This window comes from Sitophilus oryzae, unplaced genomic scaffold (assembly GCF_002938485.1).
Source record: "Sitophilus oryzae breed Bouriz unplaced genomic scaffold, Soryzae_2.0 scaffold_809_pilon_pilon, whole genome shotgun sequence".
Taxonomy (NCBI): Eukaryota; Metazoa; Arthropoda; class Insecta; order Coleoptera; family Curculionidae; genus Sitophilus; species Sitophilus oryzae.
Window position 1 is genome coordinate 1,034,919 of NW_022147427.1, and position 114,920 is coordinate 1,149,838.

At 32.2% G+C, this 114,920-nt stretch overlaps 8 protein-coding genes and 5 long non-coding RNA genes across 20 annotated transcripts; 6 read left to right on the plus strand and 7 right to left on the minus strand.

Annotated features, from left to right (window-relative positions):
- Window positions 1-19,586: 19,586 nt before the first annotated feature.
- LOC115888905 (supervillin-like) lies at window positions 19,587-24,311 on the minus strand. 3 transcript variants are annotated; one of them, XR_004051330.1, is made up of 4 exons: window positions 24,026-24,311; window positions 20,859-23,557; window positions 20,361-20,809; window positions 19,587-20,298 (listed from the first exon to the last, which is right to left on the minus strand). XR_004051330.1 is itself a non-coding variant. In XM_030908786.1 (2 exons), the coding sequence occupies exons 1-2, from the start codon at window positions 21,283-21,285 to the stop codon at window positions 20,072-20,074; spliced, it is 1,152 nt and encodes a 383-aa protein (XP_030764646.1). In that variant the 5' UTR covers window positions 21,286-21,970; the 3' UTR covers window positions 19,587-20,071. The 3 variants fall into 3 exon arrangements, 1 of the variants encoding a protein (XP_030764646.1); XR_004051331.1 differs by having other exon boundaries at window positions 20,361-20,625; window positions 24,026-24,310; XM_030908786.1 differs by lacking the exon at window positions 24,026-24,311 and having other exon boundaries at window positions 20,361-21,970.
- Window positions 24,312-26,959: 2,648 nt separating this feature from the next.
- LOC115888927 lies at window positions 26,960-27,439 on the plus strand. The gene is made up of 2 exons (XR_004051336.1): window positions 26,960-27,040; window positions 27,130-27,439. It is a non-coding gene; the product is annotated as an uncharacterized LOC115888927 (long non-coding RNA).
- Window positions 27,440-27,931: 492 nt separating this feature from the next.
- On the minus strand, window positions 27,932-29,074 carry LOC115888926. Its single transcript, XM_030908815.1, has 3 exons — window positions 28,926-29,074; window positions 28,741-28,864; window positions 27,932-28,381 (listed from the first exon to the last, which is right to left on the minus strand). The coding sequence occupies exons 1-3, from the start codon at window positions 29,018-29,020 to the stop codon at window positions 27,932-27,934; spliced, it is 669 nt and encodes a 222-aa protein (XP_030764675.1). The 5' UTR covers window positions 29,021-29,074.
- A 5,983-nt stretch (window positions 29,075-35,057) lies between these two features.
- On the plus strand, window positions 35,058-35,996 carry LOC115888953. Of its 2 annotated transcripts, none has more exons than XR_004051339.1 (2): window positions 35,058-35,639; window positions 35,696-35,996. It is a non-coding gene; the product is annotated as an uncharacterized LOC115888953 (long non-coding RNA). The 2 variants fall into 2 exon arrangements; XR_004051338.1 differs by having other exon boundaries at window positions 35,058-35,331.
- A 2,023-nt stretch (window positions 35,997-38,019) lies between these two features.
- Window positions 38,020-39,533, minus strand: LOC115888947. Its single transcript, XM_030908835.1, has 2 exons — window positions 38,175-39,533; window positions 38,020-38,106 (listed from the first exon to the last, which is right to left on the minus strand). Exons 1-2 carry the CDS (start codon window positions 39,491-39,493, stop codon window positions 38,076-38,078), a joined length of 1,350 nt encoding a protein of 449 aa, XP_030764695.1. The 5' UTR covers window positions 39,494-39,533; the 3' UTR covers window positions 38,020-38,075.
- A 4,337-nt stretch (window positions 39,534-43,870) lies between these two features.
- On the plus strand, window positions 43,871-77,862 carry LOC115888900 (protein mini spindles). Of its 3 annotated transcripts, none has more exons than XM_030908782.1 (29): window positions 43,871-43,963; window positions 44,063-44,176; window positions 44,239-44,632; window positions 44,685-44,911; window positions 45,000-45,157; window positions 45,219-45,445; window positions 45,502-45,696; window positions 45,751-45,931; window positions 46,018-46,269; window positions 46,338-46,548; window positions 46,610-46,760; window positions 46,829-47,076; window positions 48,585-48,805; window positions 48,869-49,032; window positions 50,212-50,431; window positions 50,481-50,660; window positions 50,731-50,862; window positions 51,057-51,247; window positions 51,306-51,553; window positions 60,451-60,688; window positions 65,100-65,429; window positions 65,495-65,694; window positions 65,752-65,940; window positions 65,998-66,133; window positions 66,445-66,624; window positions 66,684-66,865; window positions 66,970-67,309; window positions 67,943-68,222; window positions 77,307-77,862. In XM_030908782.1, the coding sequence occupies exons 3-29, from the start codon at window positions 44,264-44,266 to the stop codon at window positions 77,462-77,464; spliced, it is 5,808 nt and encodes a 1,935-aa protein (XP_030764642.1). In that variant the 5' UTR covers window positions 43,871-43,963; window positions 44,063-44,176; window positions 44,239-44,263; the 3' UTR covers window positions 77,465-77,862. The 3 variants fall into 3 exon arrangements, with proteins under 3 accessions (XP_030764642.1, XP_030764641.1, XP_030764643.1); XM_030908781.1 differs by having other exon boundaries at window positions 43,897-44,010; XM_030908783.1 differs by having other exon boundaries at window positions 43,897-44,010; window positions 46,386-46,548.
- A 2,343-nt stretch (window positions 77,863-80,205) lies between these two features.
- Window positions 80,206-80,591, minus strand: LOC115888935. The gene is made up of 2 exons (XR_004051337.1): window positions 80,474-80,591; window positions 80,206-80,259 (listed from the first exon to the last, which is right to left on the minus strand). It is a non-coding gene; the product is annotated as an uncharacterized LOC115888935 (long non-coding RNA).
- Window positions 80,592-84,755: 4,164 nt separating this feature from the next.
- Window positions 84,756-85,460, plus strand: LOC115888910. The gene is made up of 2 exons (XR_004051333.1): window positions 84,756-85,020; window positions 85,109-85,460. It is a non-coding gene; the product is annotated as an uncharacterized LOC115888910 (long non-coding RNA).
- Window positions 85,461-86,802: 1,342 nt separating this feature from the next.
- LOC115888909 lies at window positions 86,803-87,517 on the minus strand. Its single transcript, XR_004051332.1, has 3 exons — window positions 87,392-87,517; window positions 87,206-87,330; window positions 86,803-86,847 (listed from the first exon to the last, which is right to left on the minus strand). It is a non-coding gene; the product is annotated as an uncharacterized LOC115888909 (long non-coding RNA).
- A 1,689-nt stretch (window positions 87,518-89,206) lies between these two features.
- On the plus strand, window positions 89,207-90,820 carry LOC115888908 (nucleoporin-like protein amo1). The gene is made up of 3 exons (XM_030908791.1): window positions 89,207-89,378; window positions 89,457-89,746; window positions 89,796-90,820. The coding sequence occupies exons 1-3, from the start codon at window positions 89,303-89,305 to the stop codon at window positions 90,705-90,707; spliced, it is 1,278 nt and encodes a 425-aa protein (XP_030764651.1). The 5' UTR covers window positions 89,207-89,302; the 3' UTR covers window positions 90,708-90,820.
- On the minus strand, window positions 90,755-92,959 carry LOC115888907 (ubiquitin carboxyl-terminal hydrolase calypso-like). The gene is made up of 3 exons (XM_030908790.1): window positions 92,062-92,959; window positions 91,094-91,986; window positions 90,755-91,044 (listed from the first exon to the last, which is right to left on the minus strand). The coding sequence occupies exons 1-3, from the start codon at window positions 92,579-92,581 to the stop codon at window positions 90,814-90,816; spliced, it is 1,644 nt and encodes a 547-aa protein (XP_030764650.1). The 5' UTR covers window positions 92,582-92,959; the 3' UTR covers window positions 90,755-90,813.
- A 10,008-nt stretch (window positions 92,960-102,967) lies between these two features.
- LOC115888925 lies at window positions 102,968-105,990 on the plus strand. Of its 2 annotated transcripts, none has more exons than XM_030908813.1 (5): window positions 102,968-104,024; window positions 104,134-104,333; window positions 104,388-104,620; window positions 104,701-105,317; window positions 105,375-105,990. In XM_030908813.1, the coding sequence occupies exons 1-5, from the start codon at window positions 103,223-103,225 to the stop codon at window positions 105,974-105,976; spliced, it is 2,454 nt and encodes an 817-aa protein (XP_030764673.1). In that variant the 5' UTR covers window positions 102,968-103,222; the 3' UTR covers window positions 105,977-105,990. The 2 variants fall into 2 exon arrangements, with proteins under 2 accessions (XP_030764673.1, XP_030764674.1); XM_030908814.1 differs by having other exon boundaries at window positions 102,968-103,928.
- Window positions 105,991-106,382: 392 nt separating this feature from the next.
- On the minus strand, window positions 106,383-107,864 carry LOC115888946 (tRNA selenocysteine 1-associated protein 1). Of its 2 annotated transcripts, XM_030908833.1 has the most exons (6): window positions 107,715-107,862; window positions 107,611-107,657; window positions 107,203-107,560; window positions 106,867-107,150; window positions 106,714-106,807; window positions 106,383-106,665 (listed from the first exon to the last, which is right to left on the minus strand). In XM_030908833.1, the coding sequence occupies exons 2-6, from the start codon at window positions 107,647-107,649 to the stop codon at window positions 106,544-106,546; spliced, it is 897 nt and encodes a 298-aa protein (XP_030764693.1). In that variant the 5' UTR covers window positions 107,650-107,657; window positions 107,715-107,862; the 3' UTR covers window positions 106,383-106,543. The 2 variants fall into 2 exon arrangements, with proteins under 2 accessions (XP_030764693.1, XP_030764694.1); XM_030908834.1 differs by having other exon boundaries at window positions 106,873-107,150; window positions 107,611-107,864.
- Window positions 107,865-114,920: the final 7,056 nt, after the last annotated feature.

Here is a 114,920-nt window from a genome sequence, read left to right on the forward strand (position 1 = left end):
CTCTACCCGAGGTCACCACTTAACGATCAATGCTACCAACTTAAATATGTATAACAATATAAGAAATATATATGATAATATGAAAAATAATATGTCTTTAACATTCGGCCATCCTTAATCCTTTTCGTCCTCGGAAAGGCAGTAATCTTTAAGGTAAGTAGGCTTCCTCTTAATCCTCTTAGGTTTGTAATCAACCACCTGACTACAGGCGTCTTGGCTCCGTTTTTCTTGTGAATCCATCTTCGGTTCATGCCAGAGAAATAGAAGGGATAGAGAATGAGCGTCAACATGCGCAGAAGGTCTAATGAAGTTGGGCGCCATATTCCAGGTCTTTGTGTCATTTTGTATATAGGTGGTAATCTATAAGTAATCAAATATCAATTTGCTGTTTTCAACCATACGGGGGGCAATTTAAATTTAGTGAATTCATTTATTATGGTTAGTTAACATTAATATGATTTATTTAATTATCAGTTTCAAAACTGCGTACAATATTGGTATATAATACACTAAATATACGAATATTCTGACAAAAGACGCTACGGACAGATGACCTTTTCGTCGTTAAACACTCGAAATGATATTAAATAAGTATTTACAATATTTCATGTTTACTTGTACTGAATTACGCGTTTCAATTTAAAATTTTTGCAAATTTGGCAAAAATTGTTCTAAACAACTTTTTGTTCAAGTTGTATATTCATAAAAAACATTTGGTTCATAATTATTTTTGATGATTACCTATCTTGTATTTTTAATATAAACCTAGAAAAAATATGTTTTTGTTTTATTTTTTTATTCGTCCCTTCAAATTGTGTTACAAAAACTGTTATAAATAACATGTCCTCTAACAAATATTTTCATAATACATAAACATCATTGATTTTATTAAGGGTATTATTATTAGTATTTATCCTGGTTTTTGTCGACAATAAAAACTCAATCTTGTAATAGAACATCAATTTTATATTTCGTAAAATTATTTTGATACAAATTCAATTTGTCAAAATTCAAGTCATTAATATATTGATAAACAACCCAAATAATTCCTAAATATTTTATTATAAAAAAAACTGTTACCTTGTAAACACATTATGGTTTGTCTTAATACTAGAAAAAATCATTTATTTTTTGCACAAAAGAAGCTTGTCGATCCTTATTTGTCCACAACAAAATTCTGTATGTACAACATACATATACCTAATTTATTATTAAGAAAATTAGATTATATGATCTCAGAATTTTAAGAAAATTTTTTTAAGATAAAATAGTTTCTTCTCAACTGTAATATTGTCAACTTTGGCCTGTATTTTATCTATTTAAAAACATGGGATTGACAATCCCCTTACTAAAATACATACTGGAAAGTACTGATTAAGTTTCATTGCATCAAATACCTTTGCTATAAATCCTGGCTCACAATTTAAGGCCATTGCAAAATGCTTTTGAACTTCATCATAGATTTTACAAGAATAAAAGTGTAATATTGAAACAAAGTAACATTGTAAGCTTCATGACTAATAGTCTCATTTTTAACACTTTTTAAATATCATCTCGTTAACAATTATGAATATTATATGATTTTTCTCAGTGATTTGTGGTACAGATACAAATTAATATATGCCCCATAACAGTTTTTAAATAAGAAACTTCTGCCTACAGATTTAATTTTCTTATTGGCATAATACCCTTTCTTCCTATATAAATCTTGCCATTTTTTCAGTCCAATGTTCCTTGTTTTTACAGTTGTAGGAATACTAAAAATGTTGACTATAGAACTCGATACTATGTTTGAAAAAGCCTTCATACCTGTAACTGTGCATAAATCTAATTAACTGAATTCTCCTCCTCTTGACACTCTGAACACTGCTGCTGCTAATGTTAGAAATATTTAGCACAAAACTACAACTACCTACAACAAACTTTACAATAAAAATGTTAAATTTTCGCTGTTCGATTAAAATACCCTATCTTATGTTTTCTTTTCCTCCAAATAATCTTCTTGTCAAGTAAGGACCAATCTTATTTGACATATTTCTGCCTACACTTGAACTTGTGCTTTCATGGACACTATAAGAGTGCACTGTTTTACAGAAGCACAAACATTGATTCCAAGTATCATCTTCCTCCACACGTAATAAAACATCCTCTTTAAATGGCCTCATCATACACTTATTTTTTGACCATTCCCAATTACAATCACGATTTTTACAAATGGCCTTTAGGAAAACTAAAAATCAACAGTTTTGGATCATCTGTAAACACGATTATGTTGTATAAACTTACACATGAAAACTCAATCATTTTTTCCGCGTATTAGCTTTCTTAGAATGACTATGACAATATACAACAAGCACGACAACAAGCCTTTTTGAATTAGTGTTTAGAATAATTGAGATAATAATAAATTTTAACTAGATAACAACACAAACGAAAAAAAAACAAAACAAACAGATGTCAATTAAAGAGGGGAAGTGACAGCGAGACCTGGAAGATGTCTGCCATCTTACCGTCGACAAAAATTTGGATGCGCACTCGTCGAAGCTCATTCTCCCACTTCCATATCTCTGGTTCATGCTGTTCTGACTTATGAACATTGTCGTCGGATGGTTCATCATCTTCACTGTCAGTTTCGTCTGTTTGTACGTCTTCTTCAGAATCTTCTAAGTTTTGAGTCAAATCGAAATGTTTCAAGGCGTCTGCGGCAGCTACGCCTCGGTAAAATCTCTGAGTTCGTTGGATTTCAGGTAAATCTTCAATTCTGTAACGATCATGAGGTAGTTTTTCTATTACTACATAGGGTCCTTTGTATTTTGGTATCAACTTCCGTGAATCTCCAGAAGCAGTAACATTTTCGCTTCTTAACATGACCATGTCTCCTGGTTGAAACTCTTCTGATTTCACTCTGTTCTTATTATATCTTTCTCTTTGCTTCATTTGATCTTCTAAAATATTTTCTATAGCCTTCTTTCTTCTTAGCTCAATACTACTACTATTTCGTGTTTCGTTTTCTATTTCGTCATCAACTGGATCATATTGTATTTCTCTAGGATCAAAACTAAACAATAAACCATATGGTGTACTTTTCGTTGCTTGGTGTATAGTGTTGTTTATGCTCCATTGTACTTTGTTTACTTGTTTGTCCCAATCTGTTCCATCATCTACGTTACTAAGCGATGCTATAGACGGAGTAATCAATCTATTAACACGTTCACATTGTCCATTTGCTCTCGGGGTTGACACTGCATTTTGAACACGTATAATGTCGTTCCTTTCACACAACTTCTTGAAAGCATTTCCAGTAAAGGCTGTTCCTCTATCTGTAATGATTCGATATGGTTTCCCTATTAGATAGAATAAATCTTCTAATATGTTTACTACTGTCGAAGACGATGTACTTTTCACAGCTTTAAGTATCGTAAATTTAGTAAATCCATCTACTATCACTAAAATGTGTTTATTTCCTCTTTTACTGGTCACAAATGGTCCTAAATGGTCAATATGGATTGTATGTAGAGGTATACCAATTTTATCAATGGAATGTAAGTATCCCTTTCTTCTTCCTCCTGGCGTTTTATTATATAGGCATTTGACACATGAACCTATATAACCCTTTACATAGTTTCTCATTCTGGCAAACCAATACTTTTCTTTTATCTTTTGTAATGTCTTCTCTAATGCTAAATGTCCCAGTTCATCATGACATTTTTGCACTATTCTCCATCTGATTCTTTTAGGTACTGCCCATTTCAAATTTCCATTTTCATTTTTGTACACTCTTCCATCTCTAATTTCATATTCCGTTAATAATCTCCTTTCTTCGATATTTTCAGGCTCTTTCTTCTGTAATACATCAGCTATCCTTTGGATTTGTTGATCTTTTCTTTGTAAGACACACAACCAATCTTCTTCATCAAGGTGAGTAATAAGTAGTTGAATTCCCTCTCCACAATCTGTTTCTTCTGTCACCTCTATAGGATTTCGCGATAAAGCATCAACATGTTCCATATTTTTACCAGGGCGATGTTTAATCTCATAGTCATAATCCAATAATTTCAAACACCATCTACCTATTCTAGGTATTAGATTCTTTTTCGTGAAGGTAGTGCGTAAAGCATTACAGTCAGTTACAACAACAAAGTGTATTCCAATCAGGTAAGTTCTCAATCTTTCTAATGCCCAGGTAACACATAAAGTTTCTAATTCTCCTGAATGATATTTTTGTTCTTCGGGTGTAGTCTGTCTACTAATAAATGCAACAGGATGCATTTCATCATTTGAACCTCTTTGTAACAAAATTGCTCCTAGTCCGATCATTGAAGCATCAGTATGAACTTCAGTATATGCTTTCGGATCATACAATCTTAACACACTCGTACTTGTCAATTCTTCTTTCAAAAGTTCAAAGGCTTCTTGCTGATCTTGGTCCCAAATCCATTTAGTATTTTTCGATAACAGTTTTGTTAATGGTTTTGCTTTTATGGCATAACTTTTAATAAATTTTCTGAAATATCCTGTTAAACCAAGAAACTGTCTGATATTCTTCACATTCTCAGGTGTTGGAAAATCACTTACACTCTTCAGTTTCTTTCTTCCTGGTCTAATTTCTCCTTTCGATATTTCATAACCTAAGTATTCAATATTTTCTTCTAGAAAGAAACACTTCTTTAGATTTAGTTTCAAATTTGCTCTTCGTAACACAATTAGAATTTCTTCAAGGTTATTTAATCCTTCTTCCTCTGTTACACTAGGTAACAAGATGTCATCCATGTATGCCATTGCTATTGTAAATCTTAAAGGTCCTAGTACATGGTTAATCATCTTACTGAATATGGCCGGTCCATTCAACAACCCAAATGGCATCTTCTTAAATTCATATATACCATCACTTGTGACAAACGCTGTTTTCGCCTTGAATTTTTCTCTACTGGTACTTCATAATATCCGCTTTTCATGTCTAATGATGTATAATAGTTTTTTCCAGACAATCTATCTAATTGATCCTCAATTATTGGTAGTGGAAACTCCATTTTCGTTGTGATTTTATTTAGGCCTCGATAATCAATACAAAATCTTTCATCTCCGTCTTTTTCTTTACAATTAGTATTGGACTAGCATAGGATGAGTTTGAATCTACTATAATTCCAGCGTTCTTCAGCTCTTCTACCATTTCCCGTACCTTTGCTCTCTCAGAATGACTTAATCTATATGGACGATACGTAACTGGTTGATCTGTTGTGGTTTCTATTTTACATTCAAATTCTGGCGTACATCCTAATTCTTTTAGACTGTTGGCAAAACAATCTGAATATTGATTTAAAATCTTTATTAATTTCATTTGTGTCTCTGTAGAAATATGGTCATTTATATGAATATCTTCTTTTTTTATTTTATCTTCACTATTTTCTTCAAAAATCTCCAAATTATTTTTATTTACTTCAATATTCTCTTCTTGAACTTCACAACAACGTACAGCTCTTGCTACTTTCTCATTTTTATATATGGACAGGTCAGCATTATTTAAATTTATGATTGGTACATATGTTTGCAAATTTTCGTTCACAGCTACTACACATCTTGGGATACATCTTCTTTCATCATTTGTCGACTCAATATACAGATCTTCTTTTAAATTGTCTTTGATATATACTTCTAAAAATCCAATATAATTTTTAGGTATTACTTTCTTTTCGTTTGACCATAAATTAACTTTTTGCATTGGTAATGTTGGTATTTGTATTTTAGTCAAGTTCGATTGATCTTCAATATGCTCATCTTCAAATATTCTCAACTGATCTGCTCTCTTTATAATAACTATGTGCTTCTGTTCAGTGAATGGTTGTCCTAACAATAATGGAATATCAAGATAATTATCGGGTACTACTAAAAGTTTTGTAAATGCTTTAGCTTGATCAATCTCTATTTCAACTTCTATTTCTGCTAATATGTCCACTTTTCCATAACCAAATCCTCTTACAGTTAATGGGGTTTTGATACTTTTTATTTCTAAATTCAACTGTTCAGCACTTGACTTTCTAATCAGGTTTCCTTGACTTCCTAAATCAACATAAGTTTGAATTGGTTTTCCATCAATCATTGCTTCTTGAAAATATTCCTGGCTCATTTTATTAAAATCCATGCTGGTAATACAAACATTAACATTCCTATCTTGATTTGATTGATTTTGATTTGATTGACTTGTTCCATTTGAAGAATTAGTTCTGCAATACTTCGATGTATGACCGTATTTTTTACAAACAAAACATAATGGTTGATTTTGTCATTTCTTGGTGGCAAATATCTACTTCGTTGTTCATGGACTGTTTTATTTTGCTCTGATTGTTGCTGTTGATTTCTAGTATCAGGTTTTGTTTCAAAATGTTTTCATTTCTTATGATCTCTCGATGTCTCAATTTTCTTCTATTACTTATTCTTTCAAATTCTTCTAACGAGTGCAATAAATCATCTACATCAATATGCATTTTTCCAGAAGTTACGTCACATAAATTCTTATCATATAATCCAACTAAAATTTGCTCTCTTGTATCCATAAACTCTAATCCCAAATCCTTACATAATTTTACTTTTCATGAAAATAATTACTTAAACTCTCTTCTTTTTTCTGTATTCGGGCCTCCATTAATCTCCATTTTTCAGCTAAGCTCACTTTTCCAATAAATGTTTTCTTAAATGCATTTTCAAAATCTTGAAAAGTACTTATATCTTCAATCTTGCTCAACATCCAGTGTTTAGCTCCTCCGACTAAATGTATGCGAGCAGTCTCCAATACAAATTGGTCAGGCCAATTATGCAGCAATTTCATGCTCTTTAAATTTTTTAACCATTCGCTAGCATTCGATTTTGCTTCACCATCAAAATATCTAATATTTTTCGTTAAATCGGGCATAATTTGAAAATGATCTTCGCTTCTACCAGCCTCTGACATTGGTGTAGTTACTTTATCAATTAATCTTTCCATGACTAAATCTCTTCTTCGATTTTCCTCTAACATTATCGACATCATTCTATTTATATTTAAATTTTCATCAATTCCTGGCATACGCATTTCAAATTCGTGGCTAACACTGTCTTCAAAATCTTCGTTTTCGTTTCGTTCAGCCATTTTCTTGACAATTTGACAATTAAAATTAAGAAGTTTCTTGACAATTTGGTAAATAAAAATTTAAAAATTTTCTTGACAATTTTTTGAAAATCTGGCGAATGAAACTAAGCTTCGGCTTGTGGTTACGAGATGGCGCTTTTCAAATTTCTGCTAATAGGGTAGAACTTCTGTAGTTTTGAAATTCGTTAGTTCCAAGGTTACTCACTAGATGGCAATCAATTCTTGTTATCACTAATTCGAAGAGATGGCGCATTAGTCGTAAAAACTAAAGGCGGACGAGTTTCACAGGTTAATGTCTTTTTAAGTTTATAATCTCAATAAATTTCAGTAAATTTCAGTTCACTTCACTTAAAATAATGTCTACTTTTCTCAGTTCACATAAGTTCACACAAGTCCTCAATCAGTCCACTGATAACTCACAAACACAATCACAAACATCACTACGCGACACTGGCAAACCACGCTATTTTCGCTATAATTTCTTTATCCACTTCTGAAATGTTAAATAACTAGAACCCTGGTCACTTGTTCTCTGGATTTTATTTAAGTTCACTTTAGTTCACTGTTTCTAGTTATCTAATGGGGTACACAAAAGGGCACACACTAATTAAAAACTGCTTTATTTATCACACTTGGTCGCTTGATTATTTCATGGCGGTCTCCCTCTCTCTACCCGAGGTCACCACTTAACGATCAATGCTACCAACTTAAATATGTATAACAATATAAGAAATATATATGATAATATGAAAAATAATATGTCTTTAACGCAGAGTTTTTTGTTAGCAAATATTTTCACTAAAAATAAATTTTGCGATCATTATCTTATATCAGTGAAAAGAATAACATTCATAGTAATTCTGTATAAGGAGTTAAACGGTACGTATTTAATTGAAAGCCACTATGGATATTGTTAAACAAGGTATGTACTTTAAATTTATTTCTAAACCAGTTCGTGATTGATTAGTTTTTATTTATTTTTTAAGATGATTCTTAAATGGGTATAAAAATTTTACGTTTTCAAACTTCAAAAAGGCATTTAAAAAAAACATATCGAAACATATCGTATTTATTGAATATTTTTGTTGTCATATTGATACACTTTTAATTTTTGTATAGTTCACCTGCGTCTGCTTGCGACGAACTTTATAATACTTTTCAGATGGAGTAAAATTGATAAGCAATGCCGATCTGGTTAATACTTGGCTTGATCATAAGGACAAGAACTCAAAATTATTTGTATTTCAAAAAATGTGTTCTTTATTAGATATTGATGAACCTTCCAGTCAAATGAGACACCACTTGTGCCTGAAAAAGCTCACTATGTTGGAGCGAAACGTCGCATAAAAAAGTTTCCATCTTTCAATTTATTATAAAACCTCATACCCAAGAAAAGGAAAAAATAATATATGGATATGGTCTATTAAAGAGGTAACTATTAACATCCGAACCCCTCATACCAACAAAAAGAACAGTAACAACGCGAAAAAGTAACATATTAGAAAATAATGTACAGAAATATCTTATATGTGAGGATATTTCATCTACCTGTGATTTGGATACTATAAATTTGGAAGATTCTGTCAGCAGTGATTCTTCTGAATCAGAGTAGTTACGATCTATGCATTTTGTTGTCCTAAAGTAAATTTAGAGTATCTTAAGTTTTTTTAATTAAATATAGCATTAATGTTTCTTTTTCATTAAAGAAAAACATTTTTATCACAGGGATTTATTTAATACTTACACCGTTTTCATACTATAAGTTATTATTTCCTTAGATGGAATACCGCTCCAACATTTTTATTATTTATAAGATTTTTTTTCATAAACGTGGGACTTTGCATTTTTGTCCTCTAGAGCCATATGTTCGAAGCACTGTGCGGCCGGTGAAGACACCGCGCGCATTTATCAGTGACTATGTGTATTTTCTTTGAATAAATTCCCTTTTTTGTGTTTTTCTTTGAATATTGTTTATTACAGTTGAGGGTTGGAACCTTTGGTGTTATACAGCAAAATAAAACACTAAATCACCACAATACACCAAAACACTTTTACTTTTACACTGGACGCGCGTTTCAGTGTAAAAATAAAAGTGTTTTGGTGTATTGTGGTGATTTAGTGTTTTATTTTGATATTGTTTATTAATTAAGTGTTTAAAGAGTCGCACTACTCATGATTAAAATTGCGTAGTTCTTCTCGGACGATAGAGACATGATTAACGACTAGACGAATGTTCGCGGGATTTCTATGGATCGCGGGATGTTCGTTAAAACAATAAAAGTAACGCGCGGACAAGGCTCGGCGCGCGCGCTGCGCGTTCACGGCGCAGTGCACCAATGTATACGTACCATAAGGTGAAATATAGGACCCAGTCTTTGACCGTGTCTTAGTCTATGACCATGACCAGTGGCGTAACTATCGATGTGCCGTGTGTGCGAAGCACACGGGCCCGGGCCCTCGGGGGGCCCGGGCCGCATTTCCATGTCTATCACATGCTATCGCGAATCAAGCAGAATCGGGCGATCCCGAACTAATCACATGTATTCTTAACTACTTAACTAGCACACGCTATCGCGAAAATAACTTATTACTTTACACTTGTTCTTGTGCAATTTTGTAGCTGTGTTTTCCTTTTTATTTTGCAAAATAAAAATAACTGGAAATATGTGATTTTTCATTGCGAAAAACGATTATCAGCTTTGGCAATTACCTATTTCAATAGAAAATGAAGTTGTTCGTACAATAGACATTGGTAATATTGTGTCAACTTTCGCAAGGAAAAAAGAATTTTAACATGTTCATGTTCCTATTTACATTGTTTATTTTAATTTAGTTTTGTTGTTGTTTTTTGTTTTTATTTATTTGATATTTTATATATGTTTTGGGTTACATATTCTGTGTTGCAGTAATAAATAATACTATATAAAAATTAATTTGATAATGTTATTTCTAACCTAAAATATGAGTGTGCATATTATTCAGATTAGTATACAGAGTGGTGATAATTTCGATGCTCAACATTGGCATCTCAGAAACTACGAGAGATACGAATTCGGTTAAATGGGACAAAAGTTGCGTAATTAGAAGTTTGACAAACACCTATGAAGAAAACCCCGGTATCTTGATTAGTTCCGGATTTATGAAAAAAAAATTAAAATAATGCATTTATTTTAAAGGAGAATATCTTCAGAACTATTGTATGTATTGCAACGTAAGTTGGTAGTTTTATATTTTTGACCACGGCCAATTAAATGCCGTTTACAGAAAATTTCTAAGCCTTCTAGATTTCGCACAACAGTCAAGTTTTTGTTTTCTTATGGCCGCCATTTTGAATTTTTATCGTATTAGATAGAGCAAAAAATAATCTATACGGTGGTACCTAATTTTTAGTCATTATTATGTAAATTCACTAAAAAAATAGATTTTTTAAAAATTGGCTCAAAAGATCAAGTCTGCCTTGGAAATCCACTTGACACTTTATACGACAGCAAGTTAATTTTGGTTTACTCTATTAAGTATCAGATCTGGACACAAAAAATTATAGTAGATAGTGTAAAGTGTATTAACAGTTAACAATATGTTCACAAGTGAGGGGAAACACGAGATATGTATGATGTTTACTTAAAAAATAATAGAAATTCCGATATGGCATGCGCAAGTTATATCATCGTACTATTAATTATGTTTTTTTGTTTTATGTTTTTTGATAATTTTCCCTACATAAGAATCACTTACACAACACTTGCGACTTATTTTACGGCTAAAGTTTCCAGATTTATTTCAATCTAAGCTGGTACATTAATATCATAAGCCTTTTTAAAATAGTGCCCTCTTCTTTTTTAAACCTACCAGCAACTGCTAAATTTCTTGAAATCCTTGCGAAAATAGTACGATGAGGCTGTGTCCTTTCAGGATACAATGTTCTATAACTTGCGCATGCCATATCGGAATTTCTATTATTTTTTAAGTAAACATCATACATATCTCGTGTTTCCTCACCTGTGAACATATTGTTGACTGTTAATACACTTTGCACTATCTACTATAATTTTTTGTGTCCAGATTTGACACTTAATAGAGTAAACCAAAATTAACTTGCTGTCATAAAAAGTGTCAATTGGATTTCCAAGGCAGACTTGATCTTTTGAAGGAATTTTTAAAAAATCTATTTTTTTTTGGTGAATTTACATAATAAAGAATAAAAAATTAGATACCACCGTATAGATTATTTTTTGCTCTATCTAATAGTATAAAAATTCAAAATGGCGGCCATAAGAAAACAAAAACTTGACTGTTGTGCGAAATCTAGAAGGCTTAGAAATTTTCTGAAAACGGCATTTAATTGGCCTGGGTCAAATATATAAAACTACCAACTTACGTTGCAATAGATACACTAGTTCTGAAGATATTTTCATTTAAAATAAACGCATTATTTTAATTTTTTTGACATAAACCGAAACTAATCAAGATACCGGGGTTTTCTTCCTAGGTGTTTGTCAAACTTCTAATTACGCAACTTTTGTCCCATTTAACCGACTTCGTATCTCTCGTAGTTTCTGAGATGCCAAAATGTTGAGCATCGAAATTGTCACCACCCTATATAAGTATTGAAATATGTAGGTGTAATAGGGGACCCGGTAAAATGTTTGCACACAAGCCCGTGAGTCTGTTGTTACGCCACTGACCATGACCTATTTTAAATTTATTTCAATATTATAAAGAAACTATTATCTCGGCCAGGATATCGGCATAATTCGTCGACCTTGACTTTTTATACCTTTTGGGGAGTAGTTTTAAGGAAAAAAATTGTAACACCGTGCTCGGCCAGTTTTGGGCGAAAAAATGGCCCCAAAAGGCCCAAAATCAGTTTTTCGCAAGTATCTACCAAAATAAACAATTTACAAAAAAAATTGGAATAAAAAATTAAGCTTTTATATTATATAGAAAAAAGACCCTGACACTTTTTTTCGAAAAGTCCCGGGTAAATGCTTATATAAAAACGGCTCTAAAGGGTCAAAAATCAGGTTTTGTGTGAATATTGGGCGGAACTTGACATGTGGATGATTCTGACTGAGATTCTGACCCACGCAAAATGGAAGATTAGGTCGTTAGTTACAAAAAAGGTCCTCTCACTTTTTTTCGTATAGTCCCAGGAAAACGGTTAAAAAGGCCCTAAAAGGTCAAAGAACGGGTTTGTCGCCAATATTGGCCGAAAAATGGCATGTCGATGATTTTCATGATCGTCAAATGGAAGATTTGGTCCTTGTCCAGGTTAAAAAAATGATATACTGACATTTTTTTTCGTAAAGTTGTGCGGAAAAAAAAACCAATGTAACAAAATTTTAAAATTATATTTAATTAGCAATAGCACCATGTGTATATGATAGAGGTAATATACAGGGTGTTTCAAAAAACATGTTCCATCCCTGGAATATTTTTCAAAAAAAAGACATGTGCGCCACTGACTTTTTTCTTTTGATATCAAAATTGTGTAGGTCGTTTAATGCCAATTAAGTTATCTCTTGATATTTTGTCGAATTCGGCCTCCTTGATGAGATGAACGCAATTTTATTAATCACAATTAATAAAATTAAAATAAAAATAAAATTAAGTAGCGTGTACCAGCGACTTCGTTCGCGTCGAATTAATCATTTGTAATGGTGATGATAAAGCAAAGCAAGAATTTCCATTAACATACAAACTGGATAAAATTTTCTCACATTTATGTCAGTATGAGAAAAAACAATATGGCGATATTATTATATAACTTGGTAATATTTGAGGGGTAGTTTCATCTCGTTGGAATTTGACTTTCGAAAAATCCGTTTGCCAAAAATAAGCTTTTTACGTCAAGCAGTTTAAGCAGAATCGTGGTTAAAAAATTACCCAACTTTTTGGAACACCCTGTATGATTTTTTAAAAATTTCAAAATATGTAAAAAACCCAAATAAATTATGCTTGTCCGAGCGTTTTCCCGAAAGACTAACCGTTTTTTAAATAACAAATATTGTAATATTTGTTATTTAGAGAAACCCCTCCTTATCGAACCTCTACACCCCACAGTCAATCCGTTTGCCAAAAATCAGCTTTAAACGTCAAGCAGTTTAAGCAGAATCGTGATTACTCTATGGTCATATTTTATGAAACATATAAATTTATAAAAAATCTTAAAATATGTAAAACAACAAAATAAAATATACGTGTTTAAGAGTTTTTCCGAAAAACTCACCGGTTTTAAATAAAAAAATATTTTAATATTTGAGGGATAGTTTCACCCCCTTAGAATTCGAGTTTCGAAAAATCCCTTCTTATCGAACCTCTACACCTTAAAGTCAATCTGTTTTCCAAAAATCAGCATTTTACGTCAAGCGCTTTAAGCAGGATCGTGATTCCCTCGCCAAAATTGGTGCAGGCTCGCCATTCGTGGGCCCAGAACCGGCACTTAGCGTTCCCAAAAATCTCGCAAGAGACAGGCTCTGTGAATGGGTTAGGGGTGAGACATTCCGAGACTGGAATGACAGTCCCGGAATGGAGCATGCCAAGAAAATCCTAGCAGGGCCATCCAAACATAGAACAGGAGAACTCCTAAAGGCCGGTAGGAATGGAACGCGTGTGCTCACTGCAGTGTACACGGGCCACTGCCGGCTGAGATCTCACCTACAGAGGACGGGACTGGTGGAAGACGCCGAATGCCGACTCTGTATGGAAGATGATGAAACAATGAAGCACGTTATGTGTACCTGCCCCTGGGAGCAGGACCAGGTTTGAGATGTTTGGCAAACCCATGCTAGACCTATCAGACCTAGGAGACATATCGCCCTCAGACATAACGGCCTATATTAAGAGGCTGGGTCTTGAGGATGAACTTTGACGCTCTTGTAAATTAGAGCTTGTAGAAACTGAGCCACAATAGGCCCTCGCGGCCTCAGTGGAGGGTCCCCTATGGGACCCACTCTTAGTCAAATACAAATACAAAAAATACAGGATCGTGATTAATCAATGACCAGATTTTTCCAAACACCCTGTATACATTTTTAAAAAATCTTCAAATATGTAAAAAAACAAAATAAAATATACGTGTTTAAGCGTTTTTTCGGAAACTTGACCGTTTTTTAAATAAAAAATATTGTAATATTTGAGGGGTGGTTTCACCCTCTTGGAACTTCGATTTCGAAAAATCCCTTCTTATCGAACCTCTACACCCTAGTATGCCAAAATTGAGCTTCTTACGTTGAGTGGTTTGAGCAGGATTGTGATTAATCAGTATGTCAGTCACACTTAAGGATTTTATATATTAGTATAGATTATATATTTTACCTCTTATTTTTTATTAAATATTATTACTATTAGTTACTATTACTATTACTCCTACAGCAATTACAAATAAAAAATAATGGTATTTATTTTAAGAAAATTACAAAAAACCTAATTTTAAAAAGTTTTAACATCCTGTAACTCTAAAACTATGCATTTCCATACCCATGTTTATAGGAACTTTTTTTCATATTTTTTGATGAGGAATCAATGAGTACTTATTTAAAACTTTAGCAAGTTAATGATATTAAACTTTTTAAAAGCTTATTGCTATATAATATTAGACTTGGATAAAGGAAAATTAATAAAAATCTCATCAAGGGAAGCCGAAATCGGCAAAATATCAAGAAACAACTTTTAATACGCATTAAACTGCTTATACTATTTCGCTAACAAGAGAAAAAAAAGGCAGTGGCGTACATGTTTTTTTAGAAAAATATTCCAGTGATAACCCATATGCACGTCCCTGGTGAATACGTCGACACTTTTTTAGCCTTAAAATATGTCGTATTTATATATAGTAACTTTTACTCTCAAAATTTCATTAGAAACGCTAAAAATACTTGGACGAAAATTATAATAAATCGAAAAAATATAAGACTTTAACACCCTATAGCTACGAAACAAAGCAGAATCGGACCTATGTTAATATAAAAAATAAATCTTATTTTTACGTGAGGAATCTCCCCACGAGAGATGGCACATGTTTTTTGAAACACCCTGTATACTACGTTTTCATGGAGTGCTCAAAGGGACTACTGAAACCGTTTAGAAAACGGTTTTGGTATTTAAATCTAAATGAAAACAGGTATTCAAAACGTTGCGTTTCAATGTCGATTCGCCTTTTTCTGGGATCGGATAGAGATAACTATCGAAAATGTCAACTGTCGTAAAAAAACAACGTCGTATTTTAAACAAACCGATACTATATACTAACAGAGTGTAAAGTACGTCTAATGGATCTGTGTCTATGAAAGGAATGCGGACAAAAACATTTAAATAAACAGCAATATATATAAATCGCTACCTAGAAGTGGCAGACAGTCCACGTGGACTTGACGTGAGTATGTCACCGCAAAACACTCCACCCACTCATTTCATTGGCTACTTGCAAATTTGTCGAATTTTTATTGATGGGAAGCGTCGTCTAATTATATGCGAGAAACATCGAGACCATCTCGTTTCCTCCCTTAGAGCGCTTTCACACACACCGACAAAATCGGTGCCGTTGCCGGAGCTGAAATCGATTGCAATGTAAATAAATTAGCTCCTTCACATATGCTCCGATCCGGTAAAACACTCGGGGGCCGGAAAATACAATAGAATTAAATACAACTGTCGGAACAGGTGCAAAGCCGGCGCCGACTCCGGCACTGATTTTGCTGGTGTATGTGCAAGCGCTCTTAAGTACAAATGTCGAAACGTCTGCAAAGCCGGCGCCGTATACGGCACTGGTTTTGCCGGTGTGTGCAAGCGCTCTTAGAGCGCTTTCACACACGCCAGCAAAATCGGTGCCGGTGTTGAAATCGATTGCAATATAAATAAATTAGCTCCTTCACATATACTCCAATCCAGTATTGTCGGGACCGGCAAATACAATAGAATTAAATACAACTGTCGGAACGGGTGCAAAGCCGGGACCGACACTGGCACCGATTTTGCCGGTGTGTGTGCAAGCGCTCTAAGAGATCCGGATGCCCCAGAACAGAATAATAGATAGATAGATATTAGGACAGACGCACTGGAAAAAACAAGTTCCTAAGGCGCGGTCTCTTCAGTTATAAATAAATAACTTTTATCTAACAATTAACCATCTAAAAGATAAACAATCTAGAGCCTGATATCTATAGGATATAACATTTGGGTATTTTCATACAAAATAATCCAATAGATAACAGTTTGGAGGACGGCCGCCTACGGACCGGTAGACACTCCGTACTCCGTAGAGAAAGTGTTGCCAATATAAGATATCTGAAATTGAGATGGTTATATATGAAAAGTCGATACAACAGACAGAGACAGAAACTCGGAATTTCAAATCGTTGGATTAAAAAGTGAGGTTATTGTTCAGTTGTCAAAAGATCGTCAAAATGAAAATAAAAACAATAAAATTCAACTAAAATATATTTTGTGTTCAACTTCAACTAGTCCTATTATGGTATAGGCTATTTAAATTTACCTTTATGGAAAAAGGGAAAGATAATTCAATTTCAGCAGTGGTGGTGGTGCAATAGATCTATTGATGGCATGCGATTTATAAGAAATTAAAACAAGAAAAAATAGTCTGTAAGTAATTTATAGTTTAATTACATGATATTACTGTTATATTTATTATATTAACATTTTAGTACAATTGATAATAGAAAATATGGAAGAAGCTGGTGAAGTGCAAGCAGAGATTTATAAACCAATCCTAAAACCACCATCTGGTAAGTTATTAATATTGAAAATTAAACATAGCATAAGACTGTTAGTAATAACAAATATGTTGTTCTAGGGCTTCTCATAGTAAAGAAATAGGTAGGATAGCATCAATGATAGTAATTAAGGTGAGTTTTTATTTTATAAAATAGATAAATGCACTTATACTTTTGTCTTAATAATAATAAATGAATAGTACCTATAATAATTGTTACATTTACACATTATATGTACAAATTATTTAATAAAAAAAATTAAATAAAAACAATTTTGTCATATTACTTTTATTTTTAAGAACTCCAAGTGATGGAACTTCAAAAAAAAAAAGAAAAAGTAAAGGAAAAATCTTGTCTAAACAAAGTTGAACTAACTGGAATTCAAAGGACCACAATACAGGTGTTTTAGCAAGGTTTAGCTAGAGAGTTACTTAAAAAACAGCATGGAAAAGAGATGTACCGTATGATTGAAAAAAATGGCGTCACCAATGGGTATGAAACATAGACTTAAAATGTATGAAATAAAGATTGCTGTCATTTCATATGTAAATTTATATGGGAAATATCATACGGTATAAGGTACATACTGCAAGAAATTAAACTAAAATTGTAACACAAAAGAAATAAAAGCAAATGTGAGTTGAATAACAGGTTTTATAAGATTCCTGTTATAATATTAATGAATTAAGATATGCGAATTAAAAATGAAATAAATAGTTTGAATTAAAAAGTTTTATTTATTTTTTACCTACTTTAGAGCTTTATTAAAAACTCGTTGAAACCTGGCGCATCCGCCACGAGATCAGGAAAAAGAAATACTTTTTTTTTTAATTAAATGAAAAACAAAAAATCCGGCGACGATAGATTTTAGAAGAGCCATTTAGCTATCTTTTAGTAAAAAAAAAGCAACTTTCTAGAGCAAGTCGTTACTTCAGTAGAGACGACACAGATAAACATTAGCATTTTATATAATATGTAGTAATGGTTTATGATTGAAGATTTAAAGGATTTAAATAAAATAATTTATAAATTACTGTTTTATCACTATTATCCTAACTTAATGCATTCTCTTCGTTCTGATGCTCTAACAGAACAGAGACTCTCTTTATTTTGTAACACACAGAATATACTAACGAAAAAGAAGCCCAAGTTCCTTGTAATAAATCGGTTCCATTTTCGTAACGCCATCTCTCGACATAGCTGACATTATAGGTTAGCCAAAGGGGTGCGGGGCCGGGGGGAATTGTAAAATACACTTTTTTATTTTAATTTTTATTAGCTATTTGCAATTTTATTTTTAAAACATATAATGTGAAACAATCACATAATATGTCTTAAAAATAAAATTACAAACGGAAACAAAAGGAATTAAATAATCTGAAAATCTACAAAGTTTATTGATAAAAAAGTTAGGCTATGCAAATTGATAAGTATATTAAGTATAACCTCTTTGGTATAACATTGTTAAACAAACATTAACAAATCATAACATATCAGATCATAGAACTAAAAAAGTACTATTACATAAAAACAGGTGATACAATACTTCAAAATTAATTTTAACATAATATCAAAACCGAAAAATCAAACTGCAAACACAACCACACTTATCACAACAGAAATTAACACACAGTTCCGCGGCAAATGTCCAAGAAAGACTGATCATTCTGATTGGTCCTGGTCCGGTCGTAGCTCACGTCGTATTGTCGGTAAGCAAAATCCCTGTCCAATGTTGTAACAGTCCTTATAAAGTCCGGCACTAGCAACAATATTTTTTTGCACCATTTCAATGTGTTTATTGGTGTTTATACCCCATACGTTCTAAAATGATTATACCCTACATACTCAGAATAGGTAAGTCTTTTCCAAATAATCTAAAATCGAATTTATTGGAATAAACGAAATCTTCAATAATAACAATTTCTTGGTTATGTTAAGCAATTTTGTCAAATATCAAATAAAATCAATATCTCCTCATGCCTTTGCTCATGCGTCAAATTTTTATCCGACAAATAAAGCACTATTTGGCAGTTCGGGCGCCAGATAGGATATCTGGGAGATAAGTTTAATTTATCTAATAGATACTGTTATCTATAGGTGAAGATACCATATACGTATTACTTTTTACAAATATACTCAGCCTAATCTCCAAAAAGTGAAGCCCAAACAGTGAAAGAACAATATGGAATTCTGCATAAGTCTATTTCACCCGGATATTCATTTAACTGAGCATGCCTCACCTGAAGAAGTTTTCATTGGTCGATGTTTTTAAAGGGAAGTGGTTGACTGACATTTCCCCTAACCTTCAATTTGATTTATATTTTTATTATTTATAACACATTATCATGGAGTTGGAAAAATATAAAAAAATAGTTGGAAACAATAAACTAAACAAAATCACTCTTTTACGCGCACAAATAAAAAGTAATCCAAACAGAACTAAAACAACAATCAATCGGAGTTTGGCGCAATCGCAGTTCAATCCATATCCGGGTGAAATAGACTTATGCAGTTTTAATATGGAGCTGGGTTATGTTGTCTTTTTCTTACGGCACAGAAATTGCACACGGGGTTAAATAGGGAACCCTGAGTATATTTGTAAAAAGTAATACGTATATGGAAGATACGCGTTTTTCTGCTATCCGTCAAATAAAATATATCTGGCAGATTATAACACGCTATCCGTACCTGAAAACACCGGGGGTAAGCATGGTATAGTATATACGTAGTTGAAATTAATTTAAGTTTATTTTAAATCCAGAACAAAATAAAAATATGTAATGTAAGGGCCACTTTTATAAAGTTGATTTAAACCCCAAACCTAGGATTAAGTTACAGAATAACAATAAACAACAATCAGCTGATAGCATTAAAGAAAAATGACTGATGAAAAGGCAAATCTCAGGGGGGTTAATTTTTTTTATGTTTCAATACGAATCGAGTGTCCATTTACATATGGGCTAGGCCTTTTGTATATGGCCCGTTTTACATATATGGTTCACGCATTGGCTGATGTAGGATCGATGGAGGGTAGATAAAATATACCATAGTAGGATCACGGAGGAATAAGAGGGTTGCTCACCACCTAATCAAAAGAGAATTTGGACACCAACCAAATTCTCTTATTCCTCCGTGCATAGGATTGATATTGGATTCAAATTGACTTCCATTGATTTCAATACTCCATAAAAACATAGTAATAGTACATGTTATTTATCTATTTTTCCCACACTGGAAAAATATTTCTAAATTCAAGTGTTTCCTGACCAGCCTTTGTATAAAAGATTTTAATGTTTTCATTAGTAATCTTCCTTTTTTCCTCACAGTATTTCAATTGTAAATCCTTCGCTAGTTTTAACTGATCTTTAAAAGTATTATCACTGTTGGAGCCAGTTTTACCCTCCCATATCCAAATTTCTGTATTATTATCAAGAAGAAATAAGGCTAAAAATGGGTTTAAATAAATAAACATTACACACTTTGTTTTTGCTTAACTTAATGCTTACCCGGTTCAGATGCTGAATAAAGATGATTTTGTAGAAATGGAAATGGAGCTAAACCACCAATTTTTCTAAGAGGGTATTCCACTTCAGTGGCTAAAAAACTACCCGTGATAGTGTTAAGGTAAAATAATTTTGGACTAAAGTCTGTATTAGTCTTTATATGATAAAAGTCTTGATAATTGCCTTTTACAGTTTCCAAAAATATATCTGGCTCATTATTTTCTTCAATTTCATGTATAGAAAAGAACTCCCATTGTGGTTGCCATAACTGCAAATGAACATGAGGCTTGTGTATTTTTATGTTTGTTTTATAATCATTAAGTGTTTTTGCCCCATGCCAGTAAAAAAATATTTTTTCTTGAGGTATAACTAATAAGAAAGTTCCTCTGCTCCTTAAGCTTGCCTTAATGCATGGCACTTCAAATAAGTGAGTTTCTTTTGTAACTTCCCCTCTAAGAAGAAATAAATGAGGAATATTTAAGTCAAAGTCAGTTTCTTTACCATTAAAAACTATTAATTTCTCAAAGCCATGGAAAAACAATGCTGGTTCACTCCACTGGAACAACCTCTCAACAGGATATTGCTCTTCTATATCTGATGGAAGAGGACTATAGCCTTTTACAGCATGTTGCCCCCTCCAGTAATACACCAACATTTCTTCAGTTATTGACTGATCTATTTTAAGATCAAAGAGCCAGTGCACAATGTAAGCCTCTGAATCAAACAAAAATCCAACATTTTTCTTATCAATTTTTTCAAGGGTGTTTTCTTGAATTCTCCAGCACAAAACATGGTTTGTCTTGTTGATTTTGTGTTCAAATTCATTTCTTACTGCTACAGTGGGCCTCAAAACTGTATTAAAATTGACGTAGAAACGGGGTTCTTCATACTTTGACAGTATTAAATCTTGAACATTTAAGATACTCATTTTCGTATCGCTAGATTTTATTTTCACTTAATACAGAGCTCAACACTTGATTAAAATCTTTTATTTAATGTAAGTTTAATGTCTATTTATGACTTTTAAACAAATATGATAAAAAAAAGATGTCAGAGATAAATACCCGAAAATGAATACTATCAGTTGCATAATATCAGAGACTTTTAACTAAATAAGCGGTATTAAAGTTATTACGTTATACGTGGTTATTCTCATAAATAAACTTTTTTATACTATTATTCCAATAATTCCAATTTTACATACCTACCTATGAAACAGAAAAGAGTGTAGACACAAGTGTAGCGTTGTGTAGAGGTTTATAAAATTCCAAAAGCCAATAATTTAAAAATTATTGGCTTTTGGAATTTTTCAAATATTGGCCAATGGCAGAGGTTTGGCTATTGGCTTTCAGCTTTCTCTAAGGTGGATTCATAAAATAATAACTAGAAGGATGGATTCACGGTCAGGATTTTCATGCATCCATCATCCATTGATACGACTTCTGAGGGTGCAGCAAGGATATATAGAAGAAGGATATTCAACTCCCTATAGCGGGCTATGTAGGAAAATATGTATTTTGTCGAGGAAGACGATTTCGTCACGACCAATGAGCGTCGAGTATTTGAAATTGAAATTGAAAATATATAAATTGAACATTTCACTGACAGATGTGATGAGATTATTATTGTAATTTATAGATCCAAACGTTTTTTGAAAAAATAATGTATTTTAAAGTTATTTCCTAGAGGTTTGGTTTGGCCTTCTATATTTTGGTATTTGTCTACTAATAAATAATATCTTATTTTGTATTTCGATGTATGGAAATCCGCAAGTTTTGTATCTGAAGCCGCAAAGAAATTTCGCTCTATAGTGAGAAAAATGTTATATCTTTTTAGACGCGTAGAATAACAAAATTTCTTATTTCAGATGTTCTAAATGTGAGTGCTTAATGTCAAAAATTAAAATATATACTTGAAATATTTCAAGTTATACCCTTTGCCCTTTGGAAGTAAACAAATATTGAAGAAAGTGTTGTGCCTTCACAGAATTTAAATTGGCATTAGGAATAGATTTCCTTGATTTAGTAATGATATTGCTCATAGAAATTGATAATGTGAAGAATAACAATACAGGAACATAGAATAACAAGAAAGAAATTCTAACAGCAAGTTAGGTTATGAGATAAATTTTATTTATATAGTTTGTTTAAAGAGTTTAGTTTGAAAAAAAGTTAAAACAATTATTGTCCAGGTCATATTTGATAACTGTTGTTAATTGATAACATATTACAGGGACACAGTAAAAAGACAAAACATTTAGACCCTTTAAAAGAGAAATGTTTGCAATGGATATTAATAAATTCTAGCCAATTTGTACGATGTACAATGCAGGCAATATTTCTGCCTCCTAACGCACTATTCGCATAAAAGAAGATGTGGGTATTGTATTTATACCTAGGTAGTTAATGATACATGGAATATATTTCTATATTATTGCAATAACGATGTCTTTATGTTGTATTTTTTTAGAACAGATTTATTATTAGTTGGCTAGTGTGTTAGTAGGATAGCCATTGGTAGTTATAAAGTATGAAGTCGTCAGGTATTAATAATAGGAATTGATCAAAGCTTATACATTTATTGTGATATTTATATTGTGAATTTAAGTAGTTAGAGTTTTGGTTGTTTAATAAACCAATTAATGTGCTTATTGTGTATCTAATTAAAAGAACAATGAAAAGTTGAATACCATAGGGGTACGTATGTTATACAAAGAATTTGCATCAACATTTTTTTGGTTATATACTTGTACTGATATTTGTTTCTTGAACTAAAGAATTATACAGTACCTACTACACAATATATAATCTGCAGCTACATAGGTAGGTAGCTATTGGTAATTAAATTTTTTATCTAATATAATATCTAACATCAGAAATATTGTTAATTATCAACTATAAACAACTAAGAACTAGAATTATCAACTATAAACACAATATAATATACTGTATCTTAAGCAATATGTAATTATTTAACAATTTTTTTGGGAAATAAAAACTGGTACTAAATTCTTTTTGACTATTTAATTTCTAGTCACAAATAATGGTGGACAAATAGCAAGAAAATTATACAAGTAAAACATAATTTTAACTTATTTCTCTAATGGGATTTTGGTATTGATCTACTTAGTAGGATATGCAGTTATCAATCATATTTTTGAATATTTATATTCAATATTGTTCAGGAACAGCCCAATTACTCTGAAAAAAAAATATATGGTCAAATTCTTTGAAAAGAAACTTTTAAAATCAGTAATGATAAGAAAATATATAATTGTTGTATAGCAGAACCAGGGGACACAGAATTAGGGGAATTAACAATAGATTATTAAAAACTGCCTTCTCTTAAAAAAGTAGTATTATATGCACTTAGAAAGACTATAAAGAATATAAGTACGCATAGAAAGAAAGTAAGTATCTATACTACTGATATATTATATAACTATATATGAATACGATACCTACAGTATACAATATTACTAGTATAAAAATAACAGCACAGTCGGCACACTTTAAAATAAAAAAGCAGCATAATATTCAGGTATGTATCTAAGCAAAATTTTCTCAAAAATATTAGAATATGAAATAAATTGCAACTAAATTTTAATTAATAAACATAAACAAATAAAATTGTCAGTGTTATTAAAACTTTATGCAAATATATGTTACCTTAATACTTTGTCTTTAATCCTACTCTTCTGACATGGCTTTGCAAACTAATATTTATGAACTTTTGTTTCCATATTAATTTCAATATATTTGAATAAAACTGGAAAAATAATCAATATTGGCACTTGAAATTTTAATTTCTTATGTCCTTAAATTATTTATATCGTGTTATACATAATACTTACATAAATATTCAATTTAAAAATAGATCAGCACTTGAACGAGTGAATATAAAATAGTATATTATCAATTTCTATGAGCAATATCATTACTAAATCAAGGAAATCTATTCCTAATGCCAATTTAAATTCTGTGAAGGCACAACACTTTCTTCAATATTTGTTTACTTCCAAAGGGCAAAGGGTATAACTTGAAATATTTCAAGTATATATTTTCATTTTTGACATTAAGCACTCACATTTAGAACATCTGAAATAAGAAATTTTGTTATTCTACGCGTCTAAAAAGATATAACATTTTTCTCACTATAGAGCGAAATTTCTTTGCGGCTTCAGATACAAAACTTGCGGATTTCCATACGTCAAAATACAAAATAAGAGATTATTTATTAGTAGACAAATACCAGAATATAGAAGGCCAAACCAAACCTCTAGGAAATAACTTTAAAATAAATTATTTATTCAAAAAACGTTTGGATTTTGGATCTATAAATTACAATAACAATCTCATCACATTTGTCAGTGATATGTTTTCAATTTCAAATACTCGACGCCCATTGGTCGTTCCTCGACAAAATACGGCACGTTTTTTTTGGGCCAGTCGAATATCCTTATTCTATATATCCTTGGGGTGCAGCCACACAATCCTAAAAACGGCGTATCGGCGTAATGACCTTGAATATATTTCCAGTAATTCTATTGGCTGAAACATTCATCTGTCAGAAATTTTATCTGTCAAATTCATCTGTCAAAAATTTTAGCCAATAGAATTAGTGGAAATCGATTCAAGGTCGTTACGCCGTTACGCCGATACGCCGTTTTTAGGATAGTGTGGCTTATGTCTCTGACTTGTGTCTAGCCCTAGCAGGCAACTGTTAAGCCTGACCAATCACGTTAGAGTTTTTGACAAACACAAATGAATTAACACACTCCAAATAACCACGCTAACCAACCTGATTGGTCAAGCTTAATAGTTGACGGCTAGGACCAGGGGGGTGACAGTGAAATAGGAAAATTGGAAACAGTCATTAGTGTCATTCCTGTCATTCTCCTCACGACAAGTATGGCCGCCTAGACAAGGACAGCATTGTTTTTGTCTAACTATTGTCTAACTTCACAGTTTAGAATTGACAGATTTCAGTTTCAGAGACAACTTCAGATTTGTTCTAGAACAAATTCGAAAATATTCGACGCCATTTTAATTCATTCCGTTTAGTTTCGTTTTGGAAGTTCAATTTAATATTTCGGCTGAAATTTATAAATATAAAGGTAATAAAGTATATAAAATATATATTACATGAAGAATCCTGGAGAAAATGACGTTTCTGCAGTAGTAGGTATGTCCCATGTATATGAAAAATAGGTAGTAAATAAACACTGTTTTTACATTTTTTAGATGCAAGAAAATGGTGTTATAATCTCTTTGATCGGCGATTTTTTTGAAAATGGAAACAATTTACAGCAAGGTAAGATCCTTTTTAACTATAGCCAACATTAGTTATCTCCAGTATGTGCGATTTATTGTCAATAATGCAATAAATCGGACTGATAATCTGATTATGTTATCCGACTAAAAGTCTTTTTTGCATCTTTTTGATTTATAAGCCAGGTTCTTTGGGAATAATGGATGCTTTTTTTAAACAGTATATTTATATTTTATACCTATTGATATTTTTACATTGTTAATTTTAGTATAAAAAATTGTTTTTCTGTTTTCAGGTTTTGTATAAGGCTCCCGTTTTCATATTCCTGTGTCCGTTTTCTGTCCTTGAAGTTTGCGAATGCGTGTGTTTATTTACAAATTACTGTAAGTCATGCTTATACCTTAACTAATTTACGTTAAAAGTGCATATAATTAACTAATTGGTATTGAAACAATACAATCCTTATATTTTTATATTTATTTAGTCACGTTGTTCCATATTTCAAATAAATATATGTGAATAAATTATTTTTTGGTTTTATTTATGAAAAAGAAAAAATACAAAAATACATTTAAACTGAAAGAGGGCCCGCCATTGAATAACCGGAAACGGAAATGAAAATTAAGCCATCATGTCCTTATCATGTCAACCTGTCAATTGGAAAGTTAGTTCTCCAGACGACAATGAAGGCTTTCGGTGGCGTATCGTGTTTCCACGATTTAACACAGAGTTGACACTTCTTTCTAGTTAATTATTTTATGACTGTCACCCCCCTGGCCATCAGTGCCTAACTTTGTCTGGAGCAGCGTTGCCAATCTTTGTGGAATTCCACAAAATGTGTGGAATTCGTAATAATGTTGTGGAACGTTTGTGTAATAGATTAAATGTGGAATTTTGTGGAATTTTCGGAATTATTCCTTTTTTTCTTTTTTTTTTTTTTTTTTTTTTTTTTTTTCCTTATTTAGCTAATAGTAAAAAAAAAACATTATAGGAATTTTACAGATTTCTGTAAAAAGAGCGTCGCCGTCGAGGTCAGCAGCTAGGTTCGGTATTTAGATCTGCAAGCAATCCGACGAAATTTTCGACATATCACATATCACATATCACACGTCACTATATAATGTATGGAGTCTAAAAGGAGGAGGCGAATCGAACGCAAAAATTATGGGCCCAGTTTTTGAGATCTAAATGAAGTTCGAAAATCGCCGTTAGGGGCGCTTTGTGATGATTGGGATACTAGAAATACACAGCTTCTTATGGCAAGAATAACTATTTTGTTATAAATTATAGAGCCAAGTTAATATTTGGGCATATTTTTACCAGAGTTAGCTTTTTAGAAACGTGGTTTTTCTAATTGAGCAATGTGCGTGGCTAAAATTGTGAATACAAAACCTTAAATTTGAGTTTGAAAAGTTAGTTAGGTTATATTAGATGCCGGTTTAATATATCCTTTTCCTAAGTTGATATTATAAAAATGTTTTTATTATGTGGTTCTTTTTAGTGCATACACGACCGAAGAAACATATAAGCTGCTAAAATAAATCTTCCCTAGAACTGTTGTACAAAAAGATAGAAGTTCCAGCAACAAATTTATCACCAGTTCAACCTTTGATTTGATGTAAACAGTAATTGTTTCTTGATGAGAAATGCGAATGAAATAGTTTATGGTGTGATTGTGTTAGTGTTTTATTAATAGTTTTGTTGATGCAGTTTAAAGGTTCATAGTTTTTCATTAAAACATTTGAAATTGACATGTTTACATGCAGTTTAGTGTGATACCATTTTAATAAACATTAAAATCTTTCGAACTAGTAGTGGTTTTATGGCGATTGACAGATTGAATAACGAAAATTAAAGAGTATTTTATCAGAATAACTTAATCATAAATGGAAACTGAAGACGAACGTTACCATTGCACCCTTTGATCGGTGTTATCTATTCCATAACTTTTTATAGCTGAAACTAGAGAGTAGGTATATTGAGCTGAAACGTTTCCTGTGTTCAATAGCGTTTTTCTAGCGTTGAATTGTAAGTTTTAATGTCATTAGCAAAGTTTTGCAAATTGTCACTGTTTCAGTAGACAATTAAATTCAAGATATATTATATTCAATGTCACCTAATAATTGTAAAGGTTTTTCTATTGATATTCACTTTTATTAATATAAGGTAGGTTTGTAAATAAAATATTAATGAATAAATAATGTACTCAGTTTATTTCAAAAGCACAAAAATACAGAGTTGTGAATATGTATATACGCTGACTTATTTCATCATATAAATATTTATTTAGCAATATTAATACATTACAAACTATTTTTCAAATTTGTGAACATAGTAACTCTACTGTCTGTAACATCAACTGGCACATTAGTAATATCACGAAGAATTTCATTCTCATTCTCAAAGTTAGGTTCTGAAGTTTGATTTTCAACATGATTAATAGGCAGACCTTTTACTTTTTTTGAATTAGAAACTTTTTCAGTTGCTTCACTCCTTACACATGGTGGTTTCCTCTTTCTTTTATTACTAGAGAAATATGAAGGCAGGTTAGGAAAAATTCTTGGAATTGAACCCTCCTTTAATAATGGTCTACCCCGCTCAATTCTACTGATAGTTCCGTCAGTTAATTTGATCTCATAATGAGTCAAAATATCTTCATCTAGAAAATGTAGTTCACAAACAGCATCTTTGCTGCTAAGTGTCTTGTCTGATCTGGGTATCGCCTTTTGCCACTGCTGTAGCAAGCTAGGATCCTAATAAAAGATATATAATTGTTAAATAAAATAAAAAAAAAACATTTTTCACTATTAAAGCTGTTATTTTGAGAATACGATCTTGAAGTATAAATATTTAATATTCACTTTCAATAGCACTGTTCAAACTGTGGTTAATATAGGTACATGTCAACAGGTAATTTTAGCACCTAGTAAGTATTAAATTATTTTAATTTTATAACAAGGCCTCCTAGGTTATGTTATACACATGTTGATTTTAGGCTATATTTCCTATTAATTTGGTTTATAATTTAATCTGTACACTGACAGTATATAATTTTAATGTTTTTCTTAACATCTATCCATAATTTTTATAAATAAATAGTCATACTACTTACATTAGGAGCTTTGAAAAGGCTTGGGTTTCTTTCACCCCGTTCTTTATTTGCCTTGTTTTTATTGGGATTCCCACTTGTACAGCCAGGTACAAAGCAATTTCTACCACGACTCATTGTTGTACTGCTAAAAATTCAGTAAATTAACTATAAATTTTATTAAAAACACAATTAAATCGTATACTAACAATGAAAATGTAGTATCCCAGTCGATCGCAGTGCCTCTGCTGTCAAACCGAGGAAGCTGCTTAAAAGTGGGGACAGAAATTTCAAATTTGCCCATTGCCGATAAATCTCCTTTTTTAAGCCCTCCATAATATAATGTAAAGTCCCTTTAAGATCACGTGGTTTATATAAAAAAAAATGTCGGATTGGTCGCAGACCTAAAGAGCGAACCTGGCTAGTGATTGTGGAATTTTGTGGAATTTGGATATGTTCGCCGTGGAATATAATTTTGGACCATTGGCAACGCTGGTCTGGAGCTGTTAGTGTCGTTCATTCCCAAAGTTAAGACGTTTTATGTTGTGTGCCCAGCCTTTTATATTTTATAGTGTATTATTTTAAAAAACTTTTTATTTTGTGTGTCCATTTACAGTGAATTATTCTTTATATGTAAGTACCTAGAAATTCATTTATATATTATAACCTGGCTCGATAAAAGCTAGCTATTAATCCAAGGCATACAATATAATATAATTGTACCTTGGAAATGGCTATCGATGATAAGGAAGATTGATATTCATTAATTGGTTAGATTTACCAGGATTTACTATATAATTTACGGTGATTTTAAATGCCATAAATTGTCATTTCTAAGGTAGCTTTTGTGGTAGCTTGATGCAGCTTTTCGTAATCGTATGGCAATATGATCGAAAAAAAACCGGCGTCACCGTTGGCTATGAAATGAATATCGCTGTCATTCCTCTCTATATGTAAAATTATATGAGGAATGTCATCGATCACGTCATTTCCAAGCCAACTTGACTCCGTTTTTTCGATCATACGGTATTACTTTAGTATTACCTTGTACCTAGGTATAGAAATTTAGAAAACAAAAAGAATACAAAAATAGTTGTATGTATTTTATCCGAGCAATAATTGTAATGTTTAATTTTTAGTTGACTATAAATTTTATGAGCCGCCTTCGTATTGTAAAATTTGAAACCTTTTTTTTTGTAGCTTGTGAAATATGCCACATAGTTGTGCTATTTTGAATTGCAAAAAAACAACAAAAGGATCATTTTTTCGTTGTCCTTTGCCCAAACGGAATATGAATTTATTTATTTTGTGGGTAAATTCCACTGGTAATCCGAAATATCTAACAATGACGCCTGATGAAATATACAAAAACGCTTTTATTTGTGATTATCATTTCACAGAAGAACACTTGGATGAAATGAAAAGAAATATAAAAAGATGCGTCCCATCACTTCACCTACCTGGTAAGTATATTTATACAATTACTTATTTTCTACTCTCTTATTTGCCCATTACAATTTCAATATTTATTTTTGCCTGTCTCTAAAGTCCCTAAAAAAGTTGACCTTTGGCTTAACATTCCTTTAGTATTTATCTATATAGTAGTTTCACAGGTAGTTTTTATTATAAGCACCCCTGACTATTTACTTTAATAAAAATACACAAGGTTAAGGGAAGAGTCATAATTTACAACTTTATTTATCTTTATTTTATGGCTGGGCCGTAAATTCCGAAGGATATTCAAAATTTGCGTCAAAAAAATGCTGCATAGTATTTTTGTTTTCAGTTTTAACTTTTTTGATGACAATTGACATTAAAATGATTGTGTTAATATACAGGATGGTTTCAATTTAATTTAATTCATCAATCATTTAATATATTAAGTGATACTGTATATTATATGATTTTCGAAGTGGATTTAACATAAAATTCACATATTAAAAATTAAAGTATGCCATAATTTACAGTATTGTCCCTGGATTGTCGTTACAAGAGGGGGAAACACTTTTTTATTATTGACATTTTGAGAAAAATGCATTTGTAATAAGAATTTTTGCTTGCTCTAATATGGTTAAACCCGTTTATACTTTTCCAAATTTACATACCGTTTTAGAGAAATTTAAAAAAAAAATGAAAAAATATGGTTGAATTTTTTTTAAGAAGTCCTTAGAATGAAAATTATTTTTATGGCAATTAATTTATATTTCGTTCTTTGATAGATAGATGGTTATTATTAATTTTGAATAACTTCATATTTTTTGCTGCTGTTAAAGTATCACATTTTCCGATAATTATAATCAGCCTTCCCATAGCATTGAACTAAATAAATTCTGTACTTCTAATTGTTGATAATGATAAAAAAACAGCGTCAGCGATGGCTATGAACTGAAGATCACTGTATCAATATCACTCTATCAAAGAATGAAAACGAAATTATATTACCTACCATAGAAACGTGTTTTAGTTGTAGGACTTTAGGGCTAGAAAAAGTTCAACCACATTTGTATGTTTTTTTTATTTTCTCTAAAACGGTATGGTAGAATATTTTTTTAAAAAAAAATTGGAATTTTTTTTTAGTTTTTACTTAAAAAACATAATTTCTTGATAATATGGCATAGGTAGTAGTTTAAATTTACAAGAAAGAAACCCCAGAAAATATCCAGTGGTTCTCAAAATTAAGCAAAAAATATTTTTTTTTTGGAAATTTTCAATGTAAAATTACTCAGCTATTTTGGACTTATTTGAAAAATGGTAAAGAGAAAATATGTGTCTTTTATCGAAGTTTAACAGCCCTGAAAATATTTGCACTTATTTAAGACTCGCCCTATATAATGACATTGTATTTTTTTCTAATGCACGCTCAGCCTGGGACACCCTGTATATGTACGCTAGGTGCTGCTATGCACAAACCTGCTTTCAAAAAAAAAATCCAAAGCAATGTAAATCAAAATATTTGATCTGAAATAGTATTTTTTAGGGCTTAATTAAGAATATTTTTGAGGACATACAATAACTTTACACAAATTTTAATATTAAATAATATAATTTTTTTTTGGTTTTGCAGATCCTGTGGATTACAATTTCGTGGAGAATCAAGAAAATATTGATATTACAAATATAAACGACCCTGAAACGACCAAGATTTCACCAACTTATCCATTCATTCTAATGAAACATAAACCAGATGATATAGATTCCACATATAACCCTTCTCCAAAGATTCAAAGGACAGAAGCTTTGCCCGGACCATCTGTTCAGCATTATACAGATCTTACAGGAGAAGTTCAAGGTAGAGACCTGCCAGGTCCATCAATGGACTACAATGTTGATGAAATTGCCTCTACATCAAGAACCCTGTACACTGATACTGGCTCGCCATTGACGATCTCATCAAATGGAAAGGGTAAGACATGCTTAAATTTACATTGTCACATTTACAAATTTTAAAGTATTCTGTATATTTATATGTGCAGCAAAATATAAGATTTTTGCTTTGTTTTTAAAATAACATAGATTTTAAGAACTCCTATATTTTCCAGGTAAAAGGAATAGAAGCACCCCAACTGGTCTTCATTACATTCGGCGTAAATGTTTATCGCCAAAAACATTAGAGCTGTATGAAGAATCTAGAAAGTGGATCCGAAAGGCAAGAAGATTACAGTCAACGAGGATTTCAGCCAAAAAACAAATATCTGAAGCACGTAAGCTCATTCTTTCACAAACTGTACAAAATTTGTTAGAAAAAATGTCCCCCTTTCAAAAAAGGTTTTTTGAATGTCAAATCAGAAATGCTTCGAAAAAACCACAGGGTAGAGTTTTTACTTTAGACGAAAAAATTGACTCGTTATTATTATGGAAAACCAGTCCTACAATGTATCACAAATTAAGATATTTGGGTTTTAAATTACCTAGCCCCGTATCTCTACGAAAAATTTTGGCACATATTAATATGAATCAAGGCCTATCTGAACCTGTTTTCCAATTAATAAAAAGTCAAATTAGTAATATGAAAATACGGGATAAATATTGTGTTTTGCAATTTGACGAAATGGCCCTTCAAGCCCATTTAGACTATAATCCATACAGTGATAATATAACAGGGTTTGATTTTGAAGAACGCTACATAGCAGATCATGTGACAGTTTTTATGCTGCGTGGCATCTTTAAAAACTGGAAGCAGCCAGTGGCATATTTATTTAATAAGTCATCATTGCCAGCTGCTGTAATATCAGTCTATTTTAAAGATGTTATTGCACACTGCAAAGAAGCTGGCCTTGAGGTTTTAGCGTCAGTTTGTGACCAAGGGGTTAATAATGTAAAGGCCCTCTCATTATTGTTTGATGAATCTCGACGATTATGCTTTTTAAAAAATGAGGAATATGAAAGTGGACTTATTTATATCCACGACACAAAAATAGTGGCATTATATGATGTTCCTCATCTTTTAAAAAGCATTCGTAATAACCTAATCAATAAAGATTTAGAGTTTTATTTGGAAAACGTGAAAAAAACTGCATCATGGAATCATATAACGGAGGCTTATAATATTGACCGATCAAATAATATAAGAGTAATGCGCAAAATAACAGATTGGCACATATTACCCGATAAAATTAAAAAAATGAAGGTGTCATATGCTACACAGATTTTTAGCGAAACATGTGCAAGTGCTATTAAATATGCTGCGCTATCGGGTCTGAAATCTAAAGATGGTTTGTCACAAATTGACGCAACAGCCTTAAGTACAGCAGATTTGCTATTATTTTTCGATAAACTATTCGATAGTTTGAATTCATTATTTGTAAGTGATAAACCATTACGAAGTGTTGTAGGACCTAAGTCTCCTCATCTTGCTTTATGGATGAGAAGTCTTAAGGTCCTTCAATCCATGAAATTTATAAAAAGAAGGCAAACAGATAGGAGTATACCTCCAGTACTTAATGGATGGGTACAAACCATTCAAGGTTTTATCAAGGTAAAAAAAATATTAATGAATCTGGGTGAGCTTAAATTTGCGACAAGAATGTTCAATCAAGACACGTTGGAGAATTTTTTCTGCCAAATTCGCCAGTATGGCGTTAGAAATACTAACCCAACCTGTACAGCCTTTAAAGCTTATTATAGATCACTTCTGATAAAAAATATTAAGTATCAGCCTAGAGGTGCAAATTGTGCTGACGATTTATCTTCAACGCTGTTATCCTTTAAAGAAATTTTAAATATTAAAGATACCTCACAGGAGACAACAGATCGTTGGCATCCACCGGATGTCAACGTACTAAGCATTGAGGCCATTGAGATAGCCTCTTTAAGCTATGTTAGTGGGTTCATTTGTTATAAAATTTTACCAAAGGTACCAAATTGTGAAATTTGCAGAAACAATATTCTACACAGAGGCGAACTAGATAGTTTCCATCATTTTTTAATTAAGATTAAAGATTACGACCCAAATGTAAGAAAGCTAAAATACGCCAATATAAAGTTAATTAAAAATATTATACATATATACCAACTTTTGCAAGAGCTAGTTCCTAGCATTCTAACTAAAAAACATATTCAAAAGAGACTTAAAAGCGTTATTCAGTGTAAAGTTACATTTAATTTTGCTGATTGTGAACATAAAGATAGTATAGAAAATCTAATTTTTAATTATTTTATAAAAATATATATTTTTAATTATATAAAAAAATTAAATCTAATTTTAATGGGTAAATTGAATCCAATGAACAAAAATTCAATAGAGCTAACATGTTTTGAAATCTACAAAAAAAGAATAAAAAGAAAAAATAAATAAAAATGTATAACAAAAAATAAATGATTTTTATTATAAACTTCCTTGTCATATCTGGTATATAATCAATTCACATGTGTTATTAATCATACACCTATTATTAAGTTGAATCTGGTAGTACTTTTTGATTGTGATATAGAAAATATTGTAATGTGATTTTTACCGCATGTGTATTGTTTAACGATTATAGACTAGATAATTTGTTTGACAAGTATATTAAATCAAACATCTTTTACAACATATTTTTTAAAAAATATATTGTATAAGATGTTTATTTAAATTTACTTCAAACAAATTATCTGGCATAAAATCATCCTAGTTTAAATATTGTATGATCGAAGAATACGGCTTCAAGTTAACTTAGAAATGACTATTGATGACATTAATCATAGAACTTTACAAAGAAAATGTTATCGATCGTCATTTTTAAGTTAACTTGGAATCGTTATTTTCGAACATACGGTATATTAAATTAATTAGGTGTAATATAATACTATAGATGGCGCTGCTAAAATTGTTTTGAATGCAGTGCAGATTTCTTTTTAAAATTTAATTGCAGATTTCTTTTTTTAAATTTAATTTGTAGTTCTAAATCCGTGTCATAGATGGCGTATCAAAATGTTGTCCTAATTTTTTGTACGGAAGATTTCGTTCTGTTTTAATCTGTTCTGTGTGAACTATAAATGTAAACGTGCTTCATCCAAACTATTTTAATAATTAAAACACTGAGATAACGTAAAGATAAGTGATGCAAATAATTATTTTAAGGATAGAATCGGTAAAATAATTCTTGTTATGTTTGTGTTTTCAGTATCTATTTTAAGGTGAGTGAATTTAAAACCATGACCTCGAAAAAAAATAGGTTATACCCTTGATTATGTATGTTGTACTAAAAAATATTTTAAAATTCAACCAAAAAAAAAGGAGCCAAAATCTTATTAAGTCAATGTTACGCAAATATGACTTCAATATTGTACATTAAACTGGATTCAGACCAAAGTGATTTTTTATTATCCTCTGTACATCATCAAAGTAGTAGTATCTCTGGTAATATCATTGAAAATTTCTGTTCTGATAAGTGTAGTTCCAGTGCTGAAATTTCTTACAATATAGTATTTATATAGGTATTTATGTAGGCTCTTCTATAATCATTTATTGTGTATTTTTTAAGAGAAAGGTATTTTTTAGAATTATTAGGTTCGAGAATTATCTAGACTTGGTGGTTCAGGAGTAGCACAAAGTACAAGAAAATGCTTTATAAGGTTCTGGGCAATGAAATTGCACAAAAATATTCTTGGGATGGGGCCAAACAGAAGAGAAGTTTGAAATCCTTGTTAGTGGCCAAAAGCAATTTTAGGCATTTGAACTTAAAGATATTTGGTGTTGCAAAGACTGTAATAACATATATTTTAGACTCCATGAAAGGTCAATTTCAAGAGTCAAAAGAAACCGAAATTATCAATATAATTAAAATATGGCTTGTAAAAACAAAAGAAAGATTAAAAAATACCAAGGGTAAGTTGTGCAAATTTATTTGAACAGTATAATTCTGCTGATATTATTTCAGAAGGGTAGACAAGAGAATATAGAAACATAGACATAGAAGATAATATCAATGTATATCGTTATATTAAAATATTTTTAATTAATAAACATATATTACTCAAGTTCGTCTTTATCCTTACCTATTATTTTTAACCGTTCTATTTATTAGTTAATTTTTGATTATTACACACCAAATTATTTAATTTCAGCAAATTGTTTGTAGTGTGTTCCAGATATGAATGTACTGTATAGGTATCCTATAGAGAGAGATAAAAAAATTGCGAAATATGAAAAAAATTGTATCTATATAGTTTATAGGATATTGATACAGGGCATCCTTATACAGGACACCCAGTAGATACAGAGTTGAGGGTTGGAATCTTTGGTGTTACAACAGCAAATTAAAACACTAATTCACCACAATATACCAAAACACTTTACTTTTTTAACTGGACGCTTGTTTGGTTAATCATCTTAGCGTCATCAGCAGATGATTAAAACTTAAATTTTGACCATCTGCTGATGATGCTAACATGGTTAGCGAAACGCGCGTCCTGTGCAAAAGTAAAGTGTTTTGGTGTATTGTGGTAAATTAGTGTTTTATTTTGCCTCTGTAGATAATAAAAAAATATGAAAAACATATATGATATACATATCTTGGAATGTGAAACGCACTTCTATATCACTTGAATAGGGTGGAACGTAATCTCTGCTATTCATGTGCCATATATGTTCCCAATGAAAAAAAGGAATGTGAATAGAACATTGTTGTTCTCCAAAGTCACTTGCTTCGCATATGAAAAGAACGTAAATGTGCTATCTGGGATTACTATTAATATAAATTGGATTAACAGTTTTTCTAATATTGTAAATTAAATTTATTAATGGATTATTTTGTAAAGTTAACAATTTAGACAGAAATTTGCCTACAAGTATTTTTCTTCTACATTCTAAATCAATCATAGAAGATTCTCCCAACAACGCTAATCTAGGAGTAGATTTCATACAACCTAGACAAATACGTAAACCCTCAAAAAATACTACATCTAGTTTATTTAAATTTTTTTGACTAGTTGGTTTAATAAAAATTGTTGCAAATTCCAAATGAGATCTCACCAGAGCAGAAAAAATAATTAAAAGGGTACAAGGATCAGCTCCCCACCACACTCTACAAACAGCCCTTAAAACATTTAAGGCTTTTTTAGCCTTATTAGTAATATTTTCAATATGCAAATCCCACTTTAAATGTTTTTGAAAAATAACGCCCAAATACTTCACATTATGTTTATATGGAATAATGTGATTTCCAAGTTGAATCAATGGTGGCTGATCTCTCCGTTTGCCCTTAGTGAACCATACTGCCTCACATTTTTCCAAAGATAAAGAAAGATCTCTATTAATAAGAAAATCATTTACAAGCTCCAAAGCATTATTAATTTTTTCAGACATCTCAAGTATATTTGAACCCTTAACAAAAATTACCAAATCGTCCGCATAACCAATAATCTTTACATTTAAATAATTTTTAAAAAGTTCTGAAATATAAATATTAAAAAGAATAGTACTTAATGGAGAACCTTGCGGAATACCTTTAGTTGCTAAAACCGGACCTAAGAAGGAACCATCAGATTTTCTGGAAAATAACAATCTATTTTTCAAAAGTATAAAAATTAAATTAGATAATTCTACTGGAATTTGTAAATTAATAAGCAAATTATAGAGTTTGTATATGTTAACATTATCATATGCAGATTTTATATCTAAGAAAACAGCAATAACTGAATTTGACGAATTAAAGGCATCAAAAATAAAAGTAGATAAATAAGCAATATTATCATATATTCCCCTACCCTTACGAAAACCTACCTGTTCATTTGTAAACACAATTTTATTCTCCAAAAACCAATCTAAACGATTTTTAATCATAATTTCTAAAATTTTGCCACCACATGAAGATAATACAATAGGTCTATAACTCTCTGGCAAAGTAGGATTTTTGTTTTGTTTTAAGATATTAATAATATTATATTTCTTCCACGAATCCGGTAACACACCTTCAAATAAACATTTGTTATATATTTTAAGAAGATAATTTTTAGCAATCAATGGTAAATTTTTATACATGGAATAAGAAATATCATCCATGCCAGGTGCAGAAAATTTTTTATCCTGAACAGCATAGTTAAATTCCTGACTAGTGAATGGAGGAATGTTACTATTTATATATGTTGGCGACAGTGTAAAATTCGGATCTATGTATATACTAGACATATTATATAAAATTTGTTGTTTTAAATCATCTGAAATGTTATAACTATTAGAATTGCTGTTATTATTAGAAAATTTTTTAATTTTTTCCCAAACGTATGAAATGCTAGATTCCCTATTTAATGTTTCACAAAAAGATTGAAATTTTTGTTTTTTCTTTGATCTTAATTTTTTTCTCGTAACTGCAATACATCTTTTAGCATTGATAAAATTAGTCAAAGTTGGAACATTATTGAAAACATTAATTGCTCTTTTTCTGTCTTGAACCCACTGAAAACATTCTTCATCCCACCATGGGTTTCCAATTTTATGATAAGAACCACATTTTTTCAAAGGAATGGCATCATCAGCAGCTCTATTCATAATAAAAGACAAATCATTATAATCTAAAATAGTACTATCTTTCTCGATTAACTGCACAGCTATTTTATGTTGATAAAGATGCCAATCAGCTTTACTACAATTTCGTACACAATAACTATTTACAAAAGCTTTTTTTAAATATAAATTGTTTGATAAATTTAATTGTAAAATTGTAGGATAATGATCGCTATTTCCACAATCACTAATAACTTTCCAGTTAGAATTTATAGCTAATGCGCTACTGACAATTGTTAAATCAACTGCACTCAAACTGGAATTCGGATTTTGCACAAGAGTTCTAGAACCATCATTTAAAATCACCATATCATTTTCTATAATAAAATTTACAAGCCTTATTCCGCCCCTATTAATAGGAGATTCATCCCATAATGGATGATGGGAATTAAAATCTCCCATAATAATAATTTTATTTAAATCTAAACCATCTAAAAGTTGTTTAAACAGATCTTCCGAAACATTTTTATCTGAATTAATATAAATATTAATTAATATTAAATCAGCAATTTTAATAATAATAAATTGAGCAACTTCTGAATTAAATTTTTTTAAATTAGAAAAAATAATATTCTTTTTGACGCAAATTGCCACTCCACCATATCCATCTTCCCTATCCTGACGAATTATATTATATGATGATAAAACAAAATTTTGATTGGATTTTAGCCATGTTTCATTTAGAAAAATTATATCTGGAGACTCTTCATTTGCTAATAAGATTAAATTAGCACGATTTGAATTAACACTACGAATATTCCATTGTAAAATTTTTATATCTGATGTAGACTTCATATTGTCATTAATCTAAATTATAAATACAATATATAATTATAAATAATATGTATAATATTTGTATATGTACCATATATGTACTAATATAAATGTAATCTTTAAATATGTGTTAAAATAAATAAAATAACATTAAAAACCTATATCTTGTTCAAAATCTAAACTTGAAAATAATAAATTCTTAATCTTGCTTTTATTTTCTCTTGACGTATTCATAATAAAATTAATGCAATTATGTAACTCATCATTTTGATGAAATTCAAATGTCTGAATGGCACTACCAGGCTCAGTTTTAGAATTATGTGAAATAGAAGAGGTATTAGAAGAGGTAGACGGTAAATTTGAAAAATCTTGCTTTTGCGGTCTTGAATTTGGAAAAAATAGACAATCATCTCTAGCTTTTTTATCCACTCCCTTATGAACTATCCTTTTCTTGGCTGAATTTTCAGATATAACCTGTTGAAAGGACCTTTTTACACTATTTTGGAAATACTGTGTTCTTCTTTCAGAAGGTTTAATAATATTATCAATTTTCTTTGGTATATCTTCCCCATTATGTTTTTTAATTAATTCTGGAAAGTTATTGTTGTTCAAAAAAAATTCTCCATTTGAAATATAAGATTTTTTACATGTCTCACTGGCATCATAAAAAGTTAAATTTTCGAGGGCCATTAATTCTTTAATATTTTTTTGTCTAGAATATTCAGGACACTTTTTTGATGATGACTTGTGGTCATTCTTACAGTAAAAACATTGTGTAACACAAGAAAATTTAACTTCCCCATCTTGTAAATGATTCTCCTCCTCTCCGCAATTAAAACATCTTTCTTTACCTTTACAATTGTTCTTAGTATGGCCAAAACGAAGACAGCGATAACACTGAGTTACAGGAGGAATATATACATTAACTGGACGTTCTAATCTATATAAATTTATCGATCTAGGCAGTATAATTCCTTTAAAAGTAAACAAAACAGTTCCAGTTGGTTCATATATAACAACATTATTTTTAAATACTTTTCTATTTAATCTCTTTACTTGTAAAATTTCAATTCCATTATTAGCTTTACAAAATTTCAAAATTTCTTCTTCGGTCAAGTCCGCATCGATTTGTCTTACAATTCCTTTGCAGGTAACAAAATTATATGGTATAAATATTTTATACCCTTTCTCAATTAATGTTTTATTTTTTAAAAAATTATTTGCTGATTGAAAATTAATAAATTCAACAGAGATTCTATTTAGACCTTTATTATTAATTCTCCTTATATCAGTCAAATTTAAATTAAAAATTTCTCTAGCTATTTTTATGTTATTAAACTTTCCAATGTTATAGCCAACATTAACCGTCGATTCCAAATAAACTACGAAAGGACCATTATCATTTTTAGAATAAAAAATTGTTTTTTCATTTTTAAATTTTGACTGCGTTGAACCCAAACTAATTTCATCCACCATATCAACAGTATCAATATTAACATTTTGAACGCCATCCAGGGGGTATCCGCTCCCCCTAGCCTTAAGCCCCGTTCTCAGAACTGCGTCGTGTCGACAGCGACACTGATTGACACTTCAAACGACCAATGGGAGCTATACTAAATTTAAAATTGACAGCTGTTTGAATTTTGTACAAATCTCAATTGGTCCTCTTGACGTGTCGCTGGCGACAGTCGCAGTTCTGAGAACGGGGCTTTACTCATATTTAAAAAAAAAAATCAAGCACTAATGAATGTATTATATACAAAAAATAAAAATATATAACAATATGAACAAATCAAAAAATTCAATTAACCTAAAAAAAAAAAAAAAAATAATGCTCAACTTACCACAGGAAGGCCTAAGGTAAAGGTGCAAAAATAATTAAAGCTTTCAGCGTTTTTTCGGCAAAAAAAAACTCTTAAAGATTTCACAAATATCAGAGCTGGGTCACCAAACAAAGCTGAAATAAATGTCCAAAAAACCGCAGTCCTAACAGCACTAAAATTAACTAAAAAATTAATATTTTTTTCAGACAGAAAATGACAATGTCACAAGCACCGAAAAAAATTTGAAGTTGTTATCTATGGTTACTTTTCATTTTTTAGATTTATGCGTTTTTAGCGCCACTGTGGTCATTTGGCGAACCCTTATTCTTCCCATTTTGTGACCACTTTTTCAATAAAAGTCCCATAAGAGTTATTTCTCCTCATATTTACAACACACAAACTATTAAAAATAGCTAAAATTGTCGCCATATTGTCGCTGGTGACCAAATGATGACTCATTGTTTGCCACCAAAACAAAAAAAAAAGGTCACAAATTCTGCTGCAGCCCGTATAGGGGCGTTACATATGCGTTACGGTTACATACTTTGAATAAGAAGACTAAGGAAGGAGCCACAAAACATCCCCCTTTAGAACTTCGTCTGTCATGTTAAGAAATGAAAGTAAATAATAAAGCGCCTCTCGTGTTTGTTCGCACTCAAAAAATTTCAATTAATGCCTGTATATATTTTTAATATATTTTTAAATGTACATTTTTTTAATTGTTAAGTAATATATTACATTTAAATGGAATATATTACATAACAATTATGTCAATTACAGGATTACAAGCTTGTTTTCTAACATTTTTTAATAAAACGAATTATAAAATTTCAATATATGTATATTTGTCGCAAGTATGAAAAAAGTAAAATATAAAATGGACAAACGCTTACTTACATTGCAATAAAACTTCCACTTTTAGTTTTGCAATCCAAACGCAATATTTCTATTTCACAAGCCAAAAAATATCCGACAACACTAAAATCACTGAAACTTCCGCGGCTGACAACGAAAACTGAAAAACATAACGGCATTTTTTGTTTTGGACCTGCATATCAACATTACGCTGTACTATTATGTGTTTGTTGTTGAAATAATATTAAATATCTAATTATAACTTGTACATTTTAATATTTTAACATGATTTTAACTGCTTTTGACAATAACTAACTTTTTGTTATCAAGATGACATTTTAGACGGCAACTGACATATATGTCATAATATTTGAATCTTAAATATGTATGTAATATAATTTAAATTACTATAATGCAACTTTATACTAAGAAAAACATTTATACATTCACAAAAATACAACAAAGTCTAATAATATAGTTTGAAAACAATGAATATTGAATTAAAATTGAAAAAGTTAAGCGCGACCCCTTGTGTCAAAATTAGATGATTAAATTTTCGCAATTTTTACACCATTTGATGACCGGTGGCGCCTCTAGTGTTTGTTCGGGCGGTTGGTCTTTTACTCCCGCTTATGGCCATTAAAGAAAAAGTTCTAAAGGGGGATGTTTTGTGGAAGGAGCATATCAAAAATATTAGATTAGGTACACCGCGATGGGCCTCAAATATGGCCGACTTAAATTCCGGTTTATCAGTGTCGTTCTAATTTTATTTAAAAAATGTAAAACTATGATGTAGGGTAGACGTGGGGTAGAATCAATAATTTGTTGTTTTATTTTACGTTGTGAATAAATGTTGGTAGTTATTAAAATTGTTATAAAAATATATAATTCTAATAAAAATAGATAAGTTATAATAAGTATTTATTAACACAAACATACGATACGCTTCTGAAGCAGGTAAGTCAAATTAACGTATCTAAATTCTTTGACATCTAATCTTTGACAAGTAATAAATAAAAGCTAAAATGCAAGAAAAATATATAATTTAGTTAATTTAAGTGAATTTCATAAATGATCGGTTTACTACACGTATGTATATTATATAGTCACTTACTAGCGAAAAAGTTGTTCCATTATTTCACTCAATTTTGCCGAGATCTACCGCACGCTACACAACCAACTATTTTAGAGTCTTTTTTCGATAAATCGCGATAGTGTCACTGTTAATTTAAGTTCTGCCACAATTTCCATCTAGATTTACTACCTTTATACAACTATCAGTAGTAGAATAAATAATAAATAACATAAAATAAGCTCCGTAAAGACTGACAAATCCACAAAATTTCAAATCAAATTCAAATGTGTCAAATGATTCGTCAAACAGAACTGTCAAGGATCCCCACCCTAGAGAGCTTTTATGGTGGCTTTTCCGCCCACCATGCATGAATACATGGATAGCATTATGCTCCTTCCTTAGTCTTCTTATTCAAAGGTTACATCTGGGTTACATATTCTTTAGTCATAGCAATGGACATTTCATATATATTTGTCTTTCTTCTCAACTATGTATGATCTATTAAATTATATTATATGATTGAAAATAATAGATGCAAATTTTCGAGGAGGTTGAATTTTTGGTATTATTCAAGCTTGTGATTCAAGCACATTTCAAGCAGTCAAGGTAGAAAACGAAGAGAAAACGTAGAGAAGTATATGCATTTTTCAAATCAAAGTGTCGAATCATATATCGGTTCTTGTGTCGGTTAAACTAGTGGGCGAAAAGTCAATTTCAAAAATTTTGACAGATATTTCGGTAGGGTTTTAATTAATTAAAGGTGTCTGAAAATTGAATAAAAAAGTGTTAGAAGAGTTGTTTTTTATATTACTTTTTTATATATTGCTCGTTTTTTAGGATAAATCAGGATAAATACTATAGAACTATTCACATGGTCATCCCTAGAGTCTAAATTTAATTTTTAAATTACTTATTACACATAAGTAATTTGCTAAGTGTATTCCTTTTTTGGTATATGAATCATTATTTTTATATAATGGAGAACAATTACAATAACGATATGGTTTTTTTAGACGAAAAAATTGTAACTGAAGTGACATGGAAGACGAAGAGTACAAAAAATTACCACCTGAAGAAAAAGTTGTTCATAAACTCTGGAAGGCTAGAGTATGTGGATATGAAGAAGTTACAAAGATATTTCGACAAATTGATGATGAGAAATCTCCAGAATTTAGCAAATACCTTGGATTAGTTAAAAAATTTGTAACAGACAGCAATGCAATGGGTCAAGAGAAAGGTCTCGAGGCCACATTGGCTTATATTGAAAATTATGCACACGCCGGTAAAACTGTATCTGAAGTAATGACTGGAATTGTTATGAAGTGTGTAGCTGCTCCAAAAACAAAAACAAGAGAATTAGCTTTGCAAGTTACCTTAATGTATATTGAAATTGAAAAATATGAAGCTGTAAGTTTATCTCACAATAATCGTATACATTTACTTTTTACTTGTTTGTTAGGTACAAGAAGAATTAATTAAAGGTACAGAACAAAAAAATCCAAAAATTGTAGCAGCCTGCATACAAGCTCTAACTACAGCCTTACATGAATTTGGCATTAAAATTATAAGTCCAAAATCAATGATTAAAAGAATTGGAATATTGTTTTCGGATAGAGATAAAGGTGTTAGAGATGAAGCTCGCCTCATGGTCATTGAGTTGTACAAATGGATGGGTCCAAGTCTTAAGTAAGTTATATATTTTACTATATAAAGTCTTTTAGCTATATTTTAAGAGTTTTAAATAATGACTAAAGCTTAAAATACATTTTTAAAGAAATCACCTTCAATCTGCCAACTTGCAAGCTGTTCAAATGACAGAGCTGGAAGCTGAATTTGCAAAAATTAAAAATAAAAAGGCAGTTCCTTTAAGGTATATTAGATCTCAACAACCAAAGCAAGCAAAACTGGTCTCTGAAACAGAGGACATAAATGGTATACCTTTGAAACTGATCTGACCTTTGTATAGTGTTTTACTTTATTTTATTTTACTTAGGTGATGATAATGAAGATGAAATTGAAAATACACCACAAGAAATTGATCCTTACGATTTAGCAGATCCAGTTGATATATTGTCTAAATTGCCAAAAGATTTTTATGAAAAATTAGAAGCAAAAAAATGGCAAGAAAGAAAGGAAACTCTTGAGGCTCTGGAAACCCTTACTAAAAACCCTAAATTGGAGAATGGAGATTATGGTGATGTTGTGCGAGCTTTAAAAAAGGTTACGTTCTAAAAAGTAATATATTCAAATCGTATTGTATTTTTTATTGTATCCAGGTAGTACAGAAAGATTCCAATGTTATATGTGTGGCATTGGCAGGTAGATGCATAGCTGGTCTTGCATCTGGCTTAAAGAAAAGATTCCAAACCTATTCGGGAGTATTGATTTTAACACTCTTAGAAAAATTTAAGGAAAAAAAGCAAAATGTTGTTATGGCAATTCGTGAAGGCATTGATGCTACTTACTTGACAGTAGGTTCCTATAAGTCTTGTAACATCATATTTTATAAGGTTTATATGTTTTAGACTAATTTAGAAGCAATTTTAGAAGATGTACTGGAATCTCTTAATAACAAAAATCCATCAGTAAAATCTGAAACATCTTTATTTTTGGCTAGATCATTTACTAAAACACAACCATCATCAGTAAACAAGAAACTACTTAAAGCTGTAACTGGTGCTTTAACAAAAAACATAAATGAATCTGGTAAGAAAGTATTAAAACACCTTGTTACACACTAATATAGGTAATTATTCTATTATTGAATATTATCATTATATTATTTAATATAGACCCAGCTGTGAGAGAAACATCTGCTGAAGCTTTGGGTACTCTTATGAAATTAGTAGGGGAGAAAGCAATTGGTCCATTTTTAGTAGAACTGGAAAGGGATGCTCTGAAAATGGCTAAAATTCAAGAATTTTATGAGAAAGCAGAAATTACTGTTAAAGTTTCCAGTCCTAAAAAATCTCGGCCACAAACAGCCCCATCCAAAGTGACCACTAAAGAGGATGTCCCTACTAAACCAGTGAAAAAACCTTCAGGTATACTACGATTTGGTTTCAATTTATTTTTTATTTTCTTTTTTTTTTCTATTTCAATTAAATAATAGGTAATAGAGTTGCAAAAAAGAAACCTGCAGCTTCAGCTCTTTCTTCAGGTTCGGCAACAGTAGTAAGGTCTAAAGGTAGCAAGTCAGCTACCAAAACATCTATGAAAACTGTTGAAAAGGAATTAGATGATGGAGAAGTTGATTCTATTGTTGAAGCCTTGTTATCTCACAGTACTATAAGTGAATTGACAAGTCCGACATGGAAGACCAGGTAGTATTGTATTAATTTTTACAAACATCTGATATTATTTATCTTATAAATTTTAAATTAGGTTGACTTCTTCTGAAGAAATACTGTCAACAGTTCAAGGCATGGAAGCAAAATCTGTTCCCACCCAAGCAGTAGTGAAAATTTTGATGAGAAAACCGGGTCTCAAGGACACAAACTTTCAAGTATTAAAGGTCAAATTGGACATTATTAAAGTATGTTCTTTAGACATACTATATACTTTAGACATAATATAAAAAAAATATTTATCATTTTTTATTAGTATTTGGCAGAAAATAGTGTTGTTTCCACAACCACAGTAGACTGTTGCATCAACGATATATCCGAGAAATTCGGCGATGCTAAAAACGGAAACATCGTAATTGAAACTGTCACAGCTATGGCTGAAGCTACTAGTTTAGGCCATGTCTCCCTGGCCGTCTTGGATTTTGCTTTTGGTCAAAAAAGTCCCAAAGTTCAACAAGAAGTCTTAGCCTGGTTATCTGTTGCTCTCAAAGAGTTTGGAATAGCGTAAGTCAAATCTACACGGTGTGCTAAAAAGTTCTTAAAACAGATGGGACATTTTAATAACAAAATAAATGATTTTGACATACAGGGTGGCCTACTTGTACGAGGTCCAATTTCATTGTTGTCGAAGATATGAAAAAAAGTTTTATACAGATGTTGCATGGTTTATAATAGTGCATATTCTAAAAATATTTTGTTGAATTCAGGGTGCCACAAACAAAAAAGTTATCATAAAGTTTTTCTAAATTGCATCCCCAATTTTTCTGTAGATAATTGGATTCAACATAAAATTCTGTATATAGCAAACTATTTTTATTCGAAACACTATGCGGTGTTGCCATTCTATTTCTTATTTACTAAAAATGGTTAAAAACGCTATATCCGAAAAGTGGCTAAAAATTGGACTGAATATAACTTTGTTAATGCTTAGCTATATTTTCCCAAACACTAAAGCCCCGTTCTCAGAACTGCGACTGTCGCCAGCGACACGTTAAAAGAACGAATGAAATTTGTACAAAATTCAAACAGCTGTCAATTTTAAATTTAGTACAGCTCCCATTGGTCGTTTGAAGTGTCAATCAGTGTCGCTGTCGACACGACGTAGTTCTGAGAACGGGGCTTGAAGCTCCGCGCGCACTGCATCGGATCGGACCGACCAGCAAAGGCGACTGCGACCATCGTACATATAGACGGCGCCGGCGTCCACTAAAACATTTCGGCCTGTAGAGGCCAGATTCCTACCTCTACCTATCTACGATAGTCGAATCACCGCCTTCGCCGGACTGGTACCGATTCAGTGCGCGTACACCTTAAGGATAACAATAAATCCGCGAAGAAAAATTTACTTTATCCTATACAGAGTATTTTTTAGTTAATAGTATTTTTTATGGTGTCACTAAAATCTGAATATTTAAAATATCTCTATTTTATCTCTAATTTTTCTATTTTTTTAAATGTCTTATTAAACGTAAAAAGTTTTAGAAATATAGAAGGACTTTAAAACAAAAACAAAAAAAATATACTATAAATATATATATAATACCAAACCAAACCAAACTAATTCACCACAATAGAACAAAGCACTTTACTATTGCACTGGACGCGCGTTTCGCTAACCAAGTTAGCATCATCAGCAGAGTTTTAATCTGCTGATGACACGACATAACGTAACATAACGCGACATGACGTAACATGATTAGCGAAACGCGCGTCCAATACAAAAGTAAAATGTTCTGGTGTATTGTGGTGAATTACTATTTATTTCGTTGTAACACCAAAGCTTCCAACCCCCAACTATAATAGAAGAACTTTCAAAAAAATCAGTTTTTGAATTATTTTTCGAAAAAAATTATATTTTTTTGCATAAATGCCTTTAGAAAAAAAGACTTTTTTCGATATTTTGTCACCTAAGCCCACTTTTTGCACATCATTAAAAAATCCCTTTTGTTGTGACCTTTTTGGTACACCCTGTATAAATGAAATATTGAAGTTCTATTTAAATATTTTTTTAGTGGAGTAAATGTAAAAGCTTTGATCGATTATTGTAAAAAAGCGCTAGCTTCAACCAACCCTGGGGTCAGGCAGGCGTCAGTCACTCTGCTTGGCACAATGTACCTCTATATGGGTTCAGCTTTACATGTATTTTTTGAAAACGAGAAACCCGCCTTAAGGGATCAAATCAACGCGGAATTTGATAAATATGAAGGGGAGACCCCTCCTACACCTGTTAGGGGTAATACAACATGTTTTCTCATAGGCGCTTTACTTTTTTAAACCGATATTAATCTAAATTTAGGCGCTGTAGCCAGGTCGTCTAGTTCAAATAGTTTAGATGCTGTAGAAGATGAAGGTACTGCTGAACAAGAACCTGTGAATGTGCAAGATCTTCTTCCCCGTGTTGATATAAGCAGTCAGATTACTGATGCTGTGATAAATGAATTGGCCGATAAAAACTGGAAGGTATAATCCATCAAATCAGGGTAGTTTTTAAATAAGTGTATTATTTTAAGGTGTGGTGGTAAGATGCATTTTTTCTATTTACCATTTTTAAATTTAATTGGAAATAACTGAGTTATTTCCACCTTTTATGTATTTTAAGAATGCTTGCTTACATAAAGGCACCTGCTCCATCTGTAAATTATTTTCAGGGTTACAATGTTGCCGCTTCATACTAAAAGTGGAAGCATCTTTGTTACTTTATATGGAACAACCGATATATATTACATTTTTTGAAACAACTTTCATATCTCATAATTTTTCTGTTATATTAACCTATACCTATCTCTAATAGTTTTCGAGATAAAAAAAAACGTGTAAAATTGATAAAAATGTGATTTTGAATAAGCGTTGATTAAGTCATAAATTAGGCATGAGAGTGAGTAAGAGGGGGGGGGGTTAATCACTGCGACCTTAAAGATCTATTGTGCCCCCCTAAATTAGGCATATTGAAAGCTGAAATTTGGTTTATAGGTTAAGGAAAGTCGACATATCCGACCCTTGATACAAAGGAAACAAGGTATGATCGATAGCGTCTCCAATTTCGTTCAGTTTGCGTCTTTTTATTTTTTAAATAATATACGTAGGGTTGAATTTAAAATAACAAAGAATTGAGCAACTTTACAACAAACAGAAATAAATAATTTTTTACTCTTCCTGTGTAATATCCAATCAGTTGATTTAGAGAGGTCGAATATACCGACTTTCGTTAATTTATAAGTTTCAACTTTTACAATATTTAATTCGTGATTTTGCCAATGCTTATTCAAGATCATTTTTTTGTCAATTTTACACACGTTTAATTTATTATCTCAAGAAATGTTAAAGACAGGTATAGGTTAGTATAATAGTTCCGTTTAAAATAAGCAAGATGCTAGCACTTAAATTATGCAGAATATTGTAAAGCTCAAAATATTTTAGATAGATGGAGCAGGTATCTTTATCTAAAAATTAAAACTTAAAAAAACTCTATACCGGTTCTCCATGAACTTCTAACGTGCCATCACCGGAAATATATATATATATATATATATATATATATATATATATATATATATATATATATATATATATATATATATATATATATATATATATACATATATATATATATATATATATAACATATATATATATATGCAGGTTAGAATTGAAGCTCTAACAAAGGTCAGCAACATTCTGCAAGAAGCCAAATTTATTAAACCTAACATCAGTGACCTGCCGCAAGCTTTAGCCACCAGATTAACGGACAGCAATGTTAAGATAGCCCAAACTGCTCTTAATATCTGTCAAAGTATAGCTAAGGCTATGGGACCTCCTTCTAAACAACATATTAGGACCTGGTTTCCAGGATTTCTTCAAAGTGAGTCTAATATTGTAAGAGTTTTTTTTTTCTAAAATTATATTTTCAGATTTGGGTGATAGTAAAGCTTGGATGCGAACGACTGCTCTGGAAACTATCGCCACTTTTTCTGAACAATGCGGTTATAAGGAGTTTTTTGATGGTGAAATGATAGGAGACGCTTTGAAGTCGGGATCGCCAACACTGAGATCGGAGTTGTGGAATTGGTTATCTGAAGTTTTACCTAAAAGTAAGTAAAATTGAGTACTGTTTGCACTTCGTTATGAATATGTTACATACTGTAGTTCTTTTTTGTAAAGTTCCAGTTAAGTCAGTTCCCAAAGAAGAGCTGTTGATTTGTATTCCCTATTTGTTCAGCAACTTAGAAGATCGCAACGCTGATGTCAGAAAGAACGCTGGCGAAGCTATATTAGGTTTAATGATTCATACTGGTGAGTTATCTTAATATACAGGGTGTAACAGAGTTAAATAATTTTACATATTAGACATAAATCAGAGCATCACTTATAAAAAAAATCAAGTCGACCATATTAAGTTCTCTCGGGGTGCATCCAAAGTGGTTTGAATTCTCCTTTCTTGTTCTTTTTATTCAGTGTAATCATTGCAAGTAATTATAATTTTCTAGGTTATGACTCAATGGCTAAACAAACTGAAAAATTAAAACCAGGCTCTAAAACTGTGGTAATAGCGGCTTTGGAAAAAGCCAGACCTAATCTACCTGTCAAGCCTCTACCAAAAAAAGTGGCGCCTTTAGAAGAGAAGACAGTCAAAGGCACCAGACCGGTATCTACCAAACAAAATGCCGCCAAATCTAAAGTAAATAATATAAAGTTTTATAGTAGTCAATATGTTAGTGTTTTTTAAATTGTTTTAGGCGTCTATCGCTCCAACAAAGCCGCAATCTACAAGTAACAGAAAAAAGGAGGAGGACTTAGATACTTCTCCCCTCTTTGTAGTTAATAATCTCAAGCACCAAAGAACGATTGACGAATCCAAATTAAAGGTTTTAAAGTGGAATTTTACTCAACCTAGAGAGGAATTTGTTGATTTGTTAAGAGACCAAATGGCCGCAGCTAATGTCAATAAAACTCTGGCCGCTAACATGTTCCACACAGATTTTCGGTAAGAGTTTTATACATTAATATACATAGAGGTCATTGAAAGATTACCAGAAGAGAAATGTTAGATTTTCGTATTTTTTTATATGACCTGACACCTTTTTTATACTGAGAAAATTTAAATATTGTAGACATTTAATTTAAATTTGACATTTTGCGCGGTCAAACAGCAACTGGCAGTGACAGTTGGCATAATATAAATGTGCGCGTTCAGAGACGGTCAGCGGCTAAGTGGCTGGGTACATATTCTTTACCACTTGCATCTTCAAATATCACTCACCACTCATCATCATAGCCAAATAACAATACATGTAAATGCGTATACGCAAAGTGCGTACTATGTCAAGAATAAGTACCCTGGTAAGCGATTTCCCTAAACGGTCTATTTTTACGCACAAAAACGGTTAGCCGCTGAGCAAAATTCTGAGCGGTCGGTCAGCCGCTGTGTTCCCTGAACGCGCACACTCTCATATATGACATTACAAGTACAAGACGTGACGTTATGTGAGTTTTTGGCACGTAGCTGTTATTGTGCCTTTCAGATTAAGCACGTCCAATTTATATACCGGGTGCGTCTCAAAAGTAGCTCACCCCTATAATTTTTTTATTTTTTCAGATAACAAAACGAGATTTGGTATGTTAGTATATGACATAACTTAGGATTGATTTACATATTTAATAGTTTCTGGTTACTTCCTGTTTTACCGGAAATTTCTACACTTTTGATTTTTAAATGGCACCCTCTGTATTTTTTTACTTTATTTGATAGAAAATGACACTCTAATTGAGGTTATTTGAAATTATAAAAAATCGTATTTTAAATTTCAATCTAGAGTGCCATGGCTGTATTAAAAGCACTAATTTTTAATCAAGGAGCTTTGGAAAAATATATTTGATTGTCTAATGTTTTTCGTGTCTTGTCCTGGCCGGTTAATAGATGCCCAAATCGTATTTTTAATCAATTTCTCAATTTTTCCAAATGGAACGAGGGTGGCTCATTAGCATATTTGGGAAAATATTTTTTTTACAGATAATTTGGTACCGCACACTTGGTATGTTGAGTCAAATTGTCATTACATTTATGGCCATGGCACTCCAATTAAAATTTAACATGCATTTTTTTTAATTGAAAATGTCAAAAGTTGACATGTGCTATGTCATTCTATTCAGAATATCATGTTCTACCAAATGAAGTAAAAAAAAACACCAACGCAACATTTAAAAATCAAAAGTTGTAGCAAAGAATATCTTAATACCCTAGAAATCTCGTCTCGCATCAAAATCTGATCTGTCGATGGGGCCTCGCTTTGGCGAGCGAGGCCCCAACTTCGTGGGGCCTTGCTATTTTGCTCGGATTTGAACGAATAGACGCGCGGCGTTGCCTTGTTTTGTGTGTACTTTCTTGAATAGTTTTAAATTATAGTTTTAAATTTTATCTATTTCTATAATCAGTCTTTCCGTTCTCCGCACTCCGCAGTTTATATAATATTATCTTATACCGTATGATCGAGAAAAAACGGCGTCAGCGATGGCTATGGATTGAAGATCGCTGTCATTTTATATGTAAATTTATATGGGAAATGTTATTGATGTTCATTTCCCAGCCAACTGGACGCCGTTTTTTTTCGATCATACGGTATAATTCCCGTGTTACAGTTTTGGTTACCGTACTCCTCCGAAACGGCTTAACCGATTTTGATGAAATTGTATATGTATATTCAGTAGGTCTGAGAATAGGTAGTTATATATTTTTTATACCCTTAAGTGATAAGGGTAGTCCACCCCCATTTTTTTATTTTGTGAAAAAAAAATATTTTTATTTTTTTTTATTTGGCATTAAAAAATACAAACAACACTAAATTTTCACCGTTCTACCTTCATCCCCTATTTTTTAATAGGGGTTGTTTTTTTAATTTTTTGTTACCATCTCCGAAACGGCTTGACCGATTTTGATAAAATTTTATATGTATATTCAGTACGTCTAAGAATAGGTTGTTATCTATTTTTTATACCCTTAAGTGGTAAGGGTAGCCGAGAGGGTAGCCCACCCTCATTTTTTATTTTTTGAAAAGAAAAAAATGTTGTTATTTTTTTAGTTGGCATTAAAAAATACAAATAACCCTAAATTTTCACCGTTCCACCATCATCCCCTATTTTTTAGTAAGGGTTGTCTTTTTTTAATTTTTTGTTACCATCTCCGAAACGGCTAGTCCGATTTTGATAAAATTTTATATGTATATTCAGTAGGTCTGGTTTGGTTTGGTTTGGTCACAACCTATTCCCAGATTGTTATCTATTTTTTACACCCCTAAGTGATAAGAGTGGTCCACCCCAACTTTTTTTTTATTTTTTAGACCTTATTTTTTAGGGGGTGCATGTCCAAAATTTTCTTCTGGGTACTCACTTTCATCACTTAAGGGACCTCTGTACAAAATTGCATACTCCTAGTCCTAGAACGGATTTTACATAAAAATTATACAAATTTTTACCCTTAGTTTTATCCCCTTAAGGAATGAATTCCAAAAATCGCTCTAATTATTCAATTACGCTACATAATAAACCTCTGTGCAAATTTTCATATTCCTTGGACAGAATTTATTGTTCCAGAACGTTCAACCCCTCATTTCACACCCTTAGAGGGCGAATTTCCAGAAATCGCTTCTTAGTGCTAAATTACGTTACATAAGGAACGTCTGCAAAATTCATACTTCTAAAACCGATTTTAACAAATTTTTGTACAAATTTTCATCCCTTATTTTTTAGGGGATGCATGCTTCGAATTCGCTTCTAGGTACTCACTTTCATCATTTAAGGGACCTCTGAACAGAATTTCATACTTCTAGTCCTAGAACGTATTTTACATAAAAAATTATACAAATTTTCACCCCTAGTTTTACCCCCTTAAGGAATGAATTCCAAAAATCACTCTAATTATTCAATTACGCTACATAAGGAACCTCTGTGCAAATTTTCATATTCCTTTAACAGAATTGTTTCAGAACGTTCACCCCTCATTTCACACCCTTAGAGGGCGAATTTCCAATAAGTGCTACTTAGTGCTAAATTACGTTACATAAGGAACGTCTGTGCAGAATTTCATACTTCTAAAACCGATTGTAAGAAACTTTTGTACAAATTTTCATGCCTTATTTCTAGGGGATGAATGTCAAAAATTAGCTTCTAGGTACTCACTTTCGTCACTTAAGGAAACTCTGTACAAAATTTCATACTCCTAGAACTAACATTTTTTGTACAAAATTTCACCCCCCAGTTTCACTACCCTTAGGCTATACATTTCCAAAAATCGCTTATCAATGTTCAAATGCGCCACATCTGTGCAAAAGTTCATGCTCCTAGTAGGTACAGATTTTTTTGTATAATTACACCCCTTTATCTAATTACACCCCTTATGGGTCGAATTTAAAAAAATTACTTAGTAGGCTCATCTTAGAGAACGAATTAATATTCTCCGTATTTACTCCAGTTTCCTAATACTAGCACAGATAACACATAATCATACTAGTTAATTTTTTATTAGAATAGAAGCAATTTTTATTAAAAGGTACAAAAAAATTAAAAATCTAAAATTTTATTTTCATAGCTACGTTTTTTTTTCATAGCCTTAGGATGCCTTATGTACAATACATATTTCTTTAAATATCGAGAAATAAAATATGTTTTGGCAACACCGTACGAAATATCGCCGCGCGTAGTCCTCAAAATTTAAAATATTAGCATTTTCAGGCTTCGATTATGTTCAAAAGCGCCACCGTGTGACAAATCACTAAAGCTTCCACACGAGAGTTCTTAAAACTATAATATTCTTTGGTTGTAGTCATTTCCGTTGAAGCAGGAAGTGACCGAAAATAATTGAATACGTCAATCAATTCTAATTTATGTCATATAGTAACATACCAAATCTCGTTTTTTTATCTGAAAAAATAAAAAAGTAGGGGTGAGCCAATTTTGAGATGCACCCCGTATAGGGGTGGTACCCCTATATGTATATAATAATAATAATAATGGCTTTATTTAATAAATAAATGGGCGAAGTCTGGCTAAAAAAGCCACTCACACAACCCAAAAATTACAGTAATGCTTACACTAATATTATAATCTAACACTAATATTATAATCTAATGATCTATACGAAAAGATAATGATTAATAAAGTAATAAATAAATACTTTAATAATAAATTAGAAGAAAAAAAAATAAGTTACACAATAACAGTACATATTAAATTACCTAACCATTTTGAATATCTAATAAATGATTTTAAATGTATTTTAAATTTTTTAGAGTGTATGAATATATATAATTTTAAATCTTTGGTCAAGGCGTTAAACAGGTTGACAGCATTATAGGCGAAACACTTACGAAACATGGCATTACAACCTAATCTATGTAGAGGCATAGTAAGAAAAATGTTGTCTCTTAAATCCAACTTACGTATGTTTTGTCTAAAAATTAATTTTTGTCTTAAATATGGAGGCAAGTTTCTATAACACGTTTGAGCGACGATAAAAATATATATTTGAAAGTGTTTTCTACCCTTAACCACTTAAGATTTTGAATAGCTGGTGATGTTATGGCATGATTATATTTACGTTATACACAAATCTACAGCAGGTATTTTGAATTTTTTGAAATCGCCTGGCAGCGATACTGTCCAGACCCGGATAATAGACAGAAATGCAATATAATAATCGGGAGAGAACTTGCTCTTAACAGAGTCTCACTCTCATTTCGTGGGATAATAGTTGTCTATTAGATATGATATAACATACATTACTAAGTAAAATTTACGTCTTTCAACGTTTTAAAATAAAGGATGTTCTTATAGAGAGAGACATCCTAATCTACTTTTAATAGTATAGTTGGAAAAGGACAAAAACACTCTAGGTTATTACGTCACGTCGAAACAGATAGTTGTATTCAATACGTGAACGCAGCTCTGCTATAGTTATTGTCACGCCGTTACCTTTTCTTGTTTCAATATTATGTCTTGGCTTAAATGAAAAGTCCCTAGACAGTGGATATAAATGTTTTGTGATAGACGCTGCGTCCGTATTAAAAATGGGTACGTTCAGGGATGGTCAGCAGCTGAGAAAGCGACTTTCCTGAACGGTCTTTTCTGACACACAGGAACGGCCAGCCGCTGAGCAAAATTCTCAGCGGGAAATATTTAAGCTACACAAAGTCAGCAGTATTATATCCACTTTTTTATGTTTATATCCTTATCTGTAGTTAACTGTATGTATAATAATTTATTATTTTCTCATTAGAAATATAATCAGCCATTGTAATACGTTTTTAAATAATATTCCGTCGAGGTAGGCCTCTGAGGTCGCGCCTCACCTTTAAAAAGGGAGAACGATTTATTTTTTGTATCTAGCTTTTTATTTGATCCCAGTATAACTTATAACAATTCTACAACACTTTCAAAATAATAAAACTAAAAATTATATATTATATGTATAAATACATCCAGGTCAAGGCGCGACAGAACAATATTGTTATTCTTTCTGTACTTGAAGTTCCTTTTCTAAGACGAAATGAAACTAAAAAAAAGGCAAATCAAAACTTTCCGCATTATTTAACGATAACAGGCAAGGTAGGCAATAGGTATTTAAGAACTTTTCAAATATCTTGGTTTTAATCGTAATAGGTTTCTTACCATTTAAAAAAAAAGATAACGCGTCTCAGAATAATACTTCATAGGTGAGAAAATTTATTCGTATTTAAACAAAATTATTTACCTCATGTAGCCTCACCTTCCTATATACTCAGGGTGCAGCCACACTATCCTAAAAACGGCGTATCGGCGTAACGGCGTAATGACCTTGAATAGATTTCCAGTAATTCTATTGGCTGAAACATTCATCTGTCAGAAATTTTATCTGTCAAATTCATCTGTCAAAAATTTCAGCCAATAGAATTACTAGAAATCGATTCAAGGTCGTTACGCCGTTACGCCGATACGCCGTTTTTAGGATAGTGTGGCTGCACCCTCACGAGCCGCCACTGGGAATACCGCAAGATGTCATAAGGGTGCATCCACACTATCCTAAAAACGGCGTATCGGCGTAACGGCGTAATGACCTTGAATCATAGACTTAAAATAAAATATAGACTACACTATTTACATCTCAACGCGGACAAACAACCTTTTTTGTACACATGTTTACTTCTGGGTACAGTCGACCGAGCCTTCCTCATCCAGCCTATGTTGTCACGTCTTTAATATTATCAATATTTTTTTCTTGTTATACACATATATTGAGATATTAATACTACAGTTTAATAAAGTAGATTTTAATATTCCATAGATGTATTAAATAGTCCTTATACTACTAAATTATAAGTCGGATACTGTTTAAAAAGGATAAGTTCTTTACAATATGACAACACCGATTAGAGGCGAGGGAGCCTATTCATTCATTTATTACCTTGTAGTACGTGTCGCACGTGTGCGGTAAAGCTTTGTTGCCGCTATCTCCCCGGCTGTATTAACGCATTTTCTTAGCTTGTAGTCCTTAAGTGTTTATTTTATTGACTTTTTCTGTTTGACGCCAGTGCCAAATTTGCAAGAAATTTGACTTAGATAATCCATTTAAGTCTTGAAACGACTTTTGACCGGTAGGCAACTCTCAATTTACCAATTGGGAGTCAGTGGCGTTGTTGTAGGAAGGCGCTTATTTACTAATCATAATATTTTAGTAAAATGTAAAATCTGAATTTTTTCTCTTACATTACATTATTTACTTACTTACATTGTAACAAAATCATAATTATAACCCTGTTAATAATTAATAATGTTTTTATTAAAAATATATTCCGGTTTATTCTAAAATTATCTTCGGAATCTAAAATAACATACAAGAATTTTAAAATGATATTACATTATGAAACAATATTTTTTAATATACCGGGTCGTCTCAAAAAGTGGCTCAACCCTATAACTTTTTTATTTTTCAGATAAAAAACAGATTTGTATGTTAGTAGGTATATGACATAAATTAGGATTTATTGACGTATTCAATTGTTTTTGGTCTCTTCCTGTTTCACCGATTACATCTTTTGATTTTTAAAGGCACCCTCGGTATATTGCTACTTTATTCGATAAAAAATGACACTCTGAATAGAATGACATATCATATGTCAACTTTTGACATTGTCGCTTAAAAACATATCCTATTTTAAATTTCAATCCAGTTTTTTTCAATCCACTAAGTTTTAATCAAGGAGCCTTGGAAAAATAGTTTTGATCGTCTAATAAGTTTCGTGTCTTGTCTAGGCCGGTTAAAAGATGTACATATCGTATTTTTAATCATACATATGTCAATTTTTCAAATGGAACAAGGGTGACTCATTAGCATATTTGGAAAAAGCATTTTTTATGAATATATTGATACCACACACTTGGTATTTCGAGTCAAATTGTCGTTATGAACCGCGTGTTACAATTACAATTAAACCATATGCGAAAATGTCAAAAGTTGACATATGGTATGTCATTCTATTCAGAGTGTCATTTTCTATCGAATAAAGTAGAAATATACCGAGGGTGCCGTTTAAAAATTAAAAGTTATAGTCATTTCCGGTGAAACGGGAAGTGACCAAAAACAATTGAATGCGTCAATCAATCCTAATTTATTTCATATACTAACATACTAAATCTTGTTTTTTTATTTGAAAATATAAAAAAATTATGGGGATGAGCCACTTTTGAGACGCACCCGGTATAATAAAGACAGTATCGAGTTAAATAAATGTATTTTTTATTTTATCCACTTCCTATCACCTTCCTTGCTTTAATGGAACAGATATTATGTTTTCTCTAATTTACATAATAAGACATCACTTAACCAGAAAAAAAATTACAACAGTCATATTTTTTTTTCTCTCCCTGTCGCCGATTCTATTATATCTGTGGAATAGATCCTGTTTTGATTAATATTAGGGGTTGTAAATGTTTGACTAAAATTAATAATTTATTATTAATTTCAAAAATTACCTAATTTCGATTATAAAATTTCTTCTATAACGTGTATTTTATTTGGACTCTAAATTGTTTTTTCTAAACTTTTATTTAAAAAACCTGTCCTAAATCTTAATAAAATATAAAAAAGTTTAAATACGAAATAATTTTAATTTAATTATAGCTTCATTAAAATAAAAAAATTACCCGGCTATGATACGGAGAGTTCAGGTGTCCTTGAGAAACGAAAGACAGTGTTGTGTTTCTCGGCAGAGTCGTCAGGGAACGACCGTTACGACAGAGACAACCTATCTATCGCTCGTGTCGCACTCGTTATAACCTAAAACAATAACACAACAATAACAAGACAGTGTCTGACCGCATGTTCCAGCTATTTATGAATGAGATGCTCAGTCTATATTTTATTTTAAGTCTATGCCTTGAATAGATTTCCACTAATTCTATTGGCTGAAAAATTTATCTGTCAGAAATTTTATCTGTCAAATTCATCTGTCAAAAATTTCAGCCAATAGAATTACTGGCAATCGATTCAAGGTCGTTACGCCGTTACGCCGATACGCCGTTTTTAGGATAGTGTGGATGCACCCTAAAAGAGAGTCAGCGTAAATATTCGCCGGAAGTTAGTTGCTGTGTTCCCTGAACACGGCCAATATTTTGTTCTTTAAGATTTATTTTATTATTTATTTATATCCTTATTTAACTATCCTGTTATACCACTCCCACTACGTTTTAGTAAATACATTTTAGTAGCATTTAAAAAATATAAATGTAAATTATTGAAATTGTATTTTTTTATTAATTAATTTGGATTTCAGCTTTTTTACTCACACTAACTTATTTTTAAATTGTTATTTAATTTGACACAAGGCTTAATTATTTTTTAACTTTTTTTTACAGATTTCATATAAAAGCCATCGAATCGCTCATGGAAGATTTACCCGAACACAGCGAAGCGCTTATATCAAACTTGGATCTTATCCTAAAATGGCTGACCTTGAGATTCTTCGATACTAATCCATCTGTCCTCCTTAAAGGTTTGGAGTATCTTCATTTGGTCTTCAACATGCTGATAGAGAAACAGTATCGCATGCTGGAGAACGAGGGGTCTTGTTTTATACCGTATTTAGTTTTAAAGGTCAGTTGGTATAGATATTTATTTCAATATATTTTTTTTATTATTATTTCTTATTAGCAAATTGCAGCTAGTCATTTAAAAATCAATCAATCAATACGATCAAATACTATTTTTAAATACAGTATGCCCCCGGATTGTCTTTACAAGAGGAAAACCTTTTTTATTTTACACTTTTTTAAACTTTTTTTATACTTGATAACGGTCGCCTTCTGACCGAAACGTTGTGTTAATGAAAATAAATAAAGACAATAATATATACAGGGTGGTCCGAACTGTATTCCGGAAACTTCGGTAGCATATTCTCCAGATAAAAATATGTAAAAAAGTTCGTATAAATGGTTGTCCTAAAATGCTTAGTTTCGGAGATACAGAGTGTAGAAGTTTCATTTTTATTTCGATTTTTTCCAAATAATTTCTGAAGTAACCTCAATATTTGGATGAAAATTGGTGTCTGAAAGTTTTTTGACGTGAGAAATTTGATTTTGATATCAATATGATATGTCCTACTAGTAGAGGGCGCCACCTACATATAGTAATAACTTTTCGTCCATACCTGTATAAAACTAATGAGTAAGAAAATATACATTTACGACGTTTTTTACGTGAAAAAGGTCCCTTGATAAAAAATCGCTACGAATAATGGTTATAATTTTAATAATGGTTAATAATGGTAACACAAACTGTTTTTTGCAGAAATTTATGGTTAATTTAAAAAAAAAAGTTCCCAAATTTATTATTTCAGTGAAATAACTATCTACTCAACGTGTTTATTTTTACGTCAATAATGACATGTATTGACTATTTCCATTCTAAATATCTTAAGAACGGTTGCTCGTAGCGATTTTTACAAAGAGATATTTTTACGTAAAAAGTCACAGAGATGCATATTTTTTTACTCGGTAGTTTTATACAGGTATGGACAAAAAGTTATTACGCTTCAAAACAGTTAAGAGACATATAGGTGGTGCCCTCTACTAGTAGGAGTCATATTGACATCAAAATCAAATTTGTCATGTTAAGAAACTTCCAGACGCCAATTTTCATCCAAATATTGACTTTACTTCAGAAATTATTTGGAAAAAATCGAAGTAAAAATGAAACTTCTACACCCTGTATCTCTCAAACTAAGCAATTCAGGACATACATTTATACGAACTTTTTTACTTATTTTTATCTGCAGAATATGCTGCCGAAGTTTCCGGAATACAGTTCGGATCACCCTGTATAATAATAAAAAAGTTTTTCCTCTTGTAAAGACAATCCGGGGACATACTAGTAGTACATACTACTAGTTACTAGTAGTAAAGCAATCACTTATCATGATACAAAGAAAAGAAGGTATGATATTACGCAGGTTGGTCGCTACGTCACAGGTCATATCGGCACCATTGGTCGGCCCGCTCCACGAGCCAATCTCAAATCATCAAATTGATGACACAAAAAAAAAGTAAATATTTCATTTAACGTCTCCTTTTTGCTGCCAGCGCTAATCTGGACGGGGCCTACTTTGTTTACGCGGAATCCGAACCGCGGTCCTCGGCCATATCATGGTCAATGGCCTATCGACTTGGCAAGTGTCTAAATCAACTCTTACTCACGAGATATCCGATCTCATCCGGCCCCGAACCGGCGTGATGTGAGTGATGAGCAGTGTGTGTCAATAGATTTTACACTTTTGCTTCTGTTGTTAAGTGATTATATTAACCTATTTATTTTTATTAGAAATATATTTTTTTAACAACTATTGACTCAATGTAAACGGGTTATCGAGAAATTAATGGTGGGCCGTAATACTGACTTACTAATTTTGACATTTATTTTGAGTTATCTAATAGTTCAAAAAATTCTACAAAAGTAACCATTTCCTCTATCAAAGGGCAATATATTACTCGATACCGAAAATAGTTCAACACTGGCTGTAGATTTGTAGAAAGTCTACAAATTTTCTTTTGTATCATTTCTTTTGTATCAGTCGTACCAAAGTTTATGACAACGAATGGTTGTCTTCCTGGTGCACTCAGTGATGAGGTGTTCTGGTATCTCCTCATTTTCTCCACAGAATCTGTATTCGCTGTTGTTTCTTAGTTTCTTTCTAGCAAGGTAAACTTTGGTTGGCCAATAAACCTCAAAAAAGTATAATATACTTTTCTTTGTAATATTTAAAAATATATTAAAAATACTATGCTAGGAGAGGAAGCATATGACACCAGTATAGCGATTCTTGTCAATAGCGCTCTGGCAGTATAATAGTCATGGCCGGAACAGCGATTTTTTAATAACAGGTACGAGCTGTTCCAGTAGCAAAGGATACCTGTTCCAAGAAACCTGTTCCAGTTCCAAACTGTTCCAAAACGAAAAGATCCGTACTTGCGTCATTCTGATTCGGTTGCTATTTTTCTTTTTAAATTTATATAAATGAATATTTTTGCTTAAATAATTAGAACTTCTGGAGATTTTTCTGTTTTCTCTAAATTTAATCTGTCTATGTTGCTATATTACCAAGATATAATATTTTTTAACTAAAAATTAAAAAAACTATCAAATTTTCGAAAAATATAAACTTTTCAAAAACATGTTTTCCCGAAAAAAAACTCATGAGAATCGAAATATACCACCCCTAAAAATATGTGCACTTATTTAAGACCCACCCTGTATAAGCACTAATGAATAGATATAGATTTATAATTTTGTTATATACTTAAAAAGTAAATTCTTGGAAGAGTTTATTTTTTTTTAATATCTACTATATTTTATAATACAAAACAATAACCAACCGTTCTTACGCTGTATTTAAAAAAAAAACTATAATGCGATAATTATATTGCATTTGGCAACAGCGCCAGCATTTTTTTATAATAAAAAATGTTCCTTGCCTATTCTGTTTCTGTTTACATTAAAAAAACAATATATTTAAATTATTATAAATTTAAAATTTATAATAAGAATTTAGTTGAATTTTAAGTAAATATTTTAAATACAGGCTACGGCTACACTTGTTAATACCTGAACGGTAGCGTCCGCTAGACTTTGGCTAGACTAGCGAAACCGATATACTACCTCGATTATCAACCGAAACCAATTCGTCCAGTTCTTTTTACTTAACTGTTTCAAACAGTTCCAAGTTCCTAACTGTTCCAAGCCCTAAACTGTTCCAAGTCCCAAACTATCCCACTATTCAGGTTGCGACTTGAAACAGTTTAGGGCTTGGAACAGTTAAGGACTTGGAACTGTTTGGGACTTGGAACAGTTTGGGACTAGGAACAGTTAAGTAAAAAGAACTAGTTTCAGTTGAGAAACGAGGTAGTATATCACTTTAGCGACGCGGTCGCTTGGCGTTATATGTTATATTATCCAGATTGAGTGCGAGTGCACTAGCGTTGCCGAAATTTGATATATTTAATTAAAATTCAACTAAATTTTTATTATAAATTTTAAATAGGAAATCAATATTTAAAAATACAGAAAGAAAAGAATATCTAATATTTACTATTTTATATATGTAAAATAGAAAAATACATATATAAAATAAAAATAACTTAAATTCCTAGATATTAAACTTAAAGTCCTAGATAGTACAAAAATCAAAATCTATTCTTGTAATAATAAAATTTCAACAGACCTATAAATATGTATACCCTAAATTAAACAACTAAACAAATAATAACAGAGATAGACTAAAATATCTTGGTTTGCTCAAAGAGTACTGACAAGCAAAATAGTATTATAACGTTTAATTACAGATTAACACGAAGAATCGTGGAAGGAATTGTTAACGTTTATAAATATCAATTGATTTAATTTGTTTGCACTAAGTCTTCTTCGGCAATCGGTTAAAACAATTCCCGCTTAATTATGATCATTTTTGTGTACTGCACCAATTTAAGTAACTCTAGATAATAATTCGGTAGCACGAATTAGCCAAAACAAAAAAAAATTAAAGTGAATTCCTTATACCTATTTCGAAAATTATCATACCTATAATAAAGGTCGTCGCCTTTATCATAACAAGCGGTTCCTTTGTCGGTATGTATACATTTTTACGCAGTTTTTTTTAATGTAAACAGAATAGGTGAAGAGAATTTCTTACCATCAAAAAAACGTACTGGCGATGTTGCCAAACGCAATATAATATATAATTATCTCATTTTGAAAAATACACTATTAAGAATCTAGTATCACAAATATACAGCAGGAACAGTTGGAACTGGAACTGGTATAGGATAGCTCATAAACCTGTTCCAAGCCAGTTCCAAAACAAACCTGTTTCGAAAATAACAGATCCTGTTCCAAATCGTCATCACTACAGTATAAGAGGATTACAACATTTTTGAGCTTTTTGAGAAATAATAATCGCATTGTTTATAACAACAATTTCCGCTGGGCAAATTGTGATTTATTTTTGTTGCTTTAGATCGGAGATCCGAAGGATTCGGTACGGAATGGTGTCAGGGCTCTCCTAAAACAAATCAGCGGCGTGTTTCCGGTCAGTCGACTTTCGGTCTACGTCATGGAAGGGGTCAAATCGAAAAACGCCAGGCAAAGGGCGGAGTGCTTGGAGGTCATGGGCTCGATGATCGAAGACTACAGTATCACAGTTTGCCAACCCACTCCAGCTGCCTGTCTTAAAGAGGTTGCCAAGCAGATATCAGACAGAGACAACGCTGTTAGAAATGCGGCTTTGAATTGTGTGGTTCAAGCCTACAATTTGGTTGGAGATAAAGTGTATAAAATGGTCGGAAATGTGAGTATAGACTAAAAAGAAGATCGTTATGGCGTGACTTATTTATGATCCGATTATTTGGACAGATTTCAGATAAAGATATGTCCCTTCTGGAGGAAAGGATAAAGAGGGCCAGTAGACGATCTGTGATACCCAAAGCCGCGCTTAGTGCGACTGTAACCGAAATTCAGCCCAGTAAAAATATAATTCCTGTTATTGATACAGTAATCGATAAAACGGAAGATGATCAAGACCTGGACGAAGATGAAGGCCTACCAGTCATTACGTAATTAAAAAAAAAAAGACATTGTAATATGACAATGAATTTGTTTCTATTTTGCAGACTTCCACCTACAGTAGCTCAGGAACCAGCCAAGAAAGAAGTTCAAGGACCTTTTAAATTGGAATCCGAATTTATGAACGACTTGGACAAAATAACGCCCCATTTCGAAAAGCTGCCCATCATGAACATCGATACCGAATTTTTGAAAGAAGAAGTCAAAATGCCCTCGTTTTACGACAACAAAGCCAAGTGATTTTTTTTTGTAAAATATACCTTTAATAGAATTTTTATTTTCTTTTCTTTTAGGATTATGCCTTTATCGCCGCCAAAGCCGGTTATTGCTAATAAATATGGCGTTCATCATGGACTTAAGACTACCGATCCGGAGATTATGAAAATTATCAGCCTAATAGGAACAAAAAATTTGGCCATCAGTTTGCAAGTAAGATATGCCAATTGTTGAAATTTGTGTTGCACAGCTGTATAAATATCTTAGACATTTAGCGTTAAAAACTTAAAAAGAGATCTTCAATCTTTATAATGTAAACATTCAATCTTTGTACAGAAAGAAGTCTTTATACTGGTACATCTTTAGTTAGCACCTAGGCTAGTAAATATTTTTTTTTATACAAATACCCAATATTTGTTAGCTAAATTTTTTTATGGATGATGGTTTATTATTGACATGTAATAATTCTTGAACGTCGATGTGTTACGGCCTTTAGAATAATAAAATAAAATTGATATCAATAGGGATTGACGCAGTTTTGCGAACTTATGAACAATCCAAACCGAATTCAGTCTTTCACGCTTTACGAAGAGGAATTTGTTAACGCCATCATATCTTTGTTGAAGTACCTGAGCCTTTTAGATCCAGCAAGTGAACCCTCTGTTGCCAGGATCTACAGAGACTTATTTAGGAGCATGGATTCAGTAAATAAAATTACCACAGACTAGTACTTTATAGGATAATGTTATTATTAATATTTTAGTTTTACCAGAAACCACATTTGGGTAAACAAGTATCAGTAGGTGCACTTAAGGAGCTAACCAAACAACTTGTTCTTTTGTTAGTTGATGGTAAATTAGAGAAATGTGGTGATATTTATGTAAAAGCAGTGAATGTTACTTGTGTGAAAGTCATAGAACAGTCGGATCATACAGCAGTGCTATGGTATGTTATTTCAGTTTTCCTCTATTTTTAATTAAGCAATTTTTCACTAGTACTTGAAAAGCAACAGTTCCAAAATAAATTACATTTTGAATATAATTTTTTAGTGCTTTAGTGAAGCTTATCACAGAATGTATCAGTGACGAGAACAGCCCAGAAAGACAAGTTGATTTAGTGATGAAATGCTTATGGAAGGTGATAAAATTAATGCCTAATTGGGGGGAGCATGTGGATTATGAGTCAGTACTTTTGGAAGTGCATCAGTTTTTGGTGAAGTTTCCATCGAAGTGGTGGACGCAAAGACCGGTAGACACTCCTTTGCGCACTATCAAAACTATTCTGCACTCCATTGTGAAAATTAAAGGTGCCAATTCTATGCAGTTGCTCAGTAAAATTTCAAACCCGGTTGAATCCGAAATTGAATCATATATTTTACGTCTCTTAAAGGTAATCATATTTATATTTAATATATTTTGAATTATATGGATTTGAATGCCCTATAAAAAATTACCCCTAGCATTGACATGCTATTTGCCCTTAGTTAACATATTAGATACATCAAAACACTACCTGAATTTTACTTGGGCATGAGACCTACACACTATTAAAACCCATTTAAAAATTTCCATTTCTTTTTAATCTTTGCGTGAGCACTACCAACGCAAACTTAATTTTGTTTTTTATTACTTTTGCCATATTTTATCGAAAAATTTTAAATATTGGCAAGAGAAACCAAGTGACTGAAATGATGGTGTTTTGTGTATTTTTTTAATTTTCTGCCTAAAAGAAAAACGAATAAAGCGTTGTATTTTCACCACGGTTATGTTCTTTTGATGATATTCAAATTTTTTCGTTGAAATGTGTCAAAAATTAGAAAAAAAATACTTGGTTTTAAAATAGTTTTTAATAATACATTTAGTTCTGGTAGGCTCTAAGTAACTCACTAAAATTTGGTGTGGGTCTCGTGCCCAGAACTAGAGATATAGTACATCGAAATTTTACCAGCTTATTTTACATTTTTTTATGAAAAATGTTGTAAATTATCTTTTATTATAATTGTACGGAATAAATATTTTTTAGAGCTTAAAAATAGCACAAGCTCAAGACGTCCCATTACAGTCCCAAAGAAAAGGCATCTCCAGAGCTAATCATAACATGTTAACCGATATATTTCAAAAAATCGGCAGCAAAGAAGATACGAAAGAAGGTTTGAATCTCTTGTACGACTTCATGCAGCAAAATCCTGAAGCCGACATAGAGCCTTTCCTGAGTAAATCGAGCAAATTCTTCCAGGACTATATAAAATCAGGCCTAAAGGATATAGAGACATCAAGGAAAATCGCAAAATTCTGTCCCAGTGGTAAGTCTTAAAATGGACGAAGCGGTTTGTGCCTAGTCGGTCACCAACTCGGCGAAGAGACGTTTCAAAACACACGGTTCGTCATTGCAACTGCGTAGCCGTAAAATCGCTTTCGGTGCATACTAGGGAAGGGTGGCAGATTCGGCACAAACCGCTCTGTCTGGTTTAAGCCTTAGGGCTAAAAAAGCGTCTCCTTAATGACACTTGTATAAATCAGACAGTTTTACGACTAATCGGCAGTGAGTTGTCAGGGTGCAGCCACAGTATCCTAAAAACGGCGTAACGGCATAATGACCTTGAATAGATTTCCAGTAATTCTATTGGCTGAAACATTCATCTGTCAGAAATTTTATCTGTCAAATTCATCTGTCAAAAATTTCAGCCAATAGAATTACTGGAAATCGATTCAAGGTCGTTACGCCGTAACGCCGATACGCCGTTTTTAGGATAGTGTGGCTGCACCCTCACATCAGTACCCAGTGGCGTAGCATGGTACAAAGAAAACAAGGTATGATCGATAGCGGCCCCGATTTCTTTAAGTTTGCGCATACCACCTGTGACGTCATACGCCATACAAAAAATATCCATATTGTTCAATTGCCACTAATAAAAAAAGACCTAAAATAGGGAAGAATTAGGACATAACCCCAAAAGTTGTGTCAAATCATCGAGCTTGACATTTGAAAAATTATTTTCACATTTTGACACAATCAAATTTCACAGATGACACAATCTGTTTGACAATTTGAAATTGGCGCGCAGAGCTTGCCGACCAATGGTGCCGTTTATCACCTGTGCCGTAGTGACCAACCTGCGCAAATCATACCTTGTATTCTTTGTATCATGGTGGCGTAGCTACACTCTCGCTAACAACCGCGGTCGCGGGTGTCCTATGAGCTAGAGGGCCCTCGCCGACCGGTTAAAAAGACTTTTTAACATACAAACGGCAAACTTTGACTTTAAAAGTATTTTGTAACTTGTAATACCAGGGTCCCAACGCCAAAACTGAAGGAACACAACTTGAATACAACATTTATAGTTACGCGACTGTCAATACCTGTTATATGGGACAAAAGAGACGTAGACGTTCTTAGGGAGTTTTTGTTCATCAGTGTTGCCAGAGAAATAGAGAATTTGGATAATTGGGCGAACGCATAAAAATCCGCAATGTAAAAACTATTTTTTTACGCGTAAAAAACATTTTATTAAAAGAAAAAAAATCGGTCGTTTTGAAGGAAGGGAAGCTACTCACATAAAAGTAATAGAGAAATGTATAAGAAATATTTGGATGCAGAAAACCATATTGTTGCGGGCCGGTGTGGACTCGACCTAACCTCACAATATGGCCCGCCCTCGGATGACCTTAACATCGCATAGACACCGCAATGATTCATTCGTTCGAGAAGAATCGAGTTCCACTGGAATGGACTAGTACATACGAGAACATTCGAAAACATTCTCTACGCACCTAACGATCTATGGACTATTCTAGAGTTCTTTACCTGTCGGTATAAAAGCCGGCGGCGGTGGCCTACAGGGGGCAGTTATAAATATACCAGTGCAGTTGACGCGCTAAAATTCAAAATAAATTCTTAGTTATAAATCGTTTGTAAATAGTTCTATAAGTCTTTTATCGTTATTGTTTTTGTTAATTAGTGTTAAATAAATAGTGTTTAAATAAATTGTGACTTTCTATCCACACGGAACCGACGAAAAACGTAACAATTGGTGTCAGGTGTGGGGTGTGTGATAGACAAGAAAAATAAAAAGACTGACCATGGCTCTGAAAAAATTGTTGAAAGACTTGAAAGTGTCCGAACTGAAATGTATATTGGAAGAGAGAGACTGCGAGACAGATGGAAAGAAAAGCATTTTGCAAGCTAGACTGAGAGACGTTTTGGTGGAGGAAGGTGAGGATCCTGACACATTTTGCTTTGAGTTGGAAGGTGACCTTGACTCTTGCCTACAAAAATTAGAAAATAAAATGACAGAGAATTCTCAAAAATTAGACGACAACTTGAACAATTTGAATAGTAAAATGATTAACTTGGAAGAGAATTTGAATGATAAAATGACAGAGAATTCTCAAAAATTAGACGACAACTTGAACAATTTGAATAGTAAAATAATTGACTTGGAAGTTAATTTAGAAGAGAAAATCAGTGATAAAATTAATATTTTGGAAGATAAGATCGCAGAAAATTCTAAAGACATACAGGCCAGCTTTAATAATAAAATACTTAATTTAGAAGAAAAGATAACAGAAAATTCCAGGGAATTAGAAGAAAAGATTATAGAGAATTCTACGGAGCTACAAGACAAAATAACACAAATTGAGGACGATGTAAATAAAAAAATCGAAATTTTAAAACAAGAAATAGAAAAGGCCAATTCACCAAAATGTCAAGAAACATCGGAGGCACCGAAACTAGTCGAAAATAAGTATATCTCAAAGCCAGTTATTAAGCCTCCACAGTTTGACGGAAAAACCGCTTGGGCCAATTATTTTTGCCAGTTTGAGGCCGCTGCGAGAGCGAACGGATGGACAATCGCTGAAAAGGCTACCGCTTTGACTGTCGCACTGCGAGGAGATGCGACTGATATTCTGCAGACATTGTCACCATCGGAACAGGGAGATTATCAGCAATTGGTACGACATTTAGAAATGAGGTACGGCCAAGCTCATTTGGAACATGTCTATCATTCCCAGCTAAAAATCGCATTCAAAAGTCAAATGAGTCTCTGCAGGAGTTTGAAGCCGACGTAGCCCGCCTCGTTCGCCTTGCGTACCCTGCTACGCCAGAGAATGTTATGGAGCGGTTGGCAGTACAGGCATTCTCCGACGGCTTACGTGATAACGAGACAAGACAAGCACTTCTCCTAGCCCACCCAACGCACTTGGTGGATGCTTTAGCACGTGCCCTAGAATTTGAGGCCGCGAAACAAAGTTCTCGGTCTCTAGTGAGAGTACGGGCGGTCAACCAATGTTCCGACGAATCCGTGGCAAGCATTGTACGGAAAGTCATGGAGGAGTACATGGGCAAGAAAGGACCGACTTGTTGCTGGAATTGCGGCCAGGCAGGACACGTAAGAAGTCACTGTAAAGAAAAAAGGACGTGGACCCGGTTTCGCCAAGTGTCGAATCAAAGGGACACATATCGAGCAGTACCCAACAGGTTCCAACGAAAACTGCTCAAGTCGCATCGCTACAACACAAGTTCAACAGCATTTTTGTGGATGGTTTCGTGGATGGAGAGTTACGGACCATGCTTTTGGATACGGGTGCGACCAAAACGATCATCAGGCGGATATCCTTAAAACATCAAAAAGGATTAAAACAACACAATGGCGACTACGTACAGCTACAGGAAGCTCCGCTCTCATCCATGGAGAGGTAGATCTTAATTTTGTTATCGGAAGCACCTGTTTTAATCATCGAGTGTTAGTAGCAGACATCGAAGATGAACTTATTCTCGGAATGGACATCATGACCACTAGAGGTTTTGAGCTAAACCTCAAACAAGGAATTTTGAAAATAAATGAAGAAGAAGTGGTTCTGCATCGAAAATGTGAGGAGACGCTTCGCGTGGTGGTAGCAGAAGATGTTTCGATCCCTGAGCGCTGTGAGATATTTTTGGATGGTTGCCTAGAAGGTAAAATGAATAATGGGAGTATTATTCTGTTGGAGCCAAGGAACCATGACAGCGAAATAGGACGAGGGATCGCTGTTGGAAAAGCCCTGCTACGAGCGAAGAAAACTGTACCGGTGAGAGTAATGAACACGAATTATTATTCTGTATCCTTGAAGAAGGGAACCCTCTTAGGGTACTGTTGTTCGGTCTCCTCAGTCGTTCGAAGCGTGGAAGCCTCCAAAGTTTCGACTTCAAAAATTCCGGACAAAATGGTGAAGGAGTTAGTAAACGTTAAAGGATTATCTCCCGAAAATAGAAGAAAATTGAGAAACCTGATAATCAAGTATCAAGATGTGTTTGATAAAGGAGAAGCAGGACAGAGAGGTCGTACCAATTTAGTACAACACAAAATTGATACCGGAGATGCACGACCAATCAAACAAAATCCGAGAAGACTTCCGCTCGCCAAACGTGAAGAAGCTGATAAAATCCTTCGAGAAATGAAAGAAGAGGGTGTCATCGAACCATCTAACAGCCCGTGGACATCGCCGGTAGTACTAGTAAAGAAGAAAGACGGTACCACCAGGTTCTGTGTTGATTATCGGCAGCTCAATAATGTTACCAAGAAGGATAGTTATCCCCTGCCGAGGATAGACGATACTCTAGACACGCTGGCGGGGTCAACGATATTCTCTACGTTAGATCTGAAGAGTGGATATTGGCAAGTCGACATGGCGCCGAAAGACAGAGAGAAGACAGCGTTCTCGGTGGGCTCCGGACTGTGGCAATTTACCGTCATGCCTTTTGGATTGTGCAACGCGCCAGCTACCTTTGAGAGACTAATGGAGTCTGTGTTAAAGGGACTATCCTGGACTACCTGTTTAGTGTACCTGGATGACATCATAGTGGTTGGGAAATCCTTTGACGATCATCTGAAGAATTTGGAAGAAGTTTTCAAGCGACTAGGGAGCTCTGGTTTGAAACTTAGCCCCAAGAAATGTCATCTGTGTCAAGAAAAGGTACACTACTTGGGACATGTAGTCTCCTCCCAAGGAGTTGCGGTAGATCCACAGAAGACCAAGACAGTGGAAGAGTGGCCAATACCTAAAGATAAACATGAACTACGAAGCTTTTGGGACTATGCACATACTATCGCCGCTATGTACAGGGTTTCGCCACCATCGCAAAACCATTGACCAGACTTACCGAAGGCGAGAGGCGTTTCTCTTGGGACTCAGATTCTGACGAGGCATTCCGAAAATTGAAGAAGTCCCTGACTAGTGCGCCCATACTTAGCTACCCTCTTGGCAACGGAAACTTTATATTGGATACCGACGCTAGCAATGTTGCGTTAGGCGCTGTTCTGTCTCAGATCCAGGATGGTCAAGAAAAAGTCATTGGTTATTTTAGTAAGACCTTGTCAAAACCGGAAAGGAACTACTGTGTAACCAGACGAGAATTACTAGCAGTAGTTAAAGCAGTGGAACACTTCTACAAGTATCTCTATGGAAGAAAGTTCTTGTTAAGAACAGACCATGCTGCTTTGAAATGGCTGTTGCAGTTTAAGAATCCTGGTAGCTAGATGGATTGAACGATTACAAGAATTTGACTTCGACACAGAACATCGAGCTGGGACAATCCATCGGAATGCCGACGCACTTTCCAGAAGACCTTGCGCTAAGGACTGTAAGCATTGTTCCCGAGCAGAAGAGAAAGAAGTGAAACTCCTAAGAACAACTGTGGTTAATGATAGTTGGCAACCCGAAGATCTTGCAAATGACCAAACCAGTGACCCAGAATTAGGTTTAGTAATTAACTGGAAAAACACAGGCCAAAGACCAACGTGGGAAGAAGTTTGCAGATATTCGCCGAACTTAAAGTCGTACTGGGCCCAGTGGAATTCCTTGGTAATAGATAACGGACTACTTCGCCGTGTGATCGAGAGACCGGAGGGACAAGAAGAGAGAAGACAGATCGTCATTCCAAAGAAGAGGGTCCCAGAAGTCTTGGAGGAAGTTCACAATGGAACCAGCGGAGACATCTTGGTGTTACCAAGACACTTGGCAAGCTGCGTGAACGGTTCTACTGGGTGAACTGCAAAGAAGATGTGAGGGCCTGGTGTAAGAAATGTGACATTTGCGCAGCCATTAATGGGCCACAAAAGCGTGGTAAAGCCCCTATGCGCCAGTACAATGTTGGTAGTCCCTTCGAACGAATAGCGATCGACGTGGCTGGTCCTTTCCCGGAGACGAACGATGGCAACAAATACATTGTGGTAGTAATGGATTACTTCAGCAAATGGGTCGAGGCCTACGCGTTGCCAAATCAAGAAGCGTCCACGATTGCTGATGCCCTTGTTAAAGAATGGATCTGCAGGTTTGGTGTTCCCATGGAGCTTCATTCAGATCAGGGAAGAAACTTTGAGTCCAATCTGTTCCAAGGCGTCTGTGAAGTCCTGAACATCCGCAAGACCAGGACGACTGCTCTACATCCACAATCCGATGGGATGGTTGAACGCATGAACAGAACTATCAACCGTTATCTGGCCAAAGTAGTCTCTGACCACCAAAGAGACTGGGACAAATTTCTTCACCTGTTCCTGTTGGCCTACCGTTCATCCGTCCAAGAATCTACAGGGCAAACTCCAGCCAGCATCGTTATGGGACGGGAAGTGCGCCTACCCTGTGATCTGAAATTTGGTTGCCGACCGGGAGAAGAAGTCGCCGGAGAAGATTATGTCCACACACTACGTCAAAGGATGGACGACATTCATCAGAGAGTCCGCCTAAATATTCAAAGTGCTAGTGACCGAATGAAGGAACACTACGACATTCAAGCTGAGCATGGAGGATACCAACCAGGGAAGTTGGTGTGGCTATATAACCCGCAGAGACGTCGTGGGTTATCTCCGAAGCTACAATCCTCGTGGGAAGGGCCATACGAAGTCATGGATAGAATTAATGACGTCGTATACCGTATCAGAAAATTGCCAAAAGGAAAACCGAGGGTAGTCCATTTCAACCGTTTGAGCCCCTACCAAGGCGAAATAGAAGATCGTGCTGGGACCGTGAGAACCTGCAGCTTTGATCCCCCTGATTCGGAGATGTCCTTTGACGATTTCATGGCCCGATACAACAGCAGTGAGAAGGCTCGCTATGGTGTAACCAAAGAAGATCAACGAGACCTCTTTTCCGTGCCTCCTGATTATTCGCTCGCTCATTGTGTGGCTCGAGATTTGCGGATGTCCAGAGGAATCGCTGCGACGTTCAATGAGAAGTTTGGGCGTGTCGGAGAACTACGCCGACAGGATCCAGAGGTTGGAAGCGTCTTGAGGCTAACCGACAATGCACATGGTCAAGCAAGGCACATCTTCTACCTGGTCACCAAGGAATGGTCCCCGAGTAAGCCGACTTATCTCAATCTATGGAAGACCCTGATTGAACTGAGAGAAGCCCTGCTAAACAACAACATTGCACGATTAGCCATTCCGAAGCTGGCGTGTGGACTCGATGGTTTGAGTTGGCGTACAATCCGGAACATGATTGAAGTCTTGTTCAGATTTACGGGAATCGAGATCCTCGTTTGCTGCTACAACCCAAAGCTGAGATCGGGAGAGAAAACTGTAGACTGCTATTTCTACCAGACTTCGCAATGTACCAGGGGCCAGCTTTGCAAATACCTTCATTCACCGTATACATCTCGGGACGAGCATGTGCCTAAGAAGGGGGCAGTGTTGCGGGCCGGTGTGGACTCGACCTAACCTCACAATATGGCCCGCCCTCGGATGACCTTAACATCGCATAGACACCGCAATGATTCATTCGTTCGAGAAGAATCGAGTTCCACTGGAATGGACTAGTACATACGAGAACATTCGAAAACCTTCTCTACGCACCTAACGATCTATGGACTATTCTAGAGTTCTTTACCAGTCGGTATAAAAGCCGGCGGCGGTGGCCTACAGGGGGCAGTTATAAATATACCAGTGCAGTTGACGCGCTAAAATTCAAAATAAATTCTTAGTTATAAATCGTTTGTAAATAGTTCTATAAGTCTTTTATCGTTATTGTTTTTGTTAATTAATGTTAAATAAATAGTGTTTAAATAAATTGTGACTTTCTATCCACACGGAACCGACGAAAAACGTAACAATATATAGCGTGTGGTGTATCGGAACACGGAACGGGAATAAGTCGTTAAATTTCTTTCATCTAAAAATTCGTTTTATTTGGAATAGGCATTTAGATGTTTTTTGCAAAAATCTACCGCCAAATTACTAAAATTTTATAATACGACCCAGAGAAAGCTACAATTAGAGTACCAGCAAAAATATGATGTTCTCATTGTCAAATTCGATGTCACATTTTGCTTAAAGTTTTGTTTACAAGAATTTTGGTATATTCTTTGCAAGCATTTTTGTAGTTAGGTAAGGGTAATTACTTTTTTTCTGAACTGGAACGAAATCTACAAAAGCATTAGTTGAACTGGAAATACTATTCGCGGTGTATCACTTGTTTGCTGTTCATTACTCGATCACTCTGGTGGCCTCGCTCATACTACATACATAATAATATAACATACAATAATTTTAAGAAATATGTCCCCATTCACAGCCAAACAATACCCCAAATGGTAAAATTCACGTCTGACGATACAATGTTGATTTTTTTGCATTCCACAGAGATAGCATTTTAAGTTCATCCAAATTTCTGTATTTAATATGCCTATAGAGAGGGTTTTTGAGTGTGCTTCATAGGATAACTATCTATTTGAAACCAGATCTCATGATCTTCAGGGAAGATTTCTTCTGTAACCAGCTCAATTTCTTCTTGTAATAGCCAATAATCTTATGTGTCCAAAGAGTAATGCTGTGAGCTGCCTAGATATTCCTATTGTCTCCCCAATAGACGGAAGTCAGTGTTTTTCTTTCCTTCAACATAAAGAAGAATATTCAAATCATTCTTGTTTTCTTTCTGTTCATTATTTTTATCTTCGCACTTCCAAGTGCTTAATGCCATCCTATAGTTTTAAACCTCTGGTTTATTTTTTAAACTGTTGACTTATTTTGAACTAAAAATTGAATGAAACAAATATTTCTTCTTATAAAAACTTCTACAGTGTGACTGAACAACATGAAAAAAACGTGAGTGGATCGGGATCATATTTTTAATTGGAACACCCTGTATATTATTTCTTTGTTAGATGGCGAATTAAAAAATGAACATTTTTTATATTGAAAGCATTTCTTTATAACTCTTCCTTTATACATCTCCTTGACAGGAAGAAACAAAAGTGTGGTTGACAATATGCGCTTGGTCAACACTGTCGCATTCTTATATTAGCTGAAATACTTTGTGCCGATATGACATGCGGTACAAATATTTAATGTAAAATGTGTCTGTTCATCAATTTCAATATCAAAATAATACATGTGTTATTTTTTTATTGGCAGATATTCTTTTACACGTTAAATCTGATGAAGAGGTAGATTTAACAAAAACTCCGGAGTACTTTATGGAAAGGCTGAATAGATGGCGTCAAATATGGGCCGATTTGATGGCAGGCAAGCAAGTGGATCATAGTACGTGGCCCCTGCCTCCAACAGAGTAAATGTTTGACGTTGTATAAAATCGTCGTCTTTTCCTTTTACGTGTTAACTATTAATTGATATTTAGAGATATGTAGCGTCCACTTTCGTAAGCATTAGAAGATAGTTATTTAGAAGTAAAGAGAAATTAAAACATTTAAACCCTCATTAACGAAATTCAACATTAAAGATATTAATGGAAAATAAAATATAAACTAATTTATTAAAATCATGCACTGTTTTCTCTAGGTCGACTTTTTTGTTGCCAGTTCATTCTAATTTTATATTTTTTTACTGACTGTTATACTATAATTATTAAGAGATCTGTTGTTTTACTTATATGTTTTTTTTAGAATTAGAATTTGATTATACATTAATTCTTTTATACCTTAATAAAATTTTTGATTGATGCAAGTGAATATATTATGGTTTCATTTTTTATTTCCAAAAAGTACTAAAGTACTACAAAGCAATATATAGTTGTATCCAAAAGTATTAAAGTATTAAGTAGTTGTCTCTGGAAATATGGGATATTTTATATTCTTAGGGCCAGGGCTAATGCTAAAAAGGGCTCTACACGTAACGATATATGAGAGATTTGAACTGTACAGTTTTTTAAGTATGAGAAGACAAGAATAAGTAACTAAATGAGAAGTATGAACGGCATTTCCATGAGGTATTAAGCATTAGAATAATGGTAATATTCTATGCTTAATGAGGTCTTAGGCAATGCATTGTCTTTATATTCATAATCAAGGGAATAAGTAACTAGGCCTAGACTAATTAGGGTAAAATAATTATAGGTAAGGTTAAGACCAGTTAGGACTAATACTCGATTAGTGATTAGTATGAACCCACCATTAGATGGCGCTAAGGATAATAGCTGCCCATACACGGAAAGGCCCGGCCTTCGGACTCTGCTATGAGGCCGGGCCTTCCACCCAAATTACCATAGCGGAAATATATCGGCAGACTTTGCCTTTCACGCAAACTTATGGTATTTTGGGTGAAAGGCCAGGCCTCAAGGCCAAGTCCGAAGGCCGGACCCTTCCGTGTATGGGCAGCTAATGTTCTTTTTTCATTTTCACGTGACATAAAAACAGGCTGTATTTGAAGTCAGTAGTATGGAGGCCTTCGTAGTCAGTAGAAATAAAATAACTGATTTTTTGGTTATAGTTTAAGGACGGTTATTAGGATTAGGTTTAACTGAAATGGAAAAAATAGCCGATTGATATTCGGTTATCGGAATAAAATTATCGATTATCCGAAAATCTTTTTTTTAGGCATCCGTAGCATAATCTAAAAATGTAAATTATCTTTTTATTTATCTTATACAATTTAGTATAGCATAGCTTTTTCATTTCTTTGTCTATGTTTTATGGAGGGCTTTTTCATAGAGGGCCTCCATATGTTCCAAACCAACTGGAAGCCGTTATTTTTCAATCATACCATAGAGAAAGATAGTAAAAAACTTTTTATTACTTTCTCTATGAATCATACGTTGCATACGGTGTACTACCCTTGATTATGGAAAGGGTACTACGTGGTACTACCAAGCGCTTTTACAGGGTAAGTCTTAAATAAGGGCAAATATTAGAGACGACACTAAAACTCACCAAAACCTCGGAAGCATTCGGATCCTACACGAAGAGTTCGGTTTTGTTCGGCAAGAAGCGCTTTGCGGGAATTTTGAACATTATGAATAATCGAGAATCGAACAGTAATCACAGACAATAATTTTATTATGCGAAATTGCTAACAGTAGTTGACTGTTTTGGTTGTTCATTTTGTTTTTTATAGTTTTTGACTATTTTTAGAAATATGGCTATATTTAAAAATTGATCTGCATTCATATATTTTTAAAAAATACAAATATCATTAAAGTTACGAAATGTAATATTATTTGCTCATTTTAAAGAAGGAAGGTGGTTAATGTATTTGGCTGATATTTGGTAATATACCTATAAAGCCTACATCAAGTGATTTTAGTCAAAGTTGCATTGATTATTGGTGTAAATTAGAAATTGTTTCATTTGCAGATTGCATGATCACTATCTAATTTGATGCATAAGTGAGAACCATAGCTTTACTTGGAGAGAGCTCATTATTCTCAAATTAGTTGAAGCCTGGCGCATCCGCCACGACATCAGAAAAAAAATACTTTTTATTTTTTTTTTTAATTAAATAAAAAACAAAAAGTCCGGCGACGACAGTTTTTAGAAGACTCAATTAGCTATCTTTTAGTAAAAATAGCAACTTTCTAGAGCAAGTCGTTACTTCAGTAGAGGCGACACAGATAAACATTAGCATTTTATATATGTAGATTCTACTCTCAAATCTTTTATTAAAATACCAGTTCTTAAATTGAATCACATTTTCATGGGGAAATAAACATTTTGGGAAAATTTGTTAGCTTAATTACTGTAACATATTAGAAATAAAAAACATTTATAGTTCTAATAATCACAGACTTTATTAGAATGTTGCAGTTTCTTATCAGAAACTTATGGCTGTTCTATGTCAAGAAAATACAGTAATTACAACAATACAATACAATAATTTTAACAATAAACAATACCACATTATACAGGTTAGTAGCATAAGTAGTACAAAATAAATATAAAACCCTTAACCAACAGTCAATACATATTTACTTAAGTAAGACCAAAACAAACGAAATAAAGCCTTAAACCAATAACCTCTTTCACTTTGTTGGGAATAATTCTTGCTTATCCATTTTCCTTTTATGGCTCATTATATGGTCTTTTTATTGAACTACTGGCCTTCTCTGTTCATTTAGAACAATTGCTGATGTATCCTAAAAATTTTCATTTCTATTTTACCTATGATTACGATAATAATTGTAAGTTTTTTTCCACATAGTCATTATATTTTCTTGTCGAATGCATAATTTATCTTGAGAGAGATCTTCTGTCTTTTATACCACAGTTTATAACTTTCCTTAGTGTCAAAGTCATAGGCAAAGTTATGTGTTTCATTTCCAATTTTCAATTTTACTTCATGGTGTTTACCTTCAAATGTTGTTGCAATATATGGCAACTTCCACAAACTATACAGCCACAAACTATATACAGACTACCATATTTAGAGTACACAGTGGGCAAATAATACGTTTCTTCTTATTATAGTGTTTTTTCACAAAATTAAGTGAAACAACACAAATTAAAATAATCCAGTCTGTAATATTAATTATCAAAGTTCTATGAATCGCTGGATCCCCAAAATGCATTTACAAATTGTAAATCATCTTTAAATGCTTTTAGTAGGTATTTTTGTATTATTTAAAACTACAGGAATGCTGTTGAGTTTTTAACTTTGTTTTTAAATAGGGCCATATTTACTCTGATATAAAGTGCCGTTGTTTACAAAGTCCATCAACGGCAAAGTTCAGCTGAGTTTGACGTATACCGCGGTTGCGCGGTTCAGCTTCCGAGTATTTTGTCCTTAGAGAAGGAAAGAGAGACTCTCTTTCCTTGTCTAGGGTATGGTGAGTTTTAGGGGAGAACCATAAACTCTCGAAAGCCCAAGTTATCGAAAACCCGACATTATGAATAATCGAGAATCGAACAGTAATCACAGACAATAATTTTATTATGCGAAATTGTTAATAGTAGTTGACTGTTTTGGTTGTTCAATTTGTTTTTATGGAAATATACACTTAAAATACTTTAAAATGTAATGTTATCTTAAAATTAGAACCTGATTGCCTAGAAATGCAGAAATTGGTACAATACCAAAAAATTTAACTTAAATACCTATAAAATAGAAGCCATTAGTTTTACTGATATTGATTTTAAATGCTAGTTCAGACCAAAGTTGATTGCCCAGTGGTGTTTTCAAAGATATTTAAGAAACACGGAAATTATTAGTAGTGTTCACCATGAATTCTTACAAATTTCCAGAGAATCATAAAAGGAAATAGGAGGCGTGTGCATTCAAACATTTTAAAAAAAGACTTTTTGTTAGTGATTTTGGTTTTATGATGCCTAAAGTTGCCGGCCATATCCTTATTAGAAGAGTCAATTAGTAAGGTTTATGATAAAGCACTTTCTCCCCATAGTTTTTCTATATTTAGTGATTCTTTTAGGTCAAAATCTACAGCGTATGAATATATAGTATGTAAACCTGAAGCCTGAAGCTGAGATTGTGTTAGAAAAGGGTTTCAACATCAATTAGCATGTTATATAAATATGTAGATTCTACTCTCAAATCTTTTATTAAAATATCAGTTCTTAAATTGAATCACATTTTCATGGGGAAATAAACATTTTGGGAAAATTTGTTAGCTTAATTACTGTAACATATTAGAAATAAAAAACATTTATAGTTCTAATAATCACAGACTTTATTAGAATGTTGCAGTTTCTTATCAGAAACTTATGGCTGTTCTATGTCAAGAAAATACAGTAATTACAACAATACAATACAATAATTTTAACAATAAACAATACCACATTATACAGGTTAGTAGCATAAGTAGTACAAAATAAATATAAAATGTAACCAACAGTCAATACATATTTACTTAAGAAAGACGTGAAACAAAGCGAAAGGAAGCCTTAAACCAATAATTTCACTAATAATTTTTTATAACCATGTTTACCTACTTTTATGTGTTACATCATATGGTCTTTTTATTGGAATACTGGCTATATTATGTTCATTTAGAAAATTGTTGATAAAATCGGTTTTTTTTTTTTATTTTTCCCTCTAAGATTTTGTCTTAATATTTTAAATACCTCTTAGCTGATTTCATTGAAGGTGATACAATTCCTGCAATTCTATCATAAATCGACCAAATCAGATTATAAAATGGTCAGCGTGTGTTGGCTAAAATTTAGATGTCTTTGTTATTACACTGGTGTAGGACCAGTATTTTGTTATTGAAATAAAAACAGAATAGAAATAAAAATCTATTTTACCTATGACGAGAGTTTCGACAATAATTGTAACTTTTTTCCACATAGTCATTATATTTTCTTGGCGAATGCATAATTTATCTTGATCTTCTGTTTCATACCACAGTTTATAACTTTTCAAGTTATGTGTTTCCATTTACAATTTTACTTCATGGTGTTTACCTTCAAATAAATTTCTTTGCAATACGGGCAACTTCCACAAACATATACAGCCACAAACTAGAATCAGACTACCATATTTACAGTTCAACAATGGGCAATTATTACGTTTCTATTTATTATAGTGTTTTTTCACAAAATTTATGAAACAACACAAATTAAAATAGTTCCAGTCTGTAATATTAATTATCATATTTCTATGAATCGCTGATCCCCATCTGGCGCATTTCTAAATTGTAAATCTTCTTTAAATACTTTTAGTAGGTATTTCTGTATTATTTTTGAGTTTTTAACTTTGTTTTTAAATAGGGCCATATTTACTTGATAATTATAAAGTGCCGTTGTTTAAGCGGTTTACTTGGAGGAGCGCACGTATTCTCAAACTAGTTGAAGTTTGACGTATACCGCGGTTGCGCGGTTCAGCTTCCAGTATTTTGTTCTTAGAAATGAAAGAGACTCTCTTACCTTGTCTAGGGTAAGTGAGTTACTAATTAAAGCTATTCGTATTCATATAAGAGGTTTGGTTTTATGTTCATTTGTAATTCGCTTACCACAGATATGAACATAGCAAATAATACTAAATTTATCAGATATATCGACAAAATCTTATTATTCGAATTAGTTAGTTTTAATTTACTATCGAATTAGTCGTATTATTTAATTCGAATTTTCCCAACACTAATTCCTATCTTTTTGAACACTTCTAACCAAAGCTTCTGACAGAGCTTCTAACCATCTTCTAACGACAAAACTTCTAACCGGCAGGATCATAGGGCAGGATATTGTTTATTCTATGGAGTGTAGAGCATAAGTAGTGTCATTAATACAATACAATGATTATAGACGCGAATCGGCGAATTGCGAAAAGCGATAGCTAGCTTGAGAGTAGTACATTAATAAATATAAAACCCTTAAGCCTGGCATATTTACATCCGAGACCAAAACAAAAAAAATACTTAAACCAATTTTTTTTCATTTTGTTGAGGAGAACTATAATTAGACTATCATATTAGTAAAATAGCAACAGTTCTAGGCAAGTAATACGTTTCAGTTCTTACGACACAGATAAACATTAGTAACTTGTTATATAAATATGTAGATTTCATACAGTCAAAATTTTTTAGGGAAATTTCATTTTGCTCCACTGAAATTACCAAAAAAATCATAACCTGAGATTGGAAAATTTGTTTTATACATATTTATTTATGTTTACGATCTTTATTTTATATTTTATAGCATACAATATGAGTTTATTTACTTAATAATTAATGAATAAAATTACGATTGTGGGATTCAAAATACAATAAGGTGTAAAATTACCATTTACTTATTGTTAAAACGTAGAAGAGAATGGGTTTATAGCACAGGTTTACAGGTCATTTATGGGCCATTTGGGACAAAGTGAAATATTCAAACCTTAAGCAACAGGGTCGCAGTTTAATTTACTTAAGTAAGGAAGAAAATTCAAAAAACTTTAGGAATTTTCACAGATTGTCTGTATAGGAGTTTGATAACTTGGTTGAAGTTGATAATTGTCGCCATATATATCAATAACATATTATGTACGAGAACCCATTTCAACTGGAGAAATGCTTTCATTTACTATCAATTATTTCCCGCCCCCCAAATTTATAAATCTTTCAAGAATGTGCCCAATCTTAAAATTTCTCACAGAATTTTACCATTCAGTAAATTTGGACCAATGAGAGCAGTTTCGCAAAATCGCAATTCGCGATTCGCGTCTATATGAAACAAGCTTTATAGAGGTATTTTGTTCACATAATTAGTTGAGTTCACATACATATACTTTCGTGTTTAAGATCTTTAAGTTATATTTTATAAATCGGTTCCATTTTAATAGTTTATCAAAGTTCTATAGCTATGGATTATAGGTTAGCCAAACAAATGCCAGGGCCGGGGAATTGTAAAATACTTTTTTATTTTTATTTTTTTTATTATTTTGGGTTTTTAAGGTTTATTTTTAATTTATGGGCCATATTTATCTGAAACAAATTATAATATGTCTTAAATTTAAAATTACAAGGAAACTTGTCAAAGTTCGGAGTATTTTGTCCTTCGAAAAGTTGAAAAGACTACTCTCTTACCTTGTCTAGAGGGTATAATCTGAAAATCTACAAAATTTATTGATGAAAAAGTTAGGTTTTATGATCAAATTGAAAAGTATACCAATGAGATATGGAGTCTAAAAAGGAGGCGAATCGAACGCAAAAATTATGGGCCCAGTTTTTGAGATCTAAATGAAGTTCGAAAATCGCCGTTAGGGGCGCTTGTGATGATTGGGATACTAGAAATACACAGCTTCTTATGGCAAGAATAACTATTTTGTTATAAATTATAGAGCCAAGTTAATATTTGGGCATATTTTTACCAGAGTTAGCTTTTAGAAACGTGGTTTTTCTAATTGAGCAATGTGCGTGGCTAAAATTGTGAATACAAAACCTTAAATTTGAGTTTGAAAAGTTAGTTAGGTTATATTAGATGCCGGTTTAATATATCCTTTTCCTAAGTTGATATTATAAAAATGTTTTATTATGTGGTTCTTTTTAGTGCATACACGACCGAAGAAACATATAAGCTGCTAAAATAAATCTTCCCTAGAACTGTTGTACAAAAAAGATAGAAGTTCCAGCAACAAATTTATCACCAGTTCAACCTTTGATTTGATGTAAACAGTAATTGTTTCTTGATGAGAAATGCGAATGAAATAGTTTATGGTGTGATTGTGTTAGTGTTTTATTAATAGTTTTGTTGATGCAGTTTAAAGGTTCATAGTTTTTCATTAAAACATTTGAAATTGACATGTTTACATGCAGTTTAGTGTGATACCATTTTAATAAACATTAAAATCTTTCGAACTAGTAGTGGTTTTATGGCGATTGACAGATTGAATAACGAAAATTAAGAGTATTTTATCAGGAATAACTTAATCATAAATGGAAACTGAAGACGAACGTTACCATTGCACCCTTTGATCGGTGTTATCTATTCCATAACTTTTTATAGCTGAAACTAGAGAGTAGGTATATTGAGCTGAAACGTTTCCTGTGTTCAATAGCGTTTTTTCTAGCGTTGAATTGTAAGTTTTAATGTCATTAGCAAAGTTTTGCAAATTGTCACTGTTTCGTAGACAATTAAATTCAAGATATATTATATTCAATGTCACCTAATAATTGTAAAGGTTTTTCTATTGATATTCACTTTATTAATATAAGGTAGGTTTGTAAATAAAATATTAATGAATAAATAATGTACTCAGTTTATTTCAAAAGCACAAAAATACAGAGTTGTGAATATGTATATACGCTGACTTATTTCATCATATAAATATTTATTTAGCAATATTAATACATTACAACTTTTGTTTCTATTAACTAATTCCACTAAATTTAATAAATAAAATATACAATATGAAAATTTAGTTACAATTTATTAGATGCAGATATTGTTTATCTATATGTTGATATGCCAAAATGTAAAACATTAACATGGTTCTTATATCAATGCAAAAAATTACAAAGAAAAAAATAAGCATTCTAAAATAAATACCTAGCTACAATTTGTACCTACATAAGATAAGTTAAAACTTATTTATATTCATAAAAACCTTTTCTTTGATGTTAATATACACAATCAAAATTATCAACCACAGATACAATAATTTTCAAATTATTTGTTATTATTAGTGTTTTATTAATAGTTTTGTTGATGCAGTTTAAAGGTTCAAGTTTTTCATTAAAAACAATGAAAATCATATCTATCATAAATGGCAAAGACTATTTCATTTGAACCTGAAATAAATGTACCCTGCCCATCGCTTGTTATCTGTGCCAACTGCAGCCAAACTATTTTTCAACTAGTGAACATAGTAACTCTACTGTCTGAAAACATCAACTGGCACATTAGTAATATACGAAGAATTGTAAGTTTTCATGTTCTCAAAGTTAGGTTCTGAAGTTTGATTTTCAACATAAATTCAAATATAGACCTTTTATGTTTTTTGAATTTGAAACTTTTTCAGTTGCTTCACTCTATTAATACATGGTGGTTTGTAAATTTTATTACTAGAATAAATATGAAGGCAGGTTAGGAAAAATTCTTGGAATTGAACCCTCCTTTAATAATGGTCTACTTATTTCAATATGATAGTTCCGTCAAGTTAATTTGATCTCATAATGAGTCAAAATATCTTCATCTAGAAAATGTAGTTCACAAACAGCATCTTTGCTGCTAAGTGTCTTGTCTGATCTGGGTATCGCCTTTTGCCACTGCTGTAGCAAGCTAGGATCCTAATAAAAGATATATAATTGTTAAATAAAATAAAAAAAACATTTTTCACTATTAAAGCTGTTATTTTGAGAATACTGATCTTGAAGTATAAATATTTAATATTCACTTTCAATAGCACTGTTCAAACTGTGGTTAATATAGGTACATGTCAACAGGTAATTTTAGCACCTAGTAAGTATTAAATTATTTTAATTTTATAACAAGGCCTCCTAGGTTATGTTATACACATGTTGATTTTAGGCTATATTTCCTATTAATTTGGTTTATAATTTAATCTGTACACTGACAGTATATAATTTTAATGTTTTTCTTAACATCTATCCATAATTTTTATAAATAAATAGTCATACTACTTACATTAGGAGCTTTGAAAAGGCTTGGGTTTCTTTCACCCCGTTCTTTATTTGCCTTGTTTTTTATTGGGATTCCCACTTGTACAGCCAGGTACAAAGCAATTTCTACCACGACTCATTGTTGTACTGCTAAAAATTCAGTAAATTAACTATAAATTTTATTAAAAACACAATTAAATCGTATACTAACAATGAAAATGTAGTATCCCAGTCGATCGCAGTGCCTCTGCTGTCAAACCGAGGAAGCTGCTTAAAAGTGGGGACAGAAATTTCAAATTTGCCCATTGCCGATAAATCTCCTTTTTTAAGCCCTCCATAATTAAGTATAACCTCTTTGGTATAACATTGTTAAACAAACATTAACAAATCATAACATATCAGATCATAGAACTAAAAAAAGTACTATTACATAAAAACAGGTGATACAATACTTCAAAATTAATTTTAACATAATATCAAAACCGAAAAATCAAACTGCAAACACAACCACACTTATCACAACAGAAATTAACACACACTTCCGCGGCAAATGTCCAAGAAAGACTGATCATTCTGATTGGTCCTGGTCCGGTCGTAGCTCACGTCGTATTGTCGGTAAGCAAAATCCCTGTCCAAAAATTTTGACGATCAGCGCCATCATCCGTCATAATTGGGAAACTTTTGCTGGAACCATTTTTAATATTTCACTTACATGGCCCTGGTTGAGTTCGTCAAGTCGGTAGGCCATTGATTATGATATGGGCGATATAGGACCGCGGTTCAGATTCATGGTACAAAGAATACAAGGTATGATCGATAGCGGATCCAATTTCGTTCAGTTCGCGCATACCACCTGTGACGTCACTATGAAAATAATGAATAAATAAAAAATTTGTAAAAAATAAAGAAAGTTGACAGGATATCTGCATTTTTTGGGGTTATGGTTAAGAATTGTTTATTTTTAAGACTTTTTAGTTCGTTTAATTTAATAATTACTAAAACCAGCAGTTCTAAAAATATATTTAAAAATAATAATTACCTATTAACATGGATTTGTTCAATAATAGGTAAGAATACTAAATTTATTTCTATATTCGGTATAAAATTGTTTATTAGGTTTTTAGTTTGCGATGTTTATGGTAAATAATTTTCATGTTCATTGCCTCTGAATTCACATGAGGACAGAGATGAGGATATCTATGGAAAAGTAACCACAAGAGGAATTGTTACATCATTTAAAAAATGTTGGGAAGTTTATTGTTTCCCATCGAAAAGTAGAAAATGCCAATGCAGATGAACGTATTGTAATTGTGATAGAAGTAATTCCAAGGGTGAAGTTTATTATAATTAGTGACCTGTGCTTCTTTTTATATGTAGATGTTTCAGGTTTTGAGAATAAATTGGTTGAACGACACCCAAAATTTAGAGAGGAAGTATTTGCATACCCAGAATATGCCCATCGAGGATTATATTATAGCTCAAATTTCCTTTAATGGTAGACAATTATTCAATGCAAATTAACTTTTTAAGTGACTGAAATATTAAATAGTTTACAATATGGTATATCACTAAAAAATATATTACTTTTTAGGTACAATTAGGGCCCGACACATTTCAAAAAGTAGAATATTATTTTATATTAAATGAGGTATTGTACCAACAATCAATTTATATTAATAACGGAGATTAAAAATAACAGAATAAATAGTTCTTTTTTTTTTATACTACAAAAATAAATTATAGAATACAACAGTATTTAAAAAAATAAATAAAAAGTTATGTCGCGGCCGAGATTCGAACTCCGGTCTCTCGCTTCCTAGCCCGACTCCTTACGCACTGCTCCACAGTAACTTGCTTAGCGATAATTCAATGACGGTATATAAACAAAAAAACAGATTTATAACAATATCTTGACGATTTGAACTGGCGCGCGGAGCGTGCTGACCAATAGCGCCTGTTATCACCTGTGACGTAGCGACCAACCTGCGCAATATCATACCTTGTATTCTTTGTACCATGGTTCAGATTCCTCTGAATAACCTCAAAATGAGAAAATAATAACAGTGGTTTTTTTTAAAATTAATAATTTCTGAATTTTATTGGATGATAAGATTTACTAGATATGGTTATTTGCAAATATTATTTACAAGGTATATGTAAATTTGGAAGCAGTTGTTATAATGAACATCAAAATCCACGTAAGATAATTTGATTTTTATACTGTTTTTATAAGAACCAATAAGAGAATGATGTATGTAGAGGATGTATGTTTACAGAGAATTATGTGGATAATAGGCAGTCAACGTCAATTTTGCGCCAATCAAATTTTGGGGCTCCTCAACATATCCCTCAACCTAGCAAACCTACAGGAAATGTTGATCTAAATACACTAATAAAAGCAGTGATTACAGATACAACAGGGGCTGAAAAAGGTGGGCAATGGCTTCTTTCATGTTATGCTCCGTATAAGGAGAAACCTGCTTTCCCTGGTTTTGAAGATACCAGCCCAGAAGAAATTAGATTAGGTTTTTATGAAGCACAAAAAAATGGAACACTGGATCAATATGTAGGTATATGAAAATATATTTTGTGAGTGGCCTAACCATTTGTTTTAGAAACAACAACTCCAAGGATTACATCAAAGAGAACTTGCGAAAATACGAGCATTACAAAATCCAGATAAAGAAGTTATTAATATTTTGCAATGTATCTATAACACTCCACCATCAAGCTACAGTGGGACTTATGGAGAAAACAGCATTACTCAAGCCAGTAATACAGGTCAACTAGTATATGGAGCTCAAACTAATCCCACATATACTTTAAATGATAACATTTTCAATAGACAGCAAAATAATAGAAACATTTTTGGAGGAAACTCAAAAGATGTCTTTAATACTTCACAACCTCAAGCTCAAGCAACTTTATTTAACAGTTCAGCTGCCAATGTATTTAGTCATAATCAAAATAATATATTCAACAATCAAGTAAATTCAAATATATTTACAAATACAAATTTGCAAGTGAATAATACAAATGCAGCGGCCCCCCAAATGAGTGGGAATGTATTTGCAACATCATCTGGTATTTTTTCTGGCGGGAGTCAAAATTTATTCAGTACACAAAATACTAAAAATGTCTATGGTGAACCACCAAAAGCTTTACTTAACCAACAACCAAATATATTTAAACCTACAAATCAAACAAATAATATTCAAGTACAAAATATTTTGACTTCACAACAACCTGCAAATCTATTCAACTCTAATCAAAACGTTTTTGGGACTGTACCAAACTTACAAGAAACTCAGTCAATTGTAGATACACAGAAATACTCTGCGTCTATATTTGGAACTCAAATTTTTAATGTAAATCCTGTGAGCGATCAAAACAATATCGACGAAACTCTTTATTCCAAGGAAGAAGAATTAACCGATATAGAAAAAAAATGGTTTGAAAGTGATAGTATTGATTTAATGAATATTCCCTCTAAGCCACCAATCTATAATATGTGTTTTAAAACATAATTATTTTGAGTTGTACAAGGATTCTCTAAATATTTCTTATTCCAGTCTATAGAAACAAATGACTTTAATGTATATAATTTACTAACATCTGAAATATACATATTAATTATCTACGTCTTCGGACTTTAGCTCTGCCTTTTTTCTTCTTTTTAGAAGTATTGTTTATTTCTTTTTTGTTAACTTTAATATTTTTAGGTGTAGGTATACCAGTGTTAGGTCTTTTGGGAATAATTAGGTTTTGTTCAACCAAATCGGCCAATTTTCCTTGCTCGGCAAGCATAGATAAGAAAGTACAAATAAATTCATCATAATTATGAGTTCTTCTAGAATCATCAATCTAAAATTAAATAAATTTTAGATATAAAAATAAAAAAGGTTAATGTTACCTTATATTTATTTTGTTTATCATTTTCATCTTTTAAAGACATTTCACATAAACAAATCTCATTCTCCAGATTTCTCAAAAGAGCTAAAAGATCTTTGGGAGCAAAAGTATGTGGTTCTAATATATCATGGCTTTTCTTTTCTGCTATTACAGGATCACCATCACTTGTATGCACTCTTGCATGAATACCTCCACTGCCAGATTTCTTTTCTAATGGTTTACTAGTCTTCTCTTCCAAAATAAGCCCATTATTCTTTTCTTGTTCAGCCATTCGTAACACAACAAATCTTTTAAGATCTCTCGAGTTAGGACTGGCTGTAGAAGCCCAATTCCAACTTTGGGTTGGTGAATTAAATGCTGAACCTGAACCAATATCTGAAGGTGTATCTGTCCCTGAAGTACTAGGAGCTGGAGATGTTTGTATTGTTAATGGAGTTGAATAATCTAACGGACAGAGTGTCATATTTGAACTAGGATTTGAAGTGATAGTGTCATCAGGAGTTAGTTTTGCATCTTCCTCAGTTTTTCCAGCCTCTTCATTTTTCACTATCCTTGAGCTCAAATTCTCTGGAACATTTTCAATTTTTCCACCTCCCTTATCTTTAACTTTGACTATTTGCTGTAAAGCATCTACTACTATTTGTTTATTAGTTCTAAGCATTTTCAATTTGTGTTGAATAGCTAAACGCCTATCAGGAACTACAGCCATTAAATTAAATCTTATTTCATTATATTCATCACCGATACCTAATCTATCCTGAATTACATTTCTAAATTTATCTGTCCAGTCTTGATCACTCCAGGGGCCATGATCTATAGGGAATGGTTTCAAACCATCCAGTTCATACAGTCGACTCCCAATAGGAACAAAACTGACAAAGTGAAATGCTTCTCCTAAAAAAAAATAATTGGATATACAGATTTACTGTAACAAATTATATAAATAAATTGTAGAAGAATGATACACACCTCTTCCTGTAAACCTTCCTGTTGAAATCCCACTACTTTTTTCTAATCTTCTTTTAGCTTGAGGCATAGCATGGGAGTTATGTGCACAGGCAAGTTCAGGAGTGTTTCCTATAGCCCAGCCCTTATTCTCTGGTGACATTCCATGGGTATGTAATTTAAGTCGTTGTAAAGTTTCACCCAGATGTATAGTGGGACAATTTAATAGAATTGAAATTAGGGCGTGTGTAGCACATGAGTTAGGTACCATTTGTTGTGCAAAAAATATATTGTTTACAACATCCTCATCTTTTACAAATGTCTCTGTTTGCTCTACCACTTTCCTTCGAGATCTACGCTCCTCAACCCATCGAAATAAGAAAATAAATCCGTACACTGGGCTGTCTAAAGGCTTATTCAAATCATAAATTTCTTCAACTTGCACCCCCTTCACACCAAAATCCTCTAAAAGAAGCGAGAATAACCCTGGATCGCTCTCTAACTCTAACCACCCCTCTGTAAGCTCTTTGATATCTACTGGCATTTTATATCTTAATTCATAAACTGTATTTTTTTAACACGATAAAAGCACAAGTAAAAGCATATACAACCGTCGAAAATTCACAACGAACAGCACAAAATAGACTGGCCCTCACTGGCCCCGTTCTCAGAACAACTCTGAGAACAATTAGTTCTGTTATCTGTGCTCACTCTGTGCTCAGAACAGCGAGTGTCGCCAGTCGCCAGAAAGCCCCGTTCTCAGAACAGCGACACGTCAAGAGGACCAATGAGATTTGTACAAAATTCAAACAGCTGTCAATTTTAAATCTAGCACAGCTCTCATTGGTTGTTTCAAACGTCAAACTGTGTCGCCAGCAAATGCCAGCGTCAGGGGCGTAGAAAAAAAGAGACCTTAATTATTATTAAATCTGATTGGGTCTTTTGTCGTATCGCTGGCGACAGTCGCAGTTCTGAGAACGGGGCTTAAGAAATTGACGATATAGGTACCACAGAGCAGTTACAAAAACAGATACAGTTTGTATCTGTTCTGTGTAGGTACCCATAGATAAAAGAAAATAATCTTCTATGTAGGTACCCATTCTTCTTCTTCTTGTTTCACGATGACCACGCGCCTTTCGACGGCCAGTCAGAGTCTAATGTAGGTACCCAAATACGTTTAAAACTTTGAATAAGAAGACTAAAGCCGGAGTCTCATGCATCCGAAATCCGATGGTACGATATCCGAAATTTGAAGTTATCGTGTGAAATAAAAAAAGCCTGTCACATACATCGTTGTTCACATGTCACATACATCGTTGTTCACATACATACAGTTCGTTCCGAAATTTGACAGTTTTAACATTTTCATGAGATTCATGTCATGTTTTATTAGAGAAACACTTATAAAAATAACTTCCTCGCCAAATATCCCGAAATTGCCCACTTCCCACTAAACTTGTTTTTAAAAACAAATGTTTTCAAAAAAAGTGAGGTTAAAAAACACACGATATCGTACAAAAGTTAAACAAAATTTAACTTTATACGACGTCGGATGATTAGTTAAAATTATCGAATAAAAATTGTTGTCAAAATAATTCAACCAATAGGAGCACCGTCGGATCGTCGTGTCATCGGATTTCGGATGCATGAGACTCCGGCTTAAGCCTAGTTCTCACGGAGCGGAAAATCGCGTTACAAGAGGGGATGGCGTAAAAATTCCTAATGGGAATTTTTCCTACTGCGCGAGATTTCTAATTCTCGCCCGACCTACTCGGTTCGGCCGTCATCGGCATGGATCGAAATCCTTGAGATGTACATTCTACATGAAATGAAGGAAAAAAACGTGTTAAATTTGTCAACGTCGCTCCTCGCAGTGGCTATCGAGAGTTGAGAACTCGAAAAAGTTAGAGAGCTGGCCAGGTGCTCCCATACGTTAAGTTAGAAAGTGATATAAAAAATAAAATGTTATAATTATGCAGACGCATTGAGTATTGATAATATTTTTAATCGGAAACAGTGTGGTATGCGATTAACTGGAAATTAAATTAAACATTTTTATATAACTGATAAATCTTGTGAGGAAGAGGTGAAGGAAAAGAGACAGATGAAGCAGAAAAACAAACTAATTTTATTGGAAATTAAAAAACAAAATTGTAATTTTGACAGTTAATGTTTTTTTAGAACATTAGAACGTTATAACACAAGCATCACGAAGGAGAAGCAGGAAACATACAAAAGTAAATATATTTTAAAAACATATTATGTGCAGTGACTTTCTAACATAATTAATTCTTTTTCAGAATCATGGTCAAGTCATATACACCAGCAAAATTTAAATAGTTATATACACAGTTATATATGTTTAGAGCTTTTCAAAATTAAAGATATATGATGTCATGAGAGTGTGTATTATTGGTTGCCTATGGTATTATTAAATAAATAAGAGCAGAGAATTCTAATAATGGCAATAATCCCTAGAGTCAATTTAGAGGTTAACTATTCTCTGGGTTAACTGAAAAAAAAAATGTTCTGGAGTCAAAGTATTTTATTTATAAAATTACCCAGAACATCCCAATTAAATAATTTTGTATTTTTAATTTAGAGACTCTAAGGGAACGTTTTAGGCTATTTTTGAGTTTACTGAAGAAGTTTAAGAGTACTAGAAAAAAACATTTTCCCCCAACTCAACCTTTTTACCACCCTTAAATGATATTGCAATTCAATTTTTAAGACCTTAATAAGGAAATTTTTCAAAATATTTCGAATTTATTCATGAACTTTAAGTCGGTCAAAATAAAGCATGGAAGTTGGTATTATATGAAATGGTTTATTACAAAATATAAATGTATGATAAAATAAAATAAATCAAACTGTAGTCCCTCTGGTATTCTAGTGACTGCGAACTGCGGGTGGCTGGTGAAAAAGTGCTACTGAAGGTGAGCGTAGGTATACTACCTATAATATACACCTACCTATAAACAAAAAAATGTATGAGTAATGAATTTAACAACACCGTCAAATTAAAGATTGGGTAAAACACATTACATATTATTATTTAAAGCAATATCTACCCAAAGTGAATATAATTGAAAATGTTAATAATCTTATTTTAATTATTAAGTCTAGGAAAGAAATGTGTCTTTTCCATTTTAAAAAAGGTACATACCAAGTACATACCTTTTTGTTCTATTGTGGCACTATGGTAACTAACTAGACACCATTTTGCCACCGTTGCTGCTCGAACTACTAGAAATCATCTTCTTGGCAATAATCTGTAAAAATATATAGATAAAAATTTACGTTACACATTATTCATTACGAATTAAAATTATAATTCATTTTAAATTATTTGGGGAGTACCAACTACTGTCAAAACTATAACACCGAAACAGAGACCGAGGTACTTATTTTTACTTACCGCTAATATATTCCACTATTATTATTTTCACATCTATATCTTCATATAATTGCGGATCCAATCGGAGTTGGATTATCCAGCTACCAGTACTTGTCCTCCACTTTGAGAGGATCTGAAAGTATTTTATTACAAATTAATTAATTACCTTGCACTTAAATATATGCTAATCAAGTTATAAGTAAACCGAAACATTATGGATACTGAATATTTTGTTTTTTTTTAATACATAACTACAAAAGATAAGCACAAATGAAATTTCCTACCTTCTGGCTTCCTTTTTAAATAATCCTTCCATTTTCAATTAACAATAATTCACTCCGTTCAGTAACGAACAATAATTCACTCTGTCTGATATACTTTCGAAAATATGAGAATACTGGCAACAGTGTTTTTTACTTTCCGAAGACGTTCGGGCGCAATCGTAATATTAGGAAAAAGTAGAATTAGGAAATTCTTGGCGCTCCCAATACCGCCACCTCGTATGTGGTATCCCCGGAATTTTGACTATTAGGACAGATGTGGTTCTCCCGTAGAATTAGGAAATTCTTGGCGCTCCCTACCCTACATCATAGTTTTACATTTTTTAAATAAAATTAGAACGACACTGATAAACCGGAATTTAAGTCGGCCATATTTGAGGCCCATCGCGGTGTACCTAAGATATTTGATATGCTCCTTCCTATAAGCCTAGTTCTCATGGGGCGGAAAATCGCGTTGCGAGCGCGGATTTTTTTAAAATTGTCCCGCTGCGGGAAAATTTCAACTTTTGGCGGATCCGCAAAATTTTAAACTATTTTTAACTTTTTAGCGAGTTTTTATAGTCTATCTTTGTCTAAACATATTCTTTCTTCTTTTAATTTTTAACCTAATCTCAAATTGGGAGGGAAGCTGTTTGTTTTGGTAGTTTGAATTTTAATTTTGGAGTTGGGATTTTGATTTTAATTAATGTTTTTGTAAAGACCTTTTGTTTTTATGCCATTCATAAATTAATATTAATCCAACTATGTACTGCCTTCTCCATTGATAATAGTTATTATTGTTAGCAATATTAGTATCCATAATCACATAAATTAATAATTTAAATTAATTAATATAATAATATACAAGTTACAAATATTTTTGTTTATTGTTTATTTACTTATTTGCTTAAAAAAACACACTTGGTTTGTCACTGTCACCTTTCAAGTTCTGACATTAAAAAAAATCACTAGAAAATAATCTTAAATACCCTAAATTTATCTAAAAATCCGCATCCGGAATCCCGCTTCATGCAAACCGTCCAATTTTACTTTCTTCAACAGAAAGCGATATTCCGCTCTTGTAGGGAGCGCCAAGAATTTCCTAATTCTACTTTTTCCTAACATTACGATTGCGTCCGAACGTCTTCGGAAAGTAAAAAACACTGTTGCCAGTATTCGCATATTTTCGTAAGTATATCAGACAGAGTGAATTATTATGGAATTATTGTTCGTTACTGAACGGAGTGAATTATTGTGAATTGAAAATGGAAGGATTATTTAAAAAGGAAGCCAGAAGGTAGGAAATTTCATTTGTGCTTATCTTTTGTAGTTATGTATTAAAAAAAACAAAATATTCAGTATCCATAATGTTTCGGTTTACTTATAACTTGATTAGCATGTATTTAAGTGCAAGGTAATTAATTAATTTGTAATAAAATACTTTCAGATCCTCTCAAAGTGGAGGACAAGTACTGGCAGCTGGATAATCCAACTCCGATTGGATCCACAATTATATGAAGATATAGATGTGAAAATAATAATAGTGGAATATATTAGCGGTAAGTAAAAATAAGTACCTCGGCCTCTGTCTCCCGGTGTTATAGTTTTGACAGTAGTTGGCTCCCAAATAATTTAAAATGAATTGTAATTTTTAATTCGTAATGAATAATGTGTAACGTAAATTTTTATCTATATTTTTTACAGATTATTGCCAGAAGGTGATTTCTGAGCAGCAACAGTGGCAAATGGTGTCTAGTTAAGGCCACCATAGTTACAATAGAACAAAAGGTATGTACCTTTTTAAAATGGCAACATCAACCTTTAAAATGGAAAGACCTTCTAATTAAAATGAAGATTATTACCATTTTAAATTATATTCACTTTTGGTAAACATATTGTTTTAAATAATAATATGTAATGTATTTTACCCAATCTTTAATTTGACGGTGTTGTTAAAATTCATTACTCATATATTTTGTTTATAGGTAGGTGTAAGGTATACTACGCTCACCTTCAGTAGCAGTTTTTCAGCAGCCACCCGCAGTTCGCAGTCACTAAGAATACCAGAGGGACTACAGTTTGATTTATTTATTTTATCATACATTTATATATTTATAATAAACCATTTCATATAATACCAACTTCCATGCTTTATTTTGACCAACTTAAAGTTCATGAATAAATTCGAAATATTTTAGAAAAGCCTATTCTTATTAAGGTCTTAAAATTGAATTGCAATATCATTTGAAGGGGTGGTAAAAGGTGAGTTGGGGGAAAAATGTTTTTTTCTGGTACCTTGAAACTTCTTCAGTAAACTCAAAATAGTTCAGATTCCTGAGTCTCTAAATTAAAATACAAAATTATTTAATTGTGATGTTCTGGGTAATTTTATAAATAAAATACTCTTTGACTCCAGAACATTTTTTCAGTTAATCAGGCATAGTTAACCTCTAAATTGACTCTAGGGATTGTTGCCATTATTAAAATTCTCAGCTCTTATTTATTTAATTATACCATAGGCAACCAATAATACACTCTTGCATGACATCATATATCTTTAATTTTGAGAAAGCTCTAACCATATATAACTATTTAAAGACATTGCTGTGTATATGACGGACCTTGATTCTGAAAGAATTAGTATGTTAGAAAGATCACTGTACATAATATGTTTTAAAATATTTACCTTTGTATGTTTCCTGCTTCTCCTTCGTGATGTTTGTGCTATAACGATTCTAATGTTCTAAAAAAAAACGATTAACTGTCAAAATTACAATTTGTTTTAATTTCCAATAAAATTAGTTTGTTTTTCTGCTTCATCTGTCTCTTTTCCCTTCACCGTTCCTCACAAGAGTTATCAGTTATATAAAAATGTTTAATTTAATTTCCAGTTAATCGCCATGCCACCAGGGTTCGGAAAACTACATGTTACTTTTAAAAACTACATAAACTACATTACATGTAGTTAATGTAGTTTATGTAGAGGGTGTAGTTTATGTAACCTATGTAGGTAACTTTCAAATATCAGAGGTTTGAGGTGACGTTATAATAAGTTGAAAAGCTTTAGAAAACACAATAAATTTAAGAAAACAGGAGAATAAATATGGCTTTAAATAAAATATTCACACATCATATTATTTAGACCCCTCATACAAAAGCAAAGAGTGATTATTCATAATATCAATACATAGTTTATTAACGTAGTTTTCATGTAGTTAATGAACGGGAAAAGCCGTAGTTTTTGAAGAAAAACTACACGTAGTTAATTAGGTAAATTACGTCTTAATTAACTACTTCCGAACCCTGCATGCCACACCACTAATTATTATTGGTAAAGGTGTGGATCCGGTGGCTGACCTTGAAGCCCATATTTGCTGCATTTGATCAACGATTCTACGCAAGCGCACATCGTCGATGTTGCCACATTGCAGTTTATTTTCGAATTATTTTTAGTCAAAAACAAATGTTTTTTGACTGTTAATCAGTAATAATAATATTTCAAATTCTACAATTAATTTTATAATTTCAGATTTACTTGATATCAAAAATTAAGGTAAGAAGGATAATGGAGATTGTGAAGTTAAGGTATTATAATTGTAATCGGAGTTCTAAGTAATATATAATAATGTAATAATAATATATTTATTTATATATTTACATTATAATTAAAAATTATCATTTACGGATTTTTTCTTATTAGTTTTAAACCTATTAGAATTATTTTGTATCATCAATATGACACATTTATTGCAGCCATTGTAGGTATATATTTTATCGAAGAATGCTGATAGGATTAAAATAAGTTTTATGCTTTATCTTTTTCTGTTACTGTTTTTCTGTTACTGTGTGTACTTAATATCCTGTATATTCTTTTCTTAATTTACTGTAATTTCTTTCCTATATAATACCAATATCTTGATAATATGGTGAAGATTCATTTCTGATCTTATTAGACTAACTTAAAACTTAAGTTAGTTTGTGATTTATATTAAGATATTTCTTATAATTTTTTTATGTCTTAATACCTCTACTACATATTATACTTTGTGGTGTGGAGAATAAATGATAAGATATCTTAATACCTGCAAATCCTTTCCATTAGGAAAAATATTGTTTATAGATCATATTATATGGTAATAAGAAAATCACATAAATTAGGTGTAAGATAGAAAAATCTTGTTGCAGAAAAATTAATGCAATATAAGCAGATACAAAATAAGATACCTATTAATACTGCTCACTTTACAGTTATAATTACGGAGACCTTTTAAGGCCTACGTAGTTTTAATGGAATGTTATAAAAATCTATTATGAACATGATATGGTGCTACAGCATTTAAAAATTCAAAAAAGAAGAAACTTGGACACATCCCTTAATTTTGCGAATTTTTAATAAAGCACTTTACTAAACGTAGTATAATAAATCTAAGAGCAATTAGATTAGAGTTTTATTTCTATTTAATTTTATTGACTATGAAAATACATAATAAGCGTTCACGTATTGTGTGAATATTAAAATAATACCAAAATAATATCGTATGATCGAAAAAAGTGGCGACAGCGATGACTATGAAATAAAGATCGTTGTCATTTTATATGGAAAATGTCATCGATCCTCATTTCACAACCAATTGGATGCCGTTTTTTCGATCACGGTATACATTGACAAAAAAACGCTGAAAAATACAATATTTGTTTTCTTCTGAAAATAATTCCAAAATAACCTGCAATCTGGCAACATCGACGATGTGCGCATGCGTAGTATCTGTGACTATATGCAGCAGAAACTCGTTTCAAGGTCAGCTATCGGATCCACACCATTACCGTCTTTGCCTATGTTGCTATATGTTTTTTAACAAAAAATTAAAAAAATTGATGTTTCCGGTTTTCGAAACAAATTTTCGCGAAAAAAAACTCATAGACGTGTTCTGGCGTCGAATACCACCAGACGACACTAAGGCCCGTATTTATAGTTGCATCTCGAGACGCCAAGACGGTCTTGGGCTCTCGAGAGCGGAATCCACAGAATACACAAGCAAAGGTCATTTTGGAGATTGCGATTTTCATTTTGGAGATTGTCATTTTGGATAGTTTATGTTATCTGTGGATAGCACGGGGGTGTCACTTGTATGGGAAAACAGGCAACAGTCAAATTTAAACGTGCCAGGACCAACGACAAAGCAACATCTGCCAGGCATTGTGCTTTCTTTGTCACTCATTAACTTCAATTATGATACCGCCATTTTGGCCATTTTGTCAACAAAGCTGGCCGGGCTGTCCTGGCAAGTGATTTAAAAAGCAATTTTGCTTTTTACAATATTAAATTACCATTTGGATATATTTAATGCGATTATTCAGTTAACTGGTAAGTCAGAAATTACACAAATACTTTATTCGTAAATACAACTAAGATGTAAACGTATTTTTGTATTTTAGATTTCAACTCTTGCAAAGACCCGCCGATAGAACTTTGCCTGGCAGCGTACCTGTTTAACTAAACGTATTATTTCCTGATAATAATATCAAAACACGTAAAGTACCTCTATAATTTATGATGAAAAATGATTTTTGATTATGTTTTTATATTATTTAAATACTTTCTAACCTCAAATAATAGTAAGATCCTTGTTTATATCGCTTTTTAGCCGTTCAAAACTGTATTGTCTTCAAAATGTTTACAAAACAAACAGTTATTAAAAAACAATGTCCTTTTAATCTGATTTATACCTCAGAAGGATGCCAGTAAAATTTTATTAAATCAACATTATATTATTTGGCCGTTAATGTCGCAAAAAAGAGACATTATTGCCTTAACTTAAATTTTCTTTTACTTCTCCTGACAATGTTCTCTATATTCTCTATTTTGAGTTAGTAAACTTTGAACGAGATGTTGCGATATATAAAATACATAATATATCCAAGGGTATGATCTGATAAAAGTATTTTTGATGCATTTTTTGGTTGTTTATGCGCGTTGGCTTGGTTTATGTTTTTTATTCAGCTTATATTTATTTGGTATAACAGTTTTTTTGCCTTTGGAATGGCATGCATTGAGGCTAGATAGTTTCATTAGATCATTAAAGAAGGAATTTAAATTAGCATCATATTTTGGTTTTTTATTCTGTTGTTGCTCTACAAAATGTTAATATTTATGTGTATAACATTACTCTTTCTGTGTATAATAATACTTATGTGTATAATATTCATTTAATGGTGCCCTTCTTGCTTGTTGCTGTTGTTGCAACTCAGAATTTAAATTAACCTGAGGCAGTAGGTAGAGCCTCATCCTCCAATATTTTCCTATGTAAATACTGCAAGTGGACAGTGGACAATTTTATCATAAACTTTAACATCTTGTTCTTTAAAATGAAACTGCCATACCTTATCTGTAGATTTCAAAGCAATATCTAAATGCTTTTGACCATCGCTGTAATCTAATTCTTGTCTGAAAATCAATACCTAATATTATCCTGATGATTTTGATTTTTGATAGATTATTAAAATACAGCACTTACAGTTAACTATATTTCTTGAAAGTACCTACAATTTTATTTATTTCCTACTTTTACTTCTTTAAAAAAATGCCAACAATTTGTGCATGTCTGTCAAACTTTAAAATCATTAAAAATAAATTTTATTCATTAACTTTATAAAACGGATTGTAAAAATATACTTTGTCACATGTATGTCAATAATCTTACGAAAAATGTTTACTACACTTTTGATTGACTCTAATTTTTACATATAATACAAATAATACAATACCGAATTATATTATGTATTTTAGTGGTATTTTACATACCGTAGGCTTCGCCTTTGCTCTTTATTTTTCCATAAGCTATTCAATCAACTTCGCACCACACACACTTTAACCATTGTTAAATAATAAATAAAGCACAAAATATTGATAAACAATAATTATTTTATATTCTAAAAAATAAAAATAAAACTTTTTTTGGGTAATGTTTGGTCAAAGAGTAGAAGTATCGGTTTGGTTTGGTTATATTTATTTTTATTCTCTTATCTATGGTTACTTTTCATTTTTAGATTTATGCGTTTTTAGCGCCACTGTGGTCATTTGGCGAACCCTTATTCTTCCCATTTTGTGACCACTTTTTCAATAAAAGTCCCATAAGAGTTATTTCTCCTTACCTCTACACTCCATACTCTGTAACAAGCAGAATCATATACTAAATTATATATGATATTGGATCTTTGTCAATCTTTGTGCAGAGCTTTGTGTTTTTTATTGACAGTTATTCAGAAATTCATGGTTATGTTTTATTTATTTTCAAATGTCAAGATAAGGAAGCAATTTTCCTTTTCCATTTTACTAGAAAGCAGTATGAATCCATATCCATATGTTTATTGAAAATATGAAATATTGGCATAATAATTGGCTTCCTGATAAATATAAAACGTCCACTTTGTAATACCATACAGAATCGCACTGGAAATTCACCCCAAACACCGCCTAAAATATTAAGTTTTAATACTAAAAGACTAATTATTGAAGAATCTCAATATTATGAATTCAAGAAGAACGAGAATTAAAGGCGTGGCCAATATTCCACAAAGAAAAAAAAACACAAATGAAGCTGATCAAATTGCAAAGGAAGAGAGAAATGAAGAAAGAATAGTGGTAGATACTGGAGCAAAATGTTTGACAGAAAATATATTGGAAAAAACTAATACAGATGTAAATAATCAATCTGTTTATATAGAAAATATAAAGAAAGAGTCGCCAATTGTGGTTTCTATTAAAGTTGACAATATAGGAAAAATAAAGAACGAGTCACTAACTGATGTTTTCCTTAACAGTGACAATGTAGAAAAAATTAATAAAGAGTCATTAATTGAAGTTTACCTTGACAATGACAATGTAGAAAAGGTAAATAAAGAGTCACTAACTAAAGTTTCTCTTAACAGTGATGATATAGAAGAAGTAAATAAAGAGACACTAATTCAACCTCCCCTTGTGAGTGATAATAATCATCTTTCAAATCAAGAAGTAAAAGAATCTTTGCAACAGTCACTTACATGTATTGAGACAAAAAATAAATTGAATTATCAGTGTGGCCTTCCAAGACGGAAGCTCTGGAAGCCAAATATAAATCTTTCTAATGAAAAATCATTAGTAAGTAACAGACATGCTAAAGAAGATGTGAATAATATAATTGACATTATTGCTGAAAATAAAGAACCAGACAATTTACCTCTTCATAAAACTGAAGGTTTGTCAGAAGTGGAGATACATTCTGTAAATGATACATCAAATGAATCAAATTTATTCTCTGTGGATATATCTCGACCTTCAGTTATAAAATTCTGTATGCACTTTCAATAAGATATTTTTTTATTAAAAAAACGTGAAATTTAATTTAATTGTTACATGAACTTTATCAGATTCTACTTAGAATACCTACATATTTTTTTTAGCAAATAATATAAAACATGTTCAATTTGAGGCCCATAATAATGTATCAGACTTAGATTACCCTATACCACCATCAAGTCCAAGCAAATTTAACAGAAGCAGAATAAAGGCAGTGCCAAGACTAAGCCAGAGAAAAACTAGCTTTAGTGCTAGTGAATCAGAAGATGAGAGCAAAAAGTATGGAAGAATAAGAAATAATTCAGTAAGTCACAAGTGTTTTTATTTTAGTTAATTTATATGTTCATTTGTTCAATAGGTCTGTTCAGTTGCTTCAACAAATTGCCCTGAATCATCCACACCTTATGAGACTGTGCCTCCAAAAGAAGTTATACAAGTTATTCCAAAGAAAATTATTAGGACTGATCAGTCTAAAAGATTAGCTGAGGCTAGAAAAGAATTTTATAAAAAGTTTAGGTCAAACAATCCAGAAAAGAACAAATTAAAAATGATTGATTTAATATTTTATAATCCAACAACGAATCCAATGAGGTATGTAAAATATATAGATCACTGATATGTGTTTAAAGTTATTAAGAATCATTTATAATAATCATAATTTTATCATTCAGTCCAAAAAATGTGGCTCAAGTCTCCGAAGAAAGAGAAAATGATAACTTAGAAGATAAAAACAATTCAGAGCAAAAGAATCAAGAGAATGATGACCCGGTAAACAAAAATGATTCAGAAAATGATGTATTGGTACCACAAATTAAAATAGGACCCTTTGGGGAAATTATACTAGATGAAAGAAGTCTGATTGTTGAAAATACTGAAATTGTTAAACAAAAAGAAAAAATGCTAAATTCAAAGTTAGTAGATGGTAATCTTGATATAGGCTATGGAATATATCGTAAGGCAGGAAGATCAAAGGGCTGGAGTCACAAGGAGACTTTAAGATTCTATAAAGCCCTTAATCTTATTGGAACTGACTTTACTGTTATGGCCGAATTATTTCCTAAAAGGAGTAGAAGAGAATTAAAGTTAAAATTCACCAAAGAAGAAAAAATGAACAGACATTTAATTGATAAAGCTATAATGCAGCCGTGTAACTATAATTTTACAGACCTAAAAAAAGAAATTCAAATGGAAGAAGAGGAAGAGGCAGCTATTCAAAAATTAAAAGAAAGCGAACTTGAACAGAAAAAGAAAGAAAAACAGTTCAAGAGGGGTAGAAGCAGAAGAAAAGGTTAGTATAAAAAAATAGTACTTTTAATTAACATTTTGTCTTATTTTATCCTTTTAGATAATGAATTGGCTCATACTAAATCAAGTGATAAACTAAAGACTTCTGATCAAAATATAGAGAAATCTAAAAATTACAAAGTTTCAACACCAAAGAAACTAAAACTAAAGTCTTTAAATATAAATGCAGTATTGCAAAGTGATAGTGATGCTGACATTTCTGATTTAGATACACAGAGTGAAGAAGAGGAAGTTGCCTTGCCTATTTTACAACCGACGCGTTCAGGTAGAATGCCCAAATTTACTAAGAGGTATTCTAATTTGGATGAAATAGAAAAACCTGCTAAAAGAGGAAGATTGATTTCTTTGAATTCATATCCAGAGCTAAGCTCTGACAAACTTGTACCAGGATCAGTGGTTATAACAGCTGAAGAAGACTGTGAAAATACCTATAAAGTATATATGGTAACACCTGAAAAAAATTTAACACCACTGGATTTAGACCCACTTATCGTGGCTAATTTGGTTAAAGAAAGGCAGCAAACAACAGATCAAGATATTTCAGCAAACACAATCATTGAAAATAACTTTACTATTCCAGCAAATGATCAGATTCAAAATGACAGTTCAGCAGAAAATGTTGGAACTTATATATCATTATAAATGTTTGTATAATATAAATATGCTTATTTATTTAATTCCTAGAAAAAACATCCCCTAGTAATAGTTTTATTCCCTATTATCTGTTAGAACAATAAGTTAATTGAGAAAAGCACAAAGTTTTAACAGCCGTACACCTGCTTGTGTATGAATTTTCTGTTTAAAGCTTTTCAGGTCAAGGCGACCACCCATCCGTCTACCGGTTTCGGAGTTATACTCCATCATCAGGATAACTTTGGTAGTCTTCCTCGACCTAGCAAGCTCCTAACAGAAAATGCACATTACGTATGTTACAGTACTTGTCTATGGCGAGATCTTAACAAAGTTGTAGCTTCAACCACCTAGCTGTTTGAACTCCGAAACCGGTAGACGGATGGGTGGTCTTGGATGGATGCACAAGAAACAAAAATTTGTTTGCGCAACAAAAGAAAGTTTTTTTATTCTTTTTATCTTTAAAAAAATTAAAAAAACAATTTTACAAATCATATTCTTAACCATACAGGATATTTAATTCAAATATCTTTTCTAGACAGCTCAAGTACAAGTTTAGATATACAATTATTATTTAAATTAGGCTACCTCCAAAACTTCACATGGTAACCATTTTGAACTCTCAATGGCATCCCACAAATTGCAGTCTTGATCTGTTTTTTCTCTGTTTAACTTTTCCACATCCAAAGATACAGTGTGCTCTAAAAAATAATTATCAATAAGAAGATACACAATATAATAATTATTACCTATTAGTTCTAAATCATCCTCCTTCTTAACATCTTCTTGGGGAGCTGCATAGGCCCCATGTTGTACTGCAGTCGAATTTTGGTCATAATAATTCTAAATTAATAATACACAGTTAATTTGATGAAGTAAAATGAAGAAACATGAATGTATACCTTTACCTGTTGCCAGTTTGCTGCATAATTTTGCCAGTAGGATGAAGGATCATAATATTGATTATAAGTACTACTAGTATCTGTTGTAGAAACTGATGCACTTCCATTAGATGTTGGAGTATCTCCAACACCTTTAGGTTTAGGAACCGCATTACAGATCTTTAAGGCTTTGGTTCCCAGGCCAATGTAACCATTCATTGTAACCAAACTGTCTTTCATCTCATCCTCACTTCCAAATCTAACAAATCCATATCCCTTACTGAAACCACTGTTGTCCAAAATAACTAAATAAATAAAAAATAATATAACGGAATTAGTAATACTTAAATAAATTACCTTTTGCTGTCTTAATTGTATTATATTTTGAAGAAAATACCCTGTATAAATTGTAATCATCAACATCAGGACTTAGATCTCCAACCCAAACAGAAAACTCTCTATCGACAATTTGTCTGCCTGGGTTATTACTGGCATTGTTTAATCTAAATCGAACAGGTGGAGTTGTACCTGGAATAGGCTTCGAGTTAAGCTTGTGCATAGCATCAATTGCCTCATCGTCATTAGCAAAATGAACAAAACAATATCCTGCCGGTTCGCCTGTGAATTTGTTTCTCATAACTTTAACGTTTAATGGAGTTTCACCCATTTTTCGAAAAGCGTTTAATATAAAGGTTTCGGTCATGTAGGGCTCCAACTAAAAACAACTGTTACAAATTGTCCAAAAATCCACATTATAATACATACACTGCCCATCCATAACTGACAATGCACCATGTTAGTCATCTTGATGGCTGGAATCAATTATTATCTTTTATGCAACGTAAAATTACAGTATAAGATAATTATACTTTTCCAAAATTTGTTTTTTTTTTCAATGAATACACCTTAGAAAACACCTTTTAGAAAACACCAAGACCCAAGACCATCCCAAGACAACATGCAAGACTACTCCGCATTTGAGGTTAGGTAGTAACTGCATAGTTAAATGAAACAAGTTTAGATTGGAAAGTGCCCATAAGGACAATGTAAACCATAGAATAACTAACTGAAAGAAATGAAAACTCCTATGTTAAAGCCTGGAAACGCGCTCGACGCGATCCAAGCGGGCTACTGGCAGAACTAAAAGTTCGCGCCATATTTTTAAATGGACCTTTACTGCCAGTTCATAAGTTTTTTACTTATATTTGGTAATTTCAATCTAGATTATGAACTTATTTGTAACAAAACATTTTACAAAATAAAAATAATGTATTTTGGTACAAATAAATTAATAATCTAGGTTGAAATTATCCCTGAAATTAGAATAAAACACGAAAAATTTGTAACTTGATTATTTTATTATAACATTGTTAATAAAATTACATATAACACATTCAACACTATACAAGTATATATAAAAGTTATCAGAATTTATACAATCAGTTATAAGTAATTATAAAAAAGGTTATAAATTATAAATAAATAATTTATTATATAAAGACATATAGTTACCGTGAATATGGTATAACTTTAATCTCAACTTTAATGACCTATTCAAATAGAAACATCTTACAATTCACATTATATAATACACAAAGCCAAGGGACAAAATTGTTATTAAATCTATTCTCGATGACTCGAAGCATTTTTTTTTCAAATAAAACAGGACATATAGGGCTTATAAATAATACAAGGGTATAGAAAATATATAAATAAGTAAATACAAATATATTTTCAACCTAATGATTAATGATTATACTCGTTTAAATAAATAAATGATCTTTTTAAAATTACTTGTTTGTCTTTGCAAATTTGTATATTTAATATTTATCTAAAAGCGTACACTTACATAAATTACTGCACAACCTTTAAAATTAAGCTTTTAATATGTTATACAAATTCTTGATTCGATATAAATACACTTAAATAAAACTTTAAAATTAATGATCTTCCAAATTTCTGAGACAGCCATTTTGTTGAAAGAATTTGTTTTGATTATGAGAAATTTCATAAAAATTATCACAGGGATTAATTAATCTTATATATGAAACTACTTGGCTTTTAAATTTCACAATCCTATCGTCCAAAATACTCTAAATTCGCAAAAATCCGTAAATATTCCCATAAAAACAAATCACAATTCACTTCCACTTCACAGAAACTGACAGACATTGCCAGATATGGAATGACGTTTATTTTTCAATTTATTTTACTGATCTAACTGATCCGGGTCACTTAGAAATTAAATTTTTATTAAATTATTTAATTATAATTGTTTCTGGCGAAAGCAACTTCATATCAATGTTTATTCATAGGGTAACAAAGCACATCGCTGTAAAATTATCAACATTTTATATAAATATTTATATTTTTCAACTACTCCAACTACTCCAATTACTCCACAGAGAATCAAACGAATTGTTAATTAAACTATACTCTGTGTACTCTGTGGATGACTTGATAAAATGCCAGTGAAATTAGTCCCTAGATGAATATCTAGGGACTTTGGATGAAATTTCTACGCAGCGCCATCTATCCCTCTACTGGCAGAAACTCCGCCGTGTTTCCAAAATTCAAATGGCAGTTTCATCCGCCTGATGTAAACACTATTTGGCGCTATTCTTGCAACGGTCGCGACCCAAAACTTTTGAAAATTTCGGAGCGGTTCGGCTTTTTCCGGAATTATATCGCCCAATATTGTTTATTCAAATTTATTATTATTTTCGTTTAATTTTATAAATAAAATACAGTGTGTTGCATACAATAAACTTTATTTTATATAAGGACGCATGTATGAAATACCTATGAAACATTGGAAACCGACGTTATGCCACGATCCACGATGGTTTTTGCAGTTCACAGTTCACAGCACAGCTATTTATGTTTTTAATGCCACTTTTTCAAAATTATCACCGGTTGGAGTAAATAAAACTTGAATTAAACTCACAAGATAGCAATAAAAACTTTGAAAATGGACGCTATAAACACTTTTCGAAATTTCTTTAATGAGAGCGGTTTAGATTTTGAAAGATTATTATGATTTTTAAAGATTCTGACTTTGACAAGAGAAAATTATTTCTGTTGTTTATAAAGGTATGATCGATAGCGGCTTCCCAATTTCATTTAGTTTTGCGCATACCACCTGTGACGTCCATACTACAAAAAATATTCATATTGTCCAATTGCCTTCAATAAAAGACCTAAAATAGGGAAGGAATTAGGACATAGCAAAAGTTATGTCCAAAATCATCGAACTTGACGCATTTAGTAATTATTTTCCACATTTGTGCATAATCATCTGTTTAACGAACCCCAGAAATTGGCGCGCGGAGCTTGCCGACCAATGGTGCCGTTTATCACCTGTGACGTAGTGACCAACCTGCGCAATATCATACCTTGTATTCTTTGTATCATGTTAGCGACCGCTATAGCAGCGTCAGATCGCGTATAATGGTCGCGACCCAAAATTTTTACGGGCTTTCCAATCTAAACTTGTTGCATTTATCCATAGATAAAAGACTTATACTCAGGAGTTCGGAAGTAGTTAACTAAGACGTAATTTACCCCGATTAACTACGTGTAGTTTTTTCAAAAACTACGTCTTTTTCCCAGATTCATTAACTACATGAAAAGCCACGTTAATAAACTATATTGATATTATGAATATTTTCATGAGGTGTAATGAGAGATAATATGATGTAAATATTATATTTAAAGCCATATTTTCTTGTTTTGTAAGCTTTCATTATGTGGTTTTAAAGCTTCAACTTATTATAACCTCACCTCAAACCTTTGACATTTGAAAGTTACATACATAGGTTATAAACTACAACCCTCTACATAAACTACATTAACACATGCAAGCCATAGTTTATGTATTTTAAAAGCAACATGTAGTTTTCCAGGCCACAGCACATACTATTAAACATTTATCTATGAGTAACTGGTAGTCATAGAGAAATGCTGGTAGTAACCAAAGAATCTCAGGGTGCAGCCACACTTTCCTAAAAACGGCGTATCGGCGTATCGGCGTAATGACCTTGAATAGATCTCCAGTAATTCTATTGGCTGAAACATTCATCTGTCAAGAGGCTCTGTCAAATTTCAGCCAATAGAAATTACTGAAGCCTCGGGTCGTTGCAATTACCGATACATATACCATTTTAAGGATAGTGTGGGTTGCAGCTCACTCCTCAATTAACTAGAAAGAAGTGTCAACTCTGTGTTGTTAGGGGGGTGACAGTAGGCAACCACTTGGAAATTTGGAAACAGTTCTGGCGCAGTCTTACCAGGCAAGCGCTATAGACTGTGGCTCTAGACAAAAATCTGGTCTATTTCTATGATTCAATGTAGCTATTAAAAGATCAGCCTACGGGCGGGATTTATGACGTCACGCTAGTTAGATATAACGGATTAATAAATATGTTGTAGAATACATGGAAAACATAATTATTCCTCAGATTTTTGGTTTGTATTTTAAAAATGATATAGTTTAAATGAAATATACATAATATACAGTTAATAACTACAACATATATACCTATTTATAGTAATAAATACTTTGGCAAATAAACTATGAACCATACAAATGCAGCAAATGTTTTACAATATACAAATAATGTATAGGTACATAAGATATTGGGTAAAATGTAAATATATTTTAAATTTTGGGGTTTGAAAATCGATCTAATTTAACAAAAAATATTCAATATCTACTAATAGTCCCGTATTATTATTTGCATTCACAAAATTTATATGTATATTTTGCAAGTATCAATGTTCGAAAAATTATATTTACAAATAATACAATATCATCTCACAAAAGGCGTCAGCGATGGCTATGAAATGAAGATCGCTGGCAGTTTATATGTAAAATTATTCTAAAATTTTTGATTTTCTTAGGATTTTTAGGTTCGGGAAAAACGCTGATTTAAGTTTTCATTTGGATTTTCATTATTTTTATTTGGTTTAAAAAAAACGTTTCGGCTAACTATAGCCTTCATCAGTGTTGTGTCATATGAAAAAAATAGTGTCGAATATAATCCAAAAAATTACATATAAAATATTCACACAACATAATGTTTACTGCAATTAATAAACTAATATAAACTTATCAAAAGATGACTACATTTTTTTAAAATTATTAAAACAACAACACTAAAATTATCTACATTGACTATAGGTGCGCAGTAAACATTATGTGCGTGGTGTATTTTATATACGTTTTTGGACCTCGACTACCTGTTAACAATGGAAGACTATAGCCAGACCGTTAATTACCAAAGTTTTCCGTATCTCTACTTTCAGGCTGATCGTTTTTGAGCAATTGAAAGCAAAAATTTACACAAGGTAAATTATGATTATTGAACTATTATTAGCCTACAGCCTATATTAATTATCACAAGATGAACAGAAATGCGTATTGCTCACATAGGTACCTATTATGTATTTTCTTCTATTTCTCTGATTAACCTCGAACCTCCTGAACAGCCCTGCAAAAACCGGAAACGGAAATAAATTTCATAAAATTGAAATAGTCATGTCAATGAAGTGTCTATGTCATGTCAAATCATGTCAAATGTCCCAGCCGCCATATCTGAAAATTAGTTACCCAGGCAGCCACGCTGTTTCCATAATTTAACATTGACTTGACACTTCTTCTTGTATTTATTATTTTATGGTTAAGTCCCAGAGTTAAATCCATAAGTTAAATCGTGGAAACACGATACGCCACCGAAAGCCTTCGTTGTCGTCTGGAGAACTAACTTTCCAATTGACAGGTTGACATGAAAAGGACATGATGGCTTAATTTTCATTTCCGTTTCCGGTTATTCAATGGCGGGCCCTCTTTCAGTTCAAATGTGTATTTTTCTTTTTTCATAAATAAAACCAAAAAATAATTTATTCACATATATTTATTTGAAATATGGAACAACGTGACTAAATAAATATAAAAATATAGAGGATTGTATTGTTTCAATACCAGTTAGTTAATTATATGTACGTTTTACGTAAATTAGTTAAGGTATAAGCATGACTTACAGTAATTTGTAAATAAACACACGTATTCGCAGACTTCAAGGACAGAAAACGGACACAGGGACATGAAAACGGGAGTCTTATACAAAAACCTGGGTATACCAAAACCTGAAAACAGAAAAACAAATTTTTTTATACTAAATTAACAATGTAAAAATATCAATATTAAATTTATTTAATATTGATATATTAGGTATAAAATATAAATATACTGTTTAAAAAAGCGTCCTTTATTCCCAAAGAGACCTGGCTTATAAATCAGAAAGAAGCAAAAAGAGACTTTTAGTCGGATAACATAATCAGATTATCAGTCCGATTTATTGCATTATTGACAATAAATCGCACATACTGAAGATAACTAATGTTGGCTATAGTTAAAAATGATCTTACCTTGCTGTAAATTGTTTCCATTTTCAAAAAAATCGCCGATCAAAGAGATTATAACACCATTTTCTTGCATCTAAAAAATGTAAAAACAGTGTTTATTTACTACCTATTTTTGATATACATGGGACATACCTACTACTGCAGAAACGTCATTTTCTCCAGGATTCTTCATGTAATTTATATTTTATATACTTTATTACCTTTATATTTATAAATTTCAGCCGAAATATTAAATTGAACTTCCAAAACGAAACTAAACGGAATGAATTAAAATGGCGTCGAATATTTTCGAATTTGTTCTAGAACAAATCTGAAGTTGTCTCTGAAACTGAAATCTGTCAATTCTAACTTCCGAAATTAGACAATAGTTGAACCTTTGAATAAAGAGACTATGAAGGGGCGCATATCAAAAATCTTAAGGGCACACCGATGGGCCTCAAATATGGCCGACTTAAATTCCGGTTTATCAGTGTCGTTCTAACTTTATTTAAAAAATGTAAAACTATGATGTAGGTTAGACGTGGGGTAGACTCAATAATTTGTTGTTTTATTTTACGTTGTGAATAAATGTTGGTAGTTATTAAAATTGTTATAAAAACATATTATTATAATAAAAATAGATAAGTTTTAATAATTATTTATTAACACAAACATCCGATACGCTACTGAAGGAGGTAAGTCAAATTCATAGATGTCAAATTGACGTATCTAAATTCTTTGACATCTAATCTTTGACAAGTAGTAAATAAAAGCAAAAATGCAAGAAAAAATATATAATTAGTTAATTTAAGTGAATTTCATAAATGATCGGTTTACTACACGTATGTATATTGTATAGTCACGTACTAGCGAAAAGTTGTTCCATTATTTCACTCGATTTTTGCCGAGATTTACCGCACGCTACACAACCAACTATTTTAAAGTATTTTTCGATAAATTGCGATAGTGTCACTGTTAATTTAAGTTCAGCCACAATTTCCATCTAGATTTACTACCTTTATACACCTATCAGTAGTAGAATAAATAATAAATAACATAAAATAAGCTCCGTAAAGACTGAAAATCCACAAAATTTCAAATCAGATTCCAAATGTGTCAAATGAATCGTCAAACAAGGCTGTCAAGGATCCCACCCTAGAGAGCTTTTATGGTGAAACTTTCCGCCCACCATGCATGAATACATGGATAACGTATGCTCATAGACTTAGAATAAAATATAGACTGACATCTCATTCATAAATAACTGGAAGATGCGGACAGACAGCATCTTGTTATTGTTGTGTTATTGTTTTAGGTTATAACGAGTGCGACACGAGCGATAGATAGGTTGTCTCTGTCGTAACGGTCGTTCCCTAACGACTCTGACGAGAAACGCAACACTGTCTTTCGTTTCTCAAGTACACCTGAACTCTCCGTATCATAGCCGGGTAATTTTTTTATTTTAATGAAGCTATAATTAAATTAAAAATATATCGTATTTAAACTTTTTTATATTTTATTAAGATTTAGGAGAGGTTTTTTGTATTAAAAGTTTAGAAAAAACGATTTAGAGTCCAAAAAGGATAAAAATAATAAAATACATGTTATAGAAGAAATTTTATAATCGAAATTACGTAATTTTTGAAATTAATAATAAATTATTAATTTTA

Coding starts and splice junctions, on each gene's coding strand:
- LOC115888905 (XM_030908786.1), bottom strand. CDS start 21,285: ATGAGTATCTTAAATGTTCAAGATTTAATACTGTCAAAGTATGAAGAA. Junction 20,299..20,360: donor TTATTCAGCATCTGAACCGG/GTAAGCATTAAG, acceptor ACCCATTTTTAG/CCTTATTTCTTCTTGATAAT.
- LOC115888926 (XM_030908815.1), bottom strand. CDS start 29,020: ATGGGCAAATTTGAAATTTCTGTCCCCACTTTTAAGCAGCTTCCTCGG. Junction 28,865..28,925: donor TGGGATACTACATTTTCATT/GTTAGTATACGA, acceptor CTGAATTTTTAG/CAGTACAACAATGAGTCGTG. Junction 28,382..28,740: donor GCCTTTTCAAAGCTCCTAAT/GTAAGTAGTATG, acceptor ATCTTTTATTAG/GATCCTAGCTTGCTACAGCA.
- LOC115888947 (XM_030908835.1), bottom strand. CDS start 39,493: ATGAAGTCTACATCAGATATAAAAATTTTACAATGGAATATTCGTAGT. Junction 38,107..38,174: donor GATGATATTTCTTATTCCAT/GTATAAAAATTT, acceptor GTTTATTTGAAG/GTGTGTTACCGGATTCGTGG.
- LOC115888900 (XM_030908782.1), top strand. CDS start 44,264: ATGGAAGACGAAGAGTACAAAAAATTACCACCTGAAGAAAAAGTTGTT. Junction 44,633..44,684: donor AAATTGAAAAATATGAAGCT/GTAAGTTTATCT, acceptor CTTGTTTGTTAG/GTACAAGAAGAATTAATTAA. Junction 65,941..65,997: donor TTTTACGACAACAAAGCCAA/GTGATTTTTTTT, acceptor CTTTTCTTTTAG/GATTATGCCTTTATCGCCGC.
- LOC115888908 (XM_030908791.1), top strand. CDS start 89,303: ATGGTTATTTGCAAATATTATTTACAAGGTATATGTAAATTTGGAAGC. Junction 89,379..89,456: donor TAATGAACATCAAAATCCAC/GTAAGATAATTT, acceptor GTATGTTTACAG/AGAATTATGTGGATAATAGG. Junction 89,747..89,795: donor ATGGAACACTGGATCAATAT/GTAGGTATATGA, acceptor CATTTGTTTTAG/AAACAACAACTCCAAGGATT.
- LOC115888907 (XM_030908790.1), bottom strand. CDS start 92,581: ATGCCAGTAGATATCAAAGAGCTTACAGAGGGGTGGTTAGAGTTAGAG. Junction 91,987..92,061: donor AGGAAGGTTTACAGGAAGAG/GTGTGTATCATT, acceptor ATTTTTTTTTAG/GAGAAGCATTTCACTTTGTC. Junction 91,045..91,093: donor ATAAACAAAATAAATATAAG/GTAACATTAACC, acceptor ATTTAATTTTAG/ATTGATGATTCTAGAAGAAC.
- LOC115888925 (XM_030908813.1), top strand. CDS start 103,223: ATGAATTCAAGAAGAACGAGAATTAAAGGCGTGGCCAATATTCCACAA. Junction 104,621..104,700: donor CCAACAACGAATCCAATGAG/GTATGTAAAATA, acceptor TTTATCATTCAG/TCCAAAAAATGTGGCTCAAG. Junction 105,318..105,374: donor GGGTAGAAGCAGAAGAAAAG/GTTAGTATAAAA, acceptor TTATCCTTTTAG/ATAATGAATTGGCTCATACT.
- LOC115888946 (XM_030908833.1), bottom strand. CDS start 107,649: ATGACTAACATGGTGCATTGTCAGTTATGGATGGGCAGT. Junction 107,561..107,610: donor GTCAGTTATGGATGGGCAGT/GTATGTATTATA, acceptor AGTTGTTTTTAG/TTGGAGCCCTACATGACCGA. Junction 107,151..107,202: donor TACAATTAAGACAGCAAAAG/GTAATTTATTTA, acceptor TTATTTATTTAG/TTATTTTGGACAACAGTGGT.